Below are 144,179 nucleotides of genomic sequence, written 5' to 3'. Positions count from 1 at the left end.
ACACATCTCGGCGTATTGTCAACATCAATCAGTACGCCACCACCTTTTCGTTGAGATCCGCTGAAGTCGCGGTGACTGCGGAAGACGTTGTATTGCGGTGGAAAGAAGTCTGAAGAGGGAATATCCCTGCAGAGCCAAGTTTCAGAAATAACAAAAATAGGAAAAGAAGACGAGAAGACATTGCAGAAAAATTCGCGTGGTTTGGTGCAAAGTCCACGATGGCGTTGGTAAAAGATGTCCAAATTACACGCCACTTTGATCCTTGGGGGTTATTTCGGTAGCATGAAGCACGTCGTGTGCTTGAGCAAGCAACCCATTGGCCACATTGACGGGTCGTTTAGTCGCTTAAGGGCTTCATCATCGACGGCTACATGGAAAGACGAATACGACTGATGTTTGGTTCTAAGTTGCCGACAGGAGAGGGCCTTTAAGGCCTTTCAAGGCCTTTAAGTGATTCGTCAGGTCGGAAGAGGTTGTTTCCGAGCTCAACTTAGACACAAAAATAGCCTCAGGCCGTTGAGCTATACAGATAATGTCGACCTCTTCAGGGCTCCAACCAAGGCAGGGCTTGTTTTTTTTTGTGTAGTCTCAGGTGCTTTTTCAGTAGAGGAAGCGAAATCACGGTCAGAAACGGCATCTCGTCGTTCAGCAGTGCATTGAAACACAGGTACATCAGCTCGCGTTGAGGCAGGAGTAGAAGAATTAGTAAAGATAGATGACTTGCGGAGTCGACAGGCGTCTTCACAGGCGTGGCAGTTGCACGTCGCGACAGCTCGTCGATTAGGCTACGAACCTCCGTGGAAGGGAGGCGACGACTTGCGTCTTGCTCCACGCCACGGGAATGGTCCTTACGAAGGCGTTCATTTTCCTCTCGCAGTTAGGAAACTTCTTCCCTCAGGAACGAGATTCCTTCTAGCGCGTCGAGGAGGAGGCGACGCAGATCGGCCATGCCGCCGCCAAGGTCACTAATAATAATAATAATAATAATAATAATAATAATAATAATAATAATAATAATAATAATAATAATAATCCAAGGTATCTTACGACACGTTTCAGCGATTTATCAAAAATAAACACCGCGCAAGTTGTCCATGTGAACAGCGGATGCAGAGTGTGCAGACGCAAAGCCGCATTAAAGCGCTGCAACGTCAATACTACATACGTAAGTGGTAGTCCAGTATAAAGAACACTTCACCCACGATGTCCCAAGCCTGCAATACTGGCATGTCGTGCTGCGCGACGGAAACACGGGTGGTCTTCTGGCTCTGGTCCGTCGGGTACGTGACGGGGAAACTTTGACTCTGAAGGCTGCTATAAAAGATTTATCTCTCTCAGCCACGATGCGATGCTCCTTGTAATGAAATGACAGTGCTAACTTTCGCCGCAGGCTACGAACAATGGCGCACAACGCCTCGAACAAACGAGTCTCGCAATGCGCATTGTGTAATACGTAGACGCACACAAGTTGTGCACAAAAGGTAACATTTAACACCATTTCATGACTCTCATACGTCGTCAAAATCACCACCAAATATAGTCAATGAACAAAAACAGCAAAGAAATCTTCGCTTAGATCAATGCATGAGATATGAATATTTTTAATATTCATATCAGGCGAATGAAATGAGATTGATTGGTTGTAAAATCGGATTACATACCACGACATTTGCAGCATCTTTGGCGGAACAATTTGCTAGGGCATGAAATATAGGTATATAGCATATAATTATTCGGCTCCGGAGAGCGTAAGTTTGTGGATATATATGCCTAATTTCCTCGCTGCCCTGCTTGCTTGAATCCTCTTTCCGACAGCAGCCGCAGCATGAAAGCGCTAAGGTTGAAAAGGGCTTAAAATGTGGGCTGATAAATAAAAGACAAAGGTAGGAAACACAAACTAGGACAATGCCAAGTAGCCAGCTCGTCGTCTCGTAGCATAAAGCTCCATGTCTGTCCTAGATAATGTACTAGAGTTGGCAAGTCGTGGGATTTCACAGTAAATCCTTTGTTCGTAGAAAACCGTTTACGCTGGCATTGCCTCTCCGTACATTGGCTTGCAAATCATAACACATGTCGCTTTCGGCCTTTATAGCATTTTTTATTGTGCATCGTGAGGGTACATGTGGGGTCGTAGTGTACTGACATAACGATGTGACTGTTGGGCTGTACAGCGCTGATTTCCGGTATAGCGTATGTTATCCCACTTGGTTGCCAGAATAATCCAGATGTCATTTCTTTATGGTCGAGATAGACGTTGACATTCATTGTTCTTTATAACTTACGAGGCATTGCCAAATCCTGACTGGGAGTTCACCACTGTCGTTGAAACGAAAAGTCTACAATCATTGCATTCTACCGGCGCTAACATATGGGGTAGAAACTTGGAGGTTAGCAAAGAAGCTCGAGAACAAGTTAAGCACCGCGCAAAGAGCGATGGAACGAAAAATGTTAGGCGTAACGTTAAGAGACAGGAAGAGAGAACAAATGTGTGGATCAGAGAAGAGAGACAGGAAGAGAGAACAAATGTGTGTGGATCAGAGAACAAATGGGCATAGCCCTTATTCTAGTTGACATTAAGCGGAAAAAATGAAGCTGGGCAGGCCATGTAATGCGCAGGATGGATAAACGGCGGACCATTAGAGTTACAGAATGGATACCAAGAGAAGGGAAGCGCAGTCGAGGACGGCAGAAAACTAGGTAAGTTGATGAAATTAGAAAATTTGCAGGCGCAAGTTGGAATCAGCCAACACAAGACAAGGGTAATTGGAGATCACAGGGAGAGGCCTTCGTCCGGCAGTGGACAAAAATATAGGCTGCTGATGATGATGATGATGATGATGATGATGATAACTTACGAGGACATTGACTACGCTCATGGCAAAGCTGCGGTGCTTAAAAACGAATCGCTTCATTCGAACCATTTTGTTGGGAAACGAAGGTTGTGGTCCGTTCACGTGTCAAGGGGCGATTACGGTCTCTTTTAGAGGTAAACGGATGGCAATAAATTACGTTGGGTACGTTGCTCTGCACGCTTCTGTATTTTTTTTTTCAAAGCAATATATATAGGCTTAAAGTTTGCTCAGGTTCCTTGTAAATGAATTTCAGTTTTTGCCTAGACCTACATTTCGTGTTTACTGCTTAGTTACTGACCACATTCTGTTATGACGTCTATCGTGGTAAACTTAGAGCATTCCCGTAAGGATCGGCAGACGACAGCCACAACAGCGTGCAGGAGTCATCGATTGGCGAGCTTGTGTTTGACGTGAGAAGTTAATTACTGTCGCGAGAAACTGCGTTCAGTGTGACTGATGCGTGGTTGTGGTGTTGGGTTGCTGACGGCATCAACTAAGCCCTCGCCAGCCGCACAGAGGGTTTCAACCGATGTCGACCTTGTTCAGCCTAGATTAGGTCTAGCACAGTCACCAAGTTTGTGCGCCTGCAACTGGCGGACCTGAATTCAAGCTTAAGCCATTAGGATTAGGAAAACTTTTTATAGCAAATTTTTACTACACTGATTTAAAATCAACAATTCTTCATTACGTGTAGTGCTCAAACAAAAAGCGCAAAGTGGCAACACGGCTCACTATTAACATCGGTACGTTGCCATTCAAGAAGGCTTCCTGTCACACTCGTCTGTACTCTCCTACATAAAATGCGACTACGTACATGAATGCATTTGTACGCATTCTTATGATTAATTATTATTTAACTCCCGCGATGCATTGTTTGCCTCTTGTCCAGAACGGGCAAAAAGTTGTGGCCCCTTCGACACAGCAGCCTAAAAAAATAATTATGGTGTTTTACGTGCCAAAACCATGATCTGATTATGAGGCACACCGTAACGGGAGACTCTAGAAATTTGCACCACCTGGGGTTCCTTAACGTGCACCTAAATCTAAGTACACGGGTGTTTTCGCATTTCGCCCCCATCGAAATGTGGCCGCCGTGGCCGCCCTCGACCTCGTGCTCAGCAGCCCAACACCACAACCACTGAGCAACCATGGCGGGTCACAGAGCAGCCTAAATGCACCCACTTTTCGGCGCCACAACACCTGAAGCGACAGCAATTTAAATTCGGGAGACACTCCAGATGGCTTACGTGTGGGAATGCGAAAGCGTTATACCGTATGTAGACTTGGGAGCGTCATCAACGCGCTCATTTTATACACTCATGACGTAGCGCCACCTCCTCCACACCAGTCACGTGCGCCGCCCAATGACGCACGCACTAGTCAGTGAGATGGCTGAGACGTGACGTTCGCAATCAGGCACGCAATAGGCACACATTTAGTAAGCGAAAACCGTGGAGCAGCCGTGCCTTCAGAGGCGCGTGGTCGTCGCGCCCCCTGGAGGCCCGGGCTCGATTCCTTCCCAGACCGCAATGTACAAAAATTTCTTTTGCAAACCTCTAAGCTTACAGGAACGTCCCTCACAAATGTGACGCCAATCCGCGCAATGCGGTGTCGGCCATTTTTCGACACAGCGCAGTTTCGCCTAGGGCACCGCCAATACAGACACCTAAGGCTTTCGGCTGAGTATGCCACCTAAAGCCATAGTGGTTTATTATTTATGTCTTTTCAACTAGGCCGCTGTTCAGTTGTCCTGCAATGCATGTTGTAGCCACAGTTGATGTTTGGGTCTTTGTCCGGTTTAGCGATACTACGTCAGACCTTTCCAAGTCTCGAAATGCAATCAAATAAATATAAACTTCGCGTTTGTTAGGGGCGAAGCACGTTAGGGTCGAGGCTTGTCCATCCATCCACGTTGTCCGTGCTCACGGCCAACGTTGGCCGCGCCGTAGCCATAGCAACCAGGAGGGCGGAGGAGGGCGGCGCGGCGCATGCGCACGCGGTACTCCTACTCGCCAGTTCCTAGCTCACTTCCCGACCCCCGCTTCTCTTATCTCCGCGGCGCGCTCCCTCAATGCCCACGCAAAAGACGTTGAACGAGATCCCATACTAACGAAAACAGACGTAATTTGCTTTACCGAAACATGGAACGCGAGACCGCACATCAATGGATTCTTCCCAGTCGTCTGCACAGAAGAATCAGAGCTTTCGGCGGGTGGGGTTGGAATGTACGTGAAATTGCCAGAGACCGCGGTGGATCTCGACCTACCAATAACGAGCCAATCTCGCAACGGCCAACACACTGCAATAAAACTATCCCGCGGAACCGTCGTCATGACAGTGTACTTGGCCCCTAATCTCTCCCGAGGCAACGTAGAAAAATACATCGATCTAGCCATGCGCGAATACGAAACGAAGTACAAGAACAACCCCTTCGTACTCGTCGGAGACTTCAACGTAGACATCACGGACAGCGACTAGCTTGTGCAGTATATGACGTCTCGATACGCTCTACGATTCATCTCGTATGACTGGAAACAACCAACAACCACCAGGGGAACGTGCATAGACCTTGTCTTTGCCAACTTCAGGCTAGATCCGATCGAAGAACTATTGGCTCTAAGTTTCACGAACCACAAAGCAGTGATAATCCAGAACGGAATCCAGAACTCAACACGACATACGAGTTATGACAAATAAAACATTGTATATACTGTACACACGCGTTGTCACTGATTTACATGCGCGAGTGGGCAATGTCATGGGTGATTTACGGTAAGAACCATCCCCAGTGCTTCGCCCACTCGTCATGATTCACTTCGTGGAGATGTGTTGATTTTTTTTTGTTCCTTCTGCTCGTCGCTGTTTCGGCGACCTATCGTGATTTCTAGTTGCCAAGACGAAAGGCGCACTAAAATTTCTCGTTGCGCAAGCACAACGACATAGACATGCTTAGAAGACACATGTAAAAAAAGTCGCAGTTTCGCCCGAAAGGCGAAGCATCGATTGCGATAGCAAATTAGTAGGCAGCTATACGAAGTAAGAATAGTAGTTTTATCAGCCGTATAAAGTTATAAATATTCGCTTACTAAATAAATAAACAAGAACGGTGTCACGCGCGCACAGGTAACCCTGAACACATCTCGCTCGATGAACGCAGAAACTCTTGAAAATGCTGGAGTGAGAAGGCGCTCCAGCGGCAGAGAGCAAATTGACCTTTGTGCTGGCGCTCACTTCAACGCGAACTAAACGTCGAAAGCGCAGCGCATACGAAGCTACCGGTACTCGGCGAATGCACTTTGTCCCCATCGCCGATCGCTTGGTCTACATCGCAGATCTTCGTCTACATCGCAGATCACTTTCAAGATAGCTCCATGAGCAGCAGCCGCGGAAGCAAAACAAACCCATCCCCCCCTCTCGTTTCAGTCGCCCCCACCCCGTGCCTCGCGTGTGAACGAACACCGCGCGCTTCCGGCCGCCTTCCTCTGTCGCGTGCGCGAGATTAGGCTGCGGTTGCCGGCTCACCCTCGCACGCTTTCACTCGCACACACTGCGCACGGCGCGCGGCGACGATTGTATCGCCGTTGGACTTACTACAGAACCTCAGGAAGACGACAACGACGGCGACGGCAAAAATGCGCCGGGAGTGTCCGTTATAATTGCTATCGCAATAAAACCTGCTGTGCGTTGCCTCATGTGTTTTCTATCTCGATGTGCGCGAGTTACAATACAATGATACATCAATATGAACACTCGAATGCTCGTGAACTGAACAGAAAAAAATATTTTGGTCGAGTCTATGCGAGTTTCGGAAGTGCTGTAACTATAATATTTTTAAAGCGAAGCTTTATATGGCTAGGCCAAACAAAAAAGCGTCTGTCCGTCTTCTATCCACAGAAAACAATCATCATCAACATGGGCTCGACCATCGTCGTCGTCTTCCGTAGTTGGCATGGTTGGCGCCCCTCGGGTTGTGCTCGCGCTTGTGCTCGGTACGCGCTCCTGCCACTGCTCCCCCGTTCGTGGTCGTCTTCTTCCACAGCTGGCTCCTTTTACGCTCATCATTCCAGCGTAGAATTTCACCTCTATTCTATCGTAGTAATGCAGAAGAAGCGTTTACCGGGGTATGGCCCATTGCTTAAGGGCGTGTGAGCCATTCATTGTCTTACGTGACCAACAGATGTGATTTTGAAGCAATTTAATTTCGAAGAATCGCGAGCGGCAATGGCGGGTGAATGCTGCTAACCACGCAGCCGAGCAAATTCGAGACATTGATCGCAAGCGACACTGTGGACTGCGGGCATACCGTCAGTGACGTCGTTCTCTCCGTCGCAACGAAACGTATGTGTAACCTCTTAATTGAGAAATACTCTAATGAACCGTCGAGATTAACCCAGTGATGAACACCGGGGACGTACGTTTCATCTTCTCTGGTTAACTACCTGTACAGAGTGCTTCGGCGGCGATTTTTTTCTACATTCTCTGTTTAATACTTTTTTCGAGGACATTTATGAACTTAGATAAAAGGAGTAGCCGGCGCCGTCTAGAACGCACCAACATATACTTGAACAGAGTTCATAAAAAATTCACCGACGATTACGATACTTCGTAATGCGAAATATGAGTGCACCTCTATCCGTCTTTCTATTTCTCGATATATTGGCTGGCGCGGAAAATCTCTTTCGGTGCGGTACGTTGCAAACGGAGCGAAGTGTGGCGCGACTGCCTCTGTAATCTGGAGATCGCGAGAGCCAACGCAGTGGGTGTCGCTAGGGCGCGATTCACAGCAGCTGCCGCCGTCAGACCCACACGACGCGCGCTACTCTGGCGTAATCTCGAGACATCCTTGCCGCACTACGCCTTTCGTCTCACGCCTTCGCCATACTCTCCTTCGCTTTCAGCCTCATGGTTCCGCTGCATCCTCTTCTTTGCTTTCCTCCTCGCTTCTTTCTTCCCCCGCTGCACTCCGCGTTCACTTTCACTTTTCGCGTGCTCGTTCGCTTGGTTACGCCGCCGCCGCTGACACTCGCCGCAGAAACGGGCGCCCAAGAGCTACGTTCTGAAATTACACAATGATCGCAATATATTGTTAACGAATCCGTCGTTTAACCTAGAGCGTTCAGAAATCGGAAACAAAAAAACACCGCATATTCACGAAGTGAGTGATGATGAGTGGGTGAAGCACTGGGGGATCATTCGGGTAGCCGTGAATCCCCCGCACATTGCCCACTCGAACCTGCAAATGAGTGACAACACATGTGTACAGTATATACAATGTTGTTTTATTGGTCGTATATGGTATTGAGGTGCGGACTTCGTTTTCCCTTCATTAAGACTGCCTCGTGATCAGTGCAGCAGCACGCCGACGCCGGCAAGCGGACCCAGAGGCGGCGAGAGCGCGGGAAGCGGCGGCAAAATGCCGGAAGAGGTTGCTACCTGAGGTTGGTGGCGCCGATGCTCGGTTCAAGCGCGAGCTTCGCGAGCCCTCAGCTCCGGGTCTGCATGCCGGCGTTGCCGTACTGCTGCAGCTTCGCGAGCCCTCAGCTCCGAGTCCACTTGCCGGCGTTGCCGTTTTTCTGCAGCTTCTCGCGCCCTAGACTGCGGGTCCGCTTGCTGTCTGCGTCGCCGTGCTGCAGCAGCTTTGCGAGCCCTCGACTCTGGTTGTAGTTGAGCCGCCACTTTCAACATTTCATCCATAGCGGGTGCGCCGTTATCAGTAGCGACCGTTATCATTCATGGCTGAAGAGAGAGAGAGCGCGCATCGGGAACGACCGCAGCGCCCCTAGAGGACTCCATGCAAACCAGAGCTACGGACGACGAGGGAGGGACAAGGATCAGCGCTAACGTGCTTCGCCCCTAAAAAAAACTTGCCAGACGGGAGAATATAACCCAAAAATCCAGGAAACCGTTGTTAAGTAGCAAGACGTTTAGAGGGCAACTTTGCGCTCAACCTTATTTGACATTAACCAAAACTTTCCCGCCAACTCAATGGAAATTCAATAATCAAAAACACTTCGCCAGGCTAAATTATCGCCATTCTTTAAAATCGCTCTAACAAGATGTCCCACGACTGACAAAAACCTCAGAGTATGTTGTGCCATTTCACTACGGAACAAGAACAAGATGCCACACCTCTCAATAAAGACGTTGTATGTCAATCCATTGTTCTATAATGAAGGTTGTGAAAATAGATGCGCTGAGAGCGAACTACAGCGTTTTTTATGGCGGTTGCTGCGTTTCAAAGCGATAGCGCCGCCACTGAATTTCTGCGTATGAAAGCCATATAAAATACTAATTCACCGTCAGTAGAGTGTACTAGATTGGAGGAGCGGGTCCAACGCAGGCTCCCCCCTGAGGCTTTTTTTATTGAAAAGTTGGTGGCGCCACCATCGCTTTCTTCCGAACGAGCGTCGCCGCGCGCCGGCCGGACGCTTATCGCGTCGGAGACTCTACCGCTGCTGTATGGAGCTTTGAAAGGCGGATACTCGGTGGCGGTAACACTGATATTATTCCCATCGATCCATGGTACATAAAATGGAAAAAGAGCGGGGCAAAGAATGCAAACGACGCAACAACGACGGTGCGTCGAGCAGACGACATCTACTCAGCCCGTGAGCTCGCCTCGGCCAGTGAGCGCTGCCGAAACAGCCGGAGCCAACGTTTATTGGCCGAAGATTCTGATTAAGGCTACGGCAGCGCCGCCACAATTTCCCGTTTATTGCTTCCCCCTCGGCGTTTGCAAAGCCGTCCGCTGGACCCACTCCCCCATTCTAGTACACTCTACCGTCAGCATTGTTCTTAACAATTGCGATAATGGGTTTCTACATGACAACAGCTCGTTGCTAAATCTTGTGTAATATACCGGCTTTTATAGCGAAATTATTCTTTGCCGTATTGAGCCTATCTATCTATCTATCTATCTATCTATCTATCTATCTATCTATCTATCTATCTATCTATCTATCTATCTATCTATCTATCTATCTATCTATCTATCTATCTATTTAACGATCTATATATCTAGCCCCTTACACCCCCAAGTTGTCCAGTTACCCAGTGGCCCAAGCTGTCTATCCGCTGGCTAAATAGGTACACGAGGTCTGTTAGAAAAGTATCCGACCTTTGGCCGAAGAAAAAAAAAACTAGCATAACTGGAGCGTTAGAAACCTAATCACCCCCAAAGTAGTCTTCTTGGGACTCCACACACTTTTTCCAGCGGTGCTGCCATTGTCGGAAGCATTCCGAGAAGGCCTCTTTCGGAATGGAGTTTAGCTCAGCTGTCGTTGCAGCCATGATGTCCTATCGGGTCTGAAATCACGCTCCTTTCAATGGCCTGTTGATTTCCGGAAACAACCAGAAGTCGCAGGGGGCCATATCAGGAGAGTAAGGAGCCTGTTGAACTACAGGAGTCTAGTTTTTCGCCCAAAAAGTCTGAATCAAGTGCGAGGAATGTGCAGTGGCATTGTCGTGATGGATGCGCCAATTTCCTGTTGACCACAACTCCGGTCTCTTGCGCCGCACAGCATCACGTAGGCGACGGAGGACATTCCTATAGTACTCTTTGGTGATTGTTTGATCCTGTGGTGCGTACTCATGGTGTACCACTCCGCGGGAGTCAAAGAAAGCAGTCAGCATCACTTTGACGTTGCTACGCACTTGGCCGGCCTTCTTTGGTCTTGGCGACGCATAATGCTTCCACTGTGACGACTGGGATTAGGTTTCCGGGTCGTAGCCATACATCTAAGACTCGTCACCTGTGATTATGGTGTTCAAGAAGTCGGGGTTGCTGTTTGTGGAATCCAGCATGTCCTGTGAGACTTCAACAAGAAGTTGCTTTTGCTCCACCGTGAGCAGCCTTGGCATGAATTTCTCCGCAACTCTCTCCATGGCGGAATCTTTGGTCATAATGGAAAGTGCAGAAAAAGTGCTGATGCACACCTCTTCCGCAATTTCTCGCATAGTCACACGACGGTCCCGCATCACCACAGCGTTCACTTCGGCAATGACCTGGTCATTTCGGCACGTTGATGGGCGACCGTAGCGTGACTCACTCTCCACCAATGTGTGGCCGTCTTTAAACCGGTTGTACCACTCCTTAATGTGTGTGCTGCTCATAGCATCGTCACCGAAAGCCGTCTGAATCTTGCGAATGGTTTCCATTTGGCTGTCGCCCAGTTTCCGGCAAAATTTGATGCAGTAGCACTGCTCCAGTCACTCCGTCATTTTCCTTGCAATAAAAAAAAAAAAAAACAAACAAACAAAGAACGACGAGAGCACTGCGCACCACCTCACTCAAACGCTGCGTCCCAGCGATTGACGCTATCGGCAGGCTGGAAAAAATTCGTGCTTGCACACGAAGGTTCAAGGTAGGCTGATGCAAGCGGCTTGGTTCATATCCATCAGGTGTTCGCAAAAAAATAAGGTCGGATACTTTTCTAACAGACCTCGTATGGTCTGGGTCGTTATGACGTCATGGTTGTTCCTTTCGTCGTTATTCCAGCTTAGGAACTCACTCTCGTCATGTCATCATCTTCACGCCAATGTCGTCATACATTCATCATATATTCGTTGTCACAACGCTTTCGTGTAGCCAACATCTTTGTGCAATCGCCGCCATTCCAGGTACAAGGCCGCTGACAAGCCGTGTGGTTGACGCTCGCGTGATATTATTAAAAACTTTGCAAGGGTGTGCATACAGAACAAAGCAGTACATGAATCGAAGTACAACACAAAATTTTGCAGCAAGCATGTTCGATTAGTAAAGTAAAGTATCACTTGATAGGAACAATACAGCGAAATAATTTTACGCAACACAGTTTCAGTAGTGTAGCGACCATAAAAGGAAGAAAACGGACTTCGTGAACGAGAAAAAAGAAGAACGAAGTACAATTCTCTATGACTATGGTAGAATAAACGGAACATTACAAGTAGTGCAAAAGTGTAAGTCACAAATGAACTATAAGAACAACAGCAACAGTAACTATAACAGGTTCATTAAACAGCAGGTTGAACAACAGGTAAATAAACATGAAGAACTTAGCGAATATAATTGCATATATGTTCAATCGAGTCAATTCTGGTCAGTCGTTCAATGGGCAGTGTTCCAGTTTGTTATTGTCCGAGGGAAGAAAGAATGCTTGATAACGTTACTTCTGGCACTGTAAGGTGTTGGCAACGCAGAGTGACGATGCCTTGTTCGGGGGCCGTACGTTGATAAGGCTGGGAGAAAGAGACAATTTGCCCTTAAAAAAGAAATTTAGGTCTGTGAATTTTCCTTCCTAATTGCAATGTCTGCATATTATGGTGAATCATTAGTGTTCTAGGGGAGTCAGATAAGCGATATTTTGAAAACGTAAACCTCACTGCTTTAGACTGCACCATTTCTAGGGCATCAATGTTAGTTGGAGTATAAGGATTCCAAATCATAGCTGCATATATTCCAGTTTAGGACGGATGAGGGACGTATAAGCAATTAGACGAGTTTCAACGGCAGCATGTTTTCATTTCTGCCGGAGCAGACAATGTTTCTGGAAAGCGGAGTCGCTTAAGCAAGAAATGTGGGAGTTCCAGCTGCGGTTATAAGTTACGTAACACCTAGAGCCGAAGGGACGAAAGTGACAGAATTACCACTACACGTGTTATATAAACGTGAATTCAAGAATACGTTCTGTCGCTACTTGCTCGATTGCTATTCGCATCGCCGTTGGCAGTCATCGGGAGATGAGTCGTGCCGTATTTTTGTTATTAATTTTAAAAACATTTTTTTACGCTTGCCACCAAGGAACGGTGGGAGGAATTCCTCAGAAGCGACAAGCACCACATCCAGTTCCAGGCCGTCCAGAGGGCCCACGACATCACAACGGGACGGCGGAGCCACCGATTTGACCTGAGGAAGCCTTCGGCTCCCCCGGGCCACAGTCTCTCAGGACCAAATAAACTTCTTGTCACCGTCATTTTCTTTAAAACCATGAGTACTCGTTGTAAGCTGCGCAAGTTTTTCTGACTGAGTATTTTCTCTTGCAACATACTACTGCTTTCGCTTTGTTGATTGCTTAGTGTGGCTTGCTTGCAACTTACTAGAAATTTAGAGATTTAATTTGTATTGTTCTTTCGTTGTTTTCCATGGCACCTACACCTTATAAATTGTGTTTTAAGTAAGCTTTTTTACTTATACACCTTTGTGTGATCATTTGTAATACGCTAATAGTTTCTCTTAATCTGCTGACCCTGACACAACTGAGAGAGAAGTGCTGGGGCCCTGCCTGTATGATTTTCTTTGCATAAAATTACCAATAACAAACATTCCATTTGATTTGCCATCGAATGCGAGCAGTACCAAGGTCTGCAAGGCTGGAGGATAAATTACAGGGTCATGCTCATTTAAGTTTAGGCGGACTGTTTTGTTTTATTCACTTACCTGTTGCATTTAATGCGCGAAAACACTAAGATGTTTTACGGGCAAACACAGACGTTTTTGATAACTTTGTTCTAAGAAACCATTATATGTGCGTATATGACTGTGTCTTACTCCACGCCGCACTCTAAACATGCTTCGTGCACACACATACCGTCATTTCTACATTGGCACAGCGTCTGTTAAAATTTTGGCTTAGATGGTGGTATCAGATTACTCTCTAGGTTATAATGTAGAAACGTCGCCCGTGCGGACTCATAACATACACCCCCATTTCAACACCTATTGCAGTGTCACGCCACGTGTTTTCTTTTTGTTTTTATTTTGAAGCCCCGTATGACATTTTAATCTGAAGAGTTCTTTACTCTTTCCTTTTAAGGGTTTGCCATCGGAGCATTGCAGAAAAGGTTTTCCACGTACAGTCTCATCCTTTCGGGTGCCATCCTGTGTCCTGTTGCTCTCATCACCTCTGCCTTTGTTCCCAACATGCATTGGATGTGCGTCACGTCGGGATTTATTTATGGCGAGTATCTATATAGTTGTGCTGCGATTGTATCTTTAGAGCCTGGTGTAAATATCAGGCATGTGCATCATATCGCTTGACAAAGACATGACTAACAATAAAACGCTACACGCAGATTGCAAAATATTTTGAATGAAGTAAGTGCCTCAAAGCACTACACGAAAGGAACAAATCATAAGAAAGCATATGCTTACTTTACGAATTGTGACAACCTGATGTGTTAGGATTTGAATGCGCGAGAGGATAGATACCGTACTTATGGCCACTGACGCAAGTAACCGGTGGACAAATCATATAGAGAATTCCTGTTACGCCTTGAAGCACCGAGAAGAGACCCGCTTTGATTGATTAGAATTTGTGCATCAACATGACCAACAATACTTGATGAATAGTTCTCGCCTTTTAGAGTCTGCCTCGCAGGAGGCAGCTCATACTTTACAGGCAAAAATTACGGCGTCGAGCTATTTTGAATATCGTAATATACGATTTTATTTTTGCATGGATCCCACTAACGCTACACGCTCAGAAGACTACCCTTTCTCGGCAAACGTCACGGCAAGCTTGAAGCTGAAAAGCACTAAAGCTGCAGTTAAAAACATTTTTGGAGGGTTATTATATTCCGAAAACACAATATGATTATGATGCCCGCCACAGTGGGAGACTCCGGTATTTTGACCGGGTTCATGTTATCTATACAATTTTAGAATGTTATAAATTTTATTACACAAGCATTTTGCCATTTCGACCTCATGGAAATGCGGTCGACGTGGCCGGGCTCTAATCCACGGCCGCGACCTCAGCAGCACTATGCACCATAGCCACTGTTCTACCGAAGCGGGTATGTTGCATGTTTGCGAGGGTAGTAGCCACAGAAATGTTTGAAGTGGAGATGGAGGCCGGCAGCTGCTACCGAAACAGTACCTTGGGATGCTATGCCACAGCGCAAAATGTTCTCAACTGCGCAGATGCGTTTTCTCTCACCACGCAGTCAGCCTGTGTCCATCACTTCTCAAGCGCCACCGCCATTACAAACAAACACTAAAGGCAACACTGTTGCATTTAGTGTTTCAGATAGCGCACTTTGTAGCATCAAAAAGTCGTTTCAGATAGCGTACTTAGTAGCCTCCATAAAAATAAGCGTGGATGAGTCCCGAGAAGCCCTCGAATTTGCCGTAATGAGACCCCAACCGAAACGGGAAAGAAGAATCAAAGTGTAGCCATAAAAGTGAAACAATGAATCCGAAGCAACGTGTTATAATATTACATGGAATGTAAGGCTCGTAGCTGTAGTGCAGCGCGAATTGCAGTCAGCGGAAGCTGATTAAGTAAGCACGCGTGGTCTGGAATGTGTAGACACATGAGCAGGAAAGGCTCGATGACACTCCTCCGCCTTTACACCAAAACACTGCTGTGCCCAGCAGTTTTAAAACACTTTGATTCTGCCTGTACAGGAAAATGCCCGCACTGTGCGTATAAGTCTTCGGACATCTTCCATACGGTGTGGGCATGCCAATAAACCCCGAGCCTCACCCCAAAGCCAAACCCCACCCGGAAGGACTGAGAGGCAGCCCTGCTCGGCTGCTCCAACCTGGCGAGCTAGAAGGCCCTGGTCGACCGAGCACAAGCCGCAGCGGTCGCCAATGGGTTCTTGTAATGAGGAGGCCACCTAGTGATTGTGAGAGGTGGCCCCCTCCGGGCCACCTCAAGCTTCCTATGTGTACTTTAAAGTTATTCAGACAGACAGACAGACCGTGAGCACCATCGGTTAGAACTACAGGGTCTTGTCGGTGTTGTCGCCTTGCTTTGACCTCGCGTTCCCGTACTGCGGCACGCTCAAGGCTGGCATGTGTGCGTCCTTTTCGCGATTTTCAGCTGAAGGGTATTGTCGATGTTGTCACGTAGCCTCGGCCGCCTGTTGCCGCAGCGCAACATCTGGGCACCTCGGGCGTTGAGCTGCATCGCGCGCCGCGCACGCCGCCGCGGATTGTTTCAGCGTCTTAAGTAACGGAGTGGTCTTTGCGCGCATGCGGGGCCCACCTTTCTTCATTGCTATTAGCGTTTCGCTAGATCTTTTCAGCCGGCGTTCGGGTAATACGCAGTGACATGTTTGCGCGATGTGAGGGGCGTGGTGTTTCACTGCGGAAACCAGACAGCGTCCGGTACAATTCTAGCCACAGTAGCTTGGCTACAACATGTGGGAAAACGAATGCACCAGCCGACAAGATCTGCATGTTCTGCATAGTCGACGTACGCAGTGTTACAGTTAGTTCCAGCAAGCAAAATTCCGAGACCTAAGCTCTAGAATAAAACTTCTGTGCACCAGCCTCTGCGATTGGAACGCGAACACGCCTATACCCGGCGACAATTTTCTGTGGCAGCGCAGCTAACGCTACCGACACCTTTTTATACGGAGCATCGGCATGTAGTGAAGCGAATGCAAGGAACTGGAAGCTACGTAGCGTAAAATAAATCGCAGGAAGTATTCTTTGTTTATAGCGAAGCTCTTTAAGCCAGGCGTAATTTGTGGTGCGTATCAAGAAACTACCCAAGACAGAAAATAAACTTTCTTGCCAAGGCAGGATTCGAGCCCGCGAGCCCCCGGTCTCAAGTTGAGCGTCGTAACCACTAGGCTATGCAGCCACGCTTGCAGAACATGTATTTGTGCGAACCCTAAGTTGCGTTCGATCGTCATCTTCGTCCACAGCTGGCGCGTTCGTACGCTCGTGCTCTGCGAGGTGAAGAGGTTTTGCGCGCTATGAGAGCGAGAGAGATAGCGAAACGCATTCATGAAGCGGGTCTCCTGGAACGCGGTGTCGGCATTGGAACGCGGTATCTGTGTTTTTATTCAAGATTTATTTCATAACAAATAAAAAATATGAGGGCAGCTTACACTAGTGTTGCAAGGCTGGAGTAAACAGCGGAGCGGGTGATCGACCTAGCTTCTTCCAGGTTTTACTAGGCTTGGCTAAGTTTTGCTAGGAAATGCTAAGTGCTGCTAGGCACGGTATTCCGAATCGGCTCGCCGCGGAAGCGCAGATTCTCGCTTGGCCGCACGACGCGCTTCAAGACGCGCGGTTTCTTCTTCGGGTGTCCGGATCTTCTTTGGTCATCCCATGTCAAGGCTACGTGGACTCGCGACAGAGTCCACAAGAGCTCTGCCGCCGTCGCGGCGGCTCCGAGCTTTATCTCCCCGGTGATGTCACAGCCAAACTGCGCCTCCACAATTGCCGGGGCGTGGCTGGTCGAAACCTGCCAAGCTGCCGCCAGAGGCGCCTGCTGCAGGTTTCGTTACACCGCGCGCGTTCGGCGCGAACGCGGCGAAACGCGGACACCGTCGGCAGCAGCTCTGCTCGTTGCTTCGTTAGTGCAGCTGCAATTTCTTTCTCTATGTCTTCCTCTCTCTTATTCGTATTTTCTCTCTCTCGATCCCGAGCATTGCGCGCGCCAAGCGCATGCTTCCCTTCTCTCTCCTTAAAGTTCCATGTAAAGCTGACATGTGCACGGCACAAATAGGAGGCGAAGCTCACGCCGCTATGCGAGGTGGTTGCTAGGCAACGTGTGGTGACGTCATCGCCAGGCGCAGTTTTTTATATGCGAAGCAGCTTATGGCGGGGGCTTTGTCCGTCCCTCCCGCGGCCTCCCACACCGCCACAGTGCATGCGCGTCCCTCCCCCTCTCTCTCCTTTCCTACGCTCCCCCCTTTTTTTCCTCTAGGAATCCTCTACTGTACGGAGCGGCGACCACGTGCCACACCCCCCCCCCCCAGCGCATGCGTGTCCCCGCTCTCTCCTCTCCTACGCTCCCCCCTTTCTCTCCTCTAGGAATCCGGAGCGGCGCGCACGACAGGTGGTGCGACAGCTGCATATTCCGCTGGGGGCGCCACGATAGTTCCGCGGTATGAAAATGATGGAGCGCGCGAGCCTCATTCTCTCTCCTTGCAGCGCCGCGATGAGCGCTCGGGCCGCTGCCGCGAAACCATCTCCCGCTCAAGCTAACCATCTCCCCGCTGCTTCGCCGATGGGAGCGAAATGCGAAAACACCCGTGTACTTAGATTTCGGTGCAAGTTAAAGAACCCCAGGTGGTCCAAATTTCCGGAGTCCCCTTCTACGGCGTGCCTCATAATCAGATCGTGGTTTTGGCACGTAAAACCTAATAATTCATTTCCCCGCTGCTTCGCATCCACACATATGTATAGTTCCTTTAGCGGGAAATGAAGTAATTTTTTGTTCGCACTACGTGGCCTAACCAAGAGCTTAAACAGATCCGCTGGTAAAAGGTTTCATATGAAAAGTATTTCCGTTACTTGATGTTCATAGTCTTCGCGTTCTGGTGTCCATGTCAGGTTTTCCTGATCCTGTAAACTGCCACCAAAAGACTGGCACTACTTGGCGTAGTAACGAAAGAGCAGAAGCTTCGCACGTGCGACAGCGTGCGCGTCGCTTTGGCTGGGCTGCCACAGAAAGTTGTCGTCCAGTATAGACATCTTAGTTCATACCGAAAGCGAAATCTTACAGGTAATGTTATTCAGGAAACATAATTATGCTTAACAAATCAGTATAGATTCATGTGTATTTGTTGCTGACGGCGTATTATCGCATGTAGTCTTCATAAAACGCTCCAAGTGTCTCAATGCACTGGATTGCACGCGGGGAATACTTCTGAATGTTCTATTCCATTTACTAAGACATGCGCCAGTGGCTTAATGGTTGGAGGAACGAGCTATAGTGCTAGGCGTCATGTGTTCAAATTCTGCTGATTGAAAATTCAATTTATGTTTAATTCATAAAGACAAAGTCTTTCTTAGCGACCTAAGCACCACTTTACCGTATCGGCTATGCTTCAAACCTCTCTCGTCAGCCCATCCCAAGATAATGTAGTCGAAAAAGACCCGCGTCAGTAAGAATTACATCACATTCAGGTTTCAGCAGTGATATTGTTTCGCACTTTTAATACGAAATAGTCTGAGAAGATTTAGAAGAGAATTGTTTTAATTACATAGAATATGATTCGTCTTTAAAACACTCTCTTGGATAACATCGCTTCCTATTCTACATTTCGCCATTGACTTGTCGAATATTTTGCTGTCTAAACCTTGTATTTTTGTGCCTTCAGATTTTCCTGTGCCTTTCTGTATCCTTATCGATTGATTTTCTAGTATTTATGTCCGTACTTGTGCCATGTTTATTTATTTATATTTCAAAAGAAATCATGTATGCGGTACACAAACCATTCATTATCTGTGAAGTTGCAGCCTTTCGTAGATAGCAGATTTTAATTGTTGCTGGCCTTGTTTTTCTTTACTCCATTTTTAATACGAAATAGTCTGAGAAGATTTAGAAGAGAATTGTTTTAATTACATAGAATATGATTCGTCTTTAAAACACTCTCTTGGATAACATCGCTTCCTATTCTACATTTCGCCATTGACTTGTCGAATATTTTGCTGTCTAAACCTTGTATTTTTGTGCCTTCAGATTTTCCTGTGCCTTTCTGTATCCTTATCGATTGATTTTCTAGTATTTATGTCCGTACTTGTGCCATGTTTATTTATTTATATTTCAAAAGAAATCATGTATGCGGTACACAAACCATTCATTATCTGTGAAGTTGCAGCCTTTCGTAGATAGCAGATTTTAATTGTTGCTGGCCTTATTTTTCTTTACTCCATTTTGCCTTTTCTTCCATTTCGTATTGCGATGTTTAAGGCATCGATAAGGCTATTGTAGCGTTTTCACGTCTGCTCCATAGTACAATGACCTTTCTGTAATATTTACTAGCATTTCCCTCCACGTAGCTTTCCTTCATTCTACAGCGTAAGCTGTTAAGGGCTCATTCTAATAGCCGTCTAGGTTTGCGATGTTGTCCTAACCACTATGGGTGATTGGCCGAGAAATGGTTGGATTGTCTTGAGGAAAGGAAATAAGATTAAGGAGATTTACAAAAATGCTACCATGAAACATTCGTCGAGCCGCAAGGTTTATATGGGGACCGATGACTAGCGAAGCTGTTTAGGCTGAATACATGGGCTGCCTGCATTATGAAATCATACATTTTTTTCATACGGCGCCCCAGTACGCCGACACAAGTGACGCCGCGGTCACCCCACCTCCCATGCATCTGCCGCAACCGCTGCTCCAGCCGCGCCGGCACCTTCGACGCGCGTGCCGTTATAACAGACGCGCAGGACACGTGAATAGGCGCCGTTGCCACTCTTACCCCCACTCCCACTACGCATCTGCATTGCTGCAGCACCGTCGCCACGCTCTTTCCTTCACTGACCCTGCCCGTCTCCATTCCAGCAGCGCCGGCACCTCCGACGCGTCAGACGTTATGACCACATAAGTGCAGGCCACTTGCGCAGGCAATGTCGCCACAGTCGTTCCCCTCTCCTCCTACACGCCTCCACTGCGGTAGCGATGTCGCCACACTCTTTGCCCTGCTCCCCACGAACGCGCGTTGCTTTATAGTCACAGAAGCGCAGGCCACGTGTACAATCGGCTTCATTCAATCCATTCAAGTCGCCGGTACGGACGCCGATACTACAGCACGCCGCAGGCAATGGCATGAAAACGCACGCAGCAAAAAACTGATTTTCGTTATTCCTGCTGCACCGTAGCTGAAACACTGTGCGTTGGTACATTTCAGCCACAATTCACCTTACATATTGGCCTTTTTACAGGAGTACTTAATCCTGCGAGTTAGGTTTGTCCATTTGCTAACAAATCCAGCAGTATACGTCGAAAAGAAAAAAAAGTTTTTCTTTCTGTACTCTCCTATACTAGTTTTGTACTAATTTTGAATGGGTTCCCTTGTGGCCTTATGAATAACAATACGCCGAACACTTGTTGCTGTCAGTAAACTGTGGAGTAGATTCCTCAATAAAACGGCAAAGACACCTTATCACAGTCGCTGAGTTGGCGCGACAAAGCGTTACTGTGGCGATTGCGGAAAAATAAAGAAAATAGAAAACAAGAAGAGTCTGAGGTGCACATGTCAAACACAGTAATTACAAGGCACGCCGTTGTGGGGTACTCCTGAATAATTTCTACCAACTGAAGGACTCTAACTTGCACCTAAATGTAACTACACGAGTTAATGTGGCCAGTTTCCGGGGGCGAAACGTATGCCACGACTTGCTTTATGCTCTATACCGATCACAAAATGCACAGACAAAAGCAAGCGCCGACACGAGCAGGAGATTCGTTCAAAGTTTTGAAACCAGCTCATGAAACGCTAGATATACATATAGCCCAAAAACTTGGTCCGTTCATGGCACATGACGAACTCTGCAAAGATATTCCTCTTCTACATATACACATGAACCAGCTCATGAAACTGTAGATATACATGTAGCCCAAAATCATGGTGCGTTCTTGGCACATGGCAAACTCTGCAAAGATATTCGATCCACTTCTACATATACACACAAGCTTAGTGGGAGTATGTGTGTAGAAAAGAATACAAGCGCATTTGAAAATAAACAGGCACCAGTACGCACTATACCCCTCGTACACCTTGATCCGTCATTTCCAAATCATATGGCAGTATATAGGAACGCAAAATATTTTTTTCAATACAGTCGAAGAAAAATAAGCAGGCAAGTGACATCAAGTTGGGCTATCCGGAGTAAGATGCAAGATTCAAAGGCTGCAAGCATATTGAGAGTTTAGTCTTGTGATTACAGCAGCCAAGCTTATGTTCCCCTGTCGGGTATCCTATTTGCAGCTATGGCAAAATACTCAGGTTTGACACGCCTTAGTCAAGGGCTGTGTCAGGGCTGTGTCTATCAAGCGCCGATTGAAGTCATAATTGTCCTGCCAAAGCAAAAGTTTAGCGGTAGGGCCAAATATGAAAACTAAGTGTCTTTGTGCTTGTAATTTGGAGGACAATACGCCATTTGCTATATCGGCGATTGAGCGTTTGAATTTGAACTAGTCTTATGTTGATGCAAGCGGGCAACGGAAGCGTGTACAGATGCGAATGCTGGATGCTTTCGCCTACCGTCTATTGCACTTTTCTCGGTGTGAAATATCCATGATACATTGTGACCTAACGTACAACTAAAATCAATTTCAAACAAGACACTTTAAGACAAAAACAGTTTGGAAGGACTCGCACAGCGCTGACATTCAACAACAAACAGACGGAAACAAGCATACAGAAACCAAGAGCAATCACGAAGTGAAATTACATGGCAACATGTCATATCACTTCCGCCGTTGATGCGTACATACCGTAGCATTTACTTGATAGTGCCCATAAACATCATGCTCGCGCATGACACCTCTCGCTGATTGCCATGTTTCTGAGGAATTTTTCTGCTCCTAAAATCCTCGGCACAAACATATTGCTCGAAATTACGTACCAATCATGTATATTCCTTCCTTCTATCGAAAATATGTATCTTGTGCATCTGAACTTCTAACGATATAAAGTACATCACATTTGAAAGTGTGGCTACGGCCCGGATTTTATTAAATCTCTTCGATTCATTCCAGACATCGCAATCGCATAATTAGAGTTGAAGCAGGTGCAATCAATCATTCGGTATGATGTCATTGGCACTGTACAGCAAAAAGTGATGGTATTTAGATTCCAACGGCTGGAGTGACGAGACATGATTACATATCGCTTTTGTATTTTTGTGCCGGTTCTTTTACTTCTGTCTCATTGCACATTCTCCTATTTTCTCAGAGTAAGAAAGTCGTTGAAAGTCAGGACTGTACGCTTCCTTTTCTTCTGCTCTTTTCCTGTGTGTCCTGTTCAAAATTTAAGATGACCGAGTGACAAGCTCATGCTCTGAGGTTGTAAAATAAAAATGTCTTAGAAGTATTTTTCGCAACTGGATCACTAAGTTTTGCCGACATTTTTGTTACAGGATGTGGACTGGGACTCCTTATGATCTCGACATCCATCTACATTGTGTCGTACTTTGAAAAATACAGAAGTTTCGCCACAGGAATTCAGTACTTAGGAAGTTCACTCTCCGGCATCATCGGTCCATCTATGCTTTCCAAACTAGCCGCCACGTACGGGCTAGGAGGTACAATGCTTTTGACTGGTGGTGTGACATTGAATCTTCTTCCCTTGACGCTCTCACTTCGAAATCCAAGACCCGTTGAGTTGTGTCGTTGCAGACGCTGGAAGAAAAACGAAGTCAAAGCTACTGCGGCTAATGCATGCGTGGAACACGTCGACGAAACGCTTTTGAATGGTAGTGCAGATCCTCGCAATAGTTCCGTCGGTAGCGTCGAGCTTGAAGTTGAAGATCTCAAGGAAGCAATGACCGAAACCACAACGACTGTAGCTCAAGATTCTCGATATGGGCAACAAGTGGGTTGCTTGCAAGTTTCGTACGCTCCAGAGAAACAAAAAGAGAGATTTGGTGTGATATCGCAAGTCTTGCACGTCCTGCGGACTCCGACGTTCTATGTAATATTAGTGCCCATAGTCGCTGCGGATATCACGCTTCCTATGCTCGCTTTTACGATTGTGGACTACGCCGGAGACAAAGGGGTGCCGCTGGACATCGCCGCAGTCCTCGTGAGCTGCCAGTGCGCGGGCGGCTTTTGTGGACGCCTGGTGATACCGCTCATATCAGACAGGACACCGCGCGGACGGTGCGTGATCGGTTCCTGCTGTTTCGTGCTAATATCATTGTGTTTCCTGCTCATGCCGCATATCGCCAGCTTTGCTGCCGTAGCCACGGTCACTTTCCTTGCTGGCGCCCAGCAGGGTTACCTGGCAACCATCAAGACAGTGCTCGTCGCGGACTACTTGGGTGTTCAGAAGGTGGCAGTGTGTTGGGGTATCATGGGCTTGCTCTCCATGCCCCTGATATTTTGCCAGCCCTCCATTATAGGTGAGTCCTCTGCATTTCATTTATTTTTAGGGAGAAGGGGGATGCACAAAAGTTTATTCTTCAAATGGTTCGTTGGAGCTCTCATTGTTGTGCAGCTCACTACAGAAATTAGTCAGGTGATTTTATGTATTGTTCTCCCCCCCTCCCCCCAGGCGCTTTATTGAATGCGTGCAGTGATTTTCAAGCATGTTCATAAACGAAGTCGTAGCCGTATTACACGATTTGCCCGTATAAATTATGTAGGAACCACTAAATACACAGACTGCCATCGCTGCCGCTTTTTTTAGCAACTAAGTATTTTCATATCTGTCAATATTTTATAACGCAATCCGTGATCTTCTCAGGCAAGCCTGTGTTCAGGCAAACTCTGAAATTATACATACTGTTCGCGTAATTTTTTCTTCATGTCAGTGCAGCCGTGCCCTTGCAGCTCTAAACAGTATGTTCTGCTTTACTGATACTATGCGAGAGGGCGACAAAATTTATGCCGTTTTGTGTACAAATCAGCTTCCGAAATAAACATGCTGTGCGCGGAACGCAAGAACAAACAGGCCGCGGAAAGCTACTGCCAACTAATGTTGCTGCTTCTTGGTCGTCAGAAAAATACAGACGAATTCACAATAAGAAAAACCGAAAAACAAGAACTGCGGAAGAACTATATAGGACGCCTTCCTTCACACTGCATTGCGCATTACCATCATTTGTTAAATAAATAAAACTACAACAGAATCACTGATAAATTATGCTTCTGGCAATAATGTAGCATTCCCTGATTTTTCCTGCTATTTTAACATTTCTTAGAATATGAAATCCTACTGGAATATGGTGACGCTTAGCGCAGGGGCAACAGGTCACTGCATAAACGAAAAACAGCCGAACATTCACGATGGATAAATAATCCCCTAAAATATCGTATGCTATCACATTGTCAATCTTGTCAATATGAATAAAAATGAGAGACATATATATATATATATATATATATATATATATATATATATATATATATATATATATATATATATATATATAAAATACTAGGAAAAAGCAGGGATGTCATTGGCAGAGAATTCTAACAGGCAAACTTTATAAAAGAAGCGTGAAACAAGTGCATCACTCATATTGCTGTAGTTTTATTCGAGAATCAAACGAGTTGATGCGTAATACAAAGTGAAAGAAGGCGTGCTATCTGGTTTTCGTGCTTAGTATTTCTCAGTTTTCTTCGTTATCCATTCGTGTATCAAGCAGCAATGAAAGCAGTTGGTAGTTGCACACCGTTGTGGTTTGTCTTCTCTGTAATGTCAATTTCCTTACATGTGTATTTATGAACATAAACTAGCCCAACACCACGTCGTTTTGGTGTCCGCTTACTATTAAACATTTAACTAAAAGACTATGAGTGTACTATGTATGAATATATTTAACGGGCTTAGTGTTAATTGTTACTTCATGTTCTGAGGATTAATCATCAAAGTAAATAAATTAGGCATAATAGGCTGTTGATTTAGGTGCATCGGGAATTCGAAGATAGACCTGGAACCGCTCGCCTAGGAGAGGGTAGTAGCGAAAAAAACATGGTTTGTTGAACCTTTTCGCTAACACCCTCCCATAAGTGTTTTATGGGAAAAGTAGGAGACTCCGTGCAAATGGTGGAGAACATTATACTTTTCATTTTGTTAATGAAGTACACGCAAGCTTGCACTTTGAAAGACGCCCAAGTGATCACACTTGACTTTTCTGCATAATGTAAGCGGGTGACACCCCGATCTCTGCGCCAGTAATCCATTTCTATGAGTCGTATGTCGTGAGCGATTCTCTCAGCATTAGCGGGTGCAATTCAGAATTACTATTTATTTCCCAGAGCCTGCAAGCCACTTTTTTTTCTCGTCACCTTCATTGCAGGTGCGTTCCGCGACACGCAAGGCTCGTACGACAATCTGTACAGGTTATGTGGGGCAGTGGATTTGGTCGCCGCACTTCTGCTTGGCCTGCAGGCCTGTCTAGATTCAAGGAAAATGAGAAATAAAGAACCTGCCGAATAAAACACCCGACGCCAATGGCTGGTCACACAAGGTACATGGTCTCCGTCCTTCCCCGCTTACGAAGCTCAACTAGGTCCTTCCCGCAGTTTCTCAATGACGCTACGCTTCCCCTACCGCTTTCACGTATGCACTGCAAGTGATGTAAGTATTTAAGCACTATCTGCAAATACTGCAAAATTGAAAAAGCGGCAGGGGGAAGGGATAAGAATACATATCGTTGCGAACTGAAATCATAGTGACTTATTTTTTTGCGATGTATAGATGTGCATCTTTGAACTGATATGATCTTGAAAACAATTTCCGTGAATAGTAGAAAATCAGTTCAGACGACAAATGTGCTCAATGAGGAGTTTGTCACGAGTGGACGACGTGGGCGACAAGGGGGGGGGGGGGGGGGGGGGGGGGGGGCACATTTGCTGCAATCATGTGGTGTGCAGCGATAGGGTCTCCTGTAAGGAGCGCACGGTACAATGCTTGGTGGCGGGGCGCGTGTCCACATATTTTTCAACGGTGCCCAGCAGCCAGTGCCAACCGAAGGGACTAGGAGCTTCTGGCGGCAACGGATCCATAGTTTCTATAGCGCGGTCCGTCGGGATGTGAAGCCCTGTAGCTACCAGTAGCAAGCGAGCCAGTTAGCCATCCGGGACCCGTTAAGTGTGAGAGACATGAGTGGACACTTGTATTCCGTGGGGTACCAGGAACGAGGATTCATAGGGTCCAGACGCGCTGTGTTTGTGTCGAACGAAACTTTGACCATCTTTTTCTCTTGTAATAAGTTCCCTAGTACCGCAAAATCAATGAAACTAGAGTTTTTCAGGAATACTTTACCAGTCAAAGGTAATTTGGTGCTTCTCCTTAGTTTGACTTTAATGAAAGTGTGCGCTCAATGCGCACTCTCTTACGGTTCGTGGTTCATCGTTTGCGAGCTGGGATCAGGCCCAAACAAAACATTACTAAAAAGCTCGCATGGCGATTTTTTTACGTACTGGTTTACGGCAGACCTGTACACGTAAAGAAAAAAGTAACCAATTACAATTACAACTGCTTCTAAAAATGTAGTTGCTTACTGTTAGCAATTTAATTCTGCCCCGCTAATATAATTGAGCAATTACAATAAGTTACCAACTTCTTTAACGTTACTTTCCTTCCTATTTTAGTTAGCATTGCACAAATGCAGTAAATAGAACAAGCTGGCCTGGCTCTCTTAATGCGCTCCCTGCAGCCATTCAGACGTTGCTTATCTTCAGCTGAAATCTTTCCAGCATTTATTATTATTATTATTATTATTATTATTATTATTATTATTATTATTATTATTATTATTATTAGCACGCTCACCGCCTTATTTCGACAGGACTTCCACAGCGCGCCGCTTACCCCGGTCAACGCTAGTGCGCGTACGTTGCCACTTGCTACGGGCTGCCGCTCAAAGCAAAAGTATCTGCCTCGCCCCCTGCTGCATGCTGCGGGGAGTCATCACACGCTGAATGTTGCAACGGTGGTTGCTGCGGGACTGGGACGACTTCTTCAACTTATCGTCTTGTGAGCACGCTCACCACATTATTTCGACAAGACTTCCCCAGCGCGCCGCTTACCCCGGTCAACGCTAGTGCGCGTGCGTTGCCACTTGCTAGCTGCGGGCTGCCGATCAACGCATAAGTGTCTGCCTCGCCCTCCTGCTCGTCGTAGTGGTCGCTTCTGGCTGCATGCTGCGAGGAGTCAACGAATCCTGGCAGTTGCAATGGTGGTTGCTGCGGGACTATGACGACTTTTGTGCTTCTCCTGGTGAGCGATACTCATCATGTTCGTTTCAACAAGAATTCCTTCAATGAATAGTGAACAATTTTCCCGACTGCGGCAAGTTTTGTAGGCTCGTTTCTCGGATAGCTGCCAATTTTTTTCTTCTTGTTGTTATTATATTGCTAAGTACAATGGGAAAAGATGACAACTGCATTGCTTGTCATAAGACGCTGCCTACCGATGGAAAGAAAATTATATGTGCGGAATGCCAATTTTCGTATCATCTTGGACAGTCATGCTCTGGAATAGCTGCGAACACGTTTACTTCCATCGGTCAAACTAAGAGAGACGCTTGAGTTTGTAAAACGTGCAGAAATAACAAGAGACTAAACAGCGGCACAGAGACGGTGCTTGAGGAAAGCAGTGGTCCAGAGACATCACTGTTGGATGAGTCAAGGGAAATTAGAAAAAGTTTGTAATCTTTGCCGGTTCTGCATAAGAAGGTTTATTCTGTCCTGTTGTTGCTGGAAGAGTTCACGGTGGTATCCAAATCAGTTAGGGAACTCGAAGGATCCGTCTCGTTGTTGTCCGTTAAGTACGATTCTGTTTTGAAACAGCAGCAGGATATTCATGAACGTCAAACGTCTGATAGTGCTGAACTGGAAGCTCTGAAAATAGCGGTAATAACTCAGAAGGAGCGCATGGTCATCTTAGCACTAAAAAGACCTGGCAATTGCTCCGGCACCTGCTCGACCCCACCACATCTAGGACGCATAATAACCACCAGATCAATAAACTGCTACATGAACATGCAGCGCACCTGCCGACAATGTTCAGTAACTTGGCTTTCAAACATATGCCCCCTCCTACGCAAATCCCCATGCCCGACTATACTGGTGAACCCAATGAGGAACTTTGCAGCGCCATCACAGAAGCGGAGGTTCGACATGCCCTCAACCAAGTGCGAACTACCACGGCACCAGGTCCAGACTCTGTGACAAATAAGACGCTTCGCAACCTCGATGAGCAATCCATACGCAAACTCACCGAGTATTACAACCACTGTCTCGAAGAGGGCGAGATACCCCAACAATGGAAAGCAGCCAAGGTGATCTTCATTCCCAAGCCGAATAAGCCAATTCACATTGATAACTTCCGTCCCATCTCTCTCACCTCATGCATAGGGAAGATCTTGGAGCGCGTAATCCACCTACGCCTTTCCAAATACATCGAAGATCATCGCTTTTTCCCCTCGGAAATGACTGGATTTCGCAAGTCTCTTTCTTGCCAGGATGTCATGCTAAGGCTCAAACAAGATATCATTGAACCGAGCGACGCACGCGACACAAAAGCGTTGCTGGGCCTCGACCTCAAGGGAGCCTTCAATAATGTGTCCCACTTGGCCATTCTACGCGAACTTAACAGTATAAACTGTGGAGAGCGAATCTACCGTTATATATGCAGCTTCCTGACGAAGCGCACTGCAACGCTCCAATTAGGCAGCGAACAATCAGGTCAGATACGTTTAGGAAGCACTGGTACGCCCCAAGGGGCAGTACTCTCCCCCCTCCTCTTCAATTTGGCTATGCGACCTTTAGCTTTCGCTCTAAAGAAGATTCCTGACCTCAGATTCTCACTGTACGCGGACGATATTACGCTGTGGATGACCGGAGGTTCGGACGAGCACATCCAAGACAGCCTCCAAGCAGCCATTGACCAGATCGAACAAGTAGGTCACGACTTGAACCTTAGGTGCTCCCCCACCAAATCAGAGCTTCTCCTTCTGCCCCCCACGAGACGCTTCCGGACATCGCCCCCGAATATCGACCTCACAGTTGAAGGGCACTTCATACCCCAGGTAAACAGGATAAGGGTGCTAGGTCTTCACCTTCAAAGCAACCGAGCAAATCAGCGTACCTTGCAAGCACTACAAACAACAGTAGATAACACGCTACGCCTCATAGGAAGGATCTCCAATAAACACGGAGGGCTTCGAGAGAAGGAACTGATTCAGCTCATCCAAGCTTTTGTCCTAAGCAAAATCACCTTCGCACTACCATATCTCTCACTCTCTAGGAAGGAAGCGGACACTGTAAACTGCTTGATCCGCAAGATACACAAAGTCGCTCTTGGTGTTCCGATTAGAGCATCCACACAGAGGGTGATGGCCACAGCCACAATCAATACCTTTGAAGAATTAACCGAAGCACATCTATCATCGCAATATCACAGACTCTCCACCACTGCAGCTGGGCGTGAGATCCTGAGACAACTTCACTACGCCCCACCACTCAACGAGAACAAGCGACATCAACTTCCTCCGAACATACACGGCTAATACCACATCCAACCCCTACCCAGAAACATGCATCCCGAATTTCACGTCGAACGCCGGAAACTTCGAGCCAAGGCGCTACAACGCAGCTATGGACAGGCAGAAAGAGTTTACTACGTGGACGCCGCAGCCTATAAAACTAAACATCGTTATGCTTTAGCGCTCGTAGACAAGCAGGGCAACACTGTTCGTTCAGCATCGGTCAGGACCACCTCAGCGGGCGACGCAGAAGAGGCCGCCATTGCACTCGCATCGGGGCTACCTGATTGCGATGTCATCATCAGTAACTCGAAGACTGCTATCCGGAACTTCAGTAGCGGCTACATTACAAACCTCGCGCACTCTCTACTAGTCGCTCACCAGCCAAAAAACTACATCGCTCTCATCTGGACTCCAGCACATCAAGGACTACCAGGCAACGAAATGGCTCATGCCGCTGCTCGAAGATTCACGGACCGAGTGGACGGAAATGTGGGCCTTACCCCAGAAGCCAATGACTCCCAACAACAGACCAATAAAGACGCACTCATCACATTCCATGAAATTTCCACACATTACAAACACCAACGCCTAACCTATCCACCTCTCTCTGTGTCGAGCACGCGCCAGAGAGAAATATTGTGTCGCTTCTGCCCTGTCCAAACAGCAGATCTCTCCCATATAATGTGGAAATGCCCCATCAAATATCCCCCCCCCCGCAACCTCAAACCATTAATTAGTAGCGAGGAGCTGTGGGAGACTGCCCTGCGCAGCTCCGATCCCACCCTGCAGGACCGAGTCCTGAGGTGGGCTGAGGAGGTAGCGGAGGCCTACCACGACTGTTAGGCGGACGTCTGGCAGCACAAGGTGCTAAGACTGGAGCACACAGGCCTCCCTCTCTCCCCCCCGGCCCCTCCCCTTTCTTAAAAAGGGAAATAAAAGTTCATTCATTCATTCATTCATTCAACTCAGACAACAGTAATACAAAAACTTGAAGAAAGCCAGAACGAAATTCAACACTACACCAGAAGAAAGAGTTTTGAGATTTACGATCTGTCAGAGAAAGATAATGAAAGCTTAACCCAGACACTCACGAAAATGGCAGCAAAACTGGATTTGTCTGGGTTTTCACCTGACGCCAATACGGCCGTACATCGCTTGAGAGTGAAAATAGGCGGTACACCGGTGGTCCTGGTGCGCTTTACGTCTGTAATTTTGAAAAAAGAATCGTTTGAAGCGCGTGGAACGCTGAAGCAACTACGTGAAGGTGTATTATTTCCAAAGATCTACTTTATGATAACTTGACCAAAGCTAACCGTGATATCTTCTGGAAAGCCAGAACGAAGGCAAAGGAGGAGGGTTATCAGTCTTGTTGGACGAAAGGAGGCAATATCTTCTTGAAAAAGAATGAAACAGCGCCTCTTGCCCGAATCGGTAAACAAGCAGACCTGGAAAACATTGTTTAGCCAGCATCATTTTTCTTTCAGCCAACTACCAGACTTCAGCTCACTTAAAACAGAATTTCGATGCAATTCTGATGAAAGTTTCACCATTCTGAGCGCTAATATTTGAAGTATGCGTGAATACTGGGAAGGAGTCTAAATTTCTGGCTGAGTCTGCAGTTGGCTTTGTAGACATGTTTGTATTACCGGAAATCAATGTTTCCCAGGCTTGCCTTAATGCTTTCACCCTACAGAGCTTTTCCGCAAATTTGTTACACGAAGCGGGCGTCGTGGCCTAGGTATTGCTCTCTTTGTAAATGACAAGCGTGATGCTTCTTTTGTTGATGCTTCGTTTGTGCATGCTGAATCTATGATGATCAAAGTTTGTAAGAGGTCATTTTCTGTGCATACCTTAGCAGTCTATCGACCGCCTTCATGCAGCCTTTCACGGTTTCTTGTAGAGCTTGATGAAACTTTGCACCAGTGGAGCTCAGTGGACCAATTTTGTTTCATCGGGAACATTAATATCAACAAGTTATGCACTGAAAAAATATCTGTTTGTGATTATCTATCTACGTTGTCCGCTTATGGTCTGGAATGTACAATTGGAGTTCCTACTAGAGCGGAATTAGTTAATAATAGCCTAGTGCAGTCCTGCCATGATCACATAGGTCATGTACTATTCTACAGTAGTTGGCTGACCACTACTTTGTAGCATGCCGTTTTAAATTACCGGACGCGTCTGGAACGCAGCCGGTTGGAAATACATCCGGGCAGCACATCCGGGCAGCACATATGCCTTGTCCTTATAGTTAATCAATCCAAGCTTGATAATCTTATCGTTTCGTTTGACTGGGCATTCTTAACCAAAGAAGATTCGTCAGGCAACGTGCATGAAAGGTTCTGTGCGCAACTGAAAAATTTTGAATTACGGTGCACACAGTTAGTAGCTAAACGGATAAGAAGCGGGCGTCGTGGCCTAGGTATTGCTCTCTTTTTAAACGACAAGTGTGAAGCTTCTTCTGTTGATGCTTCGTTTGTGCATGCTGAATCTATGATGATCAAAGTTTGTAAGAGGTCATTTTCTGTGCATACCTTACAAGTCTATCGACCGCTAGATGAACACGGAAATTCTTTCTGCGATTTCGTATCGAGTTACCCTGTGGAAACGCTGCAAAAGGAATCCGAGAAACCAAGAACTGCAATTAGAATCCAAGTCGGGAAGAAATAGAGCTGTTGCTCTTCTACGTAGCGCCAAGAGCCGCTACTTCTTTCATAAATTTCAGCAATCTTCGAATAATGTAAGCAAAACTTGGTCTTTCGTAAATCATCTCAGAGGGGTGAGCTCCAGTAAACGACCTGTTTTTTATCCTTTTCAGCAACCTCCCACAGCAGGGGCTGATGCTTTCAACGGGCACTTTGTAAAAGCGTGCCTAAGCGCTGTCTCTTTATCCACAAACACTCGGTCGTTAACGCAATCTATATCTGAGTCATCTTTTCTTCCGAAAGTTTCTAGGGTGTGATCTGGAAGGAATTTTTTTCAGTTTCCGTCCTAACAAGACCACTGGATATGATGGAGTATCGTTACACTGACATGTCCGAGAATTGTCAGCTTGCGTGCGCCAAAGTGACATTTTTTCAGGTTGAGTTGGAGGCCAGCGTCACTGATACAGCGTAAAACCTGCTCCAAGCGATGAAGGTAATTAGGAAAATCTGGTGCAAACACTACTACATCATCCAAATAACACAAGCACGTGTTCCATTTGAGGCCTCGAAGAATAGTATCCATAATCCGCTCAAAACTCGCGGATGCGTTGCAAAGGCCGAATGGCATCACACGAAATTTGTATAAGCCATACGGTGTGATCAAAGCAGTCTTAGGCTTACCGTCTGCAGCCATGGGCACTTGCCAATAACCAGAGCGTAGATCTAGGGAGGAAAAGAACTCTGCAGCTTGTAAGCAGTCTAAGGCGTCATCGATACGCGGCAACGGATAAACATACTTTCGGGTTATTTTGTTTAGGAGACGGTTCTCCACGCAAAAGCGGATCGAGCCATCCTTTTTATTTAACTAAAACAACTGGCGATGCCCATGGACTGTCGGACGGTTCAATGACACCACGCTTTAGCATTTCACCTACTTGCTCATCAATGACGCTTCGTTCTGTCGACGATACGCGGCATGGTCGCTGACGTAGCGGTGAGTGAGCACCGGTGTCAATTCGGTGACATAAAGTCGTCGTTCGACCCAGAGAGGTGCTATATGGCTCTCAAAAGCAGGGCGAAATTTGTCGAGGAGACGGAGAAGGTTATGGCGTTGCTTGGGGTTTAAGGCGTTGTTGATGGCGTGGCTGAAAACGTCTTCGGGCGATGTGGCAGGTACGGGACTACCGGAGAGGGTGTTGACCTCGGATGATACAATAGGAATTTCCAACGTGGTAATGGTGTCTTAAGGCTCCACAGTCCCGAGAGATTCACCGCGAAGCAACGTAATCGTGAATGGGAACTGGTTGTATACAGGAAAGTGAATCGCACCTGCTTGAAGGCCAAGCAGCGCGGTTGGGAGTGGTGAGATGTGGCGATGAACGAAAGCAGTGGAAGGTGTGAAGAGTACGGTAGAGTCGGAGGCAACGGAACAGGATACAAGTGCCAGAACGGATGCGTGCTGAGGTATCTGCATGTCGTCAGTGAGGGACACCTTGGTTCAGGAAAGCGAAACGTCGCCAGATATGGCATTGCCAATCGAAGGCGACTTTTGCACGGGAGCAATCAATGACAGCTTGGTGACGGGAAAGAAAATTGCAACCAAAAATAATATCGTGGGAACAGTGGGGAAGAACGACGAACTCGACGAAGTAGAGCACTCCTTGAATTTCAAGTCTGGCGGTGCACGCAGCCACCGGTTGGACGTACTGTGCTGTGGCCGTGTGGAGTAATGGACCGAAGAAAGGCGTTGGGACTTTTCGTATTGAGCGGCATAGTTTTACGGCAATCACAGATATGGCGGCACATGTGTCAATGAGGGCAAGCACAGAGACACCTTCAACAGCGACATCAATAACGTTGGGCGCCGAAAGAAGAGGGCTTGAGCGTTGTGACGATGACGCAGTTCTTGCCTCGGGAACTGCGCCACTTAGTTTTCCGTGTCAGCGGTAGAGGGACGTCGACGCATCGTGGAGAGTGAGTGACGACGAGGAGAAGAGTACGGCCGTCAGAAACTGGGCGATGGCTTGGGCGGGGAAGGAGTAAATCGCGGTCTGGAGCGTAAGACAACGGATGGTCGTACGCTGCTGTGCGTGGGTGTTCACGTGGATGAAGAGGACGGCGGCGGCACAGGCGTGCAACGTGTCCAGGAATACCACACGAATAGCAGATGGGCCGATTGTCCGCTGTGCGCCAGGGGTTAATTAGTCGATGGACCGGAGGTCGTGGTGGCGTGGAGTTAAAAACAGGGCTAGGCATCGGAGGCGGAACTCGGAACGTCGGTGGGCGTGGTCATGCGACGGCGTCGGCGTAATCAATGGGGTGGTGAGTGGAGGCGCCCGATTCAGAGGAACAACCTCGGACACTTGTTCTTCTATAACGTGTCGTAGGGTCGTACTAAGGGACGAACTAGACTCCGGCGGGTTGGAGATAAGGAAGAGCTGGCGAGCAACTTGTTCCCGGACGAAAGCCTTGATCTGCGAGAGGACGGTGCAATCTTGAAAAGGAGAGGTCAAGCCGGACAACGATTCCTGATGGGGAACAGGACGGTGGGTGAGGAGGCGTTGACGGAGGAGCTCGTCATAGCTTTGGCACAGTTCAATAACTTGGGCAACAGTAGAGGGGCTCTTTGAAATCAGCATCTGAAATGCGTCTTCGGCGATGCCCTTCAGTATATGTTTGATTTTATTGCCCTCAGTCATGGATGCATCGACGCGTTTGCAGAGATCTATGACACCTTCGATGTATCTGGTAAAGGTCTCACCAGGCTGCTGAGAACGCGACTGCAGACGCTGTTTGGCACGAAGCTTTTAAACAGCAGGGCGGCCGAAGACCTCGCTGAGCTTTGTCTTGAACACAGTCCAGCTAGGGACTTCGCTTTCATGGTTTCGAAACCACAAGTGGGCAATTCCGGTGAGGTAAAAAGGGCGGTGGTCAATTTCCCGATGTCATCCTCTTTGTTGTTAAGACTGACGCGTTCATATGATGATAGCCAGTCATCAACGTCGTGGTCGTCACTGGCGCTAAATATGGGAGGGTCCCACTGACGGAGTGTGCCGGGGCATATGGAGGACTGGGGAGCAGGTGGTGGTCAGCTCGTGGCGCTTGAGGAGGTCATGGTGGCAGGGAGGATCCGGCTGCGCAATTCAAGGATTACAGGAGACCCAGCAAACCTACACCAATTATGTCCAGGAAGTCTGGCATGTGGATGACACGAAGGACGCCGACAGGAAGACACAACAGCGTAGGCTTAGCCAGGTGCACCAGGAACAGCGTCGAGCCGGAGACCCACTTCAGTAGCACTGGCGATCCGGCTGCGGAGCTCTGCATGGCTCACTTCTTCTTCCTTACATACACATCATCCGAAAGATTTCAATGTTCTGTCAGATATTATTCTTCATATACTGAATGGGGTTTTGGAAGGTGATGAAATTCTAGCATGCCTAAAAACTGCAGTTGCTTTACCACTACATAAGTAAGGAAAGAAAGATAAGATCGAAAACTATCGGCCAATTCTAGCTTACCGGTTATTCCTCAGGTCTTTGAAAAATTTCGTTTCCACACTGTCTTCTTTTCTTAACAAATTTTCTATCCTGACTGATCGCCGGTTTGGATTTGTTTCTGGGCGCGCTACTGTTGTACTGCTTGAAGAATTTTCAGACGAACTGTTCTCGGCTTTCGATCAGAATCTTTTCACGTGTGCTCTCTTCTTAGACGTAGCAAAAGCGTTTGGCACCCTGAACCACCAAATCTTGTTAAGTAAAGTGTATTTTTGGGGGATTTCGTGTGCCCTTTTACAACATTCTCAAAAATTACTTGATCAACCGATTTCAAGTGGTCGCTACTGATGATATGGGCGTTTTCTGTTCTAAGTTACCGCTTAATGCTGGTGTACCGCAGGGGTCAATTTTATCGCCATTGTTGTTTAGCATATTCGTTAATGACTTTCCTTTGGCGATTTCGACATGTTCTGTGTTCCAGTATGCTGACGACACCATGTTACTGGCAGAACATCCTCATTATAAAATTTCCACTGAAATGTTGCAAATTGACGTGTACAATGCGATGCTTTGGTTCAGTAACAATGGAATGGCGGCCAATGTACAAAAAACACAACCTGTATGTTTTCACGCTCCACTCAAGACTACTGTGATTAACTTGCCTCACTACTTACATATGTCTGTGTTCCTTGTAAATGTGCTCCTATTCCATACGTAGATTGGGTTAAATATCATGGAATATTTTTCGATAGCAACTTATCATGGTAACATCATTTTTCGCTCATTTGTTCAAAACTGAGGTCAGTCGCTCGGCTGATGTTTATTATGAAAATTATTGTGCCCCTCTCTGTAAAAAAATAATGATTCTGCATGCATTGGGTTACAGTGTATTGCAGTGGCGTAGCCAGAAATTTTGTTCGGGGGGGCTCAGGTTGCAGCGCGGCCTCCTCCTTATAGAATTTGTCGAGTGATCAAATGGATGAATAATAACTGCATTGCCAATTTCATTGTATATTAGATGCTGCAAACGAATTATTGAACGCTATTCACTGTCCATTAAAATATGTATGTTTTCATAAAAGAATATATTCGTATGCCCCCGAAATTGTGGCAGAAGTAACTAATATCAATGCTTCCGCGTTTTTTGTCTAATTAATAAGTAAAGAAAACATCACATGAACTTTAGAACTATTGGCCCTTTTCGCGGAGCAGTTTGTTTTAGAGAAATGAAATGGCGCTCACGGCGGCGCGCCATACCTCTCCTCAGCGACCGCGCACGAATACGAAACCATTACCGCTTCTACCTTGCTTCTGTGCTATCAGCTGTCGGAAATGCAACTGAGTTTTCGCTAACACACTGTGCTCCAATTATGCTAGATTGAATAATGTGGATTGAAGACGGGTGCAGTAGTTGGCTGCAAAAATAGTGACTGGCATCTTAAGGAATAGAATGAATCTGTGTGGCGAAGTTCGCGGACCGCTGCTGCAACTGTCCGAACGTGTTACCGGCACTTCCTGATGTACGGATTTCCTCGAGGATACATAAATTTGCTCATCCGCCAGCCTTGTATCGCTAACCTTCAAAGAAAGGGCTTCATCCCCAGAACGTCGGCAAGAGTGACTCAGCCACTCGTTAAACAATGACAAAGGGAGTAGCGCCGCTTCCTGTCATAGTAAGTTTCACGCACGTTATCTATACACATCTGTCCAAATGGCAGGAAAACTTACGCCCACTCTATCGCCGACGTATCAAGAATAAGCGAATGGACGCACAGTTGAATATATGCGCACTGCATACACACAATAAATGACGGACTACACCTATGGCGCACCAATGGTCGAAGCTGAATGTTTCGTGACGGTCCACAAGAGTAAGCAAGTTCGCGGGATCGAATCCCGGCCACGGCGGCCGAATTTCGATGGGGGCGAAATGCGAAAACACCCGTGTACTTAGATTTAGGTGCACGTTAAAGAACCCCAGGTGGTACAAATTTCCGGAGTCCCCCGCTACGGCATGCCTCATAATCAGAACTGGTTTTGGCACATAAAACCCCATAATTAAAAAAATGAGTAAGCAAGTTACTAGCTGTAATATACAGGGTGTTTCAGCGAACACTTTCAAAAATTCTTAAAGGTTGCGTGTGGCAGATAGCACGATTCTAGTTCATGAGCTGGTCTACTCGAAGAGGCGGACATTACTTGCACAAGAAATTGAGATGCATAATCGACTAAATAACGAAAATTCACTAATTAGGTTTTTAACTAATCACCAGATGGCCCATATTGCAATTTACAAATTGTAGCCGTGGAGTTCGCAAGGCGGATCCACTTGGAATTAATTCTCAGGATGACACCAGTTTCGAGATATTAATTCCCGAACTTCGCGGAGAAATGCATTGGCGTTCCAGTTAGTTCCTTCACAAAACGTCGCTTTATGCATTGAAGCACAAAATTAACTGGAACGCCAATGCATTTCTCCGCAAAGTTCGGGAAATATTATCTCGAAACTAGTGTCATCCCGAGAATTAATTCCAGGTGGATCCGCCTTGCGAATTCCACGGCTACAATTTGTAAATTGCAATATGGGCCATCGGATAATTAGTATAAACTTAATTAGTGAATTTTTGTTAATTATTCGATTATGCATTTCGAATTTTTGTGCAAGTAATGTCCGCCTCTTCGAGTAGACCAGATCATTAACTAGAATTGGGCTATCTGCCACATGCAACCTTAAATAAATTTTGAAATTGTTCGCTGAAACACCCTGTATATTACAATGTACAAAACAGCTACGTTTCAAGCCTTGTGCGCAGCAAGAACAAATCTATCGGATTCGGAACTGAGCACACCCGCGAGTGATTAGGCAGAAAATAATCAGATAGAGGCCGCACCGAGGAACTTCAGTTAGTCAGAAACTGACAAGCCACTGCTTCAAAATATTTGCCGAATAAAGAATAAAAAGCAAGACACACTAATCCTGACTGAATTCATAATCGGAAAGCTAGAAATGCATATTTAGCCCCACATTTAGAAGAAGCACCATATACACTGCTTGCGCCGTTTGGACATAGCTTAATCAGCTCCGAAATCTCTTTTGCATGTTCTCGGAAGCTGTGATCAAAGCTTCGTGTCGTCCACCTAGTCACTGTCTACGATATCTTGGAAAACAGAGGTTTTCTAAGCCGCGCCGGCCTCATACACTTCCATTGTAAACAACGAGGCAACGGAGGCAGTTGAGGCAAGCAATGGACGCGTGACCACGTGATCAAATATGGCAGCGCCCACGGGATCGCCGCGAAAAGGTTCAATATAAGTTCGAAACCAGCAAAGCAGTGCATGCAGCTTATATGAAAAACGCAAAGGCCATGAAATGAATAAGTTAAAGGACAAATATTTTGATGAATCTTTGTCATTCAATAACCTTGTTTACCTTTTTCTACATATGCAACGGCCAGGAAGAAACGTCAATGACGCTATCCCTCATTGCAATCGATTGCGCAGGAGCAGCTGTTACCGGTCGTGTATTGTAATTACACCGAGATAATACTCGCAGCAGTGAGTACAAATAAAAAGTGGGAGCTCTGCAAAATATACATTACAAATGCGAAGATAGAATGGAATATACAAATGCAAAGATACAACTCGCTAAAGGGCAAAAAAAGAGTCGCTGGAAACAAAGTTCACTGCTTGTATACACAAAACCTCGCAATAGGATATTTAAAAATACGTATGAGTCTCCAATAAATCTACGCATTTAAGCAAACGTCAGTGTATATAATGCGTCAAATAAGACAAATAAACATGTTGCTCAGTCACAGATAGTAACTTTGCGCACAGAAATACAGATGATCTAGGCAAGAACATAACTATGGTCGCAGAAATTGTGTTATGTACTTGGGCCATGCAGCGGTGGCGACAGCGCCATGTGGGTAGAATAATAGAGGAAAAATGCATAAATCAGTACGAAAATGTGTAATTTAACTGCCTGCACAACGCCAACAATTATTCTGCAACCAAAATTAAAGGAGGGTATTCCTTCGTTTCAAAAACGAAATAAAAGCAGGTAGCTAAAAAGGAAAGAAAAGGACAAACGAAGGCCACAGATGATGCGGTAAGTTGAACTACCCAATATCCGAGTGTGTTTTGGCGAACGCCGCGTGGGCCGGGCTTTCAATGAGCAAGGTCGGTCAAAATTGGTTATTGGTATTCTCGTAATTTTTGTATTCGCGTGATAATAGTGATCATGATGCCAACTGCTAGAATAAAAGGCGGAAATTTCTGCGGTTTTAAAAGCTAATGAACGGTCATACGTTTTCATAATTATGAACTTACGAACCTGAAGGAACAGTGCTTTTTACTTGCATTGATTTTTGCTGCTTCGCTATCTAAAGGACAAACTTCTCTCGGCGGGAAAGTTGAGCGAAGCGGTCAATGACTTCGGACACGTTGATGCCGACGTCTCTGTGGTTGTATAGAAGCGCCAGCCTAACCATGCGTTCCACAGACATTGTAGAGCGCAAGTAGTTTTTAGTAAACTCTTGCTAAAACAATATTCTCTCTGCGATGGCAGTGGTCACTGGAAGGGTGACTAGAAGCTGCAGCAGTATTTACACATTTACATAGAACCTGCTGTCGCAATGAGAGATGGGCATTTATTCCGGTGCTAAAACCTAAAACACTCCCTTGATGTCGTTGGCCAACTTGTTTAGGTACCTTGCAGAAACAGTAGGCTGTTCGATTCCAGCGATGTCCGTCGTTTCGTCAGGAAGTATAGAGAAGCAGCCTGCTTTTGAATCTAGGCTTTCTTTGATAATGTCACCACGAATTTCTATAATTTGGTTTTGTGCGTCTGGACTTAAATACGACGCATTACTGGGGCAACTTTCCAAATGGTTCTTCGGATATGTATCTCCACAATCAGCTCGCATGCAAAGAAGCACTATGAAAATGCCTGTATTTTCAGCAGGGGCATTGCTTAAATCTATAGGGCCCCTGTGCCTGTGGCCACGGAGAGCCAGACCTTGTCGCCCGCAAAAAAAAAAAAAACACCTCAACAATAGGCCGTTTACTTTCTTCTGTTTTCTCATATTTTACTTTGCCTGCCCTGGTCCAGCTGATCTATCACATTGGGCACGCTTCCTGAAAATGTTTGGAGAAAAGTATCAGCTGCTAGCTGACAGTCCCGGTGATATTTAGTATTTTCGTGTGTGTGGAAGATGGCGAGCGCGTGCTTTCATTTCTGGAAAGGTTTGGACAGGAGGGCTCCAGTGCGTGCATGTTGGCCCAAGTTTATAAGAATATTAACCCCATAATGTTCTAGAATTGAAAATCTTTTAAAGCATGCCTTTGGAGATGTCAGCGCACCTTTCGCGTCAAACGTTTATGAGAACTTTATACCCATAAAGTTTCGTAATTGAAATCCATGCGCTCCGTAGGTTCCGCGGCCGCTGCGAGATGCCGCAACGCGCCCGCTCGCTATCGAAAAGCCGTTGAAAGTTTGTGCTTGGATGGGGCTCCTTGCGTTACGTGAATCCAGGTGCAAGGGCGTTGTCACGAAATCCAGCCCGAGTTCGCAATGTTTGTGCCGAAATCTCTTTTCGAGCGTGAAAAAGACATTGTAGACAAAATCCAGAATGATTGCCGGCGTCGGTGGTAGTTTTGGTAGGCGGTGCATGCCAGCACGAACAAATTTCGGGGGGGGGTGGGCTGAAGCCCCATCAGCCCCCCCCCCCCCCCCCACTGGCTACGCGCCTGGTGTATTGCGATATGGCATTACGGTCTTCAGATTCTGTTCGGATCGTTGGAGGTGCAGGGTAGACAGGATTATTAAAAAATATTCTTAAAAATGTTGCCTACAATTCCCAAACAGTAACAGCTGCAAACATCTTCCGTGAACTTGGTCTACCGAATTTTCAATCTTCGCTCGTTGAAACAGTTGTGGTAAAACACTATTGGACTTCCACTTTCAAACAAAAAAATACCTCCTGAAGGGAACTTCGTATACACGTCTGCTATGTGATTCCTCGTTCATCCACAAGGTATGGTGCGGCCAGAGGCTGTGCATATGTGCCGAACATGTTCAATAAGTTACGGAATGAAATTTTTGACGCTACTTCAAAAAGCATGCTGAAAGAATCATTGAAAGAGTTACGGTGAAACTAACTTCTACAACACTTTCGCATCGTAATTTTTACTGCTTCAAATTCTGTTTCAAGTAGAATAACCAAATGTTTTTTTTTCTGGTCATGCTTTTCCTTTTTGTCTTTGTGTCTCATCGATATCATTTTCAGTTACCGTTTGTCCCCGCAGGGGCGTCTGCGTATGCAGGTGCTTGGTGTGTTGCGACACCACGTACCCGAGCACATGAGGGTTGGGCCCTCCCGCGCTTAATCGTGCACGGCGTGGCCGTGTCCGGGAAAAAGGGGATCCTGGCGGTTGAGCCGAAGCCGGGTGCTTGGACCTTTGTGGCCCCCCGGCGGAGGCAACAGATTTCTTTGGCATCCGCTTCACGTAGACGGCACCTCCGGGCTGACCCACCCGGGGTAAATCGGTAGTTGCGCTTTCCTCTCCTCCTCTCCATTCTTCGTCTCTCTCTCTCACTTTTATTCTTTCTTGTCTTCTCTTCACTTCTTTTTACTTCCGATCTTTCCGGCAGCAAGGGTTAACCTTGTGTGGTACAACCAACCTTGGCTGTACATATTTGGTTATAGTGGTGATGTACAGGTGGCGTGAACAGAACCAAACAAGTCCTGAACGACCCCTTGTTGGGCATGATGGTGGGCGACTGGCATCGCTGCCGAACATTGAACAATATAGTATGGCAACACCTGCCCCCTCTACACTTAACCGCCCTTCGAAACGAGGGCGCACCGATGAAGTGCTTAAGTTGTTTTTGGAAAGAGCCAGGAGAACTTCCCGAAGTTCCATATCATTCACTGCGAGAAAGTGGACGTAACGGCAAGAGTAATCTTGCCATTCTTAGTTGCAAGGTGCCTCGCCGACACCATCGGACCGGGTTACAAAATAACTAAGAGGGTAATTGGCGATCTGCTTGTAGAACTCCGACAAAAAAGTGCAGTACAATAAGCTAGATAGCCTTGTTGCATTTGGGGATATTCCCATCACTGTAAGCCCACACCGCTCCCTAAACAAAGTCCGTGGAGTGATCTTGGAAGATGACCTTATGTACTTAAGTGAAACGGAACTACTTGAAGAATGGAAGGAACAAAATGTAATTGACGTCCAGAGAATTAAGATCCGACGTGGCAGTAAGGAGATACCAACAAAGCATATAATCCTTACTTTTGATTCAAGTACTCTGCCTGAGTCTATCGAAGCAGGGTATGTAAAAATACGGGTGAGGCCGTATGTCCCAAAGCCTCTTTGTTGTTTCAAATGCGAAAGATTTGGCAACAGCTCGAGAAACTGCCGAGGCAGGCTAACCTGTGCCAAATGCAGTGCTAATGACCATCCTGCTGAAAGTTGCCAACATACTCTACACTGTGTAAACTGCAATATTTTTTAAATCGTCCAAATCATCGAGGTGGTGGTGTTCTGCTGCTATTGAAAGATGCAATGAATTGCGAATTGCTTCTATCGTACTGTAGTGTATGTGACGACTTCGAAATACTTACGGCACGGGCCGGCAAATACGAGTTCTACCATAGGCCCCCAAATGGGAACCTTCCAAACTTTTTCTAGATCTATGAACAGTTGTTTGCATTTTGTTTCCGAAAATAAATTGTTCTTGATATCTGGCGGTGATTTTAACATAGATCTGTCTGTATATTCTGCGTACCAGAAAGCAATGATCACTATATTTACGTCAAATGGTTGTGAAAATCTGATTGCTTCGCCAACGAGAATTACAGAGAGCTGTGACACTTTACTCGACTTATAACAAATATGCAGAACGAAAGCATAACCGCCAGTGCGCTATCATACGACATAATCAACCACCTTCCAATATTTATCATGATACCTTAACATATTTTTCGAGACAAGAGGGATGCGAGATGTTTCACTTATCAGCCAATTACAGCAGCTAACCTTGAGGCTTTTAGAACTCAGATGTCAACCTGTGACCTGGTAGTTATCGGTCAAATCACCAATGCTGAAGAGGCATATACAAAGTTCATAGATATAATTTCTAAGGTGTACAAGTACCCCTTTCCCCAAAAGAGAATTACCTTAGGCAACGAAATCGTAAACCCTGGATAACGCCTGAATTGCATGAAAAAATACATCGCACAAACGAATTGTATCATACATTTATTAAAAATAAGGACCCAGACACATTGAAACAATTCAAAATATATCGTAATAAATTGAATAAGGAAATAAAACTAAGTAGAATGCGACACATTCAGTCCGAATTTGAGTCCCCTACACCAAAACCTGATTTCTCATGGATAAGGGTAAATACTGTTCTAAACAGTAATAAATCATATTCTCGTGAAGAAAAGCTGAACATAAATGGCAATGAGATATCTGGCATCCCTCTCGCCACCATGTTTAACTATCACTTTGTTAGGAACGATCAAAACAGTTCACCCGGGACATTGTTTCAGTTGATGCCCGTTGCCAGCCCCTTTTCATTATTTCTTGAACATTCTCTGAAAATGAAGTTTTCTCTGCTTTCATGTCACTGCCAAATATTTCCTCATGTGATTTTGAAGGCGTGAGAATTAGACCAGTAAAGCACGAGTTAGATATTATCACACCACACCTTACATATATTGTGAGACGTCGGTCGATGCGATGCCTTTATTTCCGAGCAGCCGCCCGAGTCAGAGACGAAGCACCGCACGAGACAAAAGATGATGATGAGTCGTATGTACAAATTACGACGACGATATGCACAAATAGCGCTCGCACAAGATGATGAGTCGGATGTACAGATGACGACGACGACATGCCCAAAATTCGCTCACACCGCCCTTCAGGAAAGCGGTCAGCAAGACCGCAAGCTAGAAAGGGTAGGTACGGCGAAAGTAGGGTTTCAGGCGAGATACGTGAACGATTTCCGTAGTGCGGCCGGGCGGTCAATAGCTGAGCTGACAGGAGTGACGCGGTAGTTAACCGCCGAAGTTCGTTGCAAAACGGTGTAGGGGCCGAGATATCTGTGGATAAATTTTTCACAGAGCCCCGGTGCGTGAACAGGTGTCCACAAAAGAACTTCGTCACCTGGGCGGAACGAAGCAACACGACGCGTCGCATCATAGCAAATTTTCCTTTTGTCCTGAATGGTAGCGGTGTTGACGCGGGCAATTTCACGGCAGCGGGAGATGCGAGCGGCAAATTCTTCAGGAAGAGACGCGGATGGAGCAGCAGGTGCTGAAAGGAGTGTAGTGTCCAAGACGAAAGATGGCGCACGACCGTACACAAGGAAAAAGGGACTGTAATTGGTTGTACGTTGGACGGCAGTATTATACGCAAACGTCACGAAAGGTATAATGGTGTCCCAGTTGGTGTGATCGGGTCGAACATACATTGACATCATGTCGGACAAAGTTCGATGAAAATGCTCTGTAAGCCCATTTGTTTGCGGATGGTACGCTGATGTGGTCTTATGGGTGGTTTCAGTGGCCTGGAGGACTTCACGGAGCACATGTGAAAGGAACGTTTTGCCACGGTCACTCAGGAGGACATGAGGTGCGCCGTGGCGCAAAACGATAGCGTGCACGAAAAACTCGGCGACTTCGGAGGCAGTACCAGAGCGAAGAGCAGCTGTCTCAGCGTACCGCGTTAGGTGATCCACTGCGGTAACGATCCAGCGGTGACCAGTGGGCGTGAGTGGGAGGGGTCCGTACAAGTCTATGCCCACAATTTCGAAGGGGGTGGACGGGCATGGTAGAGGCCGCAGAGGACCGGCTGGAAGGGATGTCGAGCGTTTTCTGTGTTGGAATGACGCGCAGGAGCCAACGTATTTTGCGACAGAGGTGGAAAGGCCCGGCCAGAAACTACGCGTTTTGATGCGGTCGTAGGTCTTATGAAAGCCCAAGTGGCCAGCCATCGCGTCGTCGTGAAATGCTTCTAATACTTGGAGCCGAAGCGAGCGAGGTATGACTGCATGGTACCCATCGGTTACCGGAAGGATGGCAGATGGATCGAAATAACGCTCCATCTTGAAGCTTCAAACGTGAAAGTTGCCGTCTTAAGCGACTGTTGGGGGGTCGTGCTAAGCCAGTAAGTCGGTCGACCAGCGTACGGCAGTATGGGTCAGTACGTTGGAATGAGACGAGGTCAGTAGACGGAAGAAAGTCAACTGAGGCAACCGACTTTCCCGGGCTACTGGGCGTGTGCTGAGACGTGTGGCTAGATGGTGCCGTGCTGTCCGAAGGTGAAGCATGGGCATTTGGAGACAGTGGGCAGCGCGACAAAGCGTCGGCATCTTGATGTTGTTTGCCGGACTTAAACGTTACTCCGAAGTCATATTCCTGCAAGCGCAGTACCCAACGGCCGAGGCGTCCAGACAAGTTTTTCAGGGACAACCAACAGAGAGCATGATGGTCGGTCACAACTGTGAAATGGCGGCCGTAGAGATAGGGTCGAAATTTTTGTATTGACCTCACAATGGCGAGGCATTCCTGTTCTGTAATTTTGTAGTTGCGCTCAGCAGGAGAAAGAGCACGACTTGCATAAGCCACGACTTGCTCTTCACACTTCTGATTCCGCTGCAGCAGGACAGCGCCAATTACATGCCCACTGGCATCAGTGTGTAGAATAGTAGGGGCGGTATTTGTACATACGACTCATCATCATCTTTTGTCTCGTGCGGTGCTTCGTCTCTGACTCGGGCGGCAGGTCGGAAATAAAGGCATCGCATCGACCGACGTCTCACAATATTTTTAATTTATGTTTGTCCAACGCAACTTTCCCGAAAAGTGTGCAAATCGCTGAAGTGAGTGTTTTATTTAAAAAGAGAGACAGAAATGATATCCAAAACTATAGGCCAATATCCATATTGCCTATCCTTTCTAAGAGCTCGGAAAAAATCTTACGTCGCCAACTTAATATTTTTTCGAGAAGAACAATATAGTATCATCTGCCCAATTCGGCTTCAGAAAGCTTAAATCTACCGAAGATGCACTGCTCAAACAAAAGGAATTCATTTTATCCCAGTTCGAAAAAAGAATACTTGTGCTTGGCGTCTATGTGGATTTTAGCAAAGCATTCGATAATATTCACCATTTAACATTGCTTGAAAAACTTGATAGCTATGACATTTGAGGTCATTGTTTAGCACTAATTAAATCTTACCTGGCATACAGACAGGAATTTGTTCAGATAGATAAGCATTGCTCAAGTATGAAGCCTATTTCAAAAGGAGTTCCGCAGGGAAGTGTTTTGGGGCCGCTTCTTTTTAACGCTTACATCAATGATTTAACAAATATTGACCTAAGCGCGAAATATGTCCTGTATGCTGATGACGCCAGTATATTTGTTTCAGGAACAAACTGTACAGATATGGAGCAGGAAACGAACCTCCTGCTCTCTAAGCTGAGGGACTGGTCAATAATGAACCAAATAGAAATAAATAATAAAAAAACAAAGGTATGCTCTTTAGGCCTAAAAATAAGCCAGTGAATTCAAATATTAACATTATGTATGGGGACAAAACAATAGAAATTGTTACTAGTATGAAACCTCTCAGCGTAACGTTTTCGAGTAATATGCTTTGGGACGAGCATATTGACGCCCTTACAATTTAATTATCTAGAGTCATTGGCATGATGTGGAAATGTAAATCACTGTTGCCCTTTAAAGTTAAACTTCTCATTTATAACTTTCTTTTTTATTCATACCTCTATTATTGCTTATTGATATGGAGTACAACTACTTTTGTTAATTTGCATAAACAACTTGTCTTTCAAAAGAAGTTTGTTCGGCTGCTCTGTAATGTCGCCTACAACAAACTTATAAACCATAAAACCATAAACTTATTATAAAACTATAATTATAAACTTATTATTATAAACCATCAACTTATTTCAGGAAGCCAACATAATTTCTGTGTCAAAGTTATACCAGTACAAGTTAACAACTGCATTTAGGCGGGAAGTAAAACTGAACTGCTCCTTTCTACGAGAACTTTGTAGCCTTGAACTCAATGACAAATTTTATGTTACGCCTCATAAAGAAATATGGCGGGTGGTCACACCTAGAACAAATTATTTATGGGAAAAGCTATCATACACAACGCCATGATTCTAAATAAATATAACAATCTACGCGTTGATGTCACGCAAATAACGGCCCAACAACTGAGAGACTTGTATGTGCAGGATTTTTAAGTTACTGGTTAGTATGTATACATATAAAGTGTGTATATATGCTTGCGTATATGTATGTATATATAATGGGTATGGATTTGAGTGTATATGCATATACGGGTATATGAATATATATATATATATATATATATAATGCAACAAGAGTATTTTGCAGGTAGAGTTGATAAAGCGGTTTAACAAGCCGGATCGTTGAAAACCGACCTAGCGCGAACCACACGATCGTCAACGTCTTCTTCCACACACTGGCTGGCACAGAGCTGGTGCCGATGTGCTCCGGTACAATCACTCCCCAGGCAGAAAGGAGCCAACCTGGCGACTTAGGGGATTGACAGCACAGGAGGGTCGTAGCACGGTTTCAGCCGAGTGACGTGAACTGTTTCACGCCCTCGGCAGCGGTGGTCGGAAGATGGCTCGAGCGGCTCAATGATATAGTTGACCGGAGATGTTTGCTCGACTACTCGGTAGGGACCGTGGTAATTCGAGAGAAGCTTGGTCGAAAGGCCGGGAGTAGTGGACGGGACCCAGAGCCAAACTAGCATTCCCGGGGAATAGTGGGCGCTAGCTGCGGATTCGTCATGGCGAGATTTTTGGCGACATTGGTCTTGCGCGGTAAACGAGCGAGCCAGTTGACGACACTCTTCAGCATAAGCAGCCGCTTCGGAAACAGGCGAGGCTTCAGAAACATCGGGTCGGTAGGGGAGAATGGTGTCCATGGAACAGGATGGTTCACGTCCATATAGAAGAAAAAAAGGAGAGAAGCCGGTGGTAGCTTGTGGCGCAGAGTTATAGGCGTACGTGACGAAGGGGAGCACCCGGTCCCAATTGGAGTGATCATCGGACACGTACATCGCAAGCATATCTCCAAGGGTGCGGTCTGAAACGCTCCGTCATGCCGTTTGTTTGCGGATGGTACGCAGAGATGGTGCGGTGAACAATGCGGCATTCTTGGAGCAGTGCCTCGATAGCGTTTGAGAGAAAGACGCGGCCACGATCGCTTAATAATTCACGGGGCGCACCGTGTCGCAAAATGAGGCGGCGAAGAAGGAAGCGAGCGACGTCTGTCGCGGTGGCAGCTGGCAGCGCAGATGTTTCAGCGTACCGTGTGAGATGGTCGACGGCGACAATGATCCACCGGTTGCCCGCAGGAGTGTTGGGGAGGGGACCGTAAAGATCAATGCCGACACGGTCAAATGGTCTTGTAGGGCACGGTAAAGGTTGTAGAGGACCAGTGGTGCTATGAGGGGGAGTCTTGCGGCGTTGGCACGAAAGGCATGATCGTACGTACTGGCGAATGTATCGATACATGCCGCGCCAGTAATCCCTCAGGCGTAGGCGGGAGTAGGTCTTGAATACGCCAGCGTGGCCGCATTTAGGATCATCGTGGAAGGCGGTGCATATGTCCGAGCGCAGATGACGGGGGATAACAAGCAGCCATCTGCGGCCATCGGTTAGGTAATTGCGGCGGTACAACAAGCCTTCACGAACGACAAAGTGATGTGCTTGACGACGAATGGTGCGTGAAACAGATTCAAGCGAACGGTGAGAGAGAACGTCAAGCAGAGAAGCGATCCAGGGATCCTTGCGTTGCTCGGCCGGCATGTCGGTGATGCTGAGGGACGACGAATCGCAGGTGGAAGTTTGTAAACAAAGTAAGTCAGACGGAAGCGGAGAACGGGATAGGGCATCGGCGTCTGAATGTTTGCGTCCCGCGCGATAAATAACACGTATGTCATACTCTTGAAGGCGTAAAGCCCAACGAGCGAGGCGGCCAGTGGGGTCTTTCATAGATGACAACCAGCATAAGGCATGGTGGTCAGTCACAACGTCAAATTGGCGTCCGTAAAGGTAAGTACGGAATTTGCTGATGGCCCAAATAATTGCCAAACATTCCTTTTCCGTTACAGAATAGTTCGACTCTGCCTTTGTTAGGGTACGGCTGGCATATGCAACGACATACTCGTCATAGCCGTCTTTGCATAGCCGTTTGCATAGACCGACACCGCTAGCGTCCGTGTGAATTTCAGTAGGCGCATTGGGATCGAAGTGGCGCAGTACTGGAGGGGACGTAAGGAGCCGGCGGAGCGTCGTAAATGACTCGTCGCAATCGGGATTCCATGCCGAGAGGTCAGCGCTGCTGGCAAGTAGCTGAGTCAAGGGGGCGATAATAGAGGCGAAATTACGGATGAAACGCCGAAAATAAGAGCACAAGCCGATGAAGCTACGGAGCTCTTTAAGAGTGGCTGGCTTGGGAAACTCGGCAACGGCTCGCAGTTTGGCGGGGTCTGGTAGGATTCCCTCTTGTGAAACGACGTGGCCTAGAATCGTAAGCTGTCTGGCACCAAAATGGCATTTCTTCAAGTTTAATTGCAAACCAGCGGCCGTGAGACACTCAAGAACTTGCTCGAGGCGATCGAGATGAGATGCAACATTGTGAGAAAAGACAACTATGTCGTCTAAGTAGCAAAGACAGGTACGACACTTAAGTCCCCGGAGGATAGAATCCATCATCCTCTCGAAAGTCGCAGGCGCGTTACACAGGCCGAAGGGCATCACATTAAATTCGTATAACCCGTCAGGGGTCACAAAAGCCGTTTTTTGGACGGTCCGCTGCAGCCATCGGCACTTGCCAGTATCCAGAGCGAAGATCCAGGGAAGAAAAAAATTCGGCACCTTGTAGACAATCGAGAGCATCGTCTATTCGTGGTAGAGGATAAACATCCTTACGTGTGATCTTGTTTAATCGGCGGTAATCCACGCAAAATCTGATTGAGCCGTCCTTTTTCCGCACCAGTACGACCGGAGAAGCCCAAGGACTGTGTGACTGCTGGATCACGCCGCGTTGCAGCATGTCATCGACTTGTTCACTGATGACGCTGCGTTCGGATTGTGACACTCGGTAGGGACGCTGACGCAGTGGAGCATGGTGACCGGTGTCAATATGGTGAACAACGGCTGACGTGCGCCCCAAACGAGGTTGGCCGAGGTCGAAAGAGGTCCGAAAACGGTCAAGGAGTTGAACGAGCTGATTGCGCTGAGCTTGCGGGAGCGCGTTATCGACGCTGGGCAACAAGACGTCGTGGTCTGGTGAGGCGGGAGCGGCGGCAGAAGTAACGGCATCGATAGGCAGTGGTGTCGTATCGCAATTGGGCGCATCAAACGGAAAGATGGCATCAAAAGTGTCGAGACGACCAACAGATTCGCCATGTAATAGAGTTGAAGGGCAGGGAAACGGATTACACGCATAAACTGCACTGGAATCATCATCAAGTGAGACGACTGCGAACGGTAGGACAACGTTCCGGCGACGCGCACATTCCTCAGACGGTACAAAAAGTGCAGTTGAATTGGGGACAGCGTCACAGGTGACGGACACTAAGGCGACAGAGAAGGCAGGGATGATGACGTCAGCAGCGACAACCACTTTAGCAGACGGGCGAGGGTCATCGTCGGTTGCGGTACAGAACGGAGACAAGGCGAGTTGTGCACGTGCGCAGTGGACCACTGCATGATGCGCGGAAAGGAAGTCCCAGCCCAGGATAACGGCGTGCGATGCATGAGAAAGGACGACAAATTCGACAATGTAGAGCGCATCTTGAATTAAAACACGAGCGGTGCAGGTGGCCGAAGGCTTGACGTGCTGCGAGCTCGCTGTGCGTAGCGAAATATCAAAAAGCGGAGTCGTCACTTTGTTCAGTTTGTGGCAGAGAATCTCACTAATCACACAAACAGCTGCTCCTGTGTCGACAAGAGCGTTCGTCGCGACACCGTCTATAAACACTACAATCTCGTTAGGTGGCGAAAGAAGAGGCCTTGCAAATTTCGACGACGGCGCAGTTCGTGCCTCAGGAACTGCGGCTGTTAGTTTTCCTCCTGGTCGTGGTTGGAACGGCAAAGCATGGGGGAAAGGGAGCGGCGGCGGGGAGAAGGAGATCGGCGTGAACTGAAGGCGGGGCGACGTGAATACGAGTCCGTGGCGTCAGATGTAAGACGGTGTGTAGCTTGCTGAGGGACATGGCTAAGGTTGGGAGCGCCATCTCGAAAATAGAGTCCGCGGCGGCGACAGAAGCGCGCAACATGTCCAGGAATACCGCAAGCGTAGCACACTGGCCGGTTGTCCGGAGTGCGCCAGGGGTTTAGAGGTGGTCTCGGTTGCGAGAACGGTACGTAAACCGGCCGTACCGGACTTGGCGGAGTGTAGAAGTTGGTGGCTGGGCTGGATGGGACTGGCGTCGGTTGGGCATGAGAGCGTGTAAGGGCCTCAGCGTAAGTTAGCGGCGCCGTTACTTGCGGCGGCGCCGTAGCGTGCGGCGGCGAAGCGGGGGACGGGAGGGCCTCAGCAACTTGCGTCTGGATAACCCGACGAAGCGACTGGTCCAGTGGGGGGAGAGGCTCAGTGACCGATGCCACAAGAGAGAGCTGACGTGCAACTTCCTCACGTACGTATTGCTGAATTTGAGGCAGCAACGAGGTGTAATCAAAACCAGCGCTGTTGGGAGCCAAAGCTGAAAGGTCAGCCGTTTGCATTCCAGGGCGACGTGTGGAGATGCGCTGTTTACGCAGCTCGTCAAAACTTTGGCAAGGTTCAATGACTTCAGTAACGCTCTGTGGGTTTTTTGCCACGAGCATATGAAAAGCGTCATCGTCGATGCCTTTCATGATGTGTTTGATTCGGTCAGGTTCCGACATGGACGCATTCACTCGCCTACAGAGGCCGATGACATCCTCAATGTAGCTTGTGAAGGTCTCACCAATTTGTTGAGATCGTCCGCGGAGGCTGTGTTCAGCGCGAAGCTTGCGCACCGCTGGCCGACCGAAAAACGAAACGAGGGTCTCTTTGAAAGCTGACCAGGTGGTAAAATCAGCCTCGTGGTTCTTGAACCACAGATGGGCCACGCCGGTAAGATAAAAGATGGCATGAGTCAACTTGTCGCGGTCATCCCACTTGTTGTGTGCACTAACACGTTCATACTCGGCCAGCCAGTCTTCCACGTCGTGATCGTCAGTGCCACTGAAGACTGGAGGATCACGCAGATGAAGCACCCCAGAGCACACGACAGGTGTGGGAGCGGGAGAAGCTCGCGAGGGTCCGGCATCCTCAGTCATTGTGAAGGCAGATGGTAGCGTACGGCTGCGGAGTTCCAGGACGCTGAAGGGGACTACCCAGCACCTCCAACAAATGCAACAAGAGTATTTTGCAGGTAGAGTTGATAAAGCGGTTAAACAAGCCGGATCGTTGAAAACCGACCTAGCGCGAACCACACGATCGTCAACGTCTTCTTCCACACACTGGCTGGCACAGAGCTGGTGCCGATGTGCTCCGGTACAATATATATATATATACAGGGTGTTTCAGCGAACACTTTCAAAATTTATTTAAGGTTGCTTGTGGCAGATAGCCCCATTCTAGTTAATGAGCTGGTCTACTCGAAGAGGCGGACATTACTTGCCCAGAATACTGAAATGCATAATCGACTAATTAACAAAAATTCACTAATTAAGTCTTTAACTAATTACCTTATGGCCCATATTGCAATTTAGAAATTGTAGCCCTGGAGTTCGCAAGGCGGATCCACTTAGAATAATTTCTCAGGATGACACCAGTTTCGAGATATTAATTCCCGAATTTTGCGGAGAAATGCATTGGCGTTCCAGTTAATTTTGTGCTTCAATGCGTAAAGCGACGTTTTGTTAAGAACCTAACTGGAACGCCAATGCATTTTTCCACAATGTTCGGGAATTAATACATCGAAACTGGTGCCATCCCGAGAATTCGTTCCAAGTGGATTCGCCTTGCGAACTCCACGGCTACAATTTGTAAATTGCAATATGGGCCATCAGGCAATTAGTTAAAAATTTAATTAGTGAATTTCTGTTAATTATGCGATTATGCATTTCAATTTCTTGTGCAAGTAATGTCCGCCTCTTCGAGTAGACCAGCTCATGAACTAGAATTGTGCTATCTGCCACAGGCAACCTTTAAGGATTTTTGAAAGTGTTCGCTGAAACACCCTGTATATATATATATATATATGCACAGCGGCGTCCATTTGTTTTATTTTTATTCACCATGAGAACTACACAAGCTATCGAAGACTTTTTTGGACACCAGTGGCTCTGTATGTACACGCGTAGGTATGTGCATGTATGTGCGCGTATGTGGGTACACGTGGGTATATATATATATATATATATATATATATATATATATATATATACATGAATGAATTGTTGCCGAATGATCTGTAAGGGGGCTGCGGGCCTCGTCAAGCTGCCCCTACTGGAGCAGCTTTTACTTACAGCCTCCTCCACCAAGTTGATGACACTAAAGTTATTCTTATTACTAGTTTTACCGGCCGTATGAACTTGTAAACATTCGCTTACAAACTAAATTACCAAGCACGGTGTTAGGCGCGCAGAGGTAAACATAAACGCATCTGGCTGGTTGACCGCGGAAAGTCGCTGTCAAAAGCTGGAGTGAGGAATCGCGCATCAGCGAGCGAATCCACTTTTTGCATTGCGCTGTGGCGCCACCTTAGCGGGCTCCGCGAGAAACATTATGTACGGCGTCGGGGCGCCGCGGGACGCAGAGGCACGCTGCAAGAAGCGAGCTGGAATGGGTTTGTGCATTTGTCCGTCGTAATTTTCGATTTGTGTGAGTGGCCGCTTGTTGGACAGGATTCCTAGGCCGGCAATGACTCCGGTGCGATTTACAACCGCAAGTCGTCGAAATATGATGACTGGATTTCGTGCAGCTACGCCGACAAAACTAGTCACCATGCGATGTGCTTCTAAACTAATACATAGCACCGTAACGCGATTGACACAGCACGTATACGCTTGTATTTCTGTTATTCATATTTATTCGTACCGAATATGAGTCCAAACATGCTTCGGAAGTTGAAATGCACGAACGTGAGCACTCACCAGCCGCCCATATCAAGTTTAAGCTGGAGTCAATTCCGCTCAGCGGTGGTTAGCCGTATGGTATATAGCAGCCGAGTTCATGCATTTGCCACTGTTAGACCTGCACTGAACGTACGCTAATAGGATGATAAAAACTGCTTTTATAGCCGAGTCTTGACCACAGTGGCCATAGCTCTTTGAAGGGGCGACACTGCGCCCAGAATATTTATGCAACGCAAGAACAACGCGTTTGTTTACATCGGCACTTCAAGTACAGTAGAAACTGTGCATCGCTCACACGAAATAATGAGGAAATGTTCAAAGCATATATGAACACTTCTCATGCAAATATTAGAAGTGATCACACTGAGACGAGAAGGCATGAACGTCCCGGGCACATAGAGACCAGCGACAGCGACCACTTAGCCGCACTGGCACGCGAAAATGCCGATGCCCGCCGTACTCGCGTGGCAACGAGCGGTGTTGTTGCTTACGATGCAGTATTAAAAGGGACATCACTCGTTGCCTGTTTATCATAAGAGGCAAACTGTGTTTTCGGTAACTACTAAATCTGGCGGCATAAAAATACACTATCCGCAGTTGCACTTCGTTCATGAAAGCGCCAGCTACTGCGACCGACAGCCTTCGTTCGAGAACGGTGCCTCCTGTACCGCGGTATTCGCACCGCGCCGTGTCGCCGCTTCCCACTCTATGTGTGTGCATCGTACTATGTTAAGAGTGGTTCACTTCAAGTCGGTAAGGTCAGTACCGAACTATATAAGCAGTCTCCTTCGTCGTACTTCCTTATCCTATATTTCAGGCCCACCGGTAGCGGACGAACTCGTAGTCTGTGTTAGGCGTAATGAAGCTGCCTGAACGAGATCGATACCCCCCGACCCCCCCCCCCCCCCCCCCGTGCTTCGCGCGCGACAGAAGAGGGCGCGTTCCCGCCTCGCCTTCCTTCTTCGCGCGCGGGAGATTGAGCCACCATCGTTAGCTGACCCTCGCAAGCTTTCACTCGCACATACAGCGTACGGCGCGCAGCGACGATGCTATCGTATTTGGGCTTGACACCGAACTCCAGGGCCGGCCGCGGCGACGACGACTGCAGAAATGTGCTTGGAGTGCCCGTATAATTGCTATCGCAATAAAAGTAATCGAATTGCAGTGAACGTTACCGAGTAGGCAAAGTTACCGCTAATTTCCAAAATTATCAAGAAACCAAATTGATTCATCATCAGCCTATATTTATGTCCACTGGAGGACGAAGGCCTCTCCCTGTGATCTCCAATTGACTTGAGTGCATTGTTTAGGGTGAAATCTCGTTTAGGGTGATTTGAGTGCATAGCAAAGATAAGAGGAGAGTAGGGGAGCGGAAAACGCCTAACGTGAAATAACGGCCACACAAGAAGTTTTGTCATCTTAATTATGCAAAGCCTCAAAAAAGATCGAGAGGGCCCTGCGCGTTTGTAACCCACTTTGTATTGGTTACTGTCCTCTTGATACTAAACTTCTTTTATTTACTTTGACGACAAGGTATTAGCAAAATTTACAACCTAACACTTAAAAGCTGCTTTATGCGATGATTGCAGTTGTTGCGCCAAGTGATAAAATTCCAATTTGTTTCTTTTTGCAAGATAGCTATAGTGGTTTTCAGTGTTGGAGGCTCCAAAGAAACAGGTAGCGATATAAAAAGAGTCACAGGCCTGCGCGACACACGCAGCACAGTCACAGCGTAAGCTGGTGGAGCGGCTCAAGAGTACCTCCAATTTCGGCAACACGCACACCAGGGTCATCGCGACAAAGTCTCTTCGCCTGGTTTTGACGAGAACGACCTGAACTGCCCGCCCGGCGTCGACGGCGAGCTGTGGCTTGTAATGCTCTCAGCACAGCAGTCTGCTGAGCCCGATGATGCCTGGTTGTAGCCGCGAACGTAGCTCTAGGATTCGCTTCTGCAGCACCGGTTCGTACGTTGCGAGGAGATGCAATAACGTGTACCGAAGAGGTATCCAGAATACGTGGAGCACATCTCACATCGGAATCGAGTTGATTGCGCGCCTCGTCTGAATCGAATCTCGTCGTCTGCGCCGGCGCACAGCTGCGTTTGCAGGCACCTTAACTAGATGGCGCCACCATAGTGGCGGAGGCTGGAGATCGTGTTTTTCTTTTGGGGGCGTAGCTCCTCTTAGTCTAACCTTGTCACGTCTCCGTAGTCCGGCGTATCTCCCGGCTGTAAACGGCAGTATCTCCCCTATAATGCAATAGATGGCGCTGTCTCATAGAAGTACAAACAAACTGCAGTTCAGGGACGATATTCTAGATGGCGCTGTACACAATCTGTGTCGTCATCACCATTTCTCGTCTCATTTCCTAAATGGCGTTGGCCCAATAGAATTGTGTGCAATATGGCGCTTGTGTGAATCGACACTAGATGGCGCTGGAAGTGCCACTGCTCTCCGATTGGCTGCTGCGCGGGCTGCGCGGGGATGCGCGGGGACCGAGCGCCTCTCTCATTTCTTGGATCGTCGCCGTACGTGTCGGATCGTTCGTGGAGCATGGACGATGCGCAGCGGCGGGCGCGGATGGCCGCTGCGGCTCGTGCTCGTCGGCAGGATCCCGCGGTGCGAGCTCGAGAAGCTGCCGCCAAGCGAGCGCGGCGCCTGGAAGATCCCGAGACGGTGTGCGCCAATGACGCCGCGGCGAAACGTGCACTGCGATCAGCGGACCCCGGAATGCGAGCGCGGGAAGCGGCGGCTCAGCGAGCGCGGCGCCTGGCGGATCCCGAGCCGGTGCGCGCCAATGACGCCGCGGCGAAACGTGCACTGCGATCAGCGGACTCCGGAATGCGAGAGCCTGAAGCGGCGGCTCAGCGAGCGCGGCGCCGGGCAGACCCGGATGGTGCTCGTGCGCGGGAAGTGGTGACCAAGCGGCGGCAGCGGTCTCACATTCAAGGAGCCGACGCGCGGTTGAAACTCAATAAAACTTGAAATCTCAATAAAAGTTTTCTTCACCGTACCTCACGTGTTTGCATGATGATTTTATCGGGCGAACTTCTCGGAGGATTAACGGTATCACCCATAACCTCCGGAGCTTCGCCCACGTCACCATCATTCACCTCGTGGATATGCTGTGATTTTTTATTAATTGCGCGCCTCGTCTGAATCGCAACTCGTCGTCTGCGCCTGCGCACGCTGCATTTGCAGGCACCTTACCTAGATGGCGCCACCATACTGGTGGAGGCTCGGGTCGTCTGAGCCCGTGCACGTGCCTGGGGAGCATTTATAACGCGTGTTTCCACTGCCCGATAGCAAGCGCTTGTGTGGCTCAGTGGTAGAGTAACCGGCTCCCACGCAGCGGGTGCGGGTTCGATCCCGGCGGGAGCCGGGTACTTTTTTCGCATTTCTGGCGATAGCAGTTACGGTCCCCAAAGGCGGCGGACACCATCGCCAACCGAAAAGGCTATTGGAATGAGCCCATAACGGCTTACGCTGTAAAGAAATGGGCCCCAATCCACGGTCAGTGGCTGGCCAGCGAAGCTGTGGTAACACCTGATCCGATAGACCAATCTGACGAAGCCTTGAACTGGGTGCTGCCTAGCCTGATCACGACGCCGTTGTGCATACTGGCGTTGCTATTCCTTTCATCGCTCATCTCGGGTATGAAGCAAGCACTTCTACGAGGAAAGTTTTTCCCACGGAGTTGAGGCGGCGATATTCGGTGAGTAGCAGCAAGGGCGCAGCGAGAAGCGCGCCCGCGCGCGCTGCCCGGTTAATGTCATTAATTTGGCAGCTCGTGGAAATACATGCTAATCGTGGAATTCTGCTTGTTACAGCTTCCATGCACTGCTGATGCAAGCCATCGAACGTGCCTTTCGACCTCGTTCCGTACCTGCTTGAAACCCTGCAAAGATTGCCACGACGGAGGCTCTGATGCGCTGATCATCTCGCTTTACCGTTTCTACGAACTTTGTCAAGCGCATGCACACCTAGCACACCTCGGGAACCCATATAAGTGGGCGTCTTGCTCCTTGGCGGTCATTTGGCAGCAGTGGCAGCTCGTGGAAACACCTGCTAATCATGAAATTATGCTTGTTACAGCATGGTGATCAAATCATTTCTTGCTATTGTATTAACAATCAAGCTTCAATGTTGCTGCCGCCGCTGCCATAGCGTGGCCCTGCAGTCCTGTTTGTTCTTGTTGTTAGTTTGCCTTGTTTTGTGCTCACATTTCGCAAGTGCCAGCTATGTTCCATACTTGCTTTACATGTCAGTTGCCCTTTCGTAAGGAGGAAGGGTCGGTGCAATGCTCCGAGTGCTCAAACCAATACCATTTTGGCAAATGCGTTGGTGTAGCTGAGAAATCATTTAAAACAAAAGCAGAAAGTGCTAAAATGACCTGGAGATGACCAACATGCAGAAGCACTGGAGCACGCACTGCTCACAGCGAAGCTGAAACCTACGTTCTTGTGGCAATTAATTAAAAGCTCGAAAGCCTGCCTGCCTTAGTTGAGAAAATCAATGACATGTAAAAATCACTCCAATTTATGTCAGGAAAGTTCGACGAGTTTGAACAAAAGATAATCCGACAGGACATTGAAATAAAGGGTCTGAGAACGCGGGTGACAGAGCTAGAAGAAAGGGACATGGTTAACACCGCAGTGCTGCGTGATCTTCGGCAACAGGTTAAGGACCTAGAATTTCGCAGCCGGCGGCTTAATTTGGAAGTACATGGAGTCCCTGTTGTTGCGGGCGAGAACCTATTATCTTCACTAGATCAGGTTGCTGACGCGCTTAGAGTCCCTCGGCTGACTGATGCTGACGTTTTATGAGCTCACCGCCTGCCAGCGAGGCAAGATAAAGTTCCAGGAATTATTGTCAGGTTTGCCAAACAACAGACAAGGGACACATGGCTGCAGAAAAAGAATGCGCTAAAGAACAGTGAACCGAAAGTTTTCATTCAGGAAAATTTAACTCGTTGCTACACAGTACGAAAGAGAAAGCAAACGAAAAAGGCTATGATTTCGTATGGTATGCAAATGGTACAATTCTCGCCCGCAAGTCCACTGGTGCAGTTGCCATTGTTATCAGAAGTAACGACGATCTTGATACCCTCTAACTGATGCCAGGTGCATTATTTTGCTTTAAAAAAAGCATGATGGATGACAATCGCTATTATTTGTCTAATGATGTGAACCAAGTGGTGTGAACGTTTTCGAAAGCTTCCGAGAAATGAATGCAACTGAATGCAAGATCAGTGAAAAACAAGGTATTGTGTTTAGGAACCCGCAGGGGTGGCTTAGTCAGCTAAGGCGTTGCGCTGCTGAGCACGAGGTCGCGGGATCGAATCCCGGCCCCGGCGGCCGCATTTCGATGGAGGCTAAATGCAAAAACGCCCGTGTGCTTGCGTTGTAGTGCACGTTAAAGAATCCCAGGTGGTCAAAATTAATGCGGAGCCCTCCACTACCGCGTGCCTCATAATCAGAACTGGTTTTGGCACGTAAAACCCCAGAAATAAGTATTGTGCTTAGAAGAATTTTTTGCTGGTTTCTCCTTTAAATTTTCTGCGATAATGCTAAAGGAGACGTGGAGCACATGTTCAAGTTCATTCATTTACCACATACATGCAGTTTCACATAAGTGGTTGGGACGAGGGATAAAAAGATGCATTAAAAACAGCTTGACTAGCCCCACGTCCCCGGTTCACTATGGCAGCATGGCAGTAAAAGAAAAGTACATTTCAACATCGGTGTCAAATGAGAAAACACATTATATCCACAGAAAACATTTACAAAAATTGAAATTTAACTATCAACATATTTAACACAGCATGCTTAAAACAGAAGTGTTAGAGAGTGTGCGAACATTTTCATAAGAAATCTTGAAGTTATTTAATGTCTTCCGCAAGCAATAAGTTAATGCTTGAAAGCCATAGTTTGTGCGCGGCCGTGGCACATACCATTCCGAGTGTCTGTATGTGACTATGATGCATTTAGATTTAAAGACTATACCACATATTAAGTAAATAGACAAAATGTCCACGGTGGTGGTTTAACACTATTGCTTAGCAACGATGTAGAAGGTCAAATACTTGAATCATACACTGTAATAACCCGAGATTATGAAATTCTGTCTGTTTGCACGCAAAGCACTGTTTTTTCTGTATGTTACCGACCTCCAGACGGTAATATTTCATCATTTATGCAGTTTTACGACCTGTTTCTGGCTTCCGTTGTTCAGTGTCACAATCGGAAAACGTTGATAGCTTGTGGTGATATTAGCATGCAGACTGTACGACGGTCGATGCCATAGTTAAGGAATGCCAGCGCTTTGAACAAGCGAAGAGTCGCCGCATCACCCGCCAGTTCCTTCGGCTACCTAACACTGCCGCCACATCATCATGCGAAGACCCACCGACGCCTGTACCAGCTACAGCGTCAGAAGATGTATCGCGTATTCTCCGCCGCGAACTTGAAGCTTTAGCTCCTACGGCCGTTCTTCCAGACGTTCAGTCAGCCAACCTGCCCACCGTGTCACTCATAAAAGCAGTCGTTCGCCAGGAGTTCGCGAACATGGGATGATCATCGGCCGTCTGTTCCATTCGTACATCCGAACGTATACCTGCAAATGTCACCCAGAACCAGGTCTACCCTTCGCGCTACAGAAACCAGGCTGACTGGAGGACAGCAGACGACCGACCCATATGTTTCAACTGCTCTCGCGTTGGACACATTGCCCGTCACTGCCGAAGTAGCTGGTCGTCGCCTTCAAACTGGAGCACTGGATCTTGGCGTCGTCCTGGAGGCAACATTCGACGGTTTTCCCCTGGCTCTGATCCACATGCTTCCGATGCTTCCGATGCCGCCGCTCCACACTCCAGGTTTAGCCGCTCACCGTCCCCACAAGGCCGTCGATCTCGATCGCCGCGACCATACCGGTCATCGTCCCCTGCACGGCCTGGCACCTACGCTCCGGAAAACTAAGCCGTGCAGCTCCCGGAGGTGACGCTGCATCAGTGACCCGATATACAAATCATCTGTTGACTGTACCTACGCGCCGAAACCTTCTGGACATTCAAGTGGACGACGTCACCGTTACGGCCCTCATAGACACCGGAGCGCAGAATTCAATAATGAGCGCTGCTCTCCGTACTCAGCTCCGCAAAGTGATTACGCCCGCAATTCAGAGCACAGTACGGGTCGCTGATGGCAACTCGTCTGCCGTTCTTGATATGTGCACCGCCCGAGTGTGCATTGCTGACCATCAGACCATTGGTTTGTTTGCCGTGCTTGCGCAGTGTCCCCACGACGTGATCCTCGGCCTAAACTTTCTCTTGACGCACTCAGCCCTTATCGACTGCTCCACAGGTGTCCTTCAACTGGAGCTCCCTTTTGACGCCCACGTACTATCGGACACTCCCAGCCGCTTATGTTCTGTCGAGTTCCTCCACCTGCCACCGCAAGCCTCCACCTACGTCCCATTAAGTCCCTCTCCTACTGTGTGCGATGGTGAATACGTTGTTTCCCCGATTCTCGACGTGGTCCTGATGCACTCTGACGTTCTCCCGCACACTGTGGTTACCGTGCGCGACAACAAAACCTGCCTGCCACTTTTGAACATTGGTCTTTCTACCCACGTGGTACCTGCTGGCATCGCGCTTGCCACCACGTCGTCGTTGCAAGAATGCGCGATTTCTGTGTTAGCCGTCGACGGCCCTCGAACTGTTTCCGGCTCTCTCTCAGCCACCTCGTCGCTATGTGCCAATTTCGAGAAAATGATATCAGCCGATCTCCCGCATATGCAAGCAGAAGATCTTCGCCGGGTCTTGCGGTCGTATTCCGATATCTTTGATCTCGAAAATCGCCCTTTAGGCCAGACAACAGTTGTTCAGCACTCCATCCACACCGGTGATGCTCAACCAGTTCACCGGCGCCCTTATCGCGTTTCCTGCTGCGGAACGCGCCATAATCCAAAAGGAAGTCGATAAAATGCTGGCCAAGAACATCATCGAACCGTCCTCGAGTCCTTGGGCCGCTCCTGTTGTGCTAGTCAAGAAAAAGGACAACACCCGGCGATTTTGCGTTGATTATCGACACCTCAACAAGATCACGAAAAAGGACGTCTATCCCTTGCCCCGTATCGACAACGCACTCGACTGTCTTCAGGGCGCCCAATATTTCTCATCTATTGACCTTCGCTCAGGTTATTGGCAGATTGCTGTTGACCCACTGGACCACGAAAAAACCGAATTCGTAATTCCCGATGGCCTCTATCACTTTAAAGTGATGCCTTTCGGCCTTTGCAATGCGCCGGCCACATTCGAGCGCATAATGGATTCGCTTCTTCGTGGCTTGACATGGTCAACCTGCTTGTGCTACCTTGACGATGTCATTGTTTTTTCGCCAACATTTGACAGCCATCTTCAGCGCCTCTCCACCATTCTCGAGGTATTCCGCAATGCCGGTCTCCAACTCAACGCCTCAAAATGCCGTTTCGGACGCAGTGAAATAACCGTACTTGGCCATCTCGTCAACGCGACAGGTGTCCAGCCCGATCCTGAAAAAGTTCGCGCCGTGAAGCATTTTCCTGTACCTTGTTCGGCCAAAGACGTACGCAGTTTTATAGGATTGTGCTCCTATTTCCGACGTTTTATTCGTAATTTCGCCAACATTGCGCGTCCCCTTACTGCGCTCCTCAAAAAAGACGTTGCTTTTACATGGGGCTCACCCCAAGCTGCTGCATTTTCGGCGCTTATATATGCCCTCACGACTTCCCCTATTTTAGCGCATTTTGATCCGACTGCACCGACGGAACTTCACACAGATGCCAGCGGCCATGGAATCGGTGCCGTCCTCGCTCAGCGTCAGAGCGGCCACGATTGTGTTATCACGTACGCTAGCCGCCTCCTGTCCGCACCGGAGAAGAATTACTCCATCACGGAACGAGAGTGTCTTGCTCTTGTCTGGGCTGTCGCCAAATTTCGTCCCTACCTGTTTGGCCGCACCTTTACCGTCGTAACTGATCATCACTGCCCTCTGTTGGCTTTCTTCGCTCAAAGACCCTACAGGACGCCTTTGTCGTTGGGCTCTGCGCCTCCAAGAATACTCGTTTTCAGTGGTGCACAAGTCCGGTCAGCTTCATCAAGATGCCGACTGTCTCTCACGGCATCCCGTGGATTCCCCTGACGTCACCGAGCAAGACACCGACGCCTGCAGTCTTGTCTATCTCGGACCTAGTTAATATACGGGACGAACAACGCCGCGACTCGGCTTTACGGTCTATCATCGACAGTCTCAACTCCGCCACACCCGACTCTTTCCTCCACTTGTTCTTCCTTCAGGACGGCACCTTATACCGCCATAATATGCATCCTGAGGGCCCTGAACGCCTCCTTGTCGTGCCTGCCCATCTGCAGTCAGATGTCCTTCGCCAGCTTCACGATGAGCCCAGTGCTGGTCACCTTGGTGTCACCCGCACTTATGATCGCGTCAGGCGCCGTTTCTTCTGGCCTGGTCTCTATCGCTCCGTCTAACGATATGTCGCTAGCTGCGACAAATGCCAGCGCCGCAAGAGGCCAGCTATGTTACCTGCCGGTCTGCTTCATCCTATAGACATTCCCGCCGAACCATTCTTTCGTGTTGGGCTCGACCTTCTTGGTCCCTTTCCAACCTCGACATCAGGCAACAAGTGGGTCGCCGTCGCGACCGACTACGCGACGCGATTACGCCATTACCCGTGCCCTCCCAACCAGTTGCGCTACGGATATCGCCGACTTTCTCCTTCATGACATCATCCTGCATCATGGTGCTCCTCGACAGCTTCTGACCGATCAAGGCCGATACTTTTTGTCTCGCGTCATCGATGACATCCTCGTTCCCGCTCTACCCACCACAAGCTCACAACTGCTTATCACCCGCAAACGAATGGACTCACAGAGCGCCTGAACCGAACTCTGACCGATATGCTTTCAATGTACGTCTCCGCCGATCACCGCGATTGGGACGCTACTTTGCCGTACGTTACTTTCGCCTACAACTCGTCCCGACATGACACTACTGGCTACTCCCCGTTTTATCTCCTGTATGGACGCGAACCTTCTCTGCCTCTCGATACTTTACTTCCTGACAGCTCAACCACCACGTACGTTCGCGACGCGATAGCGCGCGCCGACACAGCTCGCCAGATCGCACGTGAACGGCTCACAGTGTCTCAGGCTTCCCAGAAAGCCCTGTATGATAGTCGCCCCAGAGACGTTTTTTACTCCCCAGGCGCCCTCGTGCTACTGTGGCCTCCGTCCCGATGCATCGTTCTCTCCGAAAAGCTATTGCCCCGCTACGATGGTCCTTACAGGGTGTCACGTCAAGTCACCGACGTTACGTATGAGATCGAGCCAGTCACCACACCAGCGCCGTCTACGCCCCCACCCTCTGCTATCGTACAGGTTGCGAGACTTAAGCCGTACGTAACTGGACCCTCTGGTCCGTCGTAGCAAGCACCGGGTCGGTGCTCTCGCCCCGAGGGGGTAGTGCCACGAGACAGTGAAGGGGCTGCTACTGTCGGCCGGACGAAGACGACGGCGACGAAGTGGCCAGAGGCGCGCGACAGCCTTGCATCCGTCGCTGCTGCTTGTCCAAACCTTGTATATAGCCATACTTACTCCCTAAATAAACGTTATCTCCGTAACAATATGTTTACTGATACCTTTAAACAAGTGCATCATCACTGTTTTCGTCCCATGACCCACTCGAAAAGTCGCAAAATCCGCAAGCCCTGGATAACGCCACAGCTCCGCAGAGAAATACACATCAAACAAAAGTTATACAGGAAATTTTTGGGTAATCGACAAGCTGAGGACTTTGCGGTATTTAAGAAATATAGGAATAAATTAACCAAGAAACTGCGATCTGCACAAGCGTCCTATCACCTGTCACTTCTAGATGACAAGAATTCTCGAGACAGTGCACTTTGGGCAAAATTAAATGCACTATTACAGCATAAGACTGCACACACTGTATTAACCAAATTAAATATTGACGGAAAGGAAGTATCTGGTATAGAATTGGCTAATGTATTCAATACGTTCCTAACAAACCTGACTACTAGTGCCGCTCAATCTGATGCTTGCAAATATATACACCTTCGAAATGATGAAGCAGTTTTTGTGCACCCAGTTATGGAAAGCGAAGTGATAAGAAATTTAACAACAGCAGTAGCTGTGACGTTGATGACATTCAAATACAGCCAGTGAAGCATGTAGCTGAAATAATCGCCCCCATACTTGCCTACATCTTCAACATCTGTTTAGTAAGTGCAGTTTTTCCAGAAAAAATGCAGTTAGCGAAAGTAATTCTCATTTATAAAAAAAGGAGATCGAAATCTTCCTTGAAACTACCGACCAATATCAACTCTGCCAGTGTTCTCAAAAGCCTTTGAAAGACTGCTTCATCAAAGACTGTCTAACTTCATCAATAAATCTAATCTGCTAACACCATTTCAGTTTGGCTTCTGTAAAGGCTAATCAACTTAGTTTGCATTACTCGAACAAAAAGAGTATATAATAACACAACTAGAAAACAAAGATATTGTTCGTGGTGTGTTTGTGGATTTTTCAAGGGCTTTTGACCTCGTGGATCATAAAATCTTGCTAAATAAATTGCAGTGCTATTCTGGTGCCCGAGGAAAATCACTATCATTATTAAACTCATACCTGTCATTTAGGCAACAAGTGGTACTAATTAATGGTATGCAGTCTGGGCCGAAGCCTCTCGTATGCGGTGTCCCTCAAGGACCTTCACTAGGACCTTTACTTTTCAACATTTATATAAGCGGTATTATAAGTATTAGCCATAATGCAAAGTTTGTCATCTATGCGGATGATACAAGTCTATTTTTGCCGGTAATAACATTTCCGAACTTATTGACCAATGTAACGTCGCAATGAAAGCTCTTGAGGATTGGTCAGCAGATAATTCAATGAAGATCAACGAGGGTAAAACTAAGGCTGTCATTTTTAGGCCAAAAAATAAACTGATCCCACCGCATGAAGATATTATTTTAAATTCACGTCCTGTAGAAATAGTGGAGTAGTTCAAATGCCTAGGGGTTATGTTTTCATCGAGTATGTCATGGGATTGTCACGATAATTACTTATTTAGCAAAGTAGTTCAAATCACTGGTGCTATAGGTCGTTTAAAATGCATCTTTCCTACACAAACTAAGATGCTCATATACAACTCAATCTTCAGCTCATATATAAATTATTGCCAGTTAGTTTGGGGTACCACAACGTTTACTAACCTTGAGCGCATTCACTTAATCCAAAAAGGTATCTTCGACATATGTATAATTCGCCATACAGACATCCGAGTGCAGCTTTTTTAGTCACTCTAGAGTGATTAAACTACATAAATTTTATAAATATCGCCTTAGTGTCATCTTTAAATCGGAAATCAGAAATAATATAAGCAACCTCAGGAAATTAGCAGAACTAAGGAAAAAGGTATTAGGCTATAAAACAAGGCATGGCGAGGAATGGATAGTACCGACACCTCGACTTAATCTTGGAAAAGAACGCCTTCACTATACTCTTCCGTGTCTTCTCAATGGCTATGCTGTCAATAATTTTAATTTGTTTTCCTGTTCGCGCGAAGAACTTCATAGTATGAATTTAAATAACATGGCTTAGGTTCGCTTATGTGTACATATTGCTGTTTTGTGTATTCTTTGGTCATTCCTTGGTGTACTTTTGTTTTAAAATTGTACAAGTTCCAGTACTGCCCCCTTGCTGAACATTAGGTTTGTAGACTCGTCAAGCTGTTCTGGCGCAGCTTTTTTCTACAACCCCTCCATCTGTTCTATAAGATGGGAAATAAAATGAAAATATATGGTCTATAAAATTGTTGATGCTAGATACTGGCAAGATCACCAGAATGGAAAGGGAACGGTAAGAAGCACATCGAAAAAAACAAATAAGGGGCAGCTTCACACTAGTGGTGCGAAGACTGGGCAAACAGCGAAGCTGGTGACCGCACCTAGCTTTATCTCGGTTCGGCCAAGTTTTTTGCGAAGTTATGCTTCGAGACTCGGCCACGTTTTGAGCAAGATCATCCCGCAATCATCGACAGCCCAAGGACCAATGAACACTCGGTCATTAAATTATCTGGACGCTTCTCGATGCTCAGACGCTTTTGATCGGTTTCGCGGGCTCGTAACTCCGGATCTTCTACGAAGCGTCGACGTTTCGCCGCCGTTTCGGCGGCGCGATACTGGGCATCGGATCGCTATCGAGTACTATGCATTACTATGCATGTATGATTCAGGAACAATATAGTTGTATGTGTTTTTATTGTTTCGGGAAGCTTCCATTGTGCGTTCGGTTACTAGGCCACTGCTGTGTACAATAGTTTTGTTCCTCGGTTTTATCGAATTCATTATATTAAGTAATTCAAGGAAACCTGCGCTGTTTTTTCAATTGTATATGTCTTCCAGCACACACTAACTTTTGTATATTGTGATAAATTTATATCATGTCTTTATTTCATTTGTTTGCTGTACTTTTGTACTATTGCGTTTCCCCAGATTTTCTGTTAATATTTATTGCTTATATACTACTTTTTACGTCATGCTGCAATCTATACTTTATTTGTATAGTATTAGGTGGTCCCCCTGACAGTTTCTTAATTATGGGACCACCGAATGCAAAAACGCCACTAATGATGTTATCATGTACGCAAAAAAATGTGAATAAACTTGAACTTGAAGCGATGTTCCAGTCGACACCCGAAATTCAAATACCAGGCTAAGTTGTGAGGCAGCGGATTTTTTTTTCAGATTTCATTGTCATTTTCTCAGATTTCCTGGTCCGTATTATTTTGTGGCCTGGTGTGCCTTGGACATTATGAAGTACATCCAGACGCAATGACCGGATTCATGCGTAGCCGTTCTTCTGTAGGCAGCGTTGCCGATTTGGTCACGTTCGTCGAGCACAAGAAGTCCAGCAAGTGATTATCGCTGCCCTGTTAGAGTGTGTAAATGAGCTTATGATACCTTAACACACGAAGCGATCTTCAGCATGTTAGGGGCATTAGGACTTGGCAGCAAGAGCTATTACTCAATAAGTAGCTACCTACAAACACGATCCTTTTCAGACCTATCAGGGTTATAAAAACCTCTCCAGGTACCCTCATGGGAATGACGTGAAAAAACGTCTGACAGGAATATGCGATACGTTTAGTTTCCTAGCAGCAAATACCGGGGTAGCATCAATACACGACATACAGCCACAGTACATGGCCACGCTTATTGGATAGCTGCAGCACAGCGTACCGGCGTACAGCACAGCGGATCTCCAACACCTGCAGAACTGACCTGAATACCAGTCAAAGTATCCAAGCTCAAGCCCTCGGGATATGCCTCGGTTTACTACAGAGCACGTCAACAACAAAAACTATTGCAAAATTCGCCAGGGACACTTAAGGCTGTTTACGTGTGGGCATGCGAAAGCATTTTAATCGCTTAGGTGAAATGTTTACGATTCATGTTCTCGACGTGCATCAAACTTCTTTTTTCTGAATCGGTGTGTGTGTTTGCGTATACGTTGGCCACAGGCCGGAAAGATTAGGGCCATTTTGCTGCGAAACGTTCAATTTTTTTGTATTCCCTTGCTGCGTCTTTTGAGGCGTCCTTCCGTGTGCAACGACGTTTCACAGCTGCCTGTTAGTCGCTTCAGAGTGCATCCCAGTAGACACAGCCCCGATGAAATCCGAAGAGCAAGTGACGTGCGGGAGGCAGCGACGAGACGCGCGCAATGACGGACGCACTAGGCACACTTTATTTTACACACCCATGATTTGGCGTCGAGAGTGCAGCGCAGTAGACAGCGCACCGATGAAATTCGAAGAGCAAGTGACACGTGGAAGGCAGTGACGGAGGCAGTGTCATGACGTGTGCAATGACGCACGCACTAGGCACAACTTTAATCAACCAGAACTATGGAGCCTCCATGGTGGCGGGGAAGCGCGCTCGTCTCGCACCCCGGAGGCCCGGGTTCGATTCCTACTCAGACCAAAATGTATAGAATTTTCTTTTCAATTCTCTGAATTGACTTTGTCTACAAAAACCTGCCTGACAAATATGACGACACAGGACACTTCACCTTGACCCCTATCTATCACCTCGCAAGTCTCCCTGCAGAAAGGCGCCACACGACATTCAGTGCAACTGACTTCGCGCACCGTGCCTCTCTTATATCAGGGAAGGCGCACTTGCTGCAACACCTTCGTTTCCTCCATGGTGTGTGAGCCGTACTTAAGTAAACCTTGCAATCCCATGACTTCAGAAAAAGACGGTCTAGCAACTTTGTTTATTCATGTTGTATGAGAAATACAAGGGGATATATATCACTTCCTGGCTTCAGTAAGGAATATTCTACAATGTATCACATCCATGTCATCAATCACGTAATCGAGAAATCTACGGAGTACAATAAACCACTCTGTATGGCTTTCATAGATTATGGGAAGGAATTTGATTCAGAAGAGATACCGCAGTCATAGATGCATTGCGTAATCGAGGCGTACAAAAGGCATACGCGAGTATCTCGGGAAATATCTGTAAAGATTCTATAGCTACATTGGCTCTCCACAAGGAAATTAGAAAGCTACCTATCCAGAAAGGAGTGAGGCAAGGAGCACAATCTCTCCAATGCTGTTCACTACATGCTTTGAAGAAGTATTCAAGTTTCAGACAGGGAAGGCTTAGAAGTGATGATCAATGGCGAACATCTCAGTAACCCTCGGTTTGCAGATGACATTGTCATGTTCAGCAACAATGGGGACGACGTGAATGAGGACCTTAACGGAGAAAGCGTAAGAGTGGGGTTGAAGATTATTATGCAGAAGACAAAGATGATATCCAATAGCCTGGCAAGAGAACAGGAATTCAGGATCGCCAGTCAGCCACTAGAGTATGTAAAGGAGTACGTTTATCTAGGTCAATTACTCACAGGGGACTCAGATCTTGAGAAAGAAATTTACAGAACAATAAAATTGGGTTGGAGTGCATACAGTAGGCATCGTCAAATCCAGACTGGGAGCTTACCACTGTCATTGAAAGGAAAAGTGTACAATCATTGTATTCTACTGGTGCTAACATATCGGGCAGACACTTTGAGTTTAAATGGATACGGACACAAAACTTGGCGGGTGGTTTTTTGCGTCGGAACAAAAGTTGAACTGTTGAAAATGACGAATACAATAGGCTGCTTTGAAAAAAGAATGAAACATCTTTTTCTTGCGATTTTCTGTGGCACCTTGCATCCAAGCGGCCGCCGGTAGAAGCTGAAATTTGACGTCATAACACCCACTCGCGGCAAAGGTCGGCCACAGCTGTCGCAGTGTTTTCAAGGGTGGCGGTTCCTTGCAGCGTTTGTTTAACCTCTTTCGGCGATCTTCGCACGTTGTCCGTCTGAAACACTATCCCCGTCGGCGCTTCCCGCAGGTGCTGCGTCTTACATGAGGCTTCACGCGGTCGTCGCGGCAGAAGGAAATGCCTAGACATTGCTGTTATAACAGCATCGTCGGTCGTGAGACGCCGTGCGTAAACTTTGGATAGCTGCCTAGTAGAGAGCTTTAGATTGTCCGGTAATCGGGTAAACGCGGGCGTTGGGGTGTTCGGGCAGAACCGTAAACGTGAGCGGCTGTATGGTGCTGCCACCTGGTGGCGCAGAGCTCAAACAGACAAAAACAGCTAATATTGCAGTAACCAAATGTATTCTACTTCGCTCCTGGTGTAAATCTTCGGCAGCAACACGATTACGCCACTGCCGAAAATTTACACCAGGTAATGACCAATAAGTCTTGCATATGTGTCTGGTGCAGAGCTAAATCTTCGCGCTACGGTTCGCGAAAACCTGACTGGCACTTCCACGGCCGCCTGCGCTTCGCTGCTTGACGCGGAAGGTCTGTAACCGTAAGCGGTAATATTTCTTGCCAAGTTGGAATGGTCCTCGTCTTCAGGCGTGTACTCATCGCTGCTAGACGCACCAGAACTCGAATCCATGCTCGCGATGGCGGCGTCGGCGCGCTTCGAATGACCGCGGCCGGCCGGCTGGCTATCTGACGAAGGTGTCGTGACGTCACGCCTTCCAACTCCGGCGGGTCGGGCGGCGAGGCGCGCGCTCACAAAAACGCCAAAAATAAAGCCATCGGCTCAAAACTGAGCTAAGTGAGTGAGTGAGTGAAATAACTTTATTGAGGTCCAGAGAAGACGCAGGGGACACCCCGCGCCACCCGGCTAGTCCCACGTAGGGACCGGCAAGCCGAGCTTGACGGCCCGATCGCTAAGTGACTACTTCTTTTCGGTGTAATCACACACTGAGGATTCATTTTCAGCATTTTCGTAAAATTTTCTGATTTTGTGTCCCTATCCCTTTAACAAAGAAGCTCGACAACACGTTTAGGACCACACAAAGGGCAATGAAACGAAAAGTGCTAGACCTAACGTTAAGAGACAGGAAGAGAGCGGTGTGGATGAGAAAACAAACAGGGATAGGTGATATTCTGAATGACAGTAAGAGAAAAAATGGAGCTGGGCAGGTGTTATATACAATTCGCAGGATTGATAACCGGTGGACCATTAGTAGGATTGATAACCAGTGGACCATCTGGGCAATTCTATGAGCTTCTGTTAATTCTTCTATGGTGTTATGGAGTCCCAGTGCCTGGAAACGTTCATTAGAATTGGACACCGGGATCCCCAGAGCTTGCTTGTAGGTTTTCCTGATCATGACGATCATTCTTTTCTTTTTTTCAGTTTCAAGGTCTAAGAATAGCGCTACGTAGACGAGCTGGCCGAGAACGAAGGTTTGAATTAGTCTGATCAAGCTATTTCTTTCATACCGTGGTGTTTATTTGCTATGCGCGAAATAAGACGCGTTGTATGACATGTAGTGCTTTCTAACTGTCGGATGGTTTCAATATTGTAGCCGTTGTTCTGAATCCGCATATCGAGGATCTTTATACTTGTAACCAGCGGTATGGGTTGTCCTTGGTTTGCGAAGAGCTGTATATTGGGGACTTCAGTTTTCTTTTTTCCTCTTGACGTTGGCTGGTATAGCAGGAGCTCGGTTTTCTGCGGGGAGCATCCCAGACCTCTCGACCCAACGTATGCTTCTACCGCATCAATCGCCTTTCGCAGTGTGTCCTGAATATGACCATCACTGCCTCCCGCTATCCATAGCGTAATATAATCGGCGTATAGGCTATGATTTAAATCTTCAATGTTATTAAATATTTCTGGGAGGCCTATCATGGCGACATTGAAGTGGTAAGGCGAGAGGACAGAGCCTTGCGGCGTACCTCTGCTTCCCATATCTAGTTCGTGCGACGCCACTCCTCCTATTGTCAAGATTGCTCTCCTGTCAGATAGAAAGTCTGATATATTCGTACGTCTTTTTTCCAGGTTTTCCAATATTGCTTCATATTTCACATTGTCAAACCCCTTGGTTACGTCTAGTCCCAGTATGACCCTGGTATCCATCCGGGAGCAGCCTTTTTCCCTCTATTATTATGCTTAATTCTCAGCATTATGTGTTGCGTCGATAACTTCGGGCGGAAGCCCACCATTGTGTGGGGAAAGGCTTCTCTGTTCTCCAAACGAAGAGACACTTTATAATAAGAGATTGACACCCAACCGGACATTGAAATACAAGTCAAAGTGTACAAAACATAATTTAAACCACTATATTCTATTGGACAACGCCTGTAACATAAAATGCTGCGAGAAAACAAAGAATGCGTAGTTCAAGTTATTAACAAAGAGTGTGGTTAAGGACTGCCTGAAGTTTTCTGGATTTCTCTCAAGAGCAACTGCTTCGGGAAGGCAATTCGAGTCTTCAATGGCTGTGGGAAGAAACAATTTGTTGAATGCAAGAGTCAAACCATGAAGGCGTTGGACGCTGTTGGAGTTGAACAGGCGGCAAGAAGTTCGAGCGGGTGGCAGTAACAGTGTAACATGTAGGTGAGAAAAGTTGTGATATAGCTTATGAAACAGACTGAGTCGTGAGATTCTGTGTCTTACTGCTAAAGGGAGCAGTTAAAGAGATGATTTGATGTGGCTTACGCTGACTTGTGTATTATAGTTTGATTAAATAAAGCGGGCAGCACGATTTTGGACCGACTTGAGAGAGCTAATTAAATAATCTTGGTAGGGACTCCAAATGGGAGAAGCATATTCCAGTTTGCTCCTAACGAAGGTTTCATAGTGTAGTTTTCTCATTTCCGGGGAGGGGGGGGGGGGGGGGGCAGACGTAGTGTTCTTTTTAAGTAACCTAGCGACATTGAGGTATCAGTTACAACATTCGAGATATGCGCCGACCATGTCAGTTTACTGTTAATGAGGACGCCTAGGTATTGGTAAGAGCTATCATGTGATAAAGCTGTAGAATTAAGGGAATACTGAAAGATGAGATTAGTTTTTTGGCGTGAAACAACCATGCATTTTCACTTTGAGGTATTAGGCTCCATCAACCAGCACGAGCCCCACGTTTCGATTAGGTTTAGGTCGCGTTTTATTAATGATTCATCACTACTGTGGGAGATTCGAAGATATACAACGCAATCATCCGCAAAGAGGCGAATATATGACGTTATTCCAGATGGCAAGTCATTTATGAAGATGAGAAAGAGAAGCGGGCCAAAAACTGATCCCTGAGGGACGCCGGATACTACTTGTGCTGCTGTTGATAGGTTACCGCGAATGACTGTGAACTGAGATCGTGCTTTTAGAAAGCTTTTGATCCATGACAATGTAAGCGGGTCAAGATTAATACAACTGAGTTTGGCCATGAGACGACGATGAGTTACGCGATCAAATGCCTTTGAAAACTCAATGTAAATGACATCAGTCTGAAAAGACGAATCCAAGCTCAAGTTAAGGTCTGTAGTGAATTCGAATAATTGTGCTTCACATTATAGCCCGGGGTGAAAGCCGTGCTGCTTGCGGAAAAAGAAGGAATTATTATCGAGATGACTGGCGACGTGCGAATATATGATGTGTTCTCTGAGTTTGCATGCAACGCATGTCAGCGATATGGGCCGATAGTTCACGGGTCTGAGCGGTTGCCTTTTTTGAAAACCGGGGTTACTTTCGCAGTCTTCCAGTCGTGCGGAATTTCACCTTCTAAAAGAGACTGCGCAAAACTATCTGCAAGATGCGACTAGACACGTCCTTAGTAATTTTAAGGAACTTTGCAGGAATATTGGCAGGTCCCGGGGCACTCAAAATTTTTAATTTGTTAATGAGGCACCAAATGCCTTCAACTGCGATGCCGACCGCCGGCATTGCATCAAAATTTGGACCAGGCAGCACCGGTATATCATGAACAGGTTCGGAGGTGAAAACAGACGAGAAAAAGGAATTCATCACATTAGCCCGCTGATCAAGTGGAGCGTCAGAGCCATCTGGATAAACAAGCGCAATGTTATGGGACTGATTCTTTGGTTTTAAAATACTCCAAAATTTCTTGGCGTTAACAGTAATGATATTTTTTAGATCCTCATTATGAAACTGGCGGTTAGAGTGCCTCATAAGACCAGCATATTCGCGCAGGCAATCTGAGTATTTCTTCCATTTACATGCTGAGGACGATTTCTGAGTGATACGATACAACCTTTTTTTCTTACGCGACAGTTTCTTTACCGAATTGGAATACCAGGGCTTTCCTGCATCGGCTCGAATGCGTATCAGAGGGACGTATTTATCAATTAGATTTTGAATTTGCTGCTTGAACAGCAACCAGTTACTGTTAACTGATCTTGAAGAAGCAGATTGACAAAAGCATTCATAGAAAGATTCTAGTTCGGAGTTAATTGCGGAAAAGTGGGCCTTGGAGCTCCTGATATATTTTTATTGGCTGTTTTTTAATGGGAAAAGATAGGTGGAATGTTACGGCTTTGTGATCACATAGTTCCATGACAAGGGACACTGATAAAACTAAGTCATGGTTTGAGACCAGAACAAGATAGAGTATGTTAGAGCCCCGAGTGGGCGAGTGGACTGTCTGAGTAAGGTTGAACAATAGGGTTAACTGAAGGAAGTCTTTGGATAATCGTGAGGATGCGGTTAAGTTCTTCCAGTCAATATCAGGGAAGTTGAAATCGCCACAAAAGATGTAATTGGCGTTGGGGAACCGGGAAGTCAAATTAACTAGAACCGAGTGCAGGTCATTAGTGAAGGTGTGATCACAGTCCGGAGGGCGATAACGTGCTATATGTATGTTCGTACATGTTTTGAGGGACAGTTTAACGCAGACTATCTCTAGGCTGTAGTTAATCGGAACGGAACATGAGGCGATATTGGATCGAACAAAGACCAATACACCACCGCCCCTGCGTGAAGTCCTATCGTATCTATAAGTAATGAATGAGGTGGCATGCAATAGTTCATCGCTTTCGATGTCCGGAGTTAGCCATGATTCGGTAAAGACGGCAAAGTCGGTGTCACTATCCCGAAGAAGAGCTTCCACGATATCCTTTTTAGGTAATTAACTACGGACATTCGAATGCACACCCTGCATAAGGTGATAAGTTGCTTCAAAGAGAGGACTGGGAAAGTCAAGGGCGAGAGGTGAAAACGGGTGAGTGGAAGCACGCGTTGGTGGCTAGGATTTGAATTCGATAACACAGTCAGTATGAGCATGGTAAACAAAACGCTCATTGCTTATAATAAGTTTATCGAACGTAATCTTGAAAGGAAGCCTTCTCTCTTGCGCGTAAAGATAGTTTTTTGCTAGCCAGGCGTACACGTGCGGAATAATCTTCGCGTATAACAAACGATGTGCCTTTTAACTTCCCGTCTTTAAACCGCGTAAACTTCACGATAATAGCGCGGTTATTGTTTTCTTGGAATTGACCTAATCTATGGGCCTGTTCAATGTTATTAGTATCGAGTGATACGTCCAGTTTGTCGCGGCAGAATGAAACAATCTGGACCTCGGACTGCTCCCAAGACTCGCCAACCATGTCACGGAGACCAAAAAAGACCAAGTTGCAACGCCGAAATCTATTCTCCAAATCGTCGCATTTTTCAGTTAGCGCTTGCACTTCCGACGAAAGCGTGGAAATAACAGAACCAGCCTCAGAGCCCTTGATAGGATGGCAAGCTTTATTTGCTTCAACGGTTTGCTCTAACTTGTAGACGCGGGCGGCAAGGCATCGAACTAAAGTATCTGTATTTGACTGTGCAGCACGTATTAACGCGAGTTCACTCAGGACGGAATTCTGGGCCATTTGGAGGCGATAAATCGCGTTATAAATTGTTTCGAGAGTGGGAGCAGGGTTAGCATCATCGTGATCAGGACCGGGGTTTACCTCAATGTCTCCAGATAACATAAGTAATGAGCACACAACATGAGCAATAATAGCAATTGAACACAATAGCTCGCCTAGTACATCACGGCAACGGTCAAGCATGTCGGGGGCGCACGACACCGCAAACGAGAAGCGATGGCTAGAACAACAGCAAGATGCGTGTGGCAGCACGAGAAAGGGAATTTGCGTGACCGAGTTCCTTGCGGTGAGGTGCCCCTAACTGGTATCCGGCGAGGGCGGTATTTGTAGATACGGGGTTGCTCCCACGTTGATTGTTCCTTGTGGCCAGGCGAGAGAGGGCTTGATGACTGTCGTTGGCGGTAGCAGGAAAACTGCGCAGTGAACACTTTCGCCAACTTGAAGTTCTGGTGGCAGCTCGTAGATGCCGTCCTCGATGAAGACCCCGGTAGCGTCAGCGAAGGCTGAGGCCGCAGTGGCCCAAAGAAGGGCAGCCTGCACGAAAAAAAGGGCATTTGCGTGACCGTGTTCTTTGCGGTGAGGTGCCCCAAACTGGCATCCGGCGAGGGCGGTACTTGTAGATAAGGGGTTGCTGCCGCGCTGATTGTTCCTTGTGGCCAGGCGAGACAGGGGTTGATTCATGTCGTTGGCGGTAGCTGGAAAACTGCGCAGTGAACACTTTCGCCAACTTGAAGTTCTTGTGGCAGTTCGTAGATGCCGTCCTCGATGGAGACCCCGGTAGCGTCTGCGACGGCTGAGGCCGCAGTGGCCCAAAGGGCAGCCTGCACGAGAAAGGGCATTTGCGTGACCGAGTTCCTTGTGGTGAGGTGCCCCCATACCAATGGAAGGGAAGCGCAGTCGAGGACGGCAGAAAACGAATGAAGAAATTGGCGACGTCGTTAGCAGTATGTCGTTGAAGTGGTCTTGTTTCACAGTAATGAGTGACATAATCTGTCGCAACGGTTATCCATCGGTTGCCAGCCGAAGATCTAGGAAATGGTGCAAGCAAGCCCATTCCAACTTGTTGAAAGGGTGCCCGAAGTGGTTCGACAGGTTGTAACAAGCCAGCTGGTTTTATGGACGGCGTCTTGCGCCGCTGGTAGTCTCGGTAAGTCGTCACGTAGTGCTTAACGGTACGGGACAGTTTAGGCCAGTAATACTTGTGGCGGATACGTGCGAGAGTGCGCGTGAAATCCTAATGGCCAGAAGGCGGTTCGTCGTGATAAGCATGCAGAATCTCTTCTCGCATCGCAGATGGCACCACCAGAAGATTGGATTGAGAACTGGAGTCAAAGCTTTGATTGTACAGGACGTTGTTGTGGAGAAAAAACGACCAAATTATGCGTCGGATTGTACGTGGTGGCTGCGTAAGTTGGTCCTCAAGGTAGTCGATGAGTGGGCGAAGCTCCAGGTCATCACGCTCTTGCTGAGCCAAGTGAAATGCTGTGACGGCGCAGAGAAAACTGTCGTCTTCAGTTAGTTCAGGCGAAGTCGTTTCTACAGGAGCGCGGGACAGACAGTCGGCATCTATGTGCTTGCATCCCGACTTATAGAAAACCGTAACGTCGAACTCCTGAAGGCGAAGACTCCATCGAGCAAGGCGGCCTGAGGGGTGTGAGGCCGGCAAGCCAACACAACAAATGGTGGTCACTGACTACTTTGAAAGGTCTTCGGTACAAACATGGTCGGAACTTGGATATCACCCACACAACATCTAGACATTCTTTTTCTGTAGTCGAGTAGTTCGATTCGGCTGGTGACAAGGTACGACTAGCGTAGGCGATCACTCTTTCGATACCATCTTGCGACTGCACAAGGACGGCGCCGAGATCCACATTGCTTGCGTCTGTGTGTACTTGAGTGTCGGCGTCTTTGTCGTTGTTGTAGGTCACAAAAAGCGCGATGTTGCTCGGAGTTCCAAATGAAAGCGACATTGTCTCTTGTGAGATAATGCAAGGGCTCAGATATTTTCGAAAAGTTTGGTACGAAGCGACGGTGATACGCGCAAAGTCCCCAAAACCAGCAAACCTCGCGTTTGTTCGTAGTCGTTGGTAAGACTGCAAGAGCTCGCGTTTTTTCAGGATCCGGGCGAATTCTATCGCAGCTTGTGACATGACCACGGAATTTCAGCTCCTAGTAACCGAAGCGGCATTTTTCAAGCTTGAGCGATAGGCCTGCAGTTCGGAGCGCATCAAGCACTGCACGAAGACGCTGGATATGCTGCTCGAAAGTCTCCGAAAAAAGGACGACGTCGTCCAAATAAAAGTTTGCCAGTTAAGATCGGACAAAACAGTGTCCATTATTATTTGAAATGTAGCAGGAGTTGTGCACAGGCCAAAAGGAAGAACCTTGAAATCAGAGTCCGTCAGGAGTAATAAATGCGGTCTTTTCCCGGTCACAGTCATCGACCTCGATTTGCCAATAACCACTGCGCAGATCCATGGATGAAAAATATCTGGAGTGTCGAAGTCGGCCCTGCGAGTCGTCGATGCGAGGAAGCGGATAGACGTCTTTCTTTGTGATGTTGTTGAGTTTGCTATAATCAACGCAGAAACGCAGTGTGCCGTCTTTCTTTTTAACTAGCACCACTGGTGACGCCCATGGGTTGGTAGATCGCTGAATGATGTCGTCAGCAAGCATTTGTTTGACTTGTTCCCGAATGGCATCTTGTTTTCTTCGAGACACACGGTGGGCATGCTGTCGGATGGGTTTTTCGGCGGCTTCGGTTATAATTCTGTGCTTCCCAACGGGTGCCTGTTTGATTTTTGACGTCGTGGCAAAGCAATCGCTAAAGGAGAGCAAAAGAGAGCGAAGACTATCTTGCTACTGAGCTGATAGTTTTGAATTCACATCGAGTCTAATCTTAAACTGGTTCTCATCGTGTGGGACGGAGGAAAGTTCTGCGAGTGATAGGCTGGTTCTCGCGTCGCTGATTCCTTCGAAGTACGCGACAAAAGCGCGTCTCATGAAGTGCTGGCATTCGCGACTGAAGTTCGTGATTAGGATTTCAGCAGGCTGTTTGATCAGTTCGAGGAGGCCATGGCCGACGCATACTCGACGAGAGAAGAGGATGGACACATTCGTTTCAACAACTCCAAGGGCAGTTTGGTCCTTGTCGCTCACTACGGCAACCAGTACACTGGAACGAGGTGGTACGGTCACGGAATCATCAGAGACACGCAACGGTATCTTGTGCGATTTGCATTCGTGCGAGCTTGCGTTACGTGAAAATGTTACCAACAGCTCTCGAAGATTTATAATGGCCCCACATTCACTAAGAAAGTCCACTCCTAACATGAGCTTCCCGGAGCATTCCCGCAGTACGACTAAAGATCCGATGAAGGCAGAGCCACAGATATGCACTCGGGCAGTGCACCTGCCAACCGGCGTACACGAGATGACCTCCCGCAGTACGGAGTTGGGGACCATTCCATGGTGTGGTCACCTATGCGAGAGTAGCCACCAATTCACCACTCATAACGGGGTAGTCGGCGCCAGTATCAACGAAGGCGGTGACCTGGTAATTGTCGACGGTTACGGTAATATTGGCGGGATGTCCTATGTCGTTATCAGAACATGGCGTGGCAGATAAATCATCGTCGTTAACTTGTCGTATCGGAGGGTGTTTGTCAGGACGATCAGCAGCGGCCCCACCCCCGGAGGTCGCTGTCCTCAGTTTTCTTGACGTGGGCGTGGACTTGGGGACCTGTTGCGAACATCAGAAATCGGGGAGTAACGGCTAGGCGAGATGATGCGCCGAGGAGATGGTGAACGTGATTGGCGTCTTTGTGCGGGAGAACACGGCTGTTGAGAGGCTAGGAACCGCTCAATCTCACGTGCGTGCTCACCATTACTTGGTCGACGCGCGTTAGGGTCAAATCCCCGAAGGCCCATCCTCCGATAAGGGCACTGACGATACAGATGGTCCGCTTCGCCGCAGTGGTAGCAAAGTGGCCGATTATCCGAGGTGCGCCACACGTTAATTTCCATGTGATATCTCGCGGGCCTACGTTCTCACACGAGTTTGCATTTGTAGCGGGAAATTGACGTGGTAGAGCTGAAACAGGGGAAGGCAAACGTCGTCCCGTAGATGGTTTAGGGCTCCGTAAGGCTTCGGCACATGTCAGCACTGGGGCTTCCCCTCGCTTTGGTGCCAATGGTTGGGTCATGGTCATGATTTCGTCACGAATGATGTCACCAAGCGCAGTAACAGTCGGCTGACAAGCAGTTTTGCGAACTTCCTCAAGCTCTTCGGGCACAACGCTTCGCACAAGCTCTCGGAGTGCTGCTAAATCATGTCTGCAGGTGAAACATGACACGGCGGCGACGGTGCTTTGGCGATCGTACTGTTGGGATCGTTGCTGCAGCGCTCGCTCCATTATCGTCACTTCAGTTATGAACTCGGCGACGGTAGCTGGAGGGTTGCACATGAGTCCAGCGAAGAGTTGTTATTTCACCTATCCCATTAAGAGGCGAACTTTCTTTGTCCCGGCCATACCTGGATCAGCAAGTCGGAACAAGTGGGACATGTCCTCGACAAACATGGCCACGCTTTCATTTGGCTTCTGAAACCGACTCTGCAGAGCCTGTTCGGCCTTTTCTTTCCTATCGGGGCTGCTGTATGTCTCGCGAGGCTGTCATCGGAATTCTTGCCAGCTAGTTATGGAGCCCTCATGATTCTCGAACCGCGTGCGAGTGTAGTCTTCAAGGGCAAAGTATGCGTAGCGCAGTTTCTTAGAGTCGTCCCATTCATTGACTGCAGTGTCTCGGTAGAAGTGTTCAAGCCAATCCTCCAAGTTCTCGAACACGTCACCATGAAATGGCTTCGGAACGTGTGCTGCATAGACGACACTCGGGGTAGAAGTGGATTGGACTGTGTCGCTCTCTTGCGTCTGACTCGTACTTGCCCCCGTGGTTGACATTCTTACTGGGCTCAATGGGCATTATTCAGGAGGTAGTCCTTGCAAGCGGCGGCTGTGGCGAAGTGCCTGGTTTTCCTCCGGTATCGTGAGAGTGGTGGCAGGGACTTAAAAAGCCGGGATGTCAAATTAGAGAGTAGGATGATACCCAGCACTTCCACCAATTTGTCACGGTAGTAGCAGCACACGCAACAACCGGTCACAGAGCAGAACAGCTCCGATCGAGCAGCACGTCTTCTTCGTCGTCTTCGTCTCTCCCCCCCCCCCCCCCCGAATCCTCCGCGGCGCGCAAAATAAAGCGCAAGCAAACTGGAACTCCACAACACACGGAAATGTACTGAATTGACGTGTCAATATCAATCACTGCCAACTCTGCAGTTGTTGATGAGCCTGGATGCGTTATACGAAACACGCGTTGGATTGGAGTGCAAAGACAAAAGAAAGCTGCAGAGGCACCTTAGCCATCGCTGTGTACAGATGCAACCGTCGATACTTTTCGACGATGACCAAATGTTTCGAATAAATTTAGCTGGGTTAATGGGAATAATGCCAGAACAGGCAGTTTAGACCTTTGATGTATTTCATGAATTGAAAAACGTGCGGGCAATAGACACTATTTGAATTCTTGCGGAGGTGTAATAGAAGTAGCACTTTCAGAATTGCTATCACAGATTATAGACTATGTCGCCATTTTCCAAATTATATGTGGAGGCTTATATGTGGAGTGCATGTTTCCTCGAGCAATTTCAATCATTGTTGCTAGGTCCGCACAGCTCTTCCGCGCTGAGCGACGCCGATGAAAGCCGCTGATTACATCAGCAAAGAAATGCAGCTCCTACAGTCGGACATCTAGACAAAAAAGCGCCATTCAATTGATCATCTTTAGGAAATTTAAGGTTAATAATATTGGCCAGTAAGACTTCAGCGACCGAATTCACAAAGGTTTTTGTTCGTAAGTGCTCTTTGCTAGTAGTTTGGCTGCCTTTGCTTCAGGACTGGCTGGAATTATTTCTTAAGCACCATTATAGCGCAAGAGCTTTTTTTGTGAATACGGGCCTGCGTTACACCGAGAGACTAAGCGCTCCATTAGTGTGGTGTCTCCAGAACGTATAAGTAGATTGTATATGCGTGCTACGGTCTTCGTTGTAACCCTGAGACTCACAGTGAAAGGTCTCTACTTAAATTCGGTGTCGCAGATATCCTCTCTATCAATAACAGTGAAATCTAAATCGGCGCCTAAGTATGTGGGTGCTTGCAAAGCAATTCATGAATGCGCGGTATTCACGAACTGAAAATAGCCGCGTGGTGGTGCTGTGCGTGGATAGTTATTGTGGACGCCTACGAAGCCTGAAAGCCGGAATTTTTCTTTTTCTTATATAAGTGTATTGAAACAATGTAACATCCGGTGGGGTCTACATTGCGAAGAGCCGAGGAACTGTATAAGCATATCGTGGTCGCTGTTACCTGACATTGTATTGCAGAACAATTGGATCACGGTTTCGACAAGTGTTCAGATTGTTTCCATGAGAATGTCTAAAGAAGAGTGTCGAGGACTGGAACGAGCGCTTCTAAAAGTTACTCTACTGCTCATGCTGCTGGTGTCTGAAAGCTTGCGATGAGAGATGTGATGTTATCAAGCATCTTGAGAATATTGTGACCTTGCGGAAGTCACATATAAGTTCTATTCACAATATTTACAAGAAAGGCAGCGATACATAACTAAGATGGTTGACGAGTCCGATTCTACCTCTACGTCAAATCATCGGCTTCTGACTGGCGCCACTCTTGGTTACGTCGTAACATAACCCCCCCCCCCCCCTCGCAATAGTGCCGTCTCAGCGCTAACCATAAGGGAGGTGAATTAGCAGCAAAGGTGTCAGCCGGGACACATGAACAACGTCAGTGGGGACATGCGAGTGCAGCGGAGCGATTTCGCGGTTCACATCACCATGCTCACATTTCTCGGCCACTGTGTAGAAACAATGACACGTCATAAGGGCTCCTCAAGGACAGCAACCCGACGCATTAGCGGGCTGCGCCACAAATGCACTGCGAAAGGGCCGCTCTACAACCACGAAAAATATCCCTTACATTTCTCGGACACTGTGTAGAAACAATCACACGTCATAAGGGTTCCTCAAGGACAGAAACCCGACGCATTAGCGGACTGCGCCACAAATACACTGAGAATGCGCCGCTCCACCATGACGGAAAATATCCCTTATATTTCTCGGACACTGTGTAGAAACAATGACGCGTCATAAGGGTTCCTCAAGGACAGCAACCCGACGCACGCATTAGCGCGCTGCGCCACAAATGCACTAAGAATGGGCCGCTCTACAATGACGGGAAATATCCCTTACATTTCTCAAGTACTGAGTAGAAACAATAGCACGTCATATGCGTTCCTCAAGGACAGCAACCCGACGCATTAGCGGGCTGCGCCGCAAATGCACTGGGTATGTGCCGCTTTTAAATGGACACATTTCACGCCAACGTTTAACGAGCTGCGCCATAAAGGCACTGGGCATGTGCCACTCTTCAATGAACGTATGGCCAACTTCGGTCACTGAGTATGAGTAACTGATTGTGCGGCCAAGCCAGGGAACCATTCACAGCGTTGGTAGGCACCAGCGCTCCACGCTTCTAATCTCGGTGGCTACGCGTAGACTTCTCGGCAGTGCCACTAGATGGTGCAGCGTGTCCAGAAAGAAGCGCGGCAGAAGAGTCCATTTGCCGCATGACACGTTTCTCAGCGTTAGCCACGCACAGGCACGTAATGCATTACGGATGCCTTGCGGAGGCTTCGCGGCGGCAGCTCTAGATGACACGGACTGTTCTGAGGGAAGCACAGAAGAGGAGTCGCACTGCAGTACGCGCCTCATACATAACTCGTTTCGACGATGGCAATAGTTTGTGTCGCTAAACTGATTCAATACTAACGCATTATTGTCAAGAGTCATCGATCGTGAGATGGGTTCTGCCGCAATTTTCTGGCTTTTCTTATCGGCTATGTTAGCTCGTCCTTCAATGAGGGATATGCTATGTTGGTGCTTTGTCTTAGTCGGTGGCGAAGTGTTCAGCATAAACGCTGGAGGCCGAGATGTCTGAGTTTCGCAGAAATTTAAATTGTAATTCACTCCACATTATGCACGGTGAAGCAACGATGCGCTTCAGGCGTCTCTATACATATATCGCATTGCGAAGGCCTTCGTACCAAAGGCTCAATCGCGTATTGCACTATAATCATCAGCCTATATTTTATGTCCACGGCAGGACGAAGGCCTCTCCCTGCAATCTCCAATTACCCCTGTCTTGCGCTAGCGTATTCCAACTTGCGCCTGCAAATTTCCTAACTTCATCATCCCATCTGGTTTTCTGCCGACCTCGACTGCGCTTCCCTTCTCTTGGTATCCATTCTGTAACCCTAATGGTCCACCGGTTATCCATCCTACGCAAGGACCGCACAAAGATCGATGGAACGAAAAATCTTAGGACTAACATTAAGAGACAGGAAGAGAGCGGTGTGGATCAGAGAACAAGCGGGGATAGCCGATATTCTAGTTGACATTAAGCGGAAGAAATGGAGCTGGGCAGGCCATTGCACTATAGTCCAGCCTTTATGTGACCAGGCGACTTTTCACAGGCAAATAGAACTTTCAGAGACTGATGCGCCCAGCCTTCGGACGCTGATGAGTTTTCTTGGAGGTGTGCAAACGATAACGCTTTTTTAAAACCTGGTCTATGAATTCCAGGCCACCATCAGATATGACGCCGGCTGTTACATGCGCACTCTGGGGTATGTAATTCCGCGTGTAGACACTATAGTCTTCGGAGAAACCAAGTAGAACTTGCAATATCATGTTATCTGTTGGGCCAAATACAATGCCACAAGACGTACACGGAAAGTACACAAATTAGGTAAGACACACAAAAAAAATGGAAACGCGCTAGCCCACATACGGACATGAACACTAGGCAAAAAATGCCTTCTGTGGTCGGGAACAAAAAAAATCGCTTCACAGTTCTTCGGAGGACGGCGCGACCACAGCAAAAAAAGAAAAAAAAAGTTTGCTCACCACTACACTGTATGAACATCACCGTGTGAAATACGGCTTGAGGCGGACGACATGTGCAATCTCTGGGCGTTGTAATCGGCGCTTGGGCGATGACAGGTCTCCGTCTGGAATCACTTCATAGTTGACGTCACTGACACGCCTTAATATTCTGTACGGTCCAAAGTACTTGCTCAGGAGTTTCTCGCTGAGGCCTCGCTGTCTAATGGGGTCCAAACACAAACTTGGTCACCGCGCTCATAGGTAACTTGTCGATGGTAGAGATTGTACCTTATTGCATCTGTACACTGCTGCTGTCTTATGTGCACACGGGCCAGCTGACGTGCTTCCTCAGCGCGCTGAATGTACTCCTCGACGTCAGGAGCTAACTGGTCGAGCTGATCGATGTCGTCATACGGAATCATGGCTTCGAGCATAGTTTGAACATCTCGACCATAAACGAGGCGAAACGGCGTGAATCGTGTAGTTTCCTGCGTGGCAGTGTTGTACGCAAACGTTACGTACAGCAGGATTTCGTCCCACGTTTTGTGCTGCACGTTCACGTACATAGAGATCATGTCTGCCAGTGTTTTGTTTAGTCTTTCTGTCAAGCCGTTAGTCTGAGCGTGGTATGCAGTGGCCTTTCGATGACTCGTGTAATTCAACTTGAAGATGCCGTCCAGAAGCGTCGCCGTAAACGCCGTCCCTCGGTCAGTGATGATGAATGACGGTGCGCCATGCCGAAGCACAATGTGATGCATAAAAAACTGGGCAACCTCAGATGCTGTCCCGCGTGGTAGTGCCTTCGTCTCAGCGTAACGCCTCAAGTAATCGGTTGCGACAATGATCCACTTATTACCGGATGAAGACAAGGGAAATGGGCCAAGAAGGTCCATTCCAACTTGATCAAACTGCGTACGCGGAGGGTCGATGGGTTGTAGAAGGCCTACAGGCTTGAAGGGTGGTGACTTGCGGCGCTGGCATTCACGACATCCTTTCACGTAATGTTTGACGCAAGCAGTCAGTCTAGGCCAGTAGTACAGTTGTCGTACCTTGTCCAGAGTGCTTGAGTAGCCCAAGTGACCAGATGTCGGCTCGTCGTGGCAGGCTAATAGGATGTCGTCGCGAAGGGCTTGAGGCACTACTAGAAGATGTGGTTTGTCGCCGGCACCTGTGTTTCTTTTCTATAAGATGCCCTCTCATAGGCAATATGATGACAACCGTCGCGAAATAGGGCGAGGAATGGGCGCGATGTCGCCTTCTAAGTGATCGATGATGCGCCTTTACTCAGCGTCCGATCGCTGTTTAGCGAGCAGATGCGGCCCGCTGAGGGCTCCCAGGAAGGCACTGTCATCTTGCTCGTCAGGATTCTGAGATTCAACAGGCGCTCAACAGCATCTTCATGTTTTCTGCCAGACTTGCATACGATGGTGATGTTAAATTCCTGGAGTCGCAGACTCCAACGTGCCAATCGTCCAGAAGGGTCTCGGAGGTTGGCCAACCAGCACAAAGCATGATAATTGGTCACAAATTTAAATGGCCGCCCTACGGCCTAAACTTTGCAGTAGCCCATATGACCGCGAGGAACTCCTTCTCTGTGGTGGAATAATTGGACTCGGCGCGTGACAGAGTGCGGCTCGCATAAGCTCGTTCAGTCCCATCTTGCCTTTCCACCAGGATAGCTCCGAGGCCAGTAATGCTGGCGTCAGTGTGTACTTCTGTGTCAGCGTCCTCATCGAAATGACCGAGCACGGGAGGAGAACACAGTCGACGTTGTAGCTCGGCAAAGGCGGTCTGTTGTTTATCAGTCCAGAGGAATGGTGAGTCGCCACGCGTAAGACGAAATAGCGGCTCTGCAATCTTCGAAAAATTGTCAGTGAATCGCCGGTAATATGCGGAAGCCCAAACATCGTCTGACACTTTCCTTCTCGGTTGGAGCTGGAAAAGCAGCTACGGCAGCAGTGTCCTCGTGATCGGGCCGAACACCTGCCGCGCGCACGACGTGACCGAGAAACTTCAGTTCTTCGTAACCAAAATGGCATTTCTCTGGCTTGAGGTTAAGGTCAGCCGATCGAATGGCTTCGAGTACAGTCCGTAGGCGTCGAAGGCGCTCGTCAAAAGTTTCCGAAAACACAACGACATCATCGAGATAGACGAGGCAGCTTTTCCCTTTGAGGTCAGCGACAACGGTATCCACCATTCGCTGAAATGTGGCTGGAGCGGAACAGAGGCCGAAAGGAAGTAATCTAAATTCGGAAAGGCCGTCCGGAGTCACAAAAGCAGTTTTTTCACGGTCCCGCTCATCAACTCCAATTTGCCAGTAACCACTTTTCAGATCGATAGAGGAGAAATACTTCGCGCGCCTCAGCCTGTCCAGAGAATCGTCGACACAAGGCAACGGGTACACGTCTTTCTTTGTGACGTTGTTTAGCTTCCGGTAGTCTACACAAAACCGTAGCGTGCCATCTTTCTTTTTAACAAGCACGACTGGCGATGACCAGGGACTGCATGAAGGCTGTATTACGCCGTCTTGAAGCATTTCCTTCACCTGCGTATGAATGGCATGTCGTTCGGTCGGGGAAACACGATAAGGTTGCTGCCGTATTGGGTGCGCGTCGTCATAGGTGATGATACGGTGTTTCGTAATTGACGTTTGACGTATCTTCGACGACTGTGCAAAGCAAGAGTGGAACTCGAGCAACAGGTCACGCAGGGGTTGTTTGTTGTCTTCAGAAAGCGTTGTACTAATGTCGACGTTGCGTAGAGGTGCTTCAGTAGTGCCGATTGCCTGGGAAGCAAAACATTCAGTGACGTCGGCGATCGGGTCGGCGTAGGCGATGACAGTACCAGGGAAAAGGTGGCGGTGTTCGTAGCTGAAGTTCGTGTCAAGAACGACACAGTGGCCATCATGGAGATCAATCAGGCTTCTTGCTACGTAAACACCTTGAGACAGCAGGAGAGAGTGATTGCTTTCTGCGGCCGCTTCAGCGTGTAAGAGTCTGTCATATGCCACTTGAACCACGATACTTGCACGTGGTGGTAACGTGACAGCGTCGTCGATGACACGAAGAGGCGCTCGAGGGTGGATGGTGTTGGTCGTCGCAGCGGCGCTCTTTGTCGAGAAAGTGAGGAGGCGTTGTCGAATGTCGTTGATAGCTCCGCGAATGCTCCCTGAGAAAGTCCATGCCGATGATTAGGTCTCGAGAACACTGAAGGAGAATGCTCAAGCTGGCAACACACGTAGAGCCGCGAATCTGTATTCGTGCCGTGCACATGCCGAGTGGTGTGACGATGTGCCCGCCAGCTGTACGAACTGGCGCTTGATTCCAAGGCGTCGTCACTTTCTTCAGAAGGGTGGCCAGTTTCTCGCTGATTATTGAATAATCCGCTCCAGTTTCCACTAAAGCAGTCACTTCACGACCGTCTATCAATACAGGAATATCCAAGGAAATTCGTCTTCTGTAATCAGCAGGTACTGTCGTCGTCGATGTATCGTCGGGTCCCGTACGCGTCAGCAGGGGTCCTTGAGCACGTCCAGACAGAGCGGCCTCGCCCCCGAAGGCCGCTGTGGTTAGTTTTCCCGCCGCGGGCTGGGCGACCGACCCTGCACCACGCTCGAATACGTACGGCGAGTCGGAGAAAATCGCCGCGGCGAAGGGGAGCGTGACTGGTGCCGAGCTGATGAGGATCCGCGCTGCTGGGCAACGTATTCTTCAACTGCAACAGGACGCTGGCCGAACCTAAGTTGCGGCGAGTTTGTTGGGAATCCGCGTAGTCCGAGCTCTCGATATGAGCACTGTCGGTAGACATGCCCAGCTTCGCCCCAGTGAAAGCAAAGGGGACGGCGATCAGGTGCCCGCCACACGCCTGATTTCCTTGGGGCCTGTCGGGGGTCATGGTAATACGAGGCCGCTTGGTCGGGCTGTAGTATGGCCGGAGACGCGGTGCGACGCGGGAAGGAAGGTGGGGCAGGTTGCCGCAAAGCTTGCGAATACGACATACGGGTGCTGTCATTTCTTAGCGGTTGAGCTTCTGTGTTGAAGGGTTGTTCTCTTAACTCGTGATGCACATCGTCACGGACAACGCTGGACAAAGAGCTGAGCGTCGGCTGTGTGGGTACCGACAGTTTCTGCACTTTTTCGCGAATAACGGACCGGATGAGCTCTCGAAAGAAATCGACGTGGCCCTGAGAGCTCCGAGAACTCCGTAGGTGAAGCAGCGTTCACTTGGCGTTCGTATGATGGTGCCCGCTGCCGAAGAGTCTGTTCCATGGTGACGGCCTCGGAAAGAAATTCTGACACAGTCTTTGGAGGACTGCGCACGAGACCGCCGAAAAGCTGCTCTTTCACTCCGCGCATGAGCCGCACCTTCTTTTCTTCCGACATGCTGGGGTTGGCTCGTCGAAAGAGACGTGTCATGTCCTCGACGTACATTGCGACACCTTCATCCGGCATTTGTATACGGGACTGGAGATCACGCTCAGCGTGTTCTCAGCGATCAGGGCTCGCATACGTCTCAAAAAGACGGCGTTTGAATTCTTCCCAAGAAGTTAGGGCATCTGCACGGTTCTCATACCAAACACGTGCGCCATCGTTAAGGCTGAAATATACGTTTTTCAGTTTGTCTGCGTCGCTCCACTTGTTGTACGAGGCAACACGTTCATAGTGCACAAGCCAGTCTTCAACATCCTCGTGCATGGCACCGTGGAAGGGATTCGGTGTTCGCGGACTACGTAGCGTACAATGAATCGGCGTAGTGCCTTCCATACCGGTTGGGGTGGTCAGAGCTGCCATTGTCTCTGGGAGGGGTCCAAACTCAGGGGCTTGTCCACGGATACTTCTGCTGGCGCGGTGTACAGGCGTAACCACCGGTGGAGGACTGGAGCTCCTGCTGCTCGGAGGGGTTTGGTGCATAGATTAGATTACCCAGCACCTCCACCAGTTTGTCACGCGCTAAGGCAAGAGCAATCAACAGTACTAGCAGCCAGACACGAAGAATGCCAGACACGAAAGGATGGTTCTCCCGCTGGCGCGGGATCTTCGACTTCGTCGTCTTCTTCGCCGTTCTCGCTGGGCACGCAATGCTGATCATTTGCTGGCTTAAAATACCAGGTGGCAATATTTTTCGTGGCTTCACGGGAATTTCATCAATAAGACTAGGGGCCAGTCCGAAGAAAACGTTAAGTTCTGTTTGAACATTGCATTCAGCCTTACCATAAAGTCAGTTGGCATGATGGCTACTGTCGTCACGATGTTACTATATATTGTTAAGCAGCGATCCATACATGGATGAACGCGGTGCTTGGCGGAGCGACGAAGACGACGACAAACACGCTTGCATGTGGGCCGGATCAGACATCATCTCTTGACCTAACCGTCTTATAATCTGTAAATATAACCTTCGCTTACATCTAGCCTCCGTCACAATATCATATATGCCGTCGTCAGTCTTGAACAACGTTGCTTAGCGGATATCAAAGTATCCGAGTCCTCTGACGCGCATCAGAAAGCTCGGAATTGGCAGCGTGGGATGCTACTAGAAAGCTGATGCCCTTCGGAGCAGCGGCGGGTTAATCTGTGCTGCCAGACGGGTTCACGACCATATCTTGCATAGCCAGATTTGCAGGCAGGGTGACCCATAAAAGCAGGAGTCTCTAGGAGCCAGTACAAACAGCGCTGAGTGTTACTGATGCACGATGAAGCAAAAAATCAGAAAATAAAATTCAGCACCAGAAAATCTCACCGCTGTTTGTATTAACCATGAAGATTCGTGCTTTACTGGGGGGGCCCTCTCTGCAAAACTCACAATGAAAATATGGTCGGGCACCCGTCTAGCAGCAGCAATGAAAACGAAACGTCGTCATCGTCGTCTCGCCTTTCTGTACGGTCAAACCATGCACAAGCAATGTGCAGATGTCGCTTTGAGATGGGCCGATTTCGCGGTTTTCGTGTAGTCAAGTGGTAGAGAGGTGAAGTAGACGCGGCCAGAAAAAATTGCCACTTTCATATCTTTACATACAAACGCGGGCTTTCGCTAGCATAGCGCTACGCTGCGTCGTTGCTGCAGCCGGTGAGAAACGCTCTATATAAGCCTTTCTTTTTTTTCTTTGTAATGTGCTGTAAAATTCGGCGTGAAGGTCTCGCAACCGGCGTTCAGCAAGCGGCATGCATAAACGTATAGCCCCGCAGGTGGCATCTGCGCCTCGCACAGATATACGCATTCACACGTGCCTTCCGATTTTTCCGACGCAGAGCATACCGTTGACAACTGAGACTTGTTTCAATACGATAGGGTATGGAAACCACGAATTTGCTCTTACATCTTCTGAAACAGACGTTATGTAGAATCGTTGCTTTATAATGTTCACAGGTACGGATGGATTCACGAGCTGGCGCTCTACAGGCAACAACATATTTTCCTCGCAGCAGATTAAGCAAGGCTGGTGTGTCTAGGTGAACGACGCAAAAGCATGGCTCCGCCGGGGCTTCGCTATACAAAAACGGTGCACCGCCAGTTCCCATGGACTGTTCCTGGTAAGTGCCAATACTTTCTGCCTGCGCGAGCCTGCTTTTCAGGATGCCCGAAACCAAGGGTGCTTTGCTCTACGTCCTCTTCATGGAAAGGTTTGGTGTCAGCAGAGAGATAGCCTCTTGGCCTCAAATCATCACTACACTCATAACAAATTTCATGGGTGAGGCGTCATTTGAATCCTTTGATGCTGCGAAAACATGGTGATGTGCTGTGGTTTGTTTCCTTGTTTTCGTCCTGTCGTTCAGCCCTGTTTTCTGCTCGTAATCATGAACCAACCAGCCCAAATGCATACCCTTCTGCGCACACGTCTATTATCCCGCAGGTGGCGGCAGGCTTGTTTTATGCGGTGTGCTATGGTAGTCGTGTACAATCGGGAGTTAAGTTGCTTGACGGAATTTCGACTGTACCTGTAGATGTGAACCATGGCTCCTGTGTGCCGACCACAGAATTCAATGGCTTCTTCCATGGCTTTTAGTTCAAACTTTGTGAGTGTCCAGCGAGCATAGCGGTTCTGGCTAACGGCGTGCGCTTGCCCGTTTTCTGTATAATAAGAGGGAATGGCGTACATTATGCCGTAACCTTCATGCTATTGTAAGAAAGCGTCATTGCATATTTTGATGCGAAAACTTCAAATGGCCCACTGAGCGAAAAGTCGGCAGCGTCTGTAGAAGCGAAACGGCACCTAAATTTCCCATTGCCTGCGAAACCACGTCACGAGTGCACCTCGACAGAGAGGAGCTGGTGAAAGAGTCACCTGCCACCGCGCAAGCGTGCCCGGTGTTGCGTGATGGGGGAGAGCATCGCCGCGACGCCACGTCGTCCTCGCTCTCACTCTCGGAAGCCGGTGCGCGTTTCCTATCTCTCTCTCAACCCCACTGCTCTTAGCACGGCCGGGCTCTTAGCTGCTGTGCGCGCCTGCCGGCCTTGGTGGCCGCTGGTGCTTCTTCGGTCTTTCGTCACTCAGGACGTCGGTGGCATGAGGCGTCGGCACCGCAGGCTGCTGCTACTTGCTGGATGGGGCAGCACGTATCGCTATGGCACATTACTCGCAGCGCAAAACTCTAAGGACCGCTCAGCGGCGTTCAGTTGGACATGAATGCTTTCGCATCAACTCATGAGACGTGCTCAGTTGTCCTCGGATTTTTTTTGTCCTTGGCGCTTTTCTTGCGCATCTAATACTCTTCGTTGACGGTGAGCCCTGCCTTTGTGTTTGGTGTTCGCAGGGATCGCTCTGGGTTCCGTAGCTCATATTTGAACTCAGGGTGGAAAGAGGTGGTACAGCTCAGGCAGGTGAAAGTTCGTGTTATTGAATATTGAGAGCAGTCGCTGACCATTGACCATATTGAGCAGTCGCTGAGCCACGATTCGTTCGTGGTTATCCTTGTGGGGTTTAACCTGTGCTTGCACAGTAGGGAGGCAGGGGTATCTGTGCTACTCTTCTGTTTTTTTGCCTGTATTTGTAGGCCAGTGATTGCCCTCATAGCGGTGTTGTGTAGCTTGTCAAATTGCTGCTAGTTTGCAGCCGTGAGGGCGTAATGTGGGGCTCCGTACCTCATCTTGGCGATGACATCTACCGTAAGCCGTTGTGCAACCTATGTTTCTGCCCCTCTGCTGCGGTGGATAAGGTGCACAATTGATAAGGTGCACAATTGGTTTCAATTGCTGCTTCAACTCTTGCATCTTTGCTGATTGGGACACCCAGTATATTGAGGGATCCATCTTCCGGATGGCGAATTTGGTGTCCGCTGAAATAAAGCGCTACGTCGGAGCTTCCATGTTTGTCATGTACTGTGTTGTGCGTCTTCTCCAGCAAGGACCTCATGGCTGTAAGTCTTCTATTCCTCATCAATTAGGTTAATTGCATTTTACAGTGTTGTTACTTGTTCAAAACTATTGAAACGGTAAAGTACTTCTTCAATAGCCCGGCTACGGCGGCCGCCTTTAGTTGTGGGCCAAATGCGAAAACACCCGTTTACTTAGAGTTAGGTGAACCCCAGGTGGTCCAAATTTCCGGAGGCCCCCACTACGGCGTTCCTCATAATCAGATCGTGGTTTCGGCACGTAAAACCCCATAATTTATTTTAAGTACTTCTTCAATGCACCATTCCTACACCAGCCCGATAGGGACATACAGCGTTAGAGGCCAGAAACGTACAAAAATGTGCTTCAAACTCGACAAGAAAGCTCCGCTTCATAAAAGCGAACCGCAGTGGATACACCTTCTGTGCTACATTCAATTGCCTCGCTGGTAGGGTAGGGACAGCGTTCTGCATCCCACTAGTCTCGTTGCTGGCATGGGCATTGTGCGCCCGCAAACCATAAGCACACGAGCTTATGGTCAAAGCAGTGGGCGTGGAACGCCCTCTTAACATCAAACGTCACGCAGCACATGAGATTCGTCGCGAACTGCGCTGATGAACACTCCCAGGGCAAATTTTGAACTCATATATCCAGGAAAGTGGCCGGAATAAAGGTGTAGGGGCAGGTAAATTGACAAACCACTTCACCCGTAATGCGGAAACGTGGGTTCGGTTCAATCTCGTGGCAAATTATGCTGTTGTCCACTTTCACTTGCATGGAATTCACTATTTGTACATATCAAATAATCATGACGATTAACTTCATCACTGTACTCTCTGGCTTCAGTGTCTGTCGCTTCGTATGATTGTGATTATGGAAAGTGAGCACATCGAGTCCCTCTATTCTTCGCAATGTGCATTGCATATATACCGAATACAGCTATTGAACGTAGAATGTTTATTTCAGCCAATACACACACACACACAGAGAGATACAACTTTAATGGTGCCAGCAATTCACGAGGGCGGACGCAGCCTCCCTCCGCCTAGCAGACGGCCGAGATCCCCTGGGTCTCAGCGGCTGCCTCGGCTAGCTGGACGGCCCAGACCTGGTCTTGCTGGTCTGAGCTGAGCAGCAGGGTCTCCCACTGCTGCCGGTTTTGAATTTTGCGGCCCTCAAAAGGAGCCGCCTTCGAGCATGCCCATAGAATATGTGGCAGATCCGCCCTACATTTACATAATTTGCATTGATCGTTGTATTGCCCTGGATAGAATCTGCTGCAGGCCACCGGGTTTGGATACATGTTTGTTTGCAGGAGGCGCCAGGCCACCGCCTGTTTCCTGGTTAGCGCGGGATGAGCTGGTGGGTACCGGGCCCTTCCCAGCCGATAGTAATCGGTTATTTCTTTGTAGCTGACCATGCGGTCTCCTCTCGTTCCCGGCTGGGCGGGCTCACTTGCTCGGCGAGTAAGTCCTCGAGCTACGTTGTGAGCCGCCTCGTTGCCGGGGAGAGAGGAGTGCGCGGGTGCCCAAATAATTTGGATCGTGCCGCGATGACAGTCGCTGTTACTATTTAGAATTTTGAGCGCCTCTGGCGAGATGCGTCCTTTCGCGAAATTGTGAACTGCAATTTTGGAGTCGCTTATGATCACTCTCGCTTTCGTGGAGGCCACCGCTAATGCTATGGCGGCTTCCTCCGCAACTTCGGCGTTGTCCGTTCTCACGGTGCCGCTCGCGAAGGGTTCTCCGTCCGCGTTTACCGCTACTACGGACATCCCTTTGCGTTCTCTGTATTCCGCGGCGTCTACGGAGGCCACGCCCTCTACGTCATGGTATTTGCGCTCAATGTGGCGCGCCCTTGCCTCTCGTCGCTCCTTGTGGTGCTCCGGGTGCATGTTCTTGGGCAGTGGAGGAATTTTAAATTCTCTCCTCGTTTCTAGTGGAATGCTTAGTTTGGTGCCGTGTTGCGCTTCATATCGAATTTTGAGTTTCTGTAGAATGTGTCGCCCCGTTGGGGTTTGTGTGAGTCTTTCGTATTGGGCGGTAGTGTGCGCCTCGATTAGTTCGTCAAGCGTGTTGTGTAGCCCCAACTCTAAGAGTTTGTCGTTGGGTGTTGTGACTGGGACACCAATTGCCTGTTTGAATGAACGTCTGATGATGCATTCCATCTTGTTTTTTTCTGCTACATTGTGCGTAATCAAAACATACATCCAATACACAGAACAAGCAGTGACAATGCTCCAGACTTCTCTTCTCGAAATGGGGCACCGATGCTGCCAACAGAAAGAAAGCCGTGCACACCACGGAGCTAGTTAGCTAGTTCACATGTGTCGCCTGCCTTTGTGCGTGCGAACTGCTGCGATGCCAAGGCGAGTAACGCTCTAGCCACAATTCGGCAAAACATCATGGAGCTAACCGTAGCGACCAATGTATGACGGAATGGTGCACGCATTCTCATCATTTGAAATGATCATGACCAAATGGTTGCGATGACGTTACTGTTGACCACGCACACCCTTGTTCACGTTTCAGTAGTGTACACTAGTACAGTTATCCGCCAACACCCAGAGGCCTTTTAGCGGCTAACAGTGAGCAAGAAAAAATATTTCACTTTTAAGATAAGTAGGCTCAAATCGGTAATTGCCGTGATGTCGCAACACAGCAAACGCCTGAAGACCTGAAACGCCCCCAAACCGCAGCTGCCTATGTACGACAGCTGAAGTTGCTATAAAAATTGGCCTTTTAGATGAACTCTCGCATTGTTATGATCGGAAACAGTGATATTTATATCAGTATATGATATTGTCACGGGAAACGGTATAACTGAAAATATATTTACAAAATATCTACAGCGGGCTGTAGCACTGCCAAGATGGCCGAAAGACAATCTCTTCAATCGTCGTCGTCTTCATCCAAATGGTCAACGTCATCTTTGTCTCATTGCGCGCAGTCTCGTAACATTAACCTCCGGCCGGAAAAGCGCCGACCCGGCGCCTAAGACAGGGATGCGCGATGTATGGTGCCGACACGGCGCCTAAGACAGTTGGACGCGATGTATGGTTTAAGGCGGGCCACGTGCACGACGTCTGAGCAAGGAGAAGACGTGGTAGGATCGAGCGGGGCTATTTCGTAAGTGACATCTGTCAATTGTCGCAGGACGCGACAGGGGCCAGAGTATCTCCAAAGTAGATTTTCGGAAAGGCCAACGCGCCGAGACGGGGACCAGACAAGGACAAGATCACCCGCACTGAAGCGGGCGTCCCGGTGGTGGGCGTCGTACAACAATTTCTGTCGTGACTGCGACGCCGAGAGGCGAAGACGGGCAATGTGACGTGCCTTTTCTGCTGTAGCAATGGCGTCGCGCGCGTATTCAGTAGGCAGTGCGGCAGGGGGCGAAATAAGTGTGCCAACAGGGAGCGTTGGTTCTCGTCCGTATAGAAGATAGAAGGGAGAGTATCCGGCGGTGTCATGGCGTGAGGAGTTATATGCAAAGGTGACAAAAGGTAGCGCAGTGTCCCAGTCATGGTGATCAGACGAAAGATACATAGAGAGCATATCAGTGATAGTGCGATTCAGACGTTCAGTAAGACCGTTCGTTTGGGGGTGGTACGCAGCCGTAAGTTTGTGTTTGGCGGCACAACAACGAAGTAAGTCTTCAATGACTTTAGATAAGAAGTAGCGACCCCGGTCGGTGAGAAGCTGTCGAGGAGCTCCGTGATGTAAAATTACGTCTTGCATCAAGAAGTCGGCGACGTCTGTAGCGCAACTGGTCGGGAGAGGTCTTGTGTAGCGTAACGGGTCGCATAATCCGTAGCATTGGAGATTGTTGTGGAAAGGGGTGAAAAGTTGGGTTAAGTGCAACGCGATAACTGTCTCTCAATAGAGGACACCTCAACCGCGTTGCATAGAGGGGAAGTGGGATTGACAGATTAGAGGAGAGAAAGATCGCAGAGGGAGCAGTAGCAGCATCCGAGGCGCCGGAGGCGCGGGAAAAGGGAGGTCATGGTTTAGACACGGTCAGTGAGGCCGGTGTCGTCAACGAAGCTCAGGAGGGCACGGTAGAGCTTCAGGTGACTTGAAGAGCAGCCCGAGGGGTGCAGAATTTCATGTGGTGAAGAACAACGGCAATCCATTTATTGCCAGCGGTGGAGAGAGGGAAGGGGCCGAGAAGGTCGAGGCCAACACGAAAAAATGGCTCGGCGGGTATGTCAATAGGCTGGAGGAGCCCAGCTGGAGGAAGAGATGGCCTCTTCCGGCATTGGCACGACGCGCAGGCAGCGACATAACATTGAACAGAACGGTAGAGACCGGGCCAGAAAAAGCGTCGCCGTACACGGTCATAGGTGCTGGAAACACCCAGGTGGCCGGCTGTTGGGACATCATGCAGCTGCTCGAGTACGGTCGCCCGAAGGTGTGCGGGAACGACGAGTAGTAGTTCCTGTCCCTCGGGGAGCATGTTCCGGTGATATAATGTGCCATTTACAATGACAAACAGGCGAAGTGACCGGTCCGATGAGCCAGACTGCAGGCCGTTGAGGAGATAATTTAGAGACGTGTCCCGCCGTTGCTCGTCACCAATGTGGCTGAAAGCGGAGAGCGATAAAAGGCCAGGTGGTGTATCCTCCGTGGTAGCTTCAGGGGCCTCAACGGGGTGCCGAGACAAGCAGTCGGCATCCTGGTGTAGTCGGCCAGACTTGTAGACCACAGTATACGTGAATTCCTCGAGGCGTAGAGCCCAGCGACCTAGACGCCCAGTTGGTTCTTTGAGGCTCGAAAGCCAGCACAGAGCGTGGTGGTGAGTGATAACAGTAAAAGGCCGCCCGTATAAGTAGGGGCGAAATTTGCTAACTGCCCAAACAAGAGCGAGGCACTCGCGCTCGGTAATGGAATAATTGCGCTCGGCATGGGAAATAAGCCGGCTGGCGCACGCAATAACTCGATCACAACCACGTTGGCATTGGGCTAAAACACCACCAATGCCATAGCCACTCGCGTCTGTGCGTACTTCAGTTGGAGCATTGGGAACAAAGTGGGCGAGAATCGGCGGGGTAGTGAGTAGCGTGATAAGTTGTGAAAAGGCTGTGGCTTGAGCGAAACCCCACGAAAACGGAGCGTCTTTCCGGAGAAGATCTGTTAGTGGACGGGCTATGTCTGCAAAATTTCTGACAAATTGTCGGAAATACGAGCACAAGCCCACAAAGCTCCGAACATCCTTGGCACAAGTTGGTACAGGGAATTTCATGACAGCACGAACCTTGGCGGGGTCGGGATGGACGCTAGTCGAATCGACGAGATGCCCGAGGATGGTAATTTGGCGGCGACCGAAGTGGCATTTAGAAGAATTAAGTTGTAGCCCAGCCGCACGAAACACCGACAGGATGGATGAAAGACGTCTGAGCTGTGTGGCAAATGTCGGGGAGAACACGATCACGTCGTCCAGGTAGCACAGGCAGATAGACCATTTAAAGCTGTGCAACAGCGTGTCCGTCGTTCGCTCGAATGTGGCCGGGGCATTGCACAAGCCAAATGGCATAACTTTGAACTGATAGAGGCCGTCAGCTGTAACAAATGCTGTCTTTTCAGGGTCCCTGTCGTCAACGGCGATCTGCCAGTAACCAGAGCGCAGGTCGATGGATGAAAAATAGGTCACGCCGTGAAGGCAATCCAGAGCGTCATCAATTCGTGCAAGAGGATATACATCCTTCTTGGTGATATTATTGAGATGCCGATAATCAACGCAATATCGCCAACTGTTGTCTTTCTATTTAACTAAAACAACAGGGGAAGCCCATGGACTCGCGGACGGCTCAATAATGCCTTTTTACAGCATCTTGTCAACCTCTTGTTGAATTACTTGGCGCTCGGATGGTGACACGCGATAAGGTCGCCGGTGAATCGGGGGCGCATCGCCAGTATGTATGCGATGTTTGACGAGAGAGGTTTGACTTAAGGAACGGCCGTCAAAGTCGAAGATTGCGGAGTATGTGACGAGCAAATTATGGAGGTCGTCGACTTGGGAGGGCAGAAGGTCCGGGGCAATCATCTTTGTGATAGCGCTCTGTGCCGACGGAGAAGTGGGCGCGTCGGCGGACAAAATTGCTGACGTAGGATCAGGTGACAGCGATGAAATCTGGCACTGATCTGATGGTGACAGGGTGGCCAAAACTATGCCTTGGGGAAGAACTTGAGGACAGAGTCCGAAGTTCAAGAGGGGCAGGCAAGTCTGGTTTGTCGCAACAATCACAACAGTGTGGGGAAAGGAAATGTGCAACAAAAGGACACTGGTAGACGGAGTAACCACATAGTCACCATCCGGTACACTGGGGCAAGGTACAGCGACAATACAGGTGAGTGCTTGGGGTGGCAAACGAACAAACTCAGCACAAGAGAGCTGGCTCTGGACTACGTCAGGAGCGTCTAGTGAAGCGGAAAAGTCAAGTTCAACGACACCGGCCGAACAGTCAATTACAGCGGAGTGGTCAGTCAAGAAATCAAGTCCAAGGATTACGTCATGAGGGCAGTGGCGAAGAACATGAGACAACACGGACGTGTGGCGGCCAGACGCTCACGCGTGCGGTGCACATTCCAAGCACGGCTGGAGTTCCACCGTCAGCGACACGCACAACGCGGGACTCTGCAGGTGTGAGCACTTGTGTAAGCGTTCACGGAGATCAGAGCTCATGACACAAATATGTGCACCGGTGTCGATAAGGGCGGTAACGGGTAGGCCATCCACTTCTACGGCAAGTTGGTTCTCGTGCGTGGGCAAGGTCAAAAGAGGTTTTTCAGGTCGTGGGTCCAATGCAGCGTCACCCCCGGGAGCTGCATTGCTCAGTTTTCCTGGGAAGAGCGGCCAGAGGGGTGTGGCGATGAATAGCGGCGGGGAAGAAGGGACCGGGAACGACGATCGTGCGGAGAAGGTGAACGGCTGGAGCTGCGGTTTGGTACGGGAGCGTCTCGGAGCGGTGTGTTATTACGAGCGGGAAACTACAGGGGTCGATTGTCATCGCGGCGAATGTCAAAAAATGAGCGAGGGGAGGAAGGTTGGCGATACCGGCAGTGACGGGAAATATGTCCAACGCCGTGGCAATGAAAACATATGGGCTTATCGTCCTGGGTTCTCCACTGGGCCGGATCACGATAGCGGCGCAACGCCGCTGTATTTCTGTAAGACGGAAGAACATCATTGACCCGAGGGTGAGGCTGGGATGCAACAGGCTGGAGTCCTGCGTTAGCCAGCTCTTCCCTCACGACGGCTTGGATTAAAGAGACTGTCGGTCGGGAGTCATCGGAAGGGCGTGCGAAATAGGAAGGTGACGACGCCGCCTCAATTTCACGATGAACGATGCGGACAAGGCTATCGGTGGCCGGTTGCTGATTGGGCAGGCTGAACGTTTGCGCAGGACGATGTAGCGGCCGTGTTTGGAAGCCGCATGAATTGTTGGGCGATGCGGCGACTCTTGAGTGCTTTAAAACGCCGGCATTCCTTGATAATGTCTTCAATGGTCGAGCAGCCCTTAAAGACTAGCAAGTTGAAAGCATCATCAGCAATGCCTTTTAGGACGTGACTTACTTTGTCCGCCTCGGTCATGGTGGCATCAACTCGGCGGCAAAGGGCGATAACGTCAAGGATGTACGACACGTACGACTCCGTGGGAGATTGGGCGCGACAGGAGAGACCTCTCGAAGCGGCGCTCTGGCGGCCAATTGGTTTGCCAAATTGGTCACGAAGCTTATGCTTACATAGATCCCAGCTGGTCGGCTCCGTTTCATGAGTGTCAAACAGACGCGTGCTGTCCCACTCAGGTAGAAACCCACATTAGCGAGTGTCACTGTCGGGTCCCACCGATTGTTGGTTGCGACGTGCTCATAATTTTTTATCCATTCATCAACGTCGACGTTGTCGGTGCCGCAAAAAGTTCCTGGGTCGCGGGGTTGGATCAAGATCACTGGCTGTGGTGCCGGTTGTGCGCTTGACGCAATATCCCCGCCTGTTGACATGTTGGAACTTGCCAGGACACGTCCGCTACGGAGTTCCGTCTTGAGTATAGTACCCCAGCACTTCCGCCAATATGTCACGGGAAACGGTATAACTGAAAATATATTTACAAAATTATCTACAGCGGGCTGTAGCACTGCCAAGATGACCGAAAGACAATCTCTTCAATCGTCGTCGTCTTCACCCAAATGGTCAACGTCATCTTTGTCCCATTGCGTGCAGTCTCGTAAGAATATTTATATTAGTATAGAGTACGCAAACGTGGGAAGCGATGGCCCGGGAATCCCTCAAAGCAGGTATTGCAGTACCAGAGGTCGCTCCTCCGCACTCATGGCATCGAATGTGGCAAGGTTATCTTCGGTATAGACATTGGGTCTGGGAAGAAGAGCAACAAACGGCGTTTGATAAAGCAAAACGGTGCTTGCAGCAAGCAGTGGTGTGGGTTCATTTCGACCCTTCACAACCGCTGAAACTAGAGTGCGACGCATCACAAAAAGGAATCGGTGCAGTGGTTCTTCACACGAAAGGAAACGTCAACAAGCCGATCTGATTTCGTTCAAGCACATTGTCGAAAGCAGAACGAAATTATTCGCAACTTGAACGTCAAGCATTAGCCCTCGTATTTGGAGTAATGAAGTTTCGTGATTACCTTCTAGGCCGAGAATTCATCCTGGTCCCAGAACACCAGCCGCTCCTGGGCCTGCTGAGACCGGATCGGCCCAAACCACCTCTGGCTGCTGCTCGCATACAGCGCTGGACACTGTATTTGGTAGGATTTCGCTACAAGTTACAGTATTCGCCAGCCAAGCAGCTCCTGAACTCGGACGCTCTTAGTACGTTTCCACAAGAACCTTCGGAGCCAACCACGGAAGGGGAGCCCCATGACTACGTTCTGGCACTAGCATGTGTCCGGGAGGGAGCGGTCTCGGCAGAAGAACTGCAGGCGCTGACCACAGGTGACCCAGTACTTTCAAAGGTAATGCAGTACACAAGAGACAGGTGGCCTCAAAGCTCTAAAGCATTATAACGAAGCTTACAGGTGTTTCCGACCACAGACTGGAACTGTCATTGGCCCACCGTTTGCTGTATTGGGGCCGCAGAGTTGTCATTCCAGCCAACGCGCAACATAGAATGTTGCACATGTTGCACGAGACACATCAAGGATCATCAGCGATGAAATCAATCGCTCTATGACGTGGTCCAGGAATGGACCACGTCATAGAACAGCTGTCAGCGGGGTGCACAAGCTGTATACAAAATCGACCAATGCCGGTATCTGCTGCGCCAGTTAACTGACCGACCTGCCAGGAAAACTGGTCGAGAGTGCATCTAGATTTCGCGGGGCCAATCAAAGGAAGCATGATCTTTGTTCTCGTAGATGCTCACAGCAAATGAATTGAGGCCGTACCAGTGAAACAGGCGACCACGTCTTCGACTATTGCCTGCGCAGCTTCTTTAGCAGGTTCGGCATTCCTCGCACCATTGTTTCAGATAATGATACGCAGTTCACTAGCCAAGAATTTGCTGATTTTGCGAACAACAATAACATAACCCACCTGCGCACGGCTGCGTTTCATCCACAGTCGAATGGCCTAGCAGAGAGAGCTGTCCGAACTGTTAAAGATGGGCTGAAGAAGACGAACCAGGGCAGATTAGAAGACTGTCTTTGCAGACTGTACTTTCAACTACCCGAGAACACCCCTTGCCTCGGGCAAATCTCCTTCGGAACTTCTCCTTGGCTACCAAATCCGGTCTCGCCTCTACACATGTTTTCCTCCTTTGGCTGCAGGAAGATCGGGAACATCGGATGACTGGACCCTTGCACCAGACACAAATGTTTACGTCCGGAACTTTTGTACGGGTGATAAGTGGAAGACGGGCACGTTGAAGTCAGCAGACGGAGCTAGGATGGTGACAGTGGAAACGCCTGAGGGCCTCGTTCGGCGACACGTTGATCAAGTTCACATAATGAATAATCCAATGGCTACCCAAGGCCACAGGAAAAGTGAAGGCTCGTCCATCTCGAGAACTCCGCAAGAAACTACCGGAGCAGGGCCAAAGGCAAACGCCGAAACTCGTGAAATGTCACCACCACAGCGTCAGTCATCACCCCAACCCCTGGACGCTCAAGATAGAAACGGTGAACCTACAGTGGCCACGGAACTCCGACGCTCAACACGAGAGCACAGATCTGTGCAGCGTCTTCAGTATTATTGATGGAGAAATGTTATAACTGCAGTGTTCTTCTTGTCATTTCTCAGAAGAAGCCAACAGCTACACGTGCCATTCTAGGTGCCTATCATATGTTTGCTTACTTTGTTTCCCTTCCCCGTCTTCCTTAACCTGTATTGATAATTCGACGTGCACTGCAAATAAACGCCCATTCTTCCAGCTTGTCAGCTTGTGTCTGCCTCGCCTGCGTTAAGCGCACTGTCCGACCTACGATGTAACAGATAGCAAACGGCATGCGCGTTATTAGCGTGACATTGCCTTCATCAACATCTTCATCATCAGCCTATATTTATGTCCACTGCAGGACGAAGGCTTCTCCCTGCGAACTCCAATTACCCCTGTCTTGCGCTAGCGTATTCCAGCTTGCGCCAGCGAATTTCCTAACTTCATCATCCCACCTGGTTTTCTGCCTTCCTCGACTGCGCTTCCCTTCTCTTGGTATCCATTCTGTAACCCTAATGGTCCACCGGTTATCCATCCTACGCATTACATGGCCTGCCCAGCTCCATTTCTTCCGCTTAATGTCAACTAGAATATCGTCTGTCCCCGTTTGTTCTCTGATCCACACCGCTCTCTTCCTGTCTCTTAACGTTACTCCTGAGATTTTTCGTTCCATCGCTCTTGCCTTACTGGGAGCCAAATAGTGGCTGCGTAGTTTTCAAAAAAGGAAACGCAAGCTAGAGAGATGATGGCTATTCTGCTGGGACAGGGTTGAAGCTTTTTTTTTCTTTTTTTTTTACAGTGCCCTTGTATATTCTTTTCCGCCAGGTCGAGGACGCACATATCCTTTGGCTGTTAGGCTGGCTTTGGTCTTCATTAGCATTTACGAGCCTGTGCCGCACGCGAGGCGGTCGCATTCACAGAATACTGGCCGTTTGCACTCTGTGAAAGCGGTAAGTGAGTCAATTCGCGCAGAACCATCTTTCTAGAATGTTCTACTCGCGGGCAGCTTTCTATGGAAATGATAGAAAAGTGACAAATGTAGAGCATCTGCTCGTGTGTTAGTGCGCTAAATAGGCCGGCAGAGCTTGACAAATGTTTCAACCTGAGGACGACAGTCGGATGTTTGATTTATTTCTGCTACGTTTATAGCATTCGCTTTTCAGGCACCCAAACATATTTTAAATATTGCCCGAAACATTCGTACATACGTCATTGACAAAGATAAATACAACCGATTTTGCTTTGATATGGTATATATTGATTAGGTAAACACAGCTGCTCGCTCCCGCTAATATACGAGAAATTCTGCTGTGTTTTCATACTGCACAGTAAGGTACTACTGACTTCAGGACAATGAAAAAACAGCTGTGTAGGAGTGACGGTACGTGTATTTGAAAAATCTAGTCACCACTTGTTCCACCGTCCTAAACTTCCGGTGCGAGCTACACTTGGTTGGCATGCGAGCTCGGTTTGCTGGGCGAAGGAAAAAGCATTCGTTGTGTAAGTGTATTGTGTGCGCGCGTGCACGCCGCTGCGGTGCAGTTGATTTGTCTATAGCGCTTTTTGAAGCAGCCTACAAAAAACCTAGTGAGTATTGCCTGCAAGTGATGCGCTCCGCTGCAACGAAATATTAGAAAATGGGTGAATTCTTCATGATATTTATAAAATCAAGCAGATAGCTTATCACTTATAGACGTAATTATATTTTGCAGCATGCCCATATCCACAAACAAAAGGGACTTGCTAGAAAATGTACTGTTATGGGTGGCCTACTTACCAGCCGAGAAATGGGGTGTATAGTTTGTGTTGACCAGTTCTTGAAGCCCACCTGAGCACAAGCAAAATTTGACAGTTCCGGTGCATATCAAGGTATGATCAACATGAACTTCAGCCATCTAGCTCAACTCGCCAGCATGTTGAACAATTTGCTCCAATTTCTTCTTCTTTCTGGGGTTTTCCGTGCCAAAACCAGTTTGGGGGTTCAATGCTGGACAGCAGTATTAGCAATATTGTAGCAATCGACACCTGATGACAACGCGCTTGAGGATGGGGATACAAGCTGATGGCTCAGGTATTAACCTAAAGAACCCAGAGAACCTTAAAACCTTCCAGATTGTTTATTCACAAAACCACCCACATGAGCCTGTGGAATACCTACCCCACGTTGGCACGGTCTCTGCATGCCTGATTCTGAAAAGAAGTGCAGCGTTTTGAAGAACATGTTATTAAAAGAAGTTAAAATGCGTAAATATTGTATAAACAGGTCACTCCCCTTCACTCGGAGGTATTATAAACACGCGCTCTACAGCAGTATTTGATAAATGTAGTAAAAATGTTGCATACACGTTATCGATCAAGACAACATTAGAATTATACTGCACATTGTCGAAGAAAGCTAGCAGCACCAAGCGGGAGTGCAAACGGCTGCATGTCCTCGCACTGATGCTTCGTATTAAAAGGTATGCTGCCTTTGTTACACGTCCATAGTAATCGAAAGCCTGCTAGAAGCATACAATGGTCCTATTCCAAGAAATGTTAGAGTGCTCATGAACGTAGAATGGACCAGTAGCATTCATTCTTTGCTAGCATTTGTGTAATGGCGTTATAGTGGCGCCTGGTGTATCTCTGCAGCATCATGTCTACGCACGTGGTTACTTCTTCCGGCGCTCCTGCCCACTTCGCATTTTGCCTTAAAGACCGTTGCTGGACGGTGCCCTTTCTGGCAGCTTGCATGAGTGTTCTGTTCGCGCTGCCACAGACCAACTCCGGTCTTTTCTACGTACTGTTCATGGAAAAGTTTGGCGTCAACCGTGAGGCGGCTTCTTGGGCGAAGACTATCTCCTCTGTGACATCGTTCCTCATGGGTAAATCAAATTTTCTTTCCATTTGCTTTTGTCATAGACGTTAATTTGAAAAAGTAAATTACGACTAATTGGTTGTGAATACAACGTCAAGAGGGGGGGCCAAAAGATGGAAACGCGTTGCGGGGCAGAAGTTGTAATGACGATGATGATGAAATAAACTTTAATTTTCGAGACAGTGTTCCCGAGCGTTTGAGGTGTGGATCAATCACTCTAGGTGGGAGGGTCCCTTATTCCAGGAATCCTCTGGCCGCGATAGCATCCCGGGCTCTAGCGACAAGACGTCGCTGTTCGTCCAGGGCCGGGGTGGAGATCTTGGCCTCCCACGTCTCGGCGAGGAGGTTTACGTCTTCGGACGTTGTATGCTTGGTAACGGCGTCTTCGGGGCGCCACGGGCACTCGAGTAGTAAATGAGCCAGAGTGTCTGGCACGATGCAGATCGGGCAGTTGTAGGTGTGTAGTGTCGGATGGATGCGATGCATGAGGATCCCATGGGTGTACGTGTTGCTCTGCAGTCTTCGAAATACGGTTCTTTCCTCTTTGGTTAGTTTTGGGTGAGGTGGCGGGTACACCCTGCGTCCCAGTCGGTAGTGTTAGAGGATGGCGTTATACGTGGGGGGTATTGTCTCCGCTTCCGCTGCGCCACCAGGCGGTCCGGGGTCTCGTGAGGCGGCGAGAGAGGCCCGGTTGACGTGATCGCGAGCCGCGGCGTGTGCCGCTTCGTTTCCCTCGAGCCCCTCGTGCCCTGGTACCCACGTGACGCAGGTGTAAGGGAGCGGAGTGCTTCTTTTCTTCAGAATTTTGACATCTTCCACTGATATTCGGCCTCTCGTGTAATTGCGTACTGCGGATTGGGAGTCCGTGAAGACTGCGACCGCGTTCGTACTCGTGGTGGTGGCGAGAGCGATCGCCGCTTCTTCCGCTGTCACCGAGTTCCGCACCCTGACGGTGGCGGATGCCAGTTCTTTGCCTCTCGAGTCAACCACACTCGGGGCGTAAGCGGTTTTGCCCGGGTATTTCGACGCATCTACGTAGCGAGCATCTGGATCGTGCTTGTGGCGTCTTCGGATGGCGTCGACTCGAGCGAGCCGGCGTCCCCGATGATGCTCGGGATGCATGTTGCGCGGTAATTTGTCGATGCTCAGGGGTTCTCTTATGCATGGGGGTATCTTGACCTTGCGGTCCGCGTCGTAGATGTAGCGTTCTCCGTAGCCGAGGCGTGCAAGGACCGATCTGCCCGTATGTGTGAGCTTCAGCCTCTCGAGTTGGTTGGTCTTCTGGGCTTCCACCAGCTCTTGCCAGGTGTTATGAGCACCCATTTTGAGAAGTCGAGTGGTAGATGCCACGGGTGGTAGACCTATGGTGAGCTTCGTAGCTATGCGGATGTTGACATTGAGCTTATCGACTTCGCAATTCTTGAGAGCCAGGTACGGGGTTGCGTACGTTATTCTGCTGGTCAGTAGAGCTTGAACGACTCTCAGGGTATCTTGCTCCTTGAGGCCACTGCGTCGATTTGCTACCCTCCTTACTAGGTGTGTGAGTTGGGAGATTGTGCATTGGAGCCGTGGGAGCGTGGCGACTCCTGATCCGTCTCGGTGGAGGTGCAAGCCGAGTACTCGAAGCGAGGCGACCTTCGGTATTTGGATCCCGTTGAGCGTGACGCATGGGTCTGGAGCTTCGCAGGTGGGAGGTCTTCCCCTCGTGCGTGCCTTGAGTGCGAGTAGCTCCGATTTCTCAGGTGCACAGTGGAGGCCGCAGCTATCAAGGTAGTGCTCGATAACATCAACCGCTTCTTGAAGGCAACATTCTTGCTCTGCGGTGCTCGTTCCTCGCGTCCAGGGCGTGATGTCGTCCGCGTAGAAGGCATGACGCAGGCCTGTGATGTTTTCGAGAAGCCGGGGGACCTTGAGGTGTGCCACATTGAATAGGAGGGGTGACACGATGGAGCCTTGCGGCGTTCCCCTGTTAGGCAGCCGGAATTCTCTACTGCGTAAGTTGGATATCCCCACCGTGGCCATCCGGCTGGTGAGGAAGATACGGACATAGCCGTATGTTTTTGAACCGCAGGCGGTCTCCTTGAGGTTTTGTAATATTGCTTTGTGGCTTACATTGTCAAATGCGCCCTTCACGTCGATGGCAAGGACGCAGGACTTGTTATTCTTGCTGAGGTGGTCAATGAGGTCATCCTTTAGGAGAAGAAAGACGTCTTGCGTAGAAAGAAGCTGGCGGAAGCCGAACATGGTGTCTGGATAGTGTTCATTGTCTTCGAGGTGCGATGTCAGCCGGTCGTGGACCATATGCTGAAACAGCTTACCAACGCACGAAGTGAGAGAGATTGGTATCAGGTTATCGAGAGCTGTGGCCTTGTTGGGCTTTGGTATCATGAGCACTTCCGAGTGCTTCCACGTGGCCGGCAGCTCTCCTTTGTCCCAGCACTCGTTGTAATACCGGAGGAGACCCGTTAAGGCCTGTTGGGGCAGCTGTCGTAGGTGCTTGTTCACTATCCTGTCCTTGCCTGGGCTCGTGTTTCTCGTGAGCTTGGAGATGGCTGCTTGGAGCTCTGCTGGTGTGAAGGGCCGGTCCATGTCAGCGTTGGGTCTGCCTTCATATTCTTTGAGTGGTGGGGTTTTCGCTGGTTGGGAGGGACGGCGGAGCTTGTTGCATAGTTCGCGGAGTAGGACTTCCTCCGAGCCGTCGTAGTTGTGTGCTAATCGACGGATGTGTTGCCGTTGCTGCGTCTTGGTGGGGCCTTCGTCGAGGAGAGCGCGCAGCAGGTGCCACGTCTTCTTGGTACTGAGCGTGCCCTGAAGCTTATCGCAGAAGGCACGCCAGTTGTGTCTCGCTAGCTGTTCAGCATATTCCTGCGACTGTTCTGTCAATAGGGCGATTCTTTTCCTCAGTGGCGTGTTGAGTTTCTGTCTCTTCCATCTCTTGAGTAGGGCTCTTCTGGCCTCCCAGAAGTGGAGTAGGTGGGTGTCTATGGCGGGGTTGTCGTCATCGAGTTGGATGATTTTTGTGAACCGTTCGGCGGTATCCAGGATCTGTTTGAGCCAGGCGTCGATGTCCGATATGGTGGTTTGATCGTCGAGCTCGGTTCTGAAGGCATTCCATTCCGTTAGTCTCGCCGTGCCAGTCCTGGCCGGTCGACGTGCGTGCTCGATGTCAAGTTGATCGATGTGGTGGTCGCTACCAAGAGCGTTGGGGAGACAGGTCCAGACCGCGTTCTTCACGTCCCGCGTAAAGGTAAGGTCGGGGTTGGTGTCTCTTGAGACGCTGTTTCCGACTCTCGTAGACTGGAGCGAATCGTTCCAAAACGTGAGGCCGTGTTGCTGAGCGGCGTCGTGGACTCTCGCGCCTTTCTTCGTAGTGGTGGCATAGCCCCAGGTGGTGTGCGGGGCGTTAAAGTCACCTACGACTACGAGCCGGTGACCTCTTGTGCGTTTTCAGAGTTCGCGATTAAATGATCGTAGTCCGCGAGCTGGGCTCGCGGTGGGCTGTATACGTTAGCCACGTAGAGGCTTTGGTGCGACTTGTGGTCGGGTATGATTTCCATGATAGTGTTCTCAATTTTGGTGTTGGTCTCTTGGAGGGCGATAATGTCTGGTTGATTTGTCTTTAGATATTCTTTTATATTTGCTAAGCGGGGTCTGTAGGATCTACAGTTCCAGAGAGAGAGAGAGAGAGAGACAAAACTTTATTTTGATGACGCACGGAGAAGCGTCGATCTCCGTGGTGGGTGGAGCCTTCAGTCCAGGGCCCCAGCGGCGGTGGCAGCACTTTCGGCTCTGGCGATAAGCTTTCGCTGATCCTCCAGTGCCGAGCTGGTCAGCACCATCTCCCACTGCTCGTGCGTTGCGTTTCGATTTGGGGAGTTATTGGGGATATTTTGGCATGCCCATGTGGTGTGGTAGAGGGTAGCTCGCTCTGTACAGAAAGGACAAAGGGGCTGATAAAGGGTGGGGTACATCGCGTGAAGGAGCGTGAGGTGAGGATAGGTGTTGGTCTGGAGTTGCCTCCAGGTCGTGGCTTCAGCTCTGGTGAGGGATGGGTGGGGTGGCGGCATCGTTCTTCTCGAAAGGCGGTAGTGCTGCAGTATATCGTAGTAAGTTTGTAGTGTGTCTGGACTTGGGTCTTCTGGCGTCTCTTGCAGTGCCCGGTTGCAGTGACCTCGGGCTATCGTGTGTGCACAATGGTTTCCGCTGACGCCTTCATGTCCCGGTGTCCAAATTATCGTGGTGCGGGGTATTTCGTTGAGGCGATGTAGAATATCGCATGCGATTTTATGTAGATGGCCGTTCGCGTAGGCTCGACATGCTGATTGACAGTCTGTAAGAATATATAGTTCTTCGTTTTGTCTCGATGCCGAGATGGCGAGGGCAATAGCGGCCTCTTCGGCTGCGGCGACGTTCTGCGTACGAACGGAGGCGGATACCAGTTCTTGCTGTCTGTGTCCAGCCACGCTGATTACCATGCCCTCTCCATTCGGGTACATGGCCGCATCTGTCCAGCGAGCAGTGGAGAGAGTGCCGTATCTCCTTTCCATTGTTATCGCTCGTGCTTTTCTCCTGCCCAAGTGATATTCCGGGTGCATGTTACGCGGAACAGGCGCCACCATTATTTGCTCGTGTAGGGTCTTGCGGAGTACTTCTTGATTGTTGGTTGTCGCCACGGGGTATTGCAACCTTCGAAGTGTTGCTACTGACGATAAGGGCCTGAGTCAAGCGTAATAAGTCTTCTTCCTTCATGCCATGTCTGCGACTGGCAACTCTATTAATCATGCGAGCTACGCTGTAGGCAGTTTGTTTCAGTGCGTTTACAGTGTGGTTATTGCGACCACTATTTTGCATGGAGACACCTAATATGTGGAGTGTTTGGACTCTGGGTATAGGTTTTTGGTTTAGGTTCCAGTGCCAGATGCGGAAAGTCGATTGCGAAATGGGCGTTTTGCAGTTAGACTGCCATCCACAGGAGTATCAGTCGCATTAATTAACGTGCTCCCGTTCAAGAGAGTTCGAGCGGGAAGGCGTCTTGCTGTGTGGCCGTCGTTTCTTCCTTCCGTGCCCTTCCTCAAGTTCCGCGTGGCTCATGTAGTTGTTCTTGACTTGGGCTATGAAGTTAGTGAGCTGGGATATCATCTCATTGATTTGGGCTGTATGTGTGTCCAAGGTGTGGCTGAGTGTCGTGAACTTGTTGCCGATTTAGGTATGAATTGGCTGCAATTTCGCTTGTAAGATTGCTTCGAACTTGGACTCAACTATCACCATGAGCTTCGATTCAATTAGAGCCTCGAGTTTAGTTTCGATGACGTGTACAATCTTCTCCTCCACGACAGCTTCAATTTCATGTTTCGTGAGGTTCTTCGCTTGTTGTTCAGCTAGTAGCTGTTCTTGACATAATTGAGTGAGCTTCTCGATGTTGTCATTCTGCTTGTGTATAATTTCTTCTTGTTCTTGGCATAGTTGTGTGAGCTTGTCGATGACGGCGCCTTGGCTTTGGATCTGGTCGCGAAGGCTTTGCAGCGCCTTCTGCTGAGCCCTGAGCGCCGCGGTGTCTGCCGTCGAGAAATCCGAAGTGCTCGTGTTGTGAGAGTAACCCCGCGCTGCAGCAGCATAGTTGACTCGTTGAACACAGCGCGTTTGGGATCTCGTGCCAGACTTGGACCTCGATGGTACGATAGACCTAGACCTAGACTTGCTTCGGCCGGCATGGCGTCGCGGTGCACTGCCCAAGCTTGAGGACGGGTTCTCTAGCTTGGGGAATTCGTCATCGCTGTTTAAATTCCAATTGCTGTCTCGGACTTTTGCCTTGTTAAGTTGTTGTTGTTTCACTTGGTAAGGTGGTGGGTTGGGTCTTAACTTCTTCTTGCACTCCTTTCCGGCGGTTTCGTGTGCTTGTTCGCATATTTTGCACTTGGGTAGGCATTCGTGATTCTCGAGTACTGCGTTTTGTCCGCACTTGTAGCAGAAGTGTTTTCTCGGACTGGGGCAGATGTCTTGTCTATGTCCAATGGCACCACACGTCCGGCAGTACTGCACAAATTCTCGATAGGGCTTACAGCGATAGTCGCCACTTTGGTAGGTGATGTAGTACGGGACGTGTGGCCCGTCGAAAGTGATGACGGCCGTGGAAGATCGACCGAGCATGCGTGCGCCGAGAACAGTGTATATCGGATCGACTCTGAGGCAAGCTACGATTTCGGCCCTACTGGTACCTGGCAGGAGACCGTAGATGACGCCTCTGCTTACGTCGTCGGGATGTCTCACGTGGGGGTTCACTTTGAGGAAGGTGCCGCCTAACTGGATGGTCATTATGCTTTTGAGCTTGGTTGCAGGTTCAGTGTCGGCGGTACTCGCAATGATGACGTTTTCTACCCTCTGCGTCTGAACTCGAACGTTATCGTGCAAATCCTGTTGCGTGAGGCCGCTGGATCTCCCGATGGCGTGGGTGACTGCGGTTAGGTTCCATTTCGATAAGTCGAGTCCGACTTGTGGCCTGTAGACAATCTTGAAGTCGTCGGCTGGGAAATGTGGCATCTTCTGGTTGAGTTGTTTTGACGATTGCGGTGTGGGCTTAGGGGCTTTTTTCGGCATTTCTTTTGGTGCTTTTGTGGGTTCCGATGCTTGTTTTCTCTTGCGTCCGACTTGCAGCCATTCAATGTGTTGGGTTTCAATTGTTTTCCCGCTCTTAGCATTGTAGGACCGTGCCGACGTCGTTGCGGAATTTGCGTCCGTCCCATCGGTTTGCATTCTTGTCGGTTCCTCTTGTAGCTGGGTAGCCATCTGTTTTGCTAGAAAGTGTAGGCGGCCGAGACCAGGGCCGCGATTTTGTAGCGATGCCTTATGACTTATTTTATAATAGTCTTATCATCCACCGCTCACGGCCGGCTGATGCCGTTGATAACGCGAGCGGACCGTCGCTCTGACCACTGACAAAGCGCGATAAGCGCGAAAAGGCATTATTACTTTAAAGTCATCGCTACAAAATACCGGCCCAGGTGGTGTTTTCCTCGACGCTTGCTTCGTCGATGTAGGCACGCGACGCTCTTAATCGGAAACCGTGCGCATGCCACACTGGCATGAGCCGAGCGTGTCCATGCACTCGGCAGGCTACCGCGGCGTTAGGGTTAGCACGGTTGCAGCCTCGAAATGTCAACAAAGCGATTGCGGTAGGAGATGTCCACTCACTGCTTAGTGGCAGGTGTCAGTCCGTTCCTTGTGACTTGCTGAATCGGCGAGCACAAAACCAAGAACTTTTCTAGCCTTGGACCGTGTAAAATAGCGTGAAAGCAGGAGCCCATGTGGAGCGCTACCGCACTCCGTGGCCCCCTGGCGGCTTTTTCCAGAACTTGTAAAAACAGGAATAAACGGCCTCCGACGTGCTAGCCAGGGTCTCTGCGTTTCAGCCAATGACAGGCCACCCTATCGAAACGTTGCCCAGTCGGTCTGAGGAAGTTTGGTGCTGTTTTTACAACTTCCATCACATAGTGCTTGTGTAGACTGTGTCATCTCTATAAAGCTGCAGCATCTCAAGGTGAGAACAGGCTTACACAAAAGGCATGGTGCATGTACCGCGGTATGTTTGAGCGTAGAAAAAAAAGTTTACCAACGGATCTATATTCCACTATATAGACGAAAACCGATATATATGCTCTGCAGGAAAAAAAAGGATAACGTAATTTCCAAGGTAATTACGTGGTTGCAGAAAATTTGGAATTAAGTTGGTTAAAATTTAAATTTCTGTGTATTTAAGCTTTCATCAAAGTAAATTCTTCGTAAACTTCTTAACTTTTGCATATAAAGAAATGTTACTGGTCTCCTGTAATATAATGGGCTACGAAAGTTGTCGGGCTTGAGCGCTTATTCGTTCGAGCTGCCCTAGAAAAAAGATATATCACGTTCACATTTGAGGCATATGTTACTTATAAGCATACGTTCGGGTCGTTTTATACCGCACTTCGACTGCTACGGTGAACTTTCATTTCTACTCATTGATATTGCTACACGCGTGTTGTATTTGGTCGTTTGAACGAGGCGCTCGGTTGCCATCACTCGAGTAAAGATGAGGAAGAACGAACTGGGCTCGCTCTGTGAATCCAACCAGTGTACGGTGCAACCGCTGCTGTAAATATAATCTGTAAATAGTTTTTCGTTTAAATGACTCGTCCTTCGCGTAATATTGTGGTGGAGGTGGAACGTTCCGCGTCCTCGCCACGGAGCTCCAAAGCGGCCGCACCGTCGTCTTCTCAGCCATGGCTTCCGATGTAAACACCCCGTCGCCACCTACGCATGCGGTGCCAACCACAATGTACGTTACGGTTCCCACTCTCCGTGATCCTGAGACATTCTCCGCCTAAAATGGCGTTGACGTTGACGACTGGCTCAGATTGTATGGGCGTCTTAGCCAAAGCCACCACTGGGACCCTACCATTATGCTTGCCATTGTTAACTTTTATCTTGACGGGACACCACGTGTCTGTTTCACGCCCATGTAGTCGAGCTCTCCCGTTGGGCCATTTTCAAAGACAGGCTTCGCGATCTCTTTGGCAACCCGTCAGGTCACCAACAGGCTGCGCGAAAAGCGCTTGCCACCCGTGTTCAGTTGTTGACCGAGTCGTATGTCTCCTACATACTGGAAGTGCTCGCGCTTTGCCGGAAAGTCGACGAGCAAATCACCGAGGTTGACAAGGTGGGACATATACTAAAAGCAATCGCGGACGACGCCTCCCATTTGCTCGTCCATAACGACGTTTCTACTGTCGAAGCCATCGTCAAAGAATGCCACCGCTTCGACGTAGCCAATAGCCTCCGCGACGTCCCACAGTTTTCTTGGCTCCCAAACACACCTGCCACGTCCTCTTGCTTCGATCATACCGCCACGCGACCATTTTAAGGCAACGCCACGCGTATCGTTCGCCGAGAGCTTGAAGCGGCGAGTCGGGACCCACTTTACCAATGACCGCTTGACAGTACCTTTGATGAAGGGCCCCCTGCAATTTCCTTTATTCAAGCAGTTTTGCGCTAAGAAATTGCGCACCTTGGCATTCCTACAGCCTGCTCTGGCTCCCGACCTGATTCGAGACCTATTCCCGTGGCCATAACCGGCAATGAATAGTCGCTTCCAGACTATGCAATACTGCTGAATGGGGAGCCCCAGACGTCAAACCGATATCCTTCCGCTGCCACCAAGTTGGTCATTTATTCCACCACTGCCGCACTCCATGAATAGTGCCATACTGGAGCTCATTCCCTGCTCCTCGCCCATACGCCGATGCTCGCCGTTATTACAGCGTAAGCTGTTATGAGCTCATTCCAATAGCCGTTTCGGTTCGCGATGATGCCGCCGCCGGCGTTTGGCGGCGTAACCGCTAGCGCCGCAAATGTGAAAAAAAGTACCAGCTCTCCGCCGGGATCGAGCCCAGGCCCGCTGCGTGGGAGTCGGATACTTTACCACTGAGTCACGCAAGCGCTTGCTATCAGGCAGAAGAAAAATTTCGCAGTTTCGCAGATGCTTTGCCCGAAAGGCAAAGCATCAATTGCGATAGCAAATTATGAGATAGCTATTCGGAGTAGGGATAGTAGTTTTATCGGCTGCATAAACTTGGACACATTCGCTTACTAACTGAATTAGCAAGCGTAGTGCCAGCGCGCATAAGCAAACATGAATCGATCACACTCGATGACCGCAGACAACCACTGTCAAAACGCTGGCAGCCAGCGCAGCCGCCGCAGCGAGCGAAGGCTCGTGCGGTCTATCGCTTCATCGGAAACTCAGCGGCGAATGCACAGTGCATACGAAGGCCAGAGCCATGGTGTTAGAAGTACTTTTAACACCGTGGCCAGAGCCGTGTGAACATCGCTTTCAAGATACGGTGCGGGCGACCGCCGCAGCAGGGCAAAGTACAAGCGTAGTTGTTGGCAGAGTAGAAGCTGCCCCCCCTCCCTCCCGCGCTGCCTTTCCGCTTTCCTTCTTTCGCGTGCGAGACTGAGTCGCCAGTGCGGGTGCGCAGCCGCAAAGCCGCATCAAAGCGGTGCAAAGTCAAAGCTACAATACGCAAGTGGTGATCTAGCATAAGCAACACACTTCAGCCATGATGTCCCAAGCCTGCAACACTGGGATGTCGTGCAGCGCGACGGAAACCCGGGTGGTCTGCGGGCGCTGGTCGGTCGGGTACGTGACGTGGCAGCTTGGACTCTGGAGGTTGGAATAAAAAGATTTCTTTCGCTCAGCCACGATGCGATGCTACTTATGATGAAATGAAAGTGCTAATTTTCCCGCAGGCTGCGAAAAATGGCGCACAACAACGTATCGAGCAAACGCGTCTCGCTATGCGCTTTGTGTACTATGTAGACGCCGTCTACGTAGTAGACGTTGCGCGAAGTTTGTTGTCCTCGACTTTTCACGGCATGAGCGACGTCCCGGACTTTCATGGTGTGCGCGCCATGGAACAAGCAACTGGCGACTTCAGGCCTCGCTGCAAGCCATTCATGGCTGCAGCACGACCACCCGGCAAGAGCGACGTATGGCGCACTGCAGGCCCTTGTGTTTTCATTGTGGTGAAGCCAATCACCTCTACAGGCTGTGTCCTTATCGCCGAGCTGGGCTCCGTGGATTTTCACTGAATGCGCCGTGCCCGCGCAATGGCGAACGCCCCCTCGAAATTGAAGGCTACCTCGCGGACGTCAGTCCGCGAGGTAGGCTGTGTGCACGTGCATACGTGTGGCGCACGCAAGGTAACATTTAACACCATTTCACGACTGTCATATCCTATCAGAATCATTGGCCCAATATAGTCAATGAACAAAAACATCACAGAAATGTTCACCTACATCAATTCCCGCAGTACGTGAGATCTGCATATTTTTGATGCCGTTTTATTAGGCGAATAAAATGACATCGGTTGTGAAATCAGATTACATACCACAACATTCGCAGCATCTTTGGCGGAACATAATGCAATGGCACGAAATATAGGTAGCAAATAATTCTGGTCGGGAGCGCATAACCTTTTGAATATATACCTAATTTCTTCGCTGGCCTGCTTGCTTCAATCGTCTTTCTAGCGGCAGCCGCAGCATGAAATCGCTAAGGTGGAAGAAGGTGTTAAAATGCGGGCTGGTAAACAAAAGATAAAGGTAGGAAACAGAAACTATCACAATATAAATGTCGCGCCAATGCAGCTTCGAAAAGCATCGTCGTAAATCAATGGTGGATATTTAGGTCGTTTTGCATACAATAAAGATCCTCAATGTCGCCATTCTTCAGGCCCCTAAAATTTGCAAGCAAACGATTTCTGAACACGCACCTTACGCGCTAGCTGACTATTGGGCTAAATAACACAGCTTTCTAGTTCTTTTTTTTCTTTTGCCCTCCTTTTTTAACGAAGTTATTGAGTCCCAAAACTGCAATGTAGTTTTTAAGGGACCTCCTAGAGAAGGGCTTTTTTATCTCTCACCAATTCTTCGCGAGAAAAAACTAAATTAACCTACGGAAGCTGCGTTGTTAACTTTTAGCGGGTATCGCGCTTAGTTAAATTGAATGTAAGCGCCTTATTTTTTTCCCATAAATGAGACAGAAACATTGAATTCACGCTGAAGAATGACTTTTGCACACGCTTTCAAGCGTTGTACTCGCTTGTGTAAGGAACGTCCTGTTGCCAATATTTCGTGCTGCGCCAAACTTATCGAGTTGAGTTTGTGAACGGTCTGTAAAGCTGTCCAAGTGAATGCCAGGTAGCCACCTCGTCGTCTTATAGCAGAAAGCTAAACGTCTGTCCTAGATAATGTACTACAGTTTGCCAAGTGGTGGGATTTCACAGTAAATTCTTTGTTCGTAGAAAACCGTTTACGCTGGCCTTGGCTCTCTGTACTTCGGCTTGCAAATCAAAACACACGTCGCTTTCGGCCTTTATTGCATTTTTTATTGTGCATCGTGAGTGCACATGTGGGGTCGTAGTGTACTGATATACGATGGGAATGTTGGGCTGTACAGCGCTGAATTCCGGTACACCCTATGTTAACTCGCTTGGTTGCCAGAATAATCACTTGTCGTCTCTCTTTCGTCGGGATAGACGCTTACATTCATCGTTCTTTATAACATACGACGACATTGACAACTCCGATGGCAAAAATGCGGTACTTGAAAACAAATCGCTTCATTTGAACCAATTTGTGGGGAAAGGAGGGTTGTGGTGCGTTTAGGTGTTAAGGGCGGTCTCTGTGACTTATCTAGGTAAACGCATGGGAATAAATTTCGCTGGGTACGTTGCTCTGCACACTTCTGTTATTTTTTCAAAGCAACACGCTTTAAAGTTGCGCAGGTAAATTAATTTCTTGTAAATGAATTTCAATAATTGCCTAAAACCACTTTCTTGCATCCTGGGGCGCTACAACGTAAAATGATTCCAAACTGTTTTGATTCCAATTTCTGCAATCAGCCTCCACGATTGGTCAAAACATTTTCGGGCCACTCGGTGGGCGGAGCCACCGACTTGACCTGAGGGAGCCTTCAGCTCCCCCTGGCCAGTTTCACAGGACCCAATTAAAGTTCTTGTCACCGTCACTCCCAACTTCGCCTGTCTGTCATGCGACGTCACGAAAAGCACAATAGCTCCCCATCTGATATAACGCGCACACACTGATTCACCATCATCATCATCAGCCTATATTTTATGTCCACTGCAGGACGAAGGCCTCTCCCTGCGATCTCCAATTACCCCTGTCTTGCGCTAGCGTATTCCAACTTGCGCCTGCAAATTTCCTAACTTCATTATCCCATCTGGTTTTCTGTTGACCTCGACTGTGCTTCCCTTCTCTTGGTATCCATTCTGTAACCCTAATGGTCAACCGGTTATCCATCCTATGCATTACATGGCCTGCCTAGCTCCATTTCTTCCGCTTAATGTCAACTAGAATATCGGCTGTCCCCCTTTGTTCTCTGATTCACACCGCTCTCTTCCTGTCTCTTAACGTTAGTCCTAAGATTTTTCGTTCCATCGCCCTTTGTGCGGTCCTTAACTTGTTCTCGAGCTTCTTTGTTAACCTCCAAGTTTCTGCCCCATATGTTAGCACCGGTAGAATGCAATGATTGTACACTTTGTTTTCCACCATAGTGGCAAGCTCCCAGTCAGGATTTGGCAATGCCTGCCGTATGCACTCCAACGAAATTTTATTCGTCTGTAAATTTCTTTCTCGTGATCAGGGTCCCCTGTGAGTAATTGACCTAGATAAGCGTACTCCTTTACAGACTCTAGAGGCTGACTGGCGATCCTGAATTTTTGTTCCCTTGCAAGGCTATTGAACATTATCCTTGTCTTCTGCATATTAATCTTCCACCCCACTCTTACACTTTCTCGGTTAAGGTCCTCAATCATTTGCGGTAATTCGTCCTCATTGTAGTTGAATAGGACAATGTCATCTGCAAAGCGAAGGGTGCTGAGTTATTCGCCGTTGATCCTCACTCCTAAGCCTTCCCAGTCTAAGAGCTTGAATACTTCTTCTAAGCATGCAGTGAATAGCATTGGAGAGATTGTGTCTCCTTGCCTGACCCCTTTCTTGATAGGTAACTTTATACTTTCCTTGTGGAGAACCAAGGTAGCTGTGGAATCCTTGTAGATGTTTGATAAGATATTCACGTATGCCTCCTGTACTCCTTGATTGCGCAATGCCTCTATGACTGCTGGTATCTCTACTGAATCAAATGCCTTTTCATAATCTATGAAAGCCATGTAGAGAGGTTGATTGTACTCCGCAGATTTCTGGATTACCTGATTGATGACATGGATATGATCCATCGTAGAATATCCCTTCCGGAAGCTAGCCTGTTCTCTTGGTTGGCTGAAGTCAAGTGTTGCCCTGATTCTATTGGAAATTATCTTGGTGAATATTTTATACAATACTGAAAGCAAGCTAATGGGTCTATAATTATTCAGTTCTTTAACGTCTCCCTTCTTATGGATTAGTATAATGTTGGCGTTCTTCCGGCAAGAAAAAAATATATTGATATCGCCGATAGCTAGTGGGGCTATACTAGTTCAGGTGCAAGCAAACTAGGAAGGCCCACTGAGCTTCATCAAAGTCACTCCCTCACCAGAACAGGAATTTGCCTCCCTGGTGCAGTATTCGGCCACTACCTCCCTCATGACTCCGACAATTAACCCATGGCCCTCAGTTCCCAGTGGCTGCGGAGCACCTGACCAAGGCGGCGGTCAGACCTGCTACGCGGCAGAGGGTGCTGAGAATCTCTGGGTCAAGACAGGCCGCCAATGGAAACTGAACCTGGCAACGTTCAACACGCGCACCCTCTCGAGTGAGGCTAGCTTAGCAGGACTATTTGAAGAATTATCAGGCATTTCCTGGGATATTATTGGCCTTAGTGAGGTTAGAACTGGTGAGGCTTACACAGTGCTGACTAACGGCCACGTCCTCTGCTACAGAGGTCTTCAAGTTAAGAAAGAATCCGGGGTAGGATTTCTAGTGCATAACAACATAGCGAGCAACATTGATGAATTCTACAGCATAAATGATAGGGTAGCAGTCGTCGTAATAAAGCTGAATAGGAGGTACAAAATGAAGGTAGTACAAGCCTATGCCCCAACCTCTAGTCACGATGATGAAGAAATAGAACAGTTTTATGAAGATGTTGAACTAGCAATGAGAAAGGTGCAAACTCAGTATACTTTAGTCATGGGCGACTTCAATGCAAAAGTGGGGGAAAAGCAGGTTGGTGAGCAAGCAATTGGCAACTACGGCATCGATTCTAGGAATGCAAGAGGAGAGATGTTAGTAGAATTCGCGGAAAGGAATAGGCTCCGAATAATGAATACCCTCTTCAGGAAGCGCAGCAACAGGAAGTGGACCTGGAAAAGCCCTAATGGAGAAGCAAGAAATGAAATAGATTTTATACTCTCTGCCAATCCAAGCATAGTGCAGGATGTAGACTGCTGGTATCTGTACTGAATCAAATGTCTTTTCATAATCTATGAAACCATATAAAGAGGTTGTTTGTACTCCGCAGATTTCTCGATTACCTGATTGATGACATGGATATGATCCATCGTAGAATATGCCTTCCTGAAGGCATCGTAGAATATGCCTGTACTCTTGGTTGGCTGAAGTCAAGTGTTGCCCTGATTCTATTGGAAATTACCTTGGTGAATATTTTATACAATACTGCAAGCAAGCGAATGGGTCTATAATTCTTCAATTCTTTAACGTCTCCCTTCTTATGGATTAGTATAATGTTGCGTTCTTCCAGCTCTCTGATACACTTCAAGTTGTGAGGCATTGCGTATTGAGCCTTTTCGCGGAGCAGTTTGTTTTAGAGAAACGAGATGGCGCTTACGGCGGCGCGCCATACGTCTCCTTAGTGACCGCGCACAAATACGAAACCATTACCGCTTCCACCTTGCTTCTGTGCGATCAGCTGTCGGAAATGCAACTGAGTTTTCGCTAACGCGCTGTGCTCCATTCACTCTTGTTTTAATCCTGTGGATTGAAGACGTGTGCAGTACTTGGCTGCAGAAATAGTGACTGGCATATTAAGGAATGTAATGAATATGTGGGGCCAAGTTCGCGGACGGCTGCTGCAATTGTCCGTACGCGTTTCTGGCACTTCGAGATGTACGGCTCTCCTCGAGGATACACAAATTTGCTCATCCACCTGCGTTGTATTGCTAACCTTCAAAGAAAGGGCTTCAGCCTCGGTACGTCGGCAAGAGTGACTACTGCTCGTTAAACAATGATAACGGGAGTAGCTCCGCCTCCTGTCATAGTAGGTTTCGCGCATAGTATTTACACACATCTAGTACCCAACCAGGACGGAAACTTACACCCATTTTTTCCGCCAACGTGTCAGGAATAAGTGAATGGGCGCACACTTGAATATATGCGCACTATATACACACAATAGGTGATGGTACTACATCGATAGCGCATGAATGGCCGAAGCTGAATGTTTCGTGACGGTCCACAAGAGTAAGCGAGTTACTCGCGATAATGCGCATTTGCTAGAAGATATTGCAATGTACAAAACAGCTACGTTTCAAGCCTTGTGCGCCGCAAGAACAAATATATCGGAACTGAGCACACCCGCGAGCGATTAGGCAGAAAATAATCAGATAGGCCCTTCTAACTTCATCGCTAGTTATAGAAGGAGCCTCTGTATCCGGTTCAACACTATTTCGCATGAAAGTATCTTGGCTGTTTTGGGCACTGTACAGGTCAGTATAGAATTCTTCCGCTGCTTTTAATATATCATCGAAATTGCTGATGATATTACCATGTTTATCTTTCAGGGATTTGAGTTTATCACACTGATTACGCATGATTAAACCACACAAAAGTAAACCTCCGCGATCGCCTCCTCTCGACATGCAGTAGCGGCGCGCGAAAGTATGCTGCGCGCTACAATTGGCTGTTAAGCCCGATCAGAATCAGCGCACGGAACGCGATTGCTTCTCGGTTGGATGTCATTTTTTTTAAATATTGGCTGTCAAGTTATGGGTGCGATCCTTACACGGATTTACACGGTAAGAATCCTCCTTCGTGTAATTGTCTTCTACTTCGCTATCACTACTACTGCTTCGCCTTCCCGGCCAAACTACACTCTTATTTATATTTTAGTACTTTGAGTCCGAGTATAAGCGCTGCTGCGCATGACTTCTAGACTTCTATTTATTCTGATTTTGAGTAAATCCGGCTTGGCATCATTTCGGTTACTGAGTGAATTCTATATACAAGGTGCTTCAGCGAACAGTTTCCAAAATTTTTAACGGTGGCCTGAGGCAGATAGTACAATTCTAGTTCATGAGCTCGTCGACTCAAAAAGGCGGGCATTACTTGCACAAAAAATTTAAATGCATAATCGACTAACTAACAAAATTAACCAATTAAGTTTTTAGCTAATTCCCTTATGGCCCATGTTGGAATTTACAAATTCTAGCCGTGGAGTGCGGATCCACTTTGAACTAAATCTCAGGCTGACACCAGTATGGTATGGTATGATAAATCTTTATTACGGTGCCTCGGAACACGCATCAGCACATAGCGGGCCGCTCCCACGTCGGTACAGAAAGGCCGAGCCTCTCTGCTGCGTCGCGTGCCCGATGGACACCAGTGTCGAGATAATAATTCTCTACCTTTGCGGAGAAATACATTGGCGTGTCAGTCACTTTCTCAAGAAAACGTCGTTTTATGCATCAAAACACAAAAGTATGAAAAGAACAAATTATGGGATTTTACGTGCCAATACCACGATCTGATTATGATGCACGCCGTAGTGGAGGACCATGGAATAATTTAAACCACCTGGGGTTCTTTAAGGTACACCTAAATCTAAGTATACGGGTGTTCTAGCATTTCGCCCCATCAAAATGCAGCCGCCGTGGCTGTGATTTGATCCCACGACCTCATGCTTAGCAGTTCAACACCACAGCCACTAAACAACCACGGCGGGTAAGCGCAAAAGTAACTGGAACGCCAATGCATTTCTCGGCAATGTTCGGTAATTAATATCTCGAAACTGGTGCCATCGTGAGAATTAGTTCCTAGTGCATCCACCTTGCGAATTCCACGGCTATAATTTGTAAATTGCAACATGGGCCATAAGTTAATATGTTAAAACCTAATTGGTGATTTTTTTTAATTAGTAGATTATGCATTTCAATTTTTTGTGCAAGTAATGTCCACCTGTTCGAGTAGACCAACTCATGAACTAGAATTGTGCTATCTGCCAAAGGCAACCTTTAAAAATTTTTTGAAATTGTTTGCTGAAACACCCCGTATTTATGGCCTCTGTATGCAAGAGGCGATGTTTCTATCCCTAATGCGTAAATGCTGTAAATAATTAGAAGAGCTTTGTTTATTTTATTTTGTCGGCAGTCGTTAGCATTGCCTACTGGAAAGAGAATCAATATTGAGGCACATATCACTCCCGTGCTTTTCACACGCCGTTGATAGAAGACTCTGCCGAAGGGGTCACTGAAGCCTGCAGTTTTTTTTTTTCAGGGTCAAAAAAGCACCCAAAGTAATTTGAAGTGAGGTGAACGTACATCAACATATCCATTCTCTAGGTATAGACTATCCAATTAGTTGGCTACCTCCTTCTCTTTAAAAATATAATAAACTTTGTCCTTTGTATATATTTAAATATATTGTGTCTGTGCGTGGTGTTTTCAGCGGAAATTAAAAAAAATTTAAAGTGAGGACACACGGATAAAGTAGCCGCCGCTGGTGCTTCTAATGCGCTTGTCCTCCTATTGTCAGAATTTGCCGAAATAAAGCGAAAGTATAATTTGAAAGCCGTGCACGTCTGCACCAACAATAGTGCCGTAAGCTTTTAGCCACAACAAAAGTTAAAATGTGGAGGCAACGCACGATAATCCTCAAATTATGTGGGTAACAGAACTCCGGTAATGACATTTTAGGGGCGGGGCTCAGCCCCCCCCCGGGAAAATTCCGGGGGGGCGGGGGGTTATGTGTATTTGGGTTTATTTTTACGTAATAATTGTTGTGCTGACTCATTATTTAGCTTCCAAAGTGCACTGTTTGCCTCGTATACCCTAAATGGGCAGCAAGCGGAGACCCCTTTGATACCGCAGCCTAAACAACCGCCCCGTTCAGCTGCCAACCGTGTAGAAACGAAAAATGTAGAAACGTCTACCGTGCGGAGACACAAAATAAACATCCATTTGAACGCCTATTGCAATGCAACGCCACGTTTTTCTTTTTGTTTTTATTTTGATGCCCTGTGAGACATTTTCATTTAAAGAGGTCTTTACTCTTTCTATTTAAGGGTTTGCCATCGCAGCAGTACAGAAAAGGTGTTCCACGTACAGTCTCATCCTTTCGGGTGCCATCCTGTGTCCTGTTGCTCTCATCACATCTGCCTTTGTTCCCAACATGCATTGGATGTGCGTCACATCGGGATTTATTTATGGCGAGTATATATATATAGTTGTGTTGCGATTGTATCTTTAGAGGCTGGGGCAAATTACTAGGCATGTGTATCATATCACTTGACAAAGCCGTGACTCTCAATAAAACGCTTCACGCAGATGACAAAATATATTGAATGAAGTACAGGCCACAAAGCACTACACGAAGGGAACAAATCGCAAGGAAGCTTATGGTTACATTTACAAATTGTGACAACCTGATGTGTTAAGATTTGAGTGCGCGAGAGAATAGATACCATACTTATCACCACTGACGCAAGTAACGGGTGGACAAATCATATAGAGGGTACCTGTTACGCCTTGAAACATCGAAAAGAGCAGTGCTGTCATTGATTGGTATTCGTGTATCAACATGGCCAATAGTAGTTGGTGAATAGTTCTCTCGATTTAGAGTCTGCCTCGCAGAAGGCAGCTCATTCTTTTTAAGCAAGGAATTATACGGCGTCGAGCTGCGTTGAATTTCATAATATACGATTTTATTTTTGCGTGGATCTCACTAACGTTACAATCTATGACGTTACCCCTTTCTCGGCAAACGTCATTGCAAGCTTGAAGCTTGAAGCATCAAAGCTGCACTTAAAGAAATAAATTTGGGGTATGTTTCGAAACCACGGTGTGATTATGACTCACGCCATAGTGACACACTCCGGTATTTTGACCGGGTTCATGGTATCTATAGAATTGTAGAATGTTATAAATTTTATTACACAAGGGTTTTGCAATTTCGACTCCAACGAAATGCGGTCGACGCGGCCGGGCTCTAGCCCGCGGCCGCGAGCTCAGCAGCGCTATGCACCATAGCCACTGTTCAATCGAAGAGGGTATGTGGCATGTTTGCGAGGGTAGTAGCCACATACATGTTTGACGTGGATATGGAGGCCGTCAGCTGCTACCGAAACAGTACCTTAGGATGCTGACGCCACAGCGTAAAATATTCTCAACTGCGCAGATGTGTTTTCTCTCACAGCGTAGTCAGCCTGTGTCTATTTCTCAAGTGCCGCCGCGGTTACGGCACCTCCCATGCATCTACCGCAACCGCTGCTGCAGCCGCGCCGGCACCTCCGACGCACGTGACGTTATAACAACAGAAGCGCAGGCCACGTGCATAGGCGCCGTTGGCACACTCTTACCCCCTCTCCCACTACCAATATGCATTAAGCGCTGTCACCACACTCTTCCCCCTGGCCCCTATCCGTTTCCATTGTTGCAGCCGCGTCGCCGCACTCTTTCCCTCTCTGCCCTACCCATCTCCATTCCAGCAGCGCCGGCACCTCCGACGCTAGTGCCATTATAACCACAGAAGTGCATGCCACGTGCGCAGGCAATGTCACGGCAGTCTTTCCCTTCTCCTCCTACCCAGCTTCATTGCTGTAGCGCTGTCGCCACTCTCTTTTCCCTTCTCCCCACCAACGCGCGTGACATTATGATCACAGAAGCGCAGGCCCCGTGTACAATTGGCTTCATTCAAGTCGCCGATACGGACGCCGATACTGTAGCACGCGGCAGGCAATGGCTTGCCGCGTGCTACACCTACCCGGCCCGGCCCGTGGGCCGGCCGGGCCGGGTAGAGCAGTTTTTCCCGGGCTCGGGCCGGGCTCGGGCACGGCGTGTGCTTTTTGACCCGGGCCCGGGCCGGGCTCGGGTTTTTTGACGCGGGCCCGGGGTGGGCTCGGGCTTTCTCTACAAGCCCATTCAGCGGGGACGCCCTCCCAAACACCAATCTGAGTACCGATCCTGTGACTCTATCACCTTACGCCTTCAAGATGGCAGTCCTATACCACACGTCCCTAGTATCCGCGTCCTCGGTCTCACCATCTCTACCAACGGCTCCAACGCCTTGGCTCTCAACAAGATCTGCGCCCAATCTCAAAACACCCTACGCCTTCTTAAACGCATCTCCAACCGACGAGGGGGACTCAAAAAAGACAGCCTGCTCCGCCTCGTGCAGTCCTTTGTCATATGCCAGATCACCTACGTTGCTGCGTACCTCAATTGGTACCGGGCTGAGCAAAACAAGCTCGATACCCTCATACGAGGGGTCTACAAGCAAGCACTTGGACTCCCGCATTAGACCAGTACTGCACTCTTCAACCAACTAGGAGTTCACAACACCCTTGCCTAACTCATTGAAGCACAACAACGCTCTCAGCTTGAACGGCTCACCCTTACTGAAGTGGGAGGCTTTATTCTATTTACACTTCGCTTTACTTACCATCAGCAACAGGGCCCCAAACAATCGATCCCGACTGACATCCGTAGCTGGATCCACAAAGACCCTCTTCCTAGAAATATGCACCCTGAATATAACAGGGCCCAGCGCCAAGCTCGGGCCGGAGTTATCATAAAAGCCCTTGCTCATGTACGTACCTGGCGTTACATTCGTTGATGCAGCCCAACATTCCCATGCACACGATTTGTGGACGGCGCCACACGCGATGGAGTCCTACACCACACCTCCAGCGTCACTACCCTCACTGCCGAAACGGCTGAAGAAGTGGCCATCGCCCTGCCCACTCTAGATCCCACCTGTCACACCATCCGTGTGTGACTCTCGCTCAGCCGTCACTAACTTTAGCAAAGGCCGTATTTCTACTCAAACTCTTCGTATCCTCCGCCAGGCACCACACTCTAAAAGAAAGTATGATCTTCCTGACATGGATCCCGGCCCACGCGGGCACTGTCCACCCACACCTCCCCAACCTCAACGAGGTCACCCACTCCATTGCGCGAGGCCTAGTCAACCGCGCCGGAGGCACTGGAGACGAGTTGGACACCAGGGACAATCTGACTACATGTAACGATCTCGTTAAGGCATTTTACCTTAGTCGCCGAACCTTCCCCCACCTCACCCCAAGTTCAGCCGGGCGCAGGCTACCACCCTGCGTCTGCTACAAACAAATACGTACCCTTCACCCGCCCGCCATCACCTTATATTCCCTGAAGTTTACAATATCCCCAACTGCCGGTGCTGTGGCACTCACCCGGCTACGCTTCCGCATATGCCGTGGGAGTGCCCAGCACAGTACACACAAATTAACACCACGACCCTCTCGTTGAGGTTGCGTGAGGCTCTGCGGAGCTCCACCCTCGACGACCAAACCTGGGCGACCCAGCACGCCCGTGAGGCGGCGGCGAAGCAAGCCCTCGACGTCCCCTCATGGGAGGCTTCGGCTCGGCCATCTTAAAGTGCTGGTTCCGCAATAAAAGTTTATTCCTCCTCCTCTGTACACTCCTATGCTAATTTTGTACTAATTTTGAATGGTTTCGCTTGTGAGCTTATGAATATCAATACGCTGAACACTCGTTGCTGTCAGTAAACTGTGTTGTAGTTTCCTCAATCAAACGGCAAAGAGACCTTATCAAAGTCGCTTAGTTGGCGCCACAAAGCGTTACTGTGGCGATTGCGGAACAAAATAAAGAAAATAGAAAACAAGAAGAATCTGAGGTGCAGCATGTCAAAAACACGATTACAAGGCACACTGTTGTGGGGTACTCCTAAGTAATTTTGACCAACTGAGGGACTCTAACTTGCACCTAAATGTAACTACACAAATGAATGTGGCAGGTTTCTGGGGGCGAAACATATGCCACGACTTGCTTTATGCTCTATCACGATCACGAAATGCACAGACAAAAGCAAGCGCGGACACGAGCAGGAGATTCGTTCGAAGTTTGGAAACCAGCTCATGAAATGGTATATATATATATATATATATATATATATATATATATATATATAGTCCAAGAACTTGGTGCGTTCTTGGCACATGACGAACTCTTGCAACGATATTCTACTTCTACATATACACACGAACTTAGTGGGAGTATGTGTGCAGAAAAGAATACAAGCGCATTTGAGAATAAACAGGTACCAGAACGCAATTTGCCCCTAGTACACCTTGAGCCGTCATTTCGAAATCATATGGCAGTATATCGCAACGCCAATAATTTTCTTCATATACAATCGAAGAAAAATAAGCAGGCGAGTGACATCAAGTTGGGCTATCCGGAGTGAGATGGAAGATTCAAAGGCTGCAAGCATATTGAGAGTTTAGTCTTGTGATTGCAGCAACCAAGCTTATGTTCCCCTGTCGGGTATCCTATTTTCAGCTATGGCAAAATACTCAGGTTCGACACGCCTTAGTCATGGCCTGTGTCAGGACTGTGTCTATCAAGCGCCGGTTTAAGTCATAATTGTCCCGCCAAAGCAAATGTTTAGCGGTAGTGCCAAATATGAAATCCAAGTGTTCTTTGCGCTTGTAATTTGGAAGACAATACGCTATTTGCTCTATCGGCGATTGAGCATTTGAATTTGAACTAGTTATATGCTGATGCAAGCGGACAACGGAAGCGTGTACAGATGCCAATGCTGAATGCTTTCGCCTACCGTCTATTGAACGTTTCTCGGTGTGAAATATCCATGATACATTGTGACCTAACGCACAAGTTAAAGTGCGTTGTTGGAAATTGAACAATTTAAAACAAAAACAGTTTGGAAGGGCTCCCACAGCGCTGACATTCAACAACAAAAGACAGAAACAACCACACAGAAACCAAGAGCAATCACGAAGAAGTGAAATTTACATGGCAACATGTCATATCACTTCCGCCGTTGATGCCTACATACCGTAGCATTTACTTGATAGTGCCAATAAACGTCATGCTCGCGCATGACACCTCTCGCTTATTTCCATGTTTGTGAAGAATCTTTCTGCTCTTAAAATCCTCGCCACAAACATATCGCCCGAAATTACATACCAATCATGTATATTCTTTCCTACTATAGAAAATATGCATCTTGTGCAACTCAACTTCAAACGATATAAGGTACGTCGAATTTGAAAGTGTGGCTACGACCCGGATTTTATTAAATGCTCTTCGATTCTTCACAGACATCGCAATCGCATAATTAGAGAAATCCTTGAAGCAGGTGCAATCAATCATTAGGTATGACGTCCTCGGCACTGCACAGCAAAAAGTGGTTGTATTTGGGTGCCAACGGCTGGAGTGACGAGACATGATTACATATCGCTTTTATATTTTTGTGCCGGTTTTTTTACTTCTGTCTCATTGCACATTCTGTTATTTTCTCGGAGTAAGAAAGTTGTTAAAAGTCAGGACTGTGTGCTTCCTTTTCTTATGTTCTTGTCCTGTGTGCCCTGTTCAAAATTTAAGACGACCCAGTGACAAGCTCATGCTCTGAGGTTGTCAAATACAAATGTCACAGAAGCATTGTTCGCAACTGGATCACTAAGTTTTGCCGACATTTCTGTTTCAGGATGTGGACTGGGACTCCTTATGATCTCCACATCCATCTACATTGTGTCGTACTTTGAAAAATACAGAAGTTTGGCCACAGGAATTCAGTACTTAGGAATTTCACTCTCCGGCATCATCGGTCCATCTATGCTATCGAAACTATCCGCCAGGTACGGGCTAGCAGGCACAATGCTTTTGGCTGGTGGTGTGACATTGAATCTTCTTCCCTTGACGCTCTCACTTCGAAATCCACGACCCGTTGAGTGGCGTCGTTGCAGACGCTCGAAGAAAAACGGCCAAGTGAAAGCTACTCTGGCCAATGCATGCGTGGAACACGTCGAAGAAACACTTTTGCATGGTACTACTGAGCGTCGCAATGCTCCCGTCGGTAGCGTCGAGGTTGAAGTTGAAGATCTCAAGGAAGCAATGACCGAAACCGCAACAACTGTAGCTCAAGATTCTCGATATCCACAGCAAGTGGGTGGCTTGCAAATGTCGTACGCTCCAGAGGAACGCAAAGAGAGATTTGGTGTGATATCGCAAGTCTTACACGTCCTCCGGACACCAACGTTCTATGTAATATTAGTGCCCATCGTCGCTGCGGATATCACGCTTCCTATACTCGCTTTTACGATTGTGGACTACGCCGGAGACAAAGGGGTGTCACTGGACGTCGCCGCAATCCTCGTGAGCTGCCAGTGCGCGGGCGGCTTTTGTGGACGCCTGGTGATACCGCTCATATCAGACACGACGCCGCGCGGACGGTGCGTGATCGGTTCCTGCTGTTTCGTGCTAATATCATTGTGTTTCCTGCTCATGCCGCATATCGCCAGCTTTGCTGCCGTAGCCACGGTCACTTTCCTTGCTGGCGCCCAGCAGGGTTACCTGGCAACCATCAAGACAGTGCTCGTCGCGGACTACTTGGGTGTTCAGAAGGTGGCAGTGTGTTGGGGTATCATGGGCTTGCTCTCCATGCCCCTGATATTTTTCCAGCCCTCCATTATAGGTGAGTCCTCTGCATTTCATTTTATTTTTAGGGAGAAGGGCGATGCACAAAAGTTTATACTTCAAAGGGTTCGTTGGAGCTCTCATTGTTGTGCAGCTCACTACAGAAATTAGTCAGTGATTTTATGTATTGTTCTCCCCCCCGGACGCTTTATTGAATGCGTGCAGTGATTTTCAAGCATGTTCACAAACGAAGTTGTAGCCGTATTACACGATTTGCCCTTATAAATTGTGTAGAAACCACTAAATATACAGATTGCCATCGATGCCGCTTTTTTAGCAACTAAGTATTTTCATATCTGTCAATATTTTATAACGCAGTCCGTGATCTCCTCAGGCAAGCCTGTGTTCAGGCAAACTCTGAAATTTTACATACTGTTCGCGTAATTTTTTGTTCATGTCAGTGCAGCCGTGAACTTGCAGCTCTAAAACTGTATGCTCTGCTTTACTGATACTATGCGAGGCCGACAAAATTTATGCCGCTTTGTGTACAAATCAGCTAACGAAATAAACATGCTGTGCGCGGAACGCAAGAACAAACAGGCCGCGGAAAGCTACTGCCAACTAATTTTGCTGCTTCTTGGTCGTCACAAAACTACAGACGAATTCACAATAAGAAAAACCGAAAAAACAAGAACTGCGCAAGAACTATATAGGACGCCTTCCTTCACACTGCATTGTGTATTACCATCATTTGTTAGATAAATAGAACTACAACAGAATCACTCAGTTACGCTTCTGGCAATTGTGTAGCGATTCCTGATTTTTCCTGCTATGTTGATACTTCTTAGTATATTAAATCCTACTGATATGTGGTGACGCTTAGCGTAGGGGCAACAGGTCACTGTTTAAACGAAAAACTACCGAACATTCACGATGGATAAATAATACCTTAAAATTGCATATGCCATCACATTGTGAATCTTGTCAATGTGAATCAAATCTAAGAGACAGATATAGTAAAATACTAGGAAAAAGCAGGAATGTCATTGCCAGACAATTCTAAAAGGCATAATTTATCAAAGAAGCGTGATACAAGTGCATCAGGCATAATACTGCAGTTTTATTCGAAAATCAAACGTTGTCTAAGCGTAATGCAAAGTGAAAGATGGCGTCCTATCAGGTGTTCGTGCTTCCTTCGTTATCCTTCGTTATCCATTCCTTCGTTATCCATTCGTGTATATATAGGTGATAATCAAGCAGCAATGAAAGCAGTTGGTAGTTGCATACCGTTGTGGTTGGCCTTCCCTCCAATGTCCATTCTGCGTACATGTTTATTTCTGAACATAAACAAGCCCAACGCCACGTCGTTTTGGTGTCAGCTTACTATTAAACATTTACCTAAAAAATGACGAGTGTAGTATGTATGAATATCTTTAACGGGCGAAGTGTTAATCGTAACTTTTGGTTCTGAGGATTCATCATCAAAGCACATAAATTAAGCAGACTAGGTTGTTGATTTAGGTGCATCGGCAATTCGAAGATAGATTTGGAACCGCTCGCCGAGGACAAAGTAGTAGCGAAAAAAACATTGTTTGTTGAACCTTTTCGCTAACACCCTCCAATAAGTGTTTTACGGCAAAAGTAGGAGACTCCGTGCAAATGGTGGAGAACATTATAATTTTCATCTTGTTAATCTAGTACACGCAAGCTTGCACTTTGAAAGATGCCCAAGTGGTCACACTTCACTTTTGTGCATAATATACGCGTGTGACACCCCGGTCTGTGTGCTGTAGTAATCAATTTCTATGAGCCGCATGTCGTGAGCAATTCTCTCAGCATCAACGGGTGCAATTAAATATTTCAATTTATTTACCGGAGCCTACAAGCCACTTTTTCGTGTCACCTTCATTGCAGGTGCGTTCCGCGACACGCAAGGCTCGTACGACAATCTGTACACGTCATGTGGGGCAGTGGATTTGGTCGCTGCACTTCTGCTTGGCCTGCAGGTCTGTCTAGACTCAACGAAAATGAGAAATAAAGAACCTACCGAATAAGGCACCCGGCCAAAATGGCTCGTCAGACATATTACACGCTCTCCATCTTTGACCACGTATGAAGCTCAACTAGGTCTTTCCCGCTGTTGCCGAATGGCGCCACGCTTCTCCTACCGCTTCCACGCATGCACTGCAAGTGATCTGAGTATTTCTTAAGCATAATCTGCAAATACTGACAAATCATAGAAGCGGCAGTGGGAAGTGAGAAGAATACATATCGTTTTGGACTGAAATCATAGTGACTTCATTTGTTGCGATGTATCGATGTGAATCTTTGAACTGATGTGCTCTTGAAAACAGTTTTCCGTGAATGGAGGAAAATCAGTTCAGACGACAAATGTGCGCAATCAGGAGTTTGTCACAAGTGGGCCTTGCGTGCGCCCGACGTGCTGCAATCATGTGGTGTGCAGCGATAGGGTCTCCTGTAAGGAGCGCACGGTACAATGCTTGGTGGCGGGGCGCGTGTCCACATATTTTTCAACGGTGCCCAGCAGCCAGTGTCATCCGAAGCGACTAGGAGCTTCTGGTAGCAACGGACCCACAGTTTCTATAGCGAGGTCCATCGGGCTCTGGAGCCCTTTAGCTACCAGTAGCAAGCGAGCAAGGCAGCCATTGGGAACCCGCCAAATGTGAGACATGAGTGGACACTTATATTCTGTGGGCTACCAGGAACGACGATTTATAGGGCCGAGACGCGCTGTGTTTGTGTCATACCAGGGAGCATCAGGCCCAGGCTCAGAGCAGCTGTCTGGCGTAGCTGCTGGGCAGCCCGGATCCGGCACGCGGAGTTCATTGACGCTCCTGTGTCCGCCATGATCCCCCGCAACAACGCCCTCCCTTCTACCATACACTAGCAAGTAACTGTCACATAAGCGTCTACAATGCCACATCGCTCCGACGGAGTCTACGTGAACCCGACGATAAAACTAACAAGACGGCTGCCCTGCATTCGAAGGCCCTTCGGCAAAGCTGCTATGAAGGTAATTCCCGGGGACTGTGAGCATTTGTTGAGCAGGTCGCCTCGGTTGTTTCGAGATATATGTAAATTGTTGTTTATTCAAGCCACACTTTGCTTTTGTTTTACTTGTGATAATTTTTTTTCATTTCTTGAAATACGCTCGAGTTTCTCGCTCAGTGCTTTTGTCCATTCCTTTGCGCATATGGTGGTAAACGTGGCGATCATCCGTAACCACCTTTCTTCAAAATTTCAGAACACGCAAGCTTTGATGAAAATAAAGTGGTATTTTCATTCAAATAACGAACACTCACGGCGAAGAGACATATTCAAAAAGCTTGGTCACTCCAGCAACACGTTGTTGCTGATGATTTATGCTGATGCTGATGGTTTGATGGCATGCTATAGGAAACAATTCTCAGTGTTCGCGTGCACCGGCGCGCCACGCTTCTGGTCTCGGAGGCCACGCGTGAGCTTCTCGGCAGTGCCACTAGATGGCACAGCGTGTCCAGAAAGGAGCGCGAGAGAAGAGTCTCGTGGGCACTGCTCGCGTTTCTCCGCTAACGCAGACACCGGCACGCAATGCATCTCATAGGCCATGCGTAGGCTTCGCAGCAGCGGGGGTAGATGGAGTCGAGTGCCCTAAGCAAATCACGAAAGAGGAATCTTACCCTACTGAACGCCTCGTACATTACTGGCTTCAACGGTGACAATCCGCCTTTTTCATTTTCCTGTGCTGCCCTCTGCCGCGCTCCGCTGGAAACGTTTTGGTAGGGTGCTGGGGCTTTCGCCGGTTGATTTGTGAACCTGCGCCCGTGTTAAGTGCGCATCGGTTGTGCGTTTCGTGGATCGCGAATAATTATTAATGGCTTCTGGGGGGCAGCATGTGGTTCCTGGAAGCCATGTAGCACTCACCAACTATATACATGTAGGGTGAGCAGGCCTGAGTGTGCTGTTTTGTTTACAGTGCGGCCGATAAAGGCACGCTGAGTTCCCTCTGCCGTAGCGGCTGCTTTGGAGTTTGTTGGCGCTAACTCCTGCACTTGCACCTCGCTTTTTTTTTTGTAATTCTTTTTACACATTCTTTATACATTTCGCATCCTTCCGCGTCGGATTTAGCAAAGCGATGCAGTTGTTTACATCGGCATCTACAGCCACAGATCGTTGTTAGCGTCAAAAAATGGGGGAAAGGTGCATATATGAAAAGGCGCTGATATGAAAGAATGTCAAAACGTAGAATAAAACACATATCTGCTCATATGAGCCGCGTTGTTCCATCGTGAGACGAGTCAGTATGAGCGGCTGAGCCACTTAAACAATGGCGACTGTGATCCAGTTACAAATATTGGGCTGTTAATTTATTACTGATTCTCGCTTTTCTTTAACTTCGCGATAGTTAGTTTGCGCGTGTCATAAAGCATTATTAGAGCAAACTGTGCTCGCATAAGCGCTCATTTAAAGGCCGTGTTGTTCTCCTGCACAAACGCGGATGCCATGGCTGACACCGTTGGTATATAAATGAGCGAAGCGGCTGTTTATGCTGCTGTACCGAATGTACCGTCTCTTGTTTCGGGTTTCACGCAGAGATAAAGAGTCCATCTCAGGAATTAAGAAATGTGTCTGCATGCCAACACGTAAAAACCCACCCATCTACGTTGCTAATACGACCGGCAGCCTAAGGGAACGGTGACGTACAGATGTTGGCACAGGCGTTGGGCACAGCGCTGTGTCCCCGCTTGCAGCTTATTGTGTACGCGGCGATCGAAGCGAAGGGTAGTTTATTTCAAATCGCTAAGGCTAGAATTGGACTATAAAAGCAGTTTCCTTCATTATAACTTGCTTACTTTTCAGTACCGGTCCGCCGGTGGCGGGTGCGCGAACTCGACGGCGCCAGGTCTAACCTTCGCTGAACAGGATCAGCATCGGCTCAAACTTATGTGCACGGATTGAGAGCGTCGAATCTTGTGCATTTCAACTTCGTAGGCATATCTTGACTCACTTTGAGCGCGATTATTTATATATACTAACGAAGCCGTTGCGGCTATCGCGTTATCGGTTCGACGGCCCATCGCACGGGTTTCGGTCCAACGATGGTCGGCACTCTGATTTTATCGGTGCCGTCGACAAGAAAGCCCGTCGCAGTACGGCAACTCGCGCTCGTCGGTTACGTCTTGTAGGCATGGTATGATAAAATGGTCTCAGCGACACAGTGCTGAATTGTCGGCCAATCGTAGGCGTGCGCGTCTTGTCGGTCGCGTATCGACCCAGTGTTACCGCGCCTTGAACGAGTACGTGAATTCGGGCACACGCTACCACTACCAGCAAGCGAGGACCGACGCTGCAAGAAGTCTTCGTCAGCAACGTGTTTTTAAGTGTCGTCCAAGTGTAACGCAGGAGTTCATCGATAAATTTGCTATTACAGCCATCAATGCAAGGCGGCAACTACGTGGTTCCCTGTGCAGTCTGGACGAAGCCCTCACCACTTTCTGTTAAAAGTGGAGTTGCAGTCTTAAGCTACGCACGTTTTCGGTACCGCACCGACGTCGAGCTACCAGTGAAGTTTCAACGAGGTACACAGCACGAGTTTGCACTTGGCAGTAGCGCGCGTGCGAGCACATTTTTTTTTTTCGAGGGACGTTTCCCCGAGACGGGGCCGCACGGCCGCGCGCGGGACCCTTCCAAAACGTTTCGCGACTAATCCGCCAGGGCAGGGCGCATGCGCCGTAGCGCCATGAAAAAGGCGGATTCGTTGTCGCTATGGTTATTCAATGCTAAACGCATTACCATCGACAGTTACCGTGAGATGGGTTCCACCGCTTTTTCGTAAAACTGCAGGCAGTTCTTCAGCACGTCGTTAAATACTTATTCACTTCGTATTTCCCTGCGTCACTGTTAGCCGCGTAAACGAGTGACATTTTTACCGTCACATTTTTTTTCGCATCTTTTACAGCTGTTTTATGATGCGGTGCGGCGAACAGCCAGTACCAGCGCTAAAAGCGGCGCGGAAACGTCCGAGCTGCGAGCCGCGTTCAAAGCAACGGCGAAGTTCGGAAACAAAGGAAAACGAAATGGTTTGTTAGAAAATGCCGCCTATCAACACCTGTCACTCGGTGCATGCAGATATCTTTACCTTCCGTTATTTAGAAATGTTGCGCGGAGCAGTGTCTGAAAAAAAAGTAACCAGCGGAAGCGGTGCTTTGGAAGTGGCTATATTAAACGCGGTGCACGTGCAATATTCACAGTATCATAATGATATCATAATGGTACAAGAAACACGCGGAATAGCAAAATAATCACTCTACAAACCATTTAGTGGTGCCGAAGGGGAGACGAAGGCCATAACCACTGTCGTAAAGCGAAACCTTACGGTCGTGCAACACGACACGGAAATTAGGGATATTCACAGTACCTTAATAGAGATTATACCCACACGGAAATTAGCAGATAGCCTTTTTAGCCTCAATGTGTACAGTAACCCGAGCTGTAAAAAACACAAATTGCGAACACTATTTCGTAAAACGCTCCCCATAGCGGGTAATCGTGTGGTGGTAATTGGGGGAGATTGTAATGCTCAACACGCGTCATGAACTATAAATTCGAGAGTCCCAAAGGCAGAAACCTCTGGCTAGACGCGCAACAGGAGAGCCTAACCCTCGTAACCGATCCTTCAGCTTCCACCAGGAGAGGCAGCAGTGTTTGCGTCGATACTACGCCAGACCTTACTTTCACAAAAAACATAAGCGACACGCCGTGGATAAATACACAGCAAGATGTGGGTAGCGACCACAGTGTAATATAAATAACAGTCAGGGCAGGACTGCGAAAACACAAAGGCAATCAGCTCAAAATTGTCGACTGGGATAAATTCCGGAACATTAGAAGGAATACCAGCGGGGAAATTAAAAACATCGCAGATTGGACTGAGCAGTTAACGAAAGACATAACCGCGGCTACACAAATAGTTCCACCAGAAGCACACTTAGAAGTCATAGACAGTAGGCTCCTGCAGATGTGGGAGGCTAAGGAAGGGCTAGAAAGGCGATGGAGGAGTCAGAGACACAACCGCGAAATCAGAAGGAGGATAGCCAGAATAAACAGAGACATAGAGCAGCATGCACAACAGCTATGTAAGCAGCAATGGGAGGAGACATGTAGTAACATGGACAATCAATTAGGGCTCGCAAAGACATGGAACCTTCTCAGGTACCTGCTACACCCCGAGGAAACTAAGGCGGTATACAAGCAAAATATTAACAAGGTAATTCATGCCAATGGAGGTTCACAACAAGACTTTCTACGGGAGGTTACAGAGAAATATATCTCTCAGGCTAGACCCATTATACACCGAGACTACACAGGAGTAGTCAACAACGAACTTGACAGGGAAATTAGTGACGCAGAAGTAAGGGCAGCCTCGCAAAAACTTAATACTAAATCAGCACCCGGACCAGACGGAATCACAAATAAGATACTCAGGAACCTAGATGATGAGTGTATAACAAAATTGACAGAATATATCACTGAATGCTGGAAAACCGGCAATATACCACAACAATGGAAGAAGGCACACGTCATCTTAATACCTAAGCCAGGCAGGCGCTTACAGCTGGAGTATCTGAGACCTATATCTCTCACATCTTGCGTTGGAAAGCTCATGGAGCATGTAGTCCTAGTGAGACTAACCAACTATCTCGAGGACAGGGACCTGTTTCCCCCCACCATGCTGGGTTTCAGAAGGAATCTTTCCACGCAGGATGCGATGCTCCAGCTTAAACACCCAATCATAGACAACCCAGGCAGATCCACTAGAGCCATCCTCAGCTTAGACTTAAAGGAAGCATTTGATAGTGTAACACATCAGACAATACTCAGCAGCCTTGAAGAGCTATGATTAGGAAGGAGAACATACAATTATGTTCGTGACTTCCTAACCAGCAGAAAGGCAAAGATCACCGTGGGGGACCTCGTCTCGGAAGACATTGAGATTGGTAGCGCCGGCACAACACAGGGGTCAGTGATATCGCCGATGCTGTTTAATCTGGCATTATTCGGATTACCAGCGAAACTAAACAAATTGAGGGCCTTAACCATACTATATATGCCGCTGACATTACCTTATGGGTAAAGGAGGTTAATGATGGGCCCATAGAACAGACACTCCAAAGCGCGATTGAAACAGTCTAACAATACCTAGAGGGAACCGGATTGGTTTGCTCGGCGGAAAAATCAGAATTATTATTGTACAGGGTGACTCACAGGGGCCGTAAACCAAACAGCTACAGGGGGGCAGATAATCTAGAAACGGACATAGAATTGAAGACTGCCGATGATGAACCCATACTTAAGGTTGATAAAATCAGAGTTTTGCGACTGCTCATTGAAGCAAAAGGCAACAATGGAGAAATCATTAGGAATTTGACAGGGACAGTACCTCAAGTTATGAGGTTGATCAAAAGGATAGCCAATAGACACAGTGGAATGAAGGAAGAAAACATGATCAGACTGGTACAGGCATCCGTTATCGGCAGGATCGTATACGTCGTACCCTACCTTAGATTGTACGCTGCAGAAAAGATTAAATTAGAATGCCTGATTAGGAAAATTTATAAACAAGCCGTAGGACTACCAATCAGCACTAGTACCGACAGGCTATTAGAATTAGGCCTGCAGAACGCAATAGACGGGCTCATAGAGGCGCAGCGGATAGCGCAGTACGAACGCCTTTCTAAGAAGACACATACTAGAAAGACTAAGGTATTGGGTACCATACTTAAAACGGAACCAAAGTGGACATCCCAAATGGTGTCAGGGATACGATAACCGTTCCTCCATTACCAAAGAACATGCATCCCGTGTACCATAAAGGCAGAAGAAAAAGCAGAGCAATGGTCATACAAAAGAAATTTGGGAATAGTAAAGACGCAGTATTTGTAGACGCTGCTAGATACAAGCACAGGCGCGGCTTTACAGCCGTAGTAATTGATCACGAAAAGAAGTGCAAAACATGCGTTACGGCAAGCACAGTGAACATCGAGACTTCGGAGGAGAGAGCTATTGCGCTAGCACTATCACAGACCCAAGCGGACGTAATAGTCAGTGACTCTCAGGCGGCAGTACGAAATTTCGCTAATGGCCGAATATCTCCTGAAGCAATACGAATCCTGATGGCAGGTACCAAAAGTCAAGAAAAGAATGTTTATTTAATATGGACACCCGCTCACACCTCCACCTCGCCAGGAGACAGCAATAATAATAAGACGGTCCATGACGTGGCTCGAGGGCTTATGGACCGAGTCACGGCCGATAATAAGGCCGGCACCTTAGCGACTCCTGAGAACGAGGATGGAGAGCAGTGGGAATGGAAGGATCGTATGACCAAATTTATTGACATCACACAACACTACAAATTGCAAAGGTGCATTTAACCACCACCTCACCAAAAGCTCAGCAAAAAGCAGTCTGTCGAATGGTGGCAATTACAGACCAGAACTTATCCGAACCCGGCGATCTCACACCTCATTTACCCAGACATGTGCAACACAGATAAATGCAAGAACTGTGGTTCTAGAGCCAATCTGGAACATATGCTATGGGAATGTCGAGGCGTAACAAACAATAATGGGGATGCAGCCTCTCGCGATCGCCTCCGCGTGCGCTGGGAGACTGTGTTGCTCAGCTCTGCCCTTTACGATCAACTTTGGGCTGTCCAGCAGGCCGAGGAAGCCGCCAGGGCTCAAGAGCTCCTGGCCGTCACCTAGACGGGACCATTTGCCCGTCCCACAAACTCGCAGGGCCTTAAAATAAAGTTCTTTGAGTGACTGACTGACTGACTGACTGACTGACCGACTGACCGACTGACCGACTGACCGACTGACCGACTGACCGACTGACCGACGGACCGACGGACCGACGGACCGACGGACCGACGGACCGACCGACCGACCGACCGACCGACCGACCGACCGACCGACTGACAATAATCCGCGCGCTGTCGACCTGTGTATCAAGATACGTGCGCTCGCTTGTTCTGCGGCTGTGTAGAAATACACAACGTGTTTTGTTCAACGTACACAGTTTTCTATTAAAAAAAATGAATAAGAGCAGCGAACGTGACGTTCCTGCAGACGAATTCATAGGCGAGCTTGACATACTTTGCCGCTGATAATGCGAGCTTCAGAACAATAACTACCAAAACTAAACAACTAACTTTCGAAAAATTCAATAATTTATTCAGTAATGATTTACAATAAGTAACTTAAGATAAGCACAGAACCTGCATTCCTAAAATGCCACAAATTACCGCATGTAATAAATGTCGAACAGACTTAAGGCGCCACTACGGTCGCATGCGTTAAAATAGGTGATCGCGCGTGGGTGCTTTTACTGTTGTACAAAAGCAATATCCGCGATAGAAACACGCATGCTAAAAAAATCTGATAGCTGATAGCCATGCCACTTAAAACCTACAATTAAAGGGTAAAAAGACTTAAGGTCCCATTTGGTCGCACGCGTTGAATTAGGCGCCACGGAACGACGCTATCAGTGTCCTCCAAAAACAATATACGCGACGGATGCACGCACACAAAATACCAACTAATTGCCAATAACTTTGTCACTTCGAGCCTACTATTTAAAGGCTACAAAAGAATTCCTGCAAGTCTAGAAACATAGGCAAGCTCAAAGCATGCACAAAAAACTTTACGTATTCATCGCTGCCACGGAGCTGTGGGAAAACACCTCCGACCGCCACAAACATATCATGGTGTATTGCTTTTCGCCAGCGTGTTACCTTTTAAGCACGGCCAATGTGTTACCCATGGTGACATTGACGGGGACAAGAACTTTAATTGGTCCTGAGAAACTGACAAGGGGGAGCCGAAGGCTCCCTCAGGTCAAGGTGGTTAAAACATCTTTCAGTGTGCCCCTGCCGAGGCTACAGCCACGAGAGAGGAAAGGTAGGTGACAGACATTTGGTAAATGCTGGTGTAAACAAACGGGCTGCAGGTGGGGCACTATGAGTCAATTTCATTGAATGTGGAAGCGCTAGACCCTGTGAGCATACTGCGGCTATTCTAAATTACGTATATCGGTGTATTTAGGCTAATTCCTTTGCAACTTCATTACTACTTAGCCAAAAGCGCGTGCACGGATCAGGCAGCTCTTTACCGCCCATCAACTTTACATCAGTTTCGCGAAGCTAACGCGTGAACGCAGTGTGGACTAAAGTGCGCAGTGTGGACTAATGAAATTAAATTAGAGAAA

At 48.1% G+C, this 144,179-nt stretch overlaps 1 protein-coding gene across 2 annotated transcripts; it reads left to right on the top strand.

The window, feature by feature from the left end:
* Nucleotides 1-22,637: 22,637 nt before the first annotated feature.
* LOC119444543 (uncharacterized) lies at nucleotides 22,638-134,980 on the top strand. Of its 2 annotated transcripts, XM_049663418.1 has the most exons (3): nucleotides 22,638-22,830; nucleotides 132,145-132,966; nucleotides 134,823-134,980. In XM_049663418.1, exons 1-3 carry the CDS (start codon nucleotides 22,686-22,688, stop codon nucleotides 134,960-134,962), a joined length of 1,107 nt encoding a protein of 368 aa, XP_049519375.1. In that variant the 5' UTR covers nucleotides 22,638-22,685; the 3' UTR covers nucleotides 134,963-134,980. The 2 variants fall into 2 exon arrangements, with proteins under 2 accessions (XP_049519375.1, XP_049519376.1); XM_049663419.1 differs by lacking the exon at nucleotides 132,145-132,966 and having other exon boundaries at nucleotides 22,638-23,649.
* The last annotated feature ends 9,199 nt before the right edge of the window (nucleotides 134,981-144,179 follow it).

The sequence above is a fragment of the Dermacentor silvarum genome, chromosome 3 (assembly GCF_013339745.2).
Source record: "Dermacentor silvarum isolate Dsil-2018 chromosome 3, BIME_Dsil_1.4, whole genome shotgun sequence".
Classification (NCBI taxonomy): Eukaryota; Metazoa; Arthropoda; class Arachnida; order Ixodida; family Ixodidae; genus Dermacentor; species Dermacentor silvarum.
Note: the sequence above shows the minus strand (reverse complement) of the source record. Positions and strands in the feature narration are given on the sequence as shown.

Bases quoted from the DNA above. Each gene is read 5' to 3' on its own strand.
- LOC119444543 (XM_049663418.1), top strand. From the start codon at position 22,686: ATGATCTCGACATCCATCTACATTGTGTCGTACTTTGAAAAATACAGA. The intron at 22,831-132,144 runs GTACAATGCTTT...ACGGGCTAGCAG, and splicing joins CGCCACGTACGGGCTAGGAG to GCACAATGCTTTTGGCTGGT. The intron at 132,967-134,822 runs GTGAGTCCTCTG...CCTTCATTGCAG, and splicing joins TTTCCAGCCCTCCATTATAG to GTGCGTTCCGCGACACGCAA.